The sequence below is a fragment of the Erythrolamprus reginae genome, chromosome 1 (genome assembly GCF_031021105.1).
Source record: "Erythrolamprus reginae isolate rEryReg1 chromosome 1, rEryReg1.hap1, whole genome shotgun sequence".
Taxonomy (NCBI): domain Eukaryota; kingdom Metazoa; phylum Chordata; class Lepidosauria; order Squamata; family Dipsadidae; genus Erythrolamprus; species Erythrolamprus reginae.
Genome location: NC_091950.1, coordinates 201,807,102 through 201,934,092, shown reverse-complemented (window position 1 = coordinate 201,934,092; position 126,991 = coordinate 201,807,102). Strand labels below are relative to the sequence as shown.

At 39.5% G+C, this 126,991-nt stretch overlaps 1 protein-coding gene and 2 long non-coding RNA genes across 4 annotated transcripts; 2 read left to right on the top strand and 1 right to left on the bottom strand.

The window, feature by feature from the left end:
* The first annotated feature begins 17,653 nt into the window (after positions 1 to 17,653).
* On the top strand, positions 17,654 to 88,355 carry HIBCH (3-hydroxyisobutyryl-CoA hydrolase). Its single transcript, XM_070731946.1, has 14 exons — positions 17,654 to 17,750; positions 19,010 to 19,052; positions 19,758 to 19,892; positions 25,263 to 25,347; positions 25,625 to 25,705; positions 26,592 to 26,644; positions 57,134 to 57,212; positions 59,593 to 59,738; positions 62,624 to 62,710; positions 65,306 to 65,364; positions 67,548 to 67,629; positions 83,001 to 83,120; positions 85,269 to 85,302; positions 88,147 to 88,355. The coding sequence occupies exons 1-14, from the start codon at positions 17,701 to 17,703 to the stop codon at positions 88,260 to 88,262; spliced, it is 1,170 nt and encodes a 389-aa protein (XP_070588047.1). The 5' UTR covers positions 17,654 to 17,700; the 3' UTR covers positions 88,263 to 88,355.
* Positions 88,356 to 97,677: 9,322 nt separating this feature from the next.
* On the bottom strand, positions 97,678 to 117,633 carry LOC139156389 (uncharacterized). Of its 2 annotated transcripts, none has more exons than XR_011557308.1 (3): positions 117,345 to 117,633; positions 107,805 to 107,876; positions 97,678 to 97,790 (listed from the first exon to the last, which is right to left on the bottom strand). It is a non-coding gene; the product is annotated as an uncharacterized lncRNA (long non-coding RNA). The 2 variants fall into 2 exon arrangements; XR_011557309.1 differs by lacking the exon at positions 117,345 to 117,633 and adding an exon at positions 116,834 to 117,191.
* Positions 116,627 to 118,568, top strand: LOC139156390 (uncharacterized). Its single transcript, XR_011557310.1, has 2 exons — positions 116,627 to 116,877; positions 117,314 to 118,568. It is a non-coding gene; the product is annotated as an uncharacterized lncRNA (long non-coding RNA).
* Positions 118,569 to 126,991: the final 8,423 nt, after the last annotated feature.

Genomic DNA, 126,991 nt, shown 5'->3' with positions numbered 1-126,991 from the left:
GCAGTCCCTTACGTCCCCTCCCCCTTTTCCTTTCCTTTCCTTTCCTCTGCTCTGCTCTGCTCTCCTCCCCTCTCCCTGGACTGGACCGGATTAATTGCTCTCAGTCATATCTGGCCCAGCGGCCAAGGTTTATCCACAGACCACCAAAATTTTCTTGTGGACCACTAGTGGTCCACGGACCACAAATTGGTAACTTGTGCTTTACACCAGCGTTTCCCAACCGGTGTGCCGCGGCACACTAGTGTGCCGCGAGACACAGCCAGGTGTGTCGCGAAGTGACTAGGGAAGCTCCAGCTGGGTGGGGCGCTGCCGGTGCCGACCTGGAGCTCGTGCTCGCAGCTGTCCCCCGGCTCCTGCTCGATGCCGTGGTTTTCGGCGCTCTCCTGCTGGGCCCCAAAGAAGGAAGGCAGGAAGAAGGAGAGCTTCATTCTTCGCGCCTTTTTCCCGCCTTCCTTCTTTGGGGCCCAGCAGGAGAGCGCCAGAAACCGTGGCATCAGGCAGGAGCCGGGGGACAGCTGCGAGTGGGAGCCCCGGCAGCGCCCCGCCCAGCTGGAGCTTTCCTGGCGTCGGCGGCAAGTGTCCTTTGTGGCCCGGCAGGAGGGCATTGGCGGTGGAGCAGGGGGGAGGGGTGGTGGCTGCAGCGGCCGCAGGCAGTCACGGGGAGATGGCGGCGGCGAGAGGGCGCTCCAGGCGGCGGCGAGAGGGAGCTCTCTCTCTCTCTCTCAGCTGACTGCAAGCGGGAGCCCTGACGGTGGCGGTTGGACGTGCTGCTGGACGTCGTACATGCTGGCGCTGCGGGCCTGGCATATACGGTGTCCAGCAGCACGTCCAGCTGCCGCCGTCAGGGCTCCTGCTTGCAGTCAGCTGAGAGAGAGAAAGAAAGAGAGACATATAAGAGAAGCAGAGAGAGAGAGAGAAAGAGAGACATAGCAAGAGAGGCAGAGAAAGAGACAGCGAGAAAGAGAGACAGCAAGAGAGGCAGAGAAAGAGAGAGAGAAAAAGAGAGAGAGAAAGAGAGACATAGCAAGAGAGGCAGAGAGAGAGAAAAAGAAAGACATAGCAAGAGAAAAAGAGAGACTTAGCAAGAGAGGCAGAGAGAGAGAGAAAGAGAAAGAAAGAGAGACATAGCAAGAGAGAGAGAGAGAGAAAGAGAGAAAGAGATATAGAAAGAGAGGCAAAGAGAAAGAAAGACATATAGCAAGAGACAGTGAAAGAGAGAGAGAGAGCAAGGGAGAGAGAAAGACATAGAGGAAGGGAAGGAGGGAGAGAGAAAGAGAGCAAAAAAGAGGAAGAAAGAAAGAAAGAGGGATGGAGAGAGAGAAAGGGAAGGAAGGAAAAGAGAGAAAGAGGGAGAAATAGAGCGAAAGGGAGGGAGAGGGGTTTTTTGTCCAAACTTTTCTTTACCCCCCACCCACCCACCCCTTTCAATGTTCCCCAGGATTTTGAAAATATGAATAATGTGCCGCGGCTCAAAAAAGGTTGGGAAACACTGCTTTACACAACGGTCCTCTCCCAGGAGCTTTGTTACAACAGAAATGTGAGAACATTTTGTGGCTCAGGTACAATTACTAACTCACAAATTTGTCATCAAAGCACTGGAGAGAGAAGATCATGGGTTGAGAGAAAGGAAAAAACACCAGTTGGGGTTATAATGGATTGGAAATCAGGACTAAGCCAAACCAGCATTACTGAAGATAAACCAAAGCAGAGTACCAAGGATTTTATCTTTGTGATCCTTTAAAAAACATTACATCCAAGACTCTTGAACTGATAATAATGATCCCACTTGCTTAGCAGTAGCATAATCTATGAAAATTATGCATTTGCTTTAATTTTATGTGGTAATATTTTCCAACAACTGATGCATGAACCAATAGTACTATTCACCCCACCCCCCAACTTCCCAAGGAAGCTATTTGTAGTAGTGTATAATGCCCAATTTATAAAAACAACATGATTGCAAAATAGTGGAAAATTACTTGAAGGTAAATTCTATTTGAAGTCACACAATATCCTGGGTTTTCCCCCCCATAATTAAGGCTTCCGTCTTTAAAGGAAGAGCACAATTTCTCCTATGCCTCCTGGGCAGAAGATAAACTATAGTACAGTAGTGACATTTTAGAACTACTGTAATCTACAATAATTTCTTCCCTTCTTACATTGCAGAGAAACTAACCAATGAATATTCTTCAAAAAAACATAAAAAGCAAAATAGAACTGGTTTCTTAAAAGAAAGGAAGTGGAACCTGATTTGGGATTATCTCAGTCTGTTGTTTTTTAAAAAAAAGTAGATATCAGTTGAGACAGCAGTTTTATTGAGAGATTGTCATCTTTCTAATTTATTTTTATCTATTTACTTTGATGGTGGCTATTATATGAACCTGCAGGACTTAATGATTGGCAGAACAGGATTATCTGCAAACATACACTTCTTTACCAAGGGCTTTTTATACAACATGACTCAAGACAACTTGTATAAATTAGAAGTGGATTGAGCTTGTTAGGTATTCCAAACTACTAGCTGAAGATTTCTAAAAAGCATTCAGGAAGTGTTACTATCATTCCATCTGCAAATCAGAGCATGTAGAATTTACCAATTATCTTTCTTTTGTGCTATAAAACCATCACTATAGCTCCAGGGAGGGGAGATTTTCAAGTTTCAAAAGTCACCAACCTAGCCTGATAACTAGTTTCTTTCTCTGTCCTACACCACTGCCTAGCAAGTTTAGTCCTTTTATAAAATGGAAATATAGTAGCTTGATCAAAGTGATAGTGGAAGGATGGTGTAGATGAGCAGAGCGGTGTAGCAGTTAAGGTACTAGCCCAGAAACCAAAGATTCCAGGTTTGATCCCGCTTTAGATGTGAAGATCAGGTGGGTGACTTTGGGCCTGTCACACGCTCAGACCAACCCATCTCATAGAATAGTGGTTGTGGGGCAAAATAGAAAGAATGAGTATTATGTATGTATATAAAGTAATAAAGGTGGCGTAAAAATCTAATAAATATTAGCTTAGAGGGAGGTATAGGCTGGTAAAGCTGGAACCAGAAATGTTGGCTTAGCCTTTTTTTTTTTTTAAAGCTCCATTTAAAAAAAAAAAAACAAGTAAAGTTTTCAGGCTGATCCCAATAAATAAACACCCCGTATTTATCTTCTGAAACGACCTGATCTAGATGGATTTTAGGAAAAGGTATTATTTCCATAGCTAGTCTTGGTTTATGGGCATGAACAAACATTTGGAAGAGTAATAAGTGGCAAGTAACAATAGCAAGTAACTTGCTTAAGTAACTTGCTTAAGTAACTTGCTTAAGAAACTGGCTTGATTTGAAAAACATATTATCAGGTGGTATCTGAAACAGCGCAGAGGTGAGTTCCTCCCAGTTTGCACCAGTTCTATAGAACTGGTAGCGAACAGCTGGTGATGTCACAGAGCTGGTTCTGTCGGTGCAGGTCCGTGGGCACCACCATCTTTTAGGGGGATTTTATTTTTGAAAAATCTTTTTGGGAGAATTTTTAATTTTTCTTTCTTCTGTGCATGTGCAGAAGCCGAGTTTCCGGCACTGCGCATGTGCTGCCATATTATTTTCAGCTGTAAAAAAAAATTTAAATTCCTCCCGCAGCATGGGAAGAAGCCAATTGGCGGAATAAGTTAGAACCCACCCCTGGAACCATGTATTGTATAATCCCAGGCCACTTACTTTTTTTCAGCAAAATATGGTGCAATTAAATCATGGCTTAGCATTTTCTGCCAACCTAGCCCCAGAAACGAAAGTTAAAGTAGCATCTGAATCCCAAATATTTTCAGTTTAGTTTAGTTTTTAGTTTCAACAGAATACTAACAGATCAATTTCATAGAGAACAAATTTTGTCCCATTTTCTTTGGGTTATCTGATTCATTCCCAACAAATCTCTTCTCACAGAGTCTCCGGAGAGGGGCGGCATACAAATCAAATCAAATCAAATCAAATCAATCATAGTTTCTGGTGGTCCGCTTGCTGTTTTCAATTGCTTCCATGTCCCATTCATTTATTTTCAGTTCTTGTCATGGCCTTCTCTGCTACTTCTGTGTCTGCTCATGACTCCATCAATTTCATTGTTCATAGTCCTATGTATTGTTTCCTTATCCCCACCCCATGTGTAACAATTCACCTCACTAAATACTACCTCTTTTCACCAGAAAGATTCTCAGAAAGAATTAAATAGTAATGGCTATGGAGGGATGATTGCTGAAAAGAATTGGAAGTACTAGGAAAAAGAAAAGAAGTAAGTCCATCTCTGGCTGAAGATTGAATTCCATAACTATCTGAATCAAAGCTTACTTTGGAAAACTGCATGATGTCTTTTATTCTTTAAATTATTTGTTTAAAGAATTTAAATCCTGGTTGCCTCCTTTATAGCTCAACAGAGCTCTTTAAACTCCACAAAGCTCCAGTAGGATGGAAGGATTAAATCTGGAGTAACTCTCAGCATTTTCGATAAGCAAACCCTTACAATGAAGACATTTTGGAGAAAGTTAAGCCTATACTATATATCTTGTACTTCCTCTTTTAAGGTTTGTCATATTTGATTAAAAAGCTTACATTTTTTTAAATATAAAGGATAAAAATCAGCACAACTTTGAGAGGTTTATGAACTGTTTCATAGCTCATTATTAAAATTTGTAAGGGTTCTTTGCCAATTCTGGAAGCTTTATTGTATTGAGTGAAAGAGATAACATATGCTTAATACAGTAAGATTTAAAACATAACATGCACATAATACTTTAAAAACCTGGGCAAATTGTTCTGTTAATACTGAAACTCAGAATCTCAAAACAGATGACACATAACAAATTTTCATAATCAAATGCTTATCCTTTTTTGGGCACTCTGAAGATCTCAGAATTATCATAATAACATATAACCAGTCAGATGGATATTAAGAGTGGGACACAGAAGCATTATACAATTGATAACAGGAGTTACAGCAATATGTTTTTCTCTTGCATATGATTATATGCCATTATTTCAATTTTCTTCTAGTGAATACTGTTTTGAACTCATGTGACCAAAATAAACTTATATCAATAATGGGTTCCAAATCGCGTTGCTACTTATTTGCATGTGCACAACACTTCTGCGCATCCTGGGCAGGTGGGCGGAATGTCCTGCCACTGCTACCGGTTCGCAGAACTGGGCTGAACTAGGAGCAACCCACTGCTGACTCATACCAATATTTCTGCTATCAAAGGCTGATAATCACAACTTTTACTATTCCAGTTATTCATTAGCAGCTGGACTAGTATTGTTATGCAATACTTTTGAACTGCCCCAAATTGAAGGGTGTGTGTGTGTGTGTGTGTGTGTGTGTGTACTTCTCTTTGGAAGATATTATATAATTATTTCAAAATTATTTCAAAAGCCTCTGGACTTTCAATAATTTTTTAACTTTCTAAAATTAAAATTCTAATCACCTTTTATTTACAACTCCCCCCCCATTTTTAAAAGTTCTTAATGTGGCACTTAAAAAGTTGTTTTCAAGAATAGAAGGAGATTCAATCAGCGTGAGTGTCAACTCGAATTCTATAAAGCTTCTTAATGTGCATGTTTGTTTGTTTGTTTGTTTGATTGATTGATTTCTAGGGCCACCCTTCTCCTGAGACTCAGGGCAGCTTCAGTCACGGGCTCCTATGGGTACAGTCAGGTACGCAGAACCGTTTTTTAAAAAAATGACACCCCCCCCCCCTTTTCTGGACTCTGGGTATGTTTTTCCTATTGCAGTAAATGAGGTTGAATGTACCTAATTTTAGAAGAGCTGTGTGTGTGTGTGTGCTCACCAGCAGCTCAAAGTTGACTCAGCCTTCCATCCTTCCAAGGTGGGTAATATGAGGAACCAGATTGTTGGGGGCAATATGATAATTCTGTAAACCGCTTAGAGAGGGCTGTAAAAGCACTGTGAAGCGGTATATAAGTCTAAAGGCTATTGCTATTGCTATTGCAATTGGGGCAGAGAAATTAGGACTGATATTTTATTTATTTTTTTGCTGCTCAAATGAGTTTTAGGAGAAAGAAAAAAATACATTTTTCAAAAATATTAACAAAAGCACTCAAGATGTTAATACAGTAATAGCCAATTTGTATGATTGCCTGGTTTGTGAGTGATTATCTAAGTTGCTGTATCTAGCAGGTAATTGTGTAGTAAAGCTTTCTGAAATAGAACTGGTCTGTTTCTCTCATTTCTCCATCACTTTTCACCAAGCTGGTACTCTTCTTGAGCATTAGGGCTATAACCCCAGAATTCCCTTGAAAAAGGAAACAGCTTGACCAAAGTAGAGGAAATTCATCCAAAAACCTGTTTAGTCTTATGCTACTGAATACTTACATAATTAAAGTCCTGGCTGTGAAGATATATTTGGAAACAAAATGTATTTATATCATTTAAAAAAACCTTTTTAAATTTTGGAAACTGCCTGGACAGCTTCCAGTAGTTTACTTTGCATGGGTTTTCCAAAGTGGTTTGCCCTTGCCTGTTTCCCAAGGCTGAGAGAGAGTGACTGGCTTAAGGTCATCCGGCTGGCTTTGAGCCTAAGTCAGGACTAGAACTCAGAGTCTCCTCGTTTCTAGCCTGATGCCTTAAGTACTATACCAAACTGGCACATCTATATTTTGGAGTAAAGCGACGTCAGATTTTCTCTGCATGTATGAAAATGACCCTTTTAACTTTTTTAAAAAATTTAATGCACGACTTTAAATCATGTAAACTTACTTCTAAATATGGCAATCAGCTCTAAATTACAGATTTACCATAATAGAGAAGAATACTAAACAATTCATAAACGAGATCAGCACTTCCATGTAGTACAACTCAATTTTATCATACTGGAATTTTCCACATACAGTTTATACATTAGAGAACACTTTCTTTAAAGTTTCATGCATTTTTCAGATGCATTAAAATTTATTTTTCCCAAGTAACCTACAGTATCTTCACAGCCAATGCTGTGAGTGACTGGACTGGATGAATGTGGATGACTGTGTCAGGATAGATAGGATATTTTTAAAGAAATTTTGTTAGTTTTGTAGTATTTTTTAAAAAGGTAGTATTGTATTTATTATGCTGTATGACATCCTGAGTCAGTTGAGAAGTCAAATAAACAAACAAATAAATAAATAAATAAATAAAAATTGTTGAATTATCTACAATTATTTCCCCTCTTATTAACAAAAAACAAAAATGAGGACAAACCGTATATCTATAATGCTTTTTTCCTAGTGGGAAATGCATCAGTATTAATCAATTTAACTCTTACGTTCTTGCAGTTTCTTTTATATAATAATTCATTCTTTTGTCTATGTTTTTAAAGCAGTTTTTCCTACTTTAAAACATTCCTGTTATTTTCTCTCAGTCACCTTGGAGCCATTCCATTATCAGATTTTATCATTTAATTATCTTGCTTATACATGTAATACTCCTGCTTTGTGCGTTTTTTTCCCCTCTGCCACTTTAGGCCTCTGGGTTTATAAAATCATACTACTCATTCTCTATTCACAGGCTTTAAAGAAGGCAGCATTAAAGAATCAACTCCTTTATGCAGTTTGTGCTAGGAATTATGTCACTGCATTTATATAAACAATGCATATAATTGGCTAATCACTGATTACATGCAGTTGCTGAAATTGGAAACACATACAAAAACAATCATACAACGTATTGCTGTTTCATATAATAAAGTTAGTTAGTGAACCATAAAGCAACTAAATAGAATGGACATGACACAGCATGTGTCAGGCTAATGCCATTTTATTTGGGATCTTTGGCCTGCCACACTTTATACTATTCTACTATGCATTTTCTACTGTGGGAAAATGGGAGGAGGAGGAGGAGGAGGTTGTTAGTATGTAGCAATAACAAATTCTTTCTAGAAAACCAGGGTCATCCTTGGTCTCTGCACCTCTGCACCTGCATGCAAGGGGAGGGGTGGACCCCACCAGCATGGCAAGTGAAGATTGGATAATGTGATGGATTAGTGGGTGTGGGAGCAAGGACTTGAACTTTCAACTAAGTGGTGAAACCTGGAGGACTTCAGATTCAAGTTTCACCCAGATGTACCAACGTGACTCTAATAATAAATTGAGACTTGGAAGAATACTTTGACTCGGACTCTGATTTAATTTTGGATGCTATTTGGAACCTGACAACATGCTATGATAACAAAAATTAACTATGGTTCACAATAATCAAGATAGCATGTGAAGTGAGTATAATTGCTAAGTCTTTGATTTTGTTAAGGATGTTGTGTGAACATAGCCATTGTATTGATATAGACTGCTCAAAAAAATAAACGGAACATTTACTTAAACAACAGAATATAAACTCCAAGTAAATCAAGCTTCTGTGAAATCAAACTGTCCACTTAGGAAGCAACACTGATTGACAATCGATTTCACATGCTGTTGTGCAAATGGAATAATTGTGCAAATGAAATATTCAATGAGAATATTTCATTCATTCAGATCTAGGGTGTGTTATTTCAGTGTTCCCTTTATTTTGTTGAGCAGTATATATTATGTCACCGTAACAACTACTAAGGAATTGTTAAGATTTAATTTTATGGCTGCATTTAATTGGGACTTGCTTTTGAATCAACCTAAAGGATTGTGGTCTGTTTTTAACTACAGAGAAAATATTGGTCACCTATATGAACTTTGCAAAGGCTCATCTAGGGCCCTTTTTAAAAATATTTTGTTATTGACTTAGGTAGCAACTTACATAAAGGTACTCCAGACAATACTTTGTTGTTGTTACCAGATCTGATCTGCAAAAATCTGGATGACTTTGATGGCAGCAGAGGGTTCTCTGTAGGTCTTTGCTAATATTCTATCACGGAATATTTCATTCTATTTCATTTCACTCATTCATTCACTTTATGTGAGATTGGTGGGCGTATAAACTTGATAGATATTGTAAGTTGGGACTTAAGAGTAAACATGAAATACTGTAATCTTAGGTATAGTTACCTGGAATTTGAAACTGAATAAATATGCTTTGAGTTTTGCTGTGAAAACAGGTTACCGTGTTCTGTATATTTTTTTCCACACCCTTTTCAATAACTGGCGACAATACATACAGGTTATAAAAGAGGAAGTACAGATGGGTTCTATTTGTCAGTTGTTTGCATTATTTTTTATTGTCTTTGTTCAAAGTATATATGTACAGGATCTGTATAAACTAATGGGAAGGAACAAGTAGAATCCACAATGCAAGTGTAGCTGTTGTACATTTCCTTCTCCGTGACTGGTAGGATGTTCAGAGCAGCTGTTACAAGATAAAATATTTTTGGGAAGAGAACTAAAAACAGATGGTATATCTCAGTGAGTGCAAATAGTTACAAGTGAAAAATATAGGTAGATAGTACTTTCATGTTGACATTAACCCTGCTAATGATAAGTTGAAAGATATATTGTGATTTTAAAAGACAAGTCATAGGCAGAAATTGGCCAGAACGCCACAGTTCAAGTTGACTCTTGAAGGGGAGAGAAATTTATAGGCATATTTCTACATCTTTAAATTGCCATACCTTATAGCATCTGCCACATAGTTGTTTATGGATTCACATGTGTAAGAAAGGTAGAGACAATAGTGTAGTTGTCTCTACATTTTTACACCTATAAATAGTGTAAAATAGTGTAGTCTTTGGAAAAATAGGAGAGATTAAAGATAGTTTCAGCTCAAGCCTGCAGTTTAGATCTGGAGTCTCTAGGAGATTCTTTCACCTAAGTCAGGGATATCAAACTCAGTTTCATTGAGGGCCACATCAGGGTTGTGTTTGACCCTGGGGCAGGAGTGGGTGTGGCCAGTTCAATGCCACTCATGTCAGGGGTGCTTGTGGCAGCCCAAGCACTCTGCCAGTAAAAACAGGCTGGCAGGTTCCATTTTCACCTGCAAACCCCCTGCCAGCGAAAATGGAGGACCATTTATGGCCCACCTGAGCTTTGTTTTCACTGGCAGAGGCACCGCACGCCAGTCCTTCGTTGTTTCCAGGGCTGCCCCCCAGGCCAGATCTAATCTGACACCCTTGATCTAAGTAAAAATGGAGGGGGAGGCAGTCTTTCATAGCTTTAGAAATCAACTAAATTCAGCTAGAGGTTGTTTATCTTCCATTACCAAATCAATACATGAAATTCATAAAAGTAGAAAGCGTTAAAGTCTAGTGTTGCAGACTTCTGGTGGTGATATCATGCTGGCATAGTGCAAACAAGCGGGATGCCCCTAAGTTTGCCTGATTTTCCACAGTTTTTGAGGCTTAATGGGGCAAAGTTGATCTTGTAGGAACAAAAGTAGAGAGGGGAGATCTTGGAATTTAAGGTGAGAGTGCAATCTCCCAGAAAAACGAGAAACTCCTCAGATCAGACATGGTAGAAATCAGCCTCTCAAGGCAGATCCAGGGGAATGACAGCTCAACTGTGCAAGCAGGAAGAGAAAAGAGCCAAACTGTTTGAGGTATTGGTAAGAAGAGACAAGTAAGGAGAACCTTATCAAAAGTCTCTCAAAGATTGTGGAAAGTAGGTGTTACACCAGTGGAGGAGAGAGTCTCTTAGAAGGTGATAAAGTGGCAATTTAGCAGTGGAAGCGGAGACAGTATGGCGATAGTTATTGGAAAAAACACCGTGTTTGATGTGATCAAAATAATTAAGAGGGGTTTTATCAAAAAAGTTTATTTGATGACTCTTGTTTGTTGGTGATAACTTTGGGCTAGAGCAATCACAAATCCATGGTTTTGGAACAAAATTCAGGTGGAGAAAGAACGGTGACTGTAGTAGATTGAGGGTTATAGAGATAGAAGCCATGTAAATGTTGTGCAGCAAACTGCCTACCTCTATGCAGTTCATATTGCCAGGATGATTTATGATCGTATCCCTGGCTTGGTATGTGATCTCATCTAGGTTGTGTCAACAGGATGTTCTTAAGGATTTGTTGGGAGAATTCACCAATAAACATGTGTTACTTTCTTCTACCTTTGTCCTGCTTGGAAAACTGTATGAAATGCAATAAAAACTGCGAAGGCAGTCAGACATCTTAGCATCCTGCCACAACTTGTCTCTAATTCCATCAGAAGGGGACCATCATTTTGGAAAAAACTTAGAGTGGCATAGAGAAAAAGAAAAGGAATGCACAGAACAGAAATATTTAAAGACATTTAACATAGTTGAAGTCCCAGTGCCCAGAATAAGAGCACCAAAAGATCCACGTTTAAAATAGTATACAGCAGATTTATCTTTAAGTATATAACCTCTAAACTTTAAGTATATAACCTCTAAAATCCCAATTCTATTGTATATTCTGTTCCTTTTTATGTGATTTCTACTGCTAATAATTAAATGTGTGTGTGTGTGTGTGTGTGTGTGTGTAAGTAACTTGATGAAGAAAATTAATGAAATTAATATTGTTATAGGTCTTCATATAAATATATATTTGGTACATACTTACAAACTGATTATGAGAAATATATGAATTTAACTCTTTTTGATATTTATGAAATCTATAAGGTGATAAGTAACACTATTTAAAGGGGTTGGTTTTTGTAAGGAATATTTAAATGTATATTTAGACATGAATTATTTATTTTTATATATTTAAATTGGTAAACAGAATTATTAGATTACAGTAAGAGATATATTAACATTGATACTGAATAGCAATTTAGTATATAACAGAAGATAGACAGAGGATAAATATGGGGGAAAGGGATGAAGGAAGATTAACGTAGTATATGATATTGTGGAAACTGGAAATGACAATATTATCTCAAATGTTATGATAATAAAAAAGGTGTTCAATTGTGCAGAAATGGACAAACTAACAATGGAACTGAAAGATAAAGAGGAATCAGAATGTTACAAGATATAGAATAAACCAATGGCGGCTTGCTCTTTTCTCCCTACCAGTGCACTGCTCATGCATTGCAACATTTCATGTGCACATGTGCACATCCCCTCACAAGATTTTGCTTCCACGGATGCGCAGAAGCAAAAAATGGCAGAAAATCATACGTGCATGAGCATCCCCTCACACGATTTTGCTTTTGTAGAAACATAGAAACATAGAAACATAGAAGACTGACGGCAGAAAAAGACCCCATGGTCCATCTAGTCTGCCCTTTTACTATTTCCTGTATTTTATCTTACAATGGATATATGTTTATCCCAGGCATGTTTAAATTCGGTTACTGTGGATTTACCAACCACGTCTGCTGGAAGTTTGTTCCAAGGATCTACTACTCTTTCACTCTTTGTATATGTGCAAAAGCAAAAAATGGCCAAAAATCTCACACGCATGACTCTCCCCTTGTGAGACTTTTCTTCCGCACACACACAGAAGCACAAAATAGCTGAAAATTAGTTTAAAAAATATGGTGCTGCACACAAACCGGGAAAGACCGCCCTGGAGCTGTCACACACAAATTGCACAATTGGCCGCAAACATCTCTGGAATAACCAGTACAACTGGCTTGAAAATAGAAGTAAAATTAACAATAAAGAGTATATAGAAATGATATTAAATGTAAATGTGCCGTGTCTGGAGGCTGTCAGGGTCTGGATGGGGGCCAACAGGCTTAAGCTCAATCCAGACAAGACGGAGTGGCTGTGGGTACTACCTCCCAAGGACACGTCCATTTGCCCATCCAACACCCTCGGGGGGGGGACTCTTGACCCCCTCAGAGAGGGTCTGTAACTTGGGCGTCCTCCTCGACCCACAGCTGACATTAGAACATCATCTTTCGGCTGTGGCGAGGGGGGCATTTGCCCAGGTGTGCCAGGTGCACCATTTGCGGCCTTACCTAGATAGGGAGTCTCTGCTCACAGTCAATCATTACCTAGATAGGGAGTCTCTGCTCACAGTCAATCATGCCCTTATCACCTTGAGGTTCAACTACTGCAAAGCTCTCTACATGGGGCTACCTTTGAAAAGCGTTCGGAAACTACAAATTGTGCAAAATGCAGCCGTGCGAGCAGTCACGGGCTTGCCCAGACATTCGCACATTTCTCCAACACTCCGTGGTCTACATTGGCTGCCAATAGGTTTCTGGACCAAATTCAAAGTGTTGGTTATGACCTATAAAGCCCCACATGGCATGGGACCAGAACTGCCTTCTGCTGCATGAATCTGTGACTGGTCAGGTTATGATTTTAAATGTAAAAAATTCAATAAAAACTATATAAAAAAATAAAGTCTAGCATTGCACAACGTACACCGACCCTAATTCATTGTGAGCAAAAAGCTAATTTGCAAATATTGAATCTTGTATGAGAAGCCTGTTACTAATATTTCTGTCAGCCTTGTCTGATTTTTTTTTTTGGGGGGGGGGGGGGTTAGGAACTGATAAACTGAAAATGAAAAATGATGCTAGATAAGCTAAATGGATTATACGCCTGTTTCCCAGATCCATTTAAAAAAATCGACAAAATGCTCTAAAATGCTTAGAAGGTAAAGGAATGTTGATCACAAGGAGGAGGAGTATTTGGAGATGAGCTATGGGGAAGTAAGGGAAACAAAAGAAACATCAGTCAAAAATCATTATTCTAATCCAAACTCTTATATTCTTAAAAAATCTGCCTCTGTAGTACCACCTTCATTATTTTACCACCTCTGCCCTTGTAGATTACATGTTACTCTGATTTGCATGAATATGGAATTTTCATCTCTAGTTTGGGAGGTTTTGGTATCAAATAAACACAATTTGGGCTTCAAAAGGGTGGATATTGGTGGATTTCATTATTAATGGTCAGCAAAGGGAAATTTTCTTAATATGGCTATAATCAATATTATTCCTTGACCCTTAAAGCAGATATAACACAGTGAAATTCCCCCTCAGATTGAAAACTAAGACAATAATTGCCTTATTTCATCCTTGTATTAATTGTTTTGGAGATTAAATACAGTAAGAAAATCTTATGTGACCATACATCAACTTCATATTTATTGGCAAATAAATATTTACTGATATTTATAATGATTATTTTTAAATAATAATTAAAAACATTAAAAATAATACAAATATTTTAAAAACATTAAAAAAATATAAGGGAGAGTGTATGTGATTTTCCAATTATTTTTCCCTTACCCATAATACAGTCCTTGAGCTAGTCAGCTTGATATCAATTGGAACTTCTTGTAGCTTTATATGACAACTAGAATGTGACAGATACTAACAACATGACCACCCTATTTACTAGAACTAGATTGGATTCAGATTTCCTAAGTTAGTGAAAGATCGTAATTGCTACTTTTTGTAGCAATTAAACCTAGCTTTCCAATCCACTACTGCAAGATACTTGGCCCAAGGGTACAATTCAAAGAATCTTAGATTAAAGTATTCAGATTGCTTGGAATATTTTATTTGATGTTATAGTGAAAAATAAAGCTACTTCCCATGGTATCTCATAACACTAGTATTGTTTTGCCAAAAACCTACCAGACAAAAACAGTAAGAAATCCCCATATGTACATCTATAAACATCTATGAACAATAAACATTGCATTAAATATACAGTATTGTTAGGATTGCTTTAAGATGCTCCATATTTTTAAGAGATCAGGTTTGATGTATGTTAGTACTCTGTACAAGACAGTTGGGTTTGCAATATATAAACAAGCTAACAATGAACGTTTGTATATATTGAAGTACAGTACAGTACAGTACTATATTTTAAGAGGAAATTTTGCAAATTGCCACAAGAGGGAACCAGAAAGCATAATTCTCTATTTCTCTGCTCTCTTTGTTCTTTCTACTGATTCACTGTGTAGTAAGGTCTGTGTTCTAAGATAATTTGATGTATTTGGCAGACTGTAAACTACGTCTGATATGTAAGAGAAAGACAGGCTTGAAACATTATTATTGTATTGAAATATACTGACTGATTTGAATGTGTATGACTGGACTGTTTAATTTAACCGTGTTATTTCTAAAGTAAACACTAATTGAACTTTAATGTATCTGTTTCTGTATGACTAAATAGTTACTCAGATCTCCTAGATATCTGCTGGAATACCATGTTTCCTCTGTGCATGTCCTTGATAACTCAAAGGTTCTATACACTCCCTCACAATGTACATCAATCAAGTGGCCATAGAGAAAAGTTATAACAAATACAGAGAATACTCAATTTCCGTGCCCCAGTGTTAACTACAGTGTATGTATGTGTTAGAAAAATAAAAAATATTGTTGTTATATGAGTGAACGTTGAATGAGTTTTCATATGAACTCAGTTTTTGTACATATACGGTAGTTGAAGGTAAAGAATAATTAAAAATAATTTATAGTAAGTTCTTCAGACCATCTTAGATAATGAGAAATCTTACTTACCGGTACTTGTTTAACTGTTTTGTTTTCTTCTTATATATTACTGATTCTTTGTCTTACACACACATTCAATAGAGCTGTGGGTAAAAACCATCAAAATTAGCCACCCAGAGTCCTCTGGGAGGTTGGGTGGCATATAAATCCAAATAATAAATAAATAAGTCCAAATAATAAAATAGGAGAAAAGAAATTGTGTTCTTTTTTCCTGTGAACACTATTACTGTACCTACTTAGCATGAGAACCAGTTACTAGGGGATATGATGTCACAATGGAAGGCCTTATGTCATAATTGTCTTTCCAGTTCATCAACCATAAGAACACTAATTTTGAATTGAATTTTTAAATTGTGACTTGTTTTTAACATAGCTTCTAATCAAAGTAAAATATTGCTGAATTATAAATGGTTATTTCTGATGAAGACAAAAGTGCATACAACACTTTTAATTTAATTATTATGATTAGCATTTTAGATTTCTTTTATTTTTTTTATTCTGCTTCCTAAACTTAAAGAAAAAATGTTTTAATCACTTTTGACAGCATATTACAAAGCACATAAACAAAAAAATTCTAATGCACCATTCCTGTTATTTATTTGTTTGTTTGATTGATTTTTTTATGCCGCCCTTCTTAGACTCAAGATGGCTTACATGTTAACAATAGCACTTTTTAACAGAGCCAGTATATTGCCCCCACAATCCGGGTCCTCATTTATATGTCAATGGACAACAGTTTCATACTATCACTTATTATCAAATCTTCATATTATATTCTTTATCTTTAACCAAAAATTACTCAGACTCATTGTAAGAAACTATCTCTATCCCAACTTCAATATTATCAGATAACTGAAAATTAAAACAGGTAATATTTATTATTTATTTATTTGATTTCTATGCCGCTCTTCTATGCAGACTCAATATACAATTGATTTTCATTCTTCTCATCTGGTTATTAAAATAGTATTATCCTTATTTTTACATTAATACAACAGTACAAACATGTTCAATACAGGATCAGATTTCTTGACCAGAGTTTTGCTTTTTAAAAAAAGTATCCATCCTTATTTGAGGGTATACCTGAATTTTCTCATTCCTATTCCCAACCTCTGAATCACCAGAGGCTGTCTTCGCATAACAGCTGCATTATAGGGAGTAGAAAGCAACAGCTTTTTCTGGAAAAGATGGGGGGGAGAGAATCTTTCTACTGTTTTTTTGTTTTTGTTCTGTGTTCGAAGCACTGAAAGTCGAGGGGTGGGCAGCCACAAAAGACATAATTCAACTCTAGATTATTTTTTATTATATATTACAATTGGCAATTGGCACACTATGGGAGCATCACGGCCAAGCCCACGAACCATGTTAGCTGAAAAAAAGTGAATTCCGCTTATCTCAGTTGCTTCAATTACCACCAGGAGTCGCTGGGTTCCCTTCTCTTTGAAGAGAAACTCTAAAATCTGCTTCCAAATACACTTACTGTAATTTCATTCACAAAAATCTAGAGCGAAGCAATGCTGCAGTCATGGGGTTTTAGGAACTGTCCTTTTTGGAGGCAAATAACTTTCTAGCAGAGGTCCCTTAGATCAGGGAAAAGCAACACTGGGGAATATGGGCAAGATGGGATGTATCAGTGACCAAACCCAGTGTTTCCCAACCTTGGCAACTTGAAGATATCTGGACTTAAACTCCCAGAATTCCCCAGCCAGCATTTGCTGGCTGGGGAATTCTGGGAATTGAAGTCCAAATATCTTCAAGTTGCCAAGGTTGGGAAACACTGACAACCTTATCAACTGCCCCTTTCCTCCGCCAAATAAATGTCTTTTTAGCCTTTTCGAGTCGGCATTGACTTTTGGAAACTGCTTACATACCAGTTCTTCCGTTTGTTTGTTTTGTAAAATGTTTAGGAAGTGGTTTATCCTTGCTGGTTTTTCCCTAAGGCTGAGAAAGAATGACGACTATGAATTCTCCCTACGAAATGTCCATTCCTGAAATGCATTACATTTGAACCGTTAAAAGCATCGATGGATAACTGTAACAGAGGAGGGAAGTTTAGCTGTAAACTCAAAACTGTCACCGCCATACGGCCAGGGGTGCCTAATAGTTGGATGCCCCTTATAATCTCCATCCTTAACGTGAATCGTGAAGTGCACGACGAAGTTATCCTCTGTGAGAGACTTCTGTGCCAGGAGAATTAATCCAAAACCGTCCCCTTCGCTTCGCTTCTAGTGGCCTCGGTACAGGTGCTAGGCGGCCGCTCTGCCTTCCAGCGCGCTTGGATGATGTCATCAGGGTGCGCCTTTTCAGCATCTCCTTGCTCGGGCGGAGTGGGGGGGGGGGGAGGAGGCGTGAGCAGAGTGTGGCGTGATGGGGCTGCCCGTGCTGGTGACCTCTGTGATGCGGGAGTGTCTTCCCAGGTAGATTCCGACGATCGAGGGGGGAAAGGCTACCTTCGTTTTCGACCACCTTAGTAGGATGGAGTTGGGGGATTGAAGAAGTGCGTCGCTCAGCCCTCCTCTCCACCGCTTGCTGTTAGAGGTCCCGTTCTCCCCGGAGATTTAACTTCAAAGTCCCACCGAGTTAGGAGTTCTGAAAGTTGAATTCCGCCTGTCTGAATAAGATCAGTTCGCGTGTTGCGTGAATTGCAGCACACATGAAACCCCGGAGAGACAGTCTCAGCTGGGCGTCCCAACGTAGATTACAGCTGCTCACTCTCTCATAGATACGGGCTGCAAGCGAGCAAAAAATACTTCGCTGTCATCCTGATTGATGAGCACCAAAACGGTGGAAACGTTTTCACGCATGGCACTGCACTGCATTGCACATTTGTTTTTTAATTGTTTGTCAAACATGTACAAGATAGTAGGTATTGGTATGAACATAAACATTAGCAAAGGAGGTACAGGTAAAGTAGACAGTAGGACAGGGACTGTAGGCACAATGGTGCGCTTATGCACGCCTCTTTGCGATAAAAGCTTAAATCAGTGTTCCTAGTTGTAAGCAAGCTTGCATTGTAAGGGCAAACATTTTGATTTGTCAACTGAATTTGCACTGCAGGATTAAGCCGTGATATGGGGCTTGCCCTGCATCCAAGGGCAGTGACAGTTACTTTTTTGCTACAAAATAAACAATCAAAAATAGCAGTGTTAAGCTGTTTGGAAATTAGGATAGAGAATCGGGCTATGTATATGCAAAGTCTGATTCTCTATCCTAATTTCCAAACAGTTTACCACTGATATAAAATAATAAAAACAATAAAGACAATAAAAAACCTAAAATTAAAAAACAAAGGATGGACATTATTAATTAGTACAAATATATTTCCTATATGTTTTATGTCATTCTCTTGAGTGCCAGATCCTAAGAGTGTTTTGAGGGAGACAATGGAGAAAGGGCATTAGGAGAAAAATGTATCAGAGTCATGTAAAGTTCCATATCTCTGGCCAGTATTCTTGAATTTATATATTGCTTGTATCAGAGCAATAGAGGCAAAAAAATATTTGTACTGTATATTAAAAAAAAATAAAACTACATTACATGGATATATTATTTTGAGAAATATACTGTGGAATGAAAGACATGTCTAAAAACAAGTCTAACAAAAACCCATAATTTGCTTTATGTATTTACTTCTGCTGTAGCAGAGATATGTCTGACCTTGAGTTTATTGTTTCAGGTTGAAGCCCTTCAACAGGTTACAAATCACACTACGACACTTAGTAAGTATGGAAGTTTGGTTAGTAAATATTTATTTAAACACAACACCTATTTGTCAGTCCCAATGAGAGTTTGTTGATTTGTGTTTTTTAAATAGCAATCTCTCAAGGAAAAATACTTTTGAAAATGGAGGAATTTTCTTACAAAACTATCATCTGGTAATCTTCTCTTTCAAGATGGGTTAAGGGTAAAACATGAAGAACATCAGATAGTTAAATAATATGGCTTTATTTAAAATATAAAAGTAACAATTTAGTCTTATTATTTATTTAATTTGACTATATTATATTATGCAATCCAAATGCATGAAACATTATGAACAAGTTGACAGGTTCTTAGTGATTTCACCTTGGCTTATAAACTTACTGTGAAACCTCTTAAATAAAATTCAATTCTGTAATAGGTTGGGTATATTTAACAATATTAGAATGAGATAATTAAAAACGGGTTAACTTAAAGGTATTGTAAGAAATATAAGAAAGAGTTCTTTGTCTGGAGTATTCAGTTCAAAATTGGTGGAGGTTCTTATAGTCAATATTGGGTAGTTCTGTAGATTTCTGCTCAAAGTACTTGTCTTAAAAATAGCCATTTTTATTATGTATTAATTATGTTTTAAGATCTTCTGCAGAATTACAGATTCTGTAGAATTGCCAACAAACCTGTCATTGAAGCATCGGTTTAATTAAACTGTTTGTCATTCCATACAGAGTATGACTAAGGATCCTTCAGCTGATGTTTTGTTGGAAAAAAGAGGGTGTGCTGGCATCATTACCATAAACAGACCAAAAGCTCTGAATGCACTTAATCTTTCCATGATTCGACAGATCTATCCCCAGTTAAAGGTTGGTGGTTTTATATGGAACCAAGATTATAACAGTACCAAAACGTTTTAAATATAGGTAGTCCTTGACATACAGCCACAATTGAGCCCAAAATTTATGTTGTTAAGTAAGACATTTGTTAAATGAGTTTGCGTCGTATTTTATGACCTTTCTTGCTATAGTAGTTAAGTGAATCACTGCAGTTGATAAGCTGGTAACACAGTTGTTAAGTGAATCTGTCTTCCCATTGACTTTGCTTGTCAGGTAGTCACAACATGACCTTAGGCTACAGCAACAATCACGATTCAGTTGCCATTATCTGAATTTTGATCACATGATCATGGGGATTCTACAAAGGACACATGTGAAAAAGCGATCATGTTTTCAGTGCCATTGTAACGTTGAATGGTCGGTAAATGAACTGTTGTAAGTTGATGTCTATGTGTAAAGCAAAATGATGAATGGGTTGACAGAAGACATGAGACTAGCTAAACAAAGATAGCACTTCTAGTCAAGTTGACATTGATTTCTCAGTGCACTTTGTCACTAAAAGTGTAAATAGATTCTGTTGAGAAGCATTGCTTTGAAGAGAGTTGAAGGTTCTGTTTGTGACACAGGTCTTCAGTGGGACATTCATGGCATGGCTTGAGAGTATAGTAATTGTCACAAGTCTTGTGATAATATACATTGACTGCAAGACCATCTTCATCTTCCTCCTTCGGTATCCTACTCTGTTCCGTTCAGAAAAAATGAGTCCATGAGATGGGGAGAAATGGAAACATTACACCCTTTTATCTGGGCATATGGATAGATTTGACTAACTTTCAAAAAGGCATTCATAGGACTGTGTAATAGGATAGAAAACTGTGAGATCTCAATATTATTTTGGCTCTTGCTGGCTACCAGGTAGGCCGTTGGAGGCTGGGGCTGGGGGCTCAGGCCTGCTGATCTCTTTCGGAGTTGCGTCTTTAAAGTGATGATCCTGTTTCACAGGTGGCAACAGCCAAACACCGATGTTTATTTTCATGTAGTCATTTTCCCAAGAGATGATGGGGCCCCACATACTTGGACTGAATCAGTCTAAGTATGACTGATTCAGTCATCTTTGGGGCTATTATTTAACGGAGGAGCTCCAGTTTGACAAGTTCTGTCACCAACGTGACTGGAGGCCCCTCAATTACTGTCTCGTCAACTTGCTCAAAGTGAATGGGGTGAACCAGGGGTCTTGTGCATATGCCTAACTGCTCAACTATGGGGAGGCTGATTAGGCATCGTGTGCAGCCGGTATCTATGATGGCCTCTACTTCCCTTGGACCCGTTTCTGGGACTTCTATCTTGGTGTTGATAGCGAAGGGGCAGGTAGCTGCACTTAACATTGGGTCGTTGCTGCCGCCGCTTTCCCCTGTAAGGTTTGGAGGAGATTCACTGGCTTCATTGGGAAGGAGAGGAACTTCCACAGCATGTTTGGCGAAGCATCCTCTTCTAGACAGCTTCCAAGGGGCTCTGGTTGAAGACCGGGCCATGGAAACTGGAGCCTGGGCCAGACAGTCCGAGGCCCAGTGCCCATGTTGGTCACACGGGTAGCACTTGAGAGTCCTGAACGGGGTGGGAGGTTGCGCTCTGCTTTCTTCACCTAGGCATTCAAGGGGTCTCCTGGCCATTTCATTTACAGTTGGTTTCTTGCAGGGGTGAATTTCTATGACCAAAACAACAGCTGTGCACATTTGTATTTGGTCTGGTACTCACCTGATGCCACAGGCTTGCCTAAGGCCTGGGTCAACAGTCCCTTTGAAGGTATGTACTAGCATTCTGCCAGTCTCATATGTTTCCAGCCAGTCTCCAAAACTCCCAAATTAATTCTTCCGCGGGTCTGCCAGCCTTCTTAAAATGCATTAATTTGGGTCTCGGCTTCCTCTTGCTGAGCAATGCCACTGAGTCTGGTCCGCATCAGCTGGATGAACTGGTCGGCATCTTCTAGCTCAGGGGTTTCTTCACTGGGAAGCTCAGCTATCCATTCTGATGCCTCTCTATCGTTCATGCCATCCGCAATGGCGGAAATCAGTTCCCAATCAGATGGGTATTGGTTTCCATATTGGTCAGTAGGGACCCAGACGCAGTTAAGAAAGTAGGGGTTCCAAGGGTCCCATCAAACGTTGCCTAAAACGATGGGGGAGGACTGGCTGGTGGAACCTGTCGCTGTGCTTGCGCAGATAGTTGATCAGGTGCCTGCTGGTGGGCTAAAATCTGTTGTGGAACTACTAGCACTTGTTGAGCTTGAGCTTGTTGGGGAATTGCGGCTGGTGACTGCAAATGCAATTGTGTATGAACAGACACTTGCGGCGGCACCACAACTGGTTGATGAAAAGGACCGAGCAGTTGGAAAGGCATAGGTTGCTGGATAAGAGCCAGTGTCTACTGGCATTGCATCCATCCCTGTACTGGGTAGAAAGCCCACCCAGGAGGGATCTGGCCCGCTGGTGGCAGCCTGAATCCGGGTTGGTGTTGCGAGGCTGGTAGACTCCAGAACCCTTGTGGCGAGCCTGGCATTCTGTGGCTGGGCTGGCACAATAGGGATGGACGCTGGGTCATCTGTGCCCTGGGGGTAACGGAACCTCCAGCCGGTCTGGGTTCAGGCATGAGGCCGGGAACTGAACCACCGTGAGCTGAGTGAAAGTACACAGATGCTCTACTCCATTGCACTGCAACTTCCTGACCAGGGAAGGTGAACATTGGCTGTGCCAGGATCCACTTAGGCTGCTTGGTGCCATGAGGCTGAGTTGCCCCTCTCACGCTCATCTGGTTCAGCTACTCTGGGAGACCAGCCAGTGACTGGCTTCATGATGGCGGCAGGGAATTCACTGTCTGGAACGCCTGCGGCGCATCTGCTTTGGCATTCTCTACTCAAGGGTTGGGGCTGGTCCTGCACCTATTTGTGGTTCCAATAGCAACTCCTGGCTTGGGATAATTCCCACAGCTTCACATTGCAGGTCCGTACGTGAGTTTCGCTCAGGCATTGGCTACTTGCATTGGGCAACCAGGTAGTGTGTGGCTTCTGTGACCTTTATGGCTTCCACCATGGCCAGTGAAGGAGAGTAGAAGGTTTCAAGAGGAGTTGTTGAGCCTTTGTCCACTACCTACTTCATGGAGTTCTTGTCTTCCTTCATCTTCCCCGAGTCTTCACATCACCTGACTTTGAATTGATGCTTAGGGCTCAGGACTCCGGACAGCACCCCAAAGTTTGGGGGAGCTGCCTTAGTTTAGATAAAATTTGGTAGTCTCAGAAGATACCTTTCTGCTTTACTGGATGATAGAAAGAGGGAGTCGATACAGCACAGTCATTCTTGTAAGATTCTGTTTCTCCGGGTTCCAGGTAACACCCCCAATTCACTAAGACTCTGGGGCTTGAAGTTCCTCGAAGTTCAATTTTATTAAAGATCTAGGAAAACCTGAATCTGGGAGCGTCTGGGTTTTCTCCACCCAAACGAAACTTTAAGTTCTTGCCCAGCACCCACATGTCCGTCACACGTTCCAGTCAGGCACCGTCCAAAACTGAAGATGTCTCTGTCACTTCATCACAGCTGCAGGGTACAGTGACCTTGACTTTCTGGAAAGAATGTTATTTAGACTACTACATATCATCTACTCTGGGTAATTGCCCCGCCCATTTTCCCACAGGAGAAATTGTGGCAGGCCTGAATACAAAAAGATAAAAGATGGCTTCCAGGCCTGACGCTGTTATTATAGTCCGTGTTGGCGAACCTAGGGCACGCATGCCAAAGGTGGCACACAGAGGCTCTCTGTGGGCACGTGCATCATCGTCAGCTGCTCTTCCGGTTTCTGGCGTGTTGGCTAGAAGACTAGCTGGCACCAGATCTTCAGGTTTCTGGCAGTCCAGTGAGTATTCACGCTGTTTGACCAGAAGACTGTGTTCGCATTTTAGCAGCGCGTTCTTCTTGAGTTCTATTTAGCTTGGAGAGTGCATCAGATATTTGGCTGTCAGACATTCCGGATAACATAGATTGTGAAAGATAAAACTGTTTTCTCTTAGCAGGCATATCAAGCCTTTACAGATTAATGTTTTTCAGGCTTAAATAAGATAACTAACCTCCTGCTACCATGTCGCGATAGTGAAAATGATTAAAGTCCGTTTGAACCTTAATTATCGCGGAGGTGATGGATGGAAGCTGTTTAGTCATTTGTTCAAAACAAGATTTCTTTTATTATAAAAGTAGAAAATAAAACATGTCCCGGTGGACAAAATAACAAATACGTCTTACATGATGGTGGATAGAAATAAGAATGGAGATTTTAGAATGAAGAAGAAGGAAGTAGAGTTAGATGTGGCAGGATATTACATCATAATAGGAGGATCTTAATAAAGCACACACAGTTAACTATTTAATTACTAAACGTCTCTGGGGCTGGCAATATTCAGTGTGACACACACGTTGGGCATTCTGTGCCAAAAAGATTCGCCATCACTGTTATAGGCAGTAGTTTTAGCATTCCAGCGGAGTTAATTTCCAGAGCTGGTCTATTTTGACTGACACTGACAATAGGCAATATTCCTCAGGCCTGTTACAAACATTCTAATGCTTTGGCTTTCTATTCTTTCTGGACAACCCAACCCTGATCTAGATCAGAGGTCCCCAACCGCCGGTCTGCGGACCGGGACCGGGCCGTTGGGGTTTTCCAGCCGGTCCGCGGCGGCGCTGCCCTCCCGGCAGAGGACATTATGCAGGACAGGGTGGGGCGTCGGGCAGGGCGGGGAGAATCCTACTTCTCCCCCCCCCAGCCAAAAACTCAAAGCCTATCTGCTGGATACGGGGGGTGGAGAAGTAGGACCTTCCTAACTCCCCCCCCAGCCAAAATCACAAAGCCAGGCAGCCCCCAGCCGCCAAAGGATTCTCCCCGTCCTGTGGAGAAGTGTGGAGGGCTGCGTCACTAAGCTCCACCCCTCCATAACCCCACCCCCATATGACCAAAGCCCCGCCCCCCGGGCCGTGGAAAATTGGTCTAGCTTAAAGCCGGTCCCTGGTGCAAAAAAGGTTGGGGACCTCTGATCTAGATGACGTTTACATGTGTTGCATAATTTGAAACGTCTAATGCTTTGACACAGTCTTTCCCCATTCCCTATGGGGGAGTTAAGTTATCCTTTCCCCCCAGGCTATTACAAGTTATGCATGGTATATTTGTGTGTATGTTTGGTTTTTTAGAATAAGGGTTTTTTAGTTGTTTTTATTAATTGGATTGTTCATGTTGTTTTACTACTGTTGTTAGCCGCCCCGAGTCTGCAGGGAGGGGCGGCATACAAATCCAATTAACAACAACAATAATAATAATAATAATAATAATAATAATAATAATAATAATAATAAATATTTTTTTCAGAAATGGGAGCAGGATCCTGAAACTTTCTTAATATTAATAAAAGGAGCTGGCGAAAAAGTGTTCTGTGCTGGAGGTGATATAAAAGGTGAGAATGTGAACTTTTTTTTTTTTTACAAAGTTCAGAGCTTTGTCCTTGATTTTGAATCCAAGGAAATGTCATCTTAAACCCCACCACCACCACCATTGAGTGCTAATGACAGCCATCATTTGATTTTGAGTGATCCACTCTCTATCTTAGCTCACCATAGTTAACAGAACTTGCTAATTCTTGTGAAAGGAGTTGTGAAAGCCATAAGAAAAGAAAAATGAGGAATATTTAATATTGTCATTATTAACTTTGATATTTGTTTCATTTTTTTAAGCTATTACTGAAGCAGGAAAACGTGGAGACAGATTAATAAAAGATTTTTTCAGAGAAGAATACAGATTGAATAATGCCACTGGTATGTGTTCTTTTTATAGTATTCCCTTAATAACTTCTTTTGACTTCATCTTTGTGGTGAAAATTCTGTTTTAGGATAATGGATATTTATTGTGTAAGTCTGTTCTGCTTGGTATCTTTGATGGATAAGTTTTTCCCATGCTTAGGAGTGAAAGCTATTCATTTAAAGAAGCACATCAGCAGAGAAGAATGAAACTTTATGAAAATGTTTTATAATTAGGATTCTTAGATCATTTTAAGGTCACATCCCGAAAGATAGTGTGAATGCTGTAACCCCTTTTGTGCAAAATTTATATTATTTGAATATATGCTTAGTAGTATTTATTTGCAATTCCTTCTAGGGTTATCCCATTTGTTGTTTACATTGCATACTGTATAAGTAAAGCTAATAAAAACATTAAAGGTGGAATATTTAAACCACTTTCCTTTTTAACTTCTTTGCTTTTTCTTAATTTTATTTAATTTATTCTAAGAACAGTGTCTCCAGATTTAAAATGTAAAACTAATTACAGAATGCCATCCTTATTGAGACCTAACTAACTTTTAATATGTTGTTATTTTGACAATGATCAAATAACTGTTGTGTACTATCCTTATCAGTATTAATCTGATTATTAATTCAGGTACCCCCAGCTTCTTCTTTTTTCTATTCTGGCCTGTTTTTACTTCTCTGCTATGTTTTACAAGATGTCTATTGTAATCAGGTTTTAGCTGGTTTTCCTCTCAAAACAACATTAAGAATGGAAAAAAGAACCAGTATCTTAAACATAAAAAATATATTTTAAAATGCTCTTAATATTTTAGTCACATTATAAAGATGTATTTTCTTAGATAAGTGTGCATTCTAATATTTTAAGTAGGATAACGTATTTTATAATTTTTGACAGGCACGTGCAAGAAACCTTATGTGGCACTTATCGATGGAATTACAATGGGCGGTGTAAGTAGAAACATTTTGCAAAATAAACAGATTGGTTTACTGTACCTTGTCTTCACAACTAGTCTTAAAAATTGTGGGTGAACTAGCTACAGCAATTTCAAGCAATCTTATTTGATGAATAAAATTGACATATATATGTATATGTATGTATATATATACTATATAAATACACACACACACACACACAGATATATATATATATATATATATATATATATATATATATATATATATATATATATATATGTAGATTGTTCTGAGTTCGGGTTTTGCCCTGTGTAATGTTTTGCATGTCTATGCGACGTTTCGGTGAAATCACATTCACCATCATCAGGCTGGAGTTCCAATCTTTGTGTTTTTGCAAATGAATATTAGCAACTGACATTTCTTCTTAGCATGTAGTGTGGGGGTGGAGATTTGCTTTGAATGTAGCAAATAGATTGGGTGACTATGCTTCCGTGATCTGATTGGTTGGTGTAATCATGGTTGTAGAAGGAATGGCATGAAGATTATGAAGTGTTTTGTTTAAGTCTGATTTCCAAATATAAAATTCTAAAATCATAATAATTAAAGGATTGACATATTGATTATAATGAAGTGTTTATTTTGTTTAAGGCTGGTTTCCAAATCTCTGGCAGGCGCGAGGTATCATCCCTTTTATTTAAACAAAAGGACCTCTTTTCAATTTCAATAGCTTCTAGAGAGATTCTTTTATATAAATTCTCTGTTTTGTGGAGTAATTTAGTTTTTTCAAAGTCAATTTCGTGCCCTGTTTTTTTAATGTGCTGGACAAGGGAGGAGGTCTTCTCCTGTTTCTTGACTGCATTCATATGTTCTGCCATGCGCTGGCTCACTCTTCGGTTAGTTTGTCCAATGTATGTGGCTGCACATGTTTTGCAAGGGATTTCATAGATACCTTGGTATTCTAATTGGATTTTATCTTTGGGGCTCCTTAGGATATTAGATATTTTTTGGTTAGTGCAAAATGAGGTTTTGATGTTATGTTTTTGTAGAATTTTACTAATTTTATCCGTGGTGCCTTTGATGTAAGGAAGGATGGTGGTGCCATTGTCCTGTTCTTGATCTTGTTTTTTGGGGGGTGTCTCTTTATTGATTAGGTTTGTTATTGTTTTCTCTTTGAATCCATTAGAAATTAGTACATCTTTGAGTTTGTTCAATTCAGTTTTTAAGTGCTCATGGTCAGCTAAGCGTTTGGTTCTGGTGATGAGAGTTTTGGCCACTGAGGTGATTTGTGCGGGGTGGTGGTGTGAGTGTGCATTTAGATAACGGTTGGTATGGGTTTTCTTTTGGTAGATAGTATGTCCTAGGCTGCCATTGGGTTTTTTATAGACCAGTACATCTAGAAAGGGAAGTTGATCATTGATTTCTGTTTCCATAGTAAACTGTATTTTGGGGTGTAGGCTGTTGAGATGAGTGAGGAAATTGTCTAGTTTTTCTTTACCATGTGGCCAAATTACAAAGGTATCATCAACATATCTCAGCCAAAGTTTGGGTTTGTATTTGGCTTGCTCTAAAGCATTATTTTCGAAATATTCCATATAGAGGTTGGCTATGACAGGTGATAGAGGTGATCCCATGGGGGCTCCCTCTATTTGTTTATATCTTTGTTCATTATAGATGAAGTATGTATTGGTCAGGCAGTGGTTGGTAAGGTCTAGGATATATTTGGGGGGTTTGTGTTTGTCTTGGATAGCTGTCAAGGCTTCTGTAATAGGTATTTGTGTGAACAGGGACACGACATCGAAACTTACAAGTAGGTCATCGGGTTGTAGGTTTTGTTTTTTAATTATTTGTATAAAGTGGGATGAATTTTGAACATATGAGGTAATAGTTTCTGTATATGGTTGAAGGTATTTGGCTAAAAATTTGGCAAGGTTTTGTAGAGGGGAGCCTATAGAACTGACTATTGGCCTGAGAGGTATTCCTTCTTTGTGTATTTTTGGAAGGCCATAGAGTTTTGGACATATGGAAGATTTTTCTCTGGGGATGATTTTTTGCTGGATTTCTTCGCTGATGGGAGAGGCCTTGATTTTAGATTTGGTGGTTTTTTCTAGGTAGGTGGTAGGATCTGTGCTTAGGAGTTTGTAGGCTGGGTTTTTTAGTAGATTTGTCATTTTTTCCTTGTATTCTGCTGTGTTCATTACTATAGTGGAGTTTCCTTTATCAGCTGGGAGAATTATTATATCCTGGTTTTTCTTTAGATTGATAAGTGCCTCTCTTTCTTCCTGCTGTATGTTGCTTTTTGGAGGTTTACTAGAGCACAGAATATTAGTGACTTGGAGTCTGATTTTGTTAGCAGTATCTGGGTTGATTTTATGTAAAGTTGTTTCAATTCCACATATGATATTTTCAGTTGGTATTCGTCTTGGAGTTATTGCAAAATTAAATCCTTTTGAAAGAATATTGGTTTCTGTAGTGGTGAGTATCTTGTCTGATATGTTATGTACTGTTTTGGTCATAAGTTGTTGTGGAGGGCTGGGTTTTTGCTGTACCTCTAGTATTTGGAGTTTCTTATTATGTGTGTCTGTTTTGTATTGGGTTTCTGTTTCTGCCCTCCAGATTGATATTTGTTTGAATTTATCCCAGAGTAAAGGGTGTATTTGGTTACTGATTTTAAGGTGAAGAGAGAGTAGACTTTTGTTGATTTCATCAAGTATGAATCTTTTTTTGTGGAGTTCATTTCTGATTAGGGCTAATTCAGTTCTTTTTAGGATCCTCTCTATGGTTGGGGTTTTTGGGTGGAATTTTAGTTGGAAGTATTTGGGAATTATTTTTTTGTCCCTGCAGTTGCGTAGGAATGTGAGATCACATAAGATGGAGGCTTTTCTGACTTCAAGTTTTTCATAGGTCCTAGTCAGTAGGAAAGTGTCCTCCCCGTAGAGGCAAGATATTTGTTTTCGTAAATTTTCACGGGTATATGTATGTAGATTGTTCTGAGTTCGGGTTTTGCCCTGTGTAATGTTTTGCATGTCTATGCGACGTTTCGGTGAAATCACATTCACCATCATCAGGCTGGAGTTCCAATCTTTGTGTTTTTGCAAATGAATATTAGCAACTGACATTTCTTCTTAGCATGTAGTGTGGGGGTGGAGATTTGCTTTGAATGTAGCAAATAGATTGGGTGACTATGCTTCCGTGATCTGATTGGTTGGTGTAATCATGGTTGTAGAAGGAATGGCATGAAGATTATGAAGTGTTTTGTTTAAGTCTGATTTCCAAATATAGAATTCTAAAATCATAATAATTAAAGGATTGACATATTGATTATAATGAAGTGTTTATTTTGTTTAAGGCTGGTTTCCAAATCTCTGGCAGGCGCGAGGTATCATCCCTTTTATTTAAACAAAAGGACCTCTTTTCAATTTCAATAGCTTCTAGAGAGATTCTTTTATATAAATTCTCTGTTTTGTGGAGTAATTTAGTTTTTTCAAAGTCAATTTCGTGCCCTGTTTTTTTAATGTGCTGGGACAAGGGAGGAGGTCTTCTCCTGTTTCTTGACTGCATTCATATGTTCTGCCATGCGCTGGCTCACTCTTCGGTTAGTTTGTCCAATGTATGTGGCTGCACATGTTTTGCAAGGGATTTCATAGATACCTTGGTATTCTAATTGGATTTTATCTTTGGGGCTCCTTAGGATATTAGATATTTTTTGGTTAGTGCAAAATGAGGTTTTGATGTTATGTTTTTGTAGAATTTTACTAATTTTATCCGTGGTGCCTTTGATGTAAGGAAGGATGGTGGTGCCATTGTCCTGTTCTTGATCTTGTTTTTTGGGGGGTGTCTCTTTATTGATTAGGTTTGTTATTGTTTTCTCTTTGAATCCATTAGAAATTAGTACATCTTTGAGTTTGTTCAATTCAGTTTTTAAGTGCTCATGGTCAGCTAAGCGTTTGGTTCTGGTGATGAGAGTTTTGGCCACTGAGGTGATTTGTGCGGGGGTGGTGGTGTGAGTGTGCATTTAGATAACGGTTGGTATGGGTTTTCTTTTGGTAGATAGTATGTCCTAGGCTGCCATTGGGTTTTTTATAGACCAGTACATCTAGAAAGGGAAGTTGATCATTGATTTCTGTTTCCATAGTAAACTGTATTTTGGGGTGTAGGCTGTTGAGATGAGTGAGGAAATTGTCTAGTTTTTCTTTACCATGTGGCCAAATTACAAAGGTATCATCAACATATCTCAGCCAAAGTTTGGGTTTGTATTTGGCTTGCTCTAAAGCATTATTTTCGAAATATTCCATATAGAGGTTGGCTATGACAGGTGATAGAGGTGATCCCATGGGGGCTCCCTCTATTTGTTTATATCTTTGTTCATTATAGATGAAGTATGTATTGGTCAGGCAGTGGTTGGTAAGGTCTAGGATATATTTGGGGGGTTTGTGTTTGTCTTGGATAGCTGTCAAGGCTTCTGTAATAGGTATTTGTGTGAACAGGGACACGACATCGAAACTTACAAGTAGGTCATCGGGTTGTAGGTTTTGTTTTTTAATTATTTGTATAAAGTGGGATGAATTTTGAACATATGAGGTAATAGTTTCTGTATATGGTTGAAGGTATTTGGCTAAAAATTTGGCAAGGTTTTGTAGAGGGGAGCCTATAGAACTGACTATTGGCCTGAGAGGTATTCCTTCTTTGTGTATTTTTGGAAGGCCATAGAGTTTTGGACATATGGAAGATTTTTCTCTGGGGATGATTTTTTGCTGGATTTCTTCGCTGATGGGAGAGGCCTTGATTTTAGATTTGGTGGTTTTTTCTAGGTAGGTGGTAGGATCTGTGCTTAGGAGTTTGTAGGCTGGGTTTTTTAGTAGATTTGTCATTTTTTCCTTGTATTCTGCTGTGTTCATTACTATAGTGGAGTTTCCTTTATCAGCTGGGAGAATTATTATATCCTGGTTTTTCTTTAGATTGATAAGTGCCTCTCTTTCTTCCTGCTGTATGTTGCTTTTTGGAGGTTTACTAGAGCACAGAATATTAGTGACTTGGAGTCTGATTTTGTTAGCAGTATCTGGGTTGATTTTATGTAAAGTTGTTTCAATTCCACATATGATATTTTCAGTTGGTATTCGTCTTGGAGTTATTGCAAAATTAAATCCTTTTGAAAGAATATTGGTTTCTGTAGTGGTGAGTATCTTGTCTGATATGTTATGTACTGTTTTGGTCATAAGTTGTTGTGGAGGGCTGGGTTTTTGCTGTACCTCTAGTATTTGGAGTTTCTTATTATGTGTGTCTGTTTTGTATTGGGTTTCTGTTTCTGCCCTCCAGATTGATATTTGTTTGAATTTATCCCAGAGTAAAGGGTGTATTTGGTTACTGATTTTAAGGTGAAGAGAGAGTAGACTTTTGTTGATTTCATCAAGTATGAATCTTTTTTTGTGGAGTTCATTTCTGATTAGGGCTAATTCAGTTCTTTTTAGGATCCTCTCTATGGTTGGGGTTTTTGGGTGGAATTTTAGTTGGAAGTATTTGGGAATTATTTTTTTGTCCCTGCAGTTGCGTAGGAATGTGAGATCACATAAGATGGAGGCTTTTCTGACTTCAAGTTTTTCATAGGTCCTAGTCAGTAGGAAAGTGTCCTCCCCGTAGAGGCAAGATATTTGTTTTCGTAAATTTTCACGGGTATATGTATGTAGATTGTTCTGAGTTCGGGTTTTGCCCTGTGTAATGTTTTGCATGTCTATGCGACGTTTCGGTGAAATCACATTCACCATCATCAGGCTGGAGTTCCAATCTTTGTGTTTTTGCAAATGAATATTAGCAACTGACATTTCTTCTTAGCATGTAGTGTGGGGGTGGAGATTTGCTTTGAATGTAGCAAATAGATTGGGTGACTATGCTTCCGTGATCTGATTGGTTGGTGTAATCATGGTTGTAGAAGGAATGGCATGAAGATTATGAAGTGTTTTGTTTAAGTCTGATTTCCAAATATAAAATTCTAAAATCATAATAATTAAAGGATTGACATATTGATTATAATGAAGTGTTTATTTTGTTTAAGGCTGGTTTCCAAATCTCTGGCAGGCGCGAGGTATCATCCCTTTTATTTAAACAAAAGGACCTCTTTTCAATTTCAATAGCTTCTAGAGAGATTCTTTTATATAAATTCTCTGTTTTGTGGAGTAATTTAGTTTTTTCAAAGTCAATTTCGTGCCCTGTTTTTTTAATGTGCTGGACAAGGGAGGAGGTCTTCTCCTGTTTCTTGACTGCATTCATATGTTCTGCCATGCGCTGGCTCACTCTTCGGTTAGTTTGTCCAATGTATGTGGCTGCACATGTTTTGCAAGGGATTTCATAGATACCTTGGTATTCTAATTGGATTTTATCTTTGGGGCTCCTTAGGATATTAGATATTTTTTGGTTAGTGCAAAATGAGGTTTTGATGTTATGTTTTTGTAGAATTTTACTAATTTTATCCGTGGTGCCTTTGATGTAAGGAAGGATGGTGGTGCCATTGTCCTGTTCTTGATCTTGTTTTTTGGGGGGTGTCTCTTTATTGATTAGGTTTGTTATTGTTTTCTCTTTGAATCCATTAGAAATTAGTACATCTTTGAGTTTGTTCAATTCAGTTTTTAAGTGCTCATGGTCAGCTAAGCGTTTGGTTCTGGTGATGAGAGTTTTGGCCACTGAGGTGATTTGTGCGGGGTGGTGGTGTGAGTGTGCATTTAGATAACGGTTGGTATGGGTTTTCTTTTGGTAGATAGTATGTCCTAGGCTGCCATTGGGTTTTTTATAGACCAGTACATCTAGAAAGGGAAGTTGATCATTGATTTCTGTTTCCATAGTAAACTGTATTTTGGGGTGTAGACCTCCTCCCTTGTCCAGCACATTAAAAAAACAGGGCACGAAATTGACTTTGAAAAAACTAAATTACTCCACAAAACAGAGAATTTATATAAAAGAATCTCTCTAGAAGCTATTGAAATTTAAAAGAGGTCCTTTTGTTTAAATAAAAGGGATGATACCTCGCGCCTGCCAGAGATTTGGAAACCAGCCTTAAACAAAATAAACACTTCATTATAATCAATATGTCAATCCTTTAATTATTATGATTTTAGAATTTTATATTTGGAAATCAGACTTAAACAAAACACTTCATAATCTTCATGCCATTCCTTCTACAACCATGATTACACCAACCAATCAGATCACGGAAGCATAGTCACCCAATCTATTTGCTACATTCAAAGCAAATCTCCACCCCCACACCACATGCTAAGAAGAAATGTCAGTTGCTAATATTCATTTGCAAAAACACAAAGATTGGAACTCCAGCCTGATGATGGTGAATGTGATTTCACCGAAACGTCGCATAGACATGCAAAACATTACACAGGGCAAAACCCGAACTCAGAACAATCTACATATATATACCCGTGAAAATTTACGAAAACAAATATCTTGCCTCTACGGGGAGGACACTTTCCTACTGACTAGGACCTATGAAAAACTTGAAGTCAGAAAAGCCTCCATCTTATGTGATCTCACATTCCTACGCAACTGCAGGGACAAAAAAATAATTCCCAAATACTTCCAACTAAAATTCCACCCAAAAACCCCAACCATAGAGAGGATCCTAAAAAGAACTGAATTAGCCCTAATCAGAAATGAACTCCACAAAAAAAGATTCATACTTGATGAAATCAACAAAAGTCTACTCTCTCTTCACCTTAAAATCAGTAACCAAATACACCCTTTACTCTGGGATAAATTCAAACAAATATCAATCTGGAGGGCAGAAACAGAAACCCAATACAAAACAGACACACATAATAAGAAACTCCAAATACTAGAGGTACAGCAAAAACCCAGCCCTCCACAACAACTTATGACCAAAACAGTACATAACATATCAGACAAGATACTCACCACTACAGAAACCAATATTCTTTCAAAAGGATTTAATTTTGCAATAACTCCAAGACGAATACCAACTGAAAATATCATATGTGGAATTGAAACAACTTTACATAAAATCAACCCAGATACTGCTAACAAAATCAGACTCCAAGTCACTAATATTCTGTGCTCTAGTAAACCTCCAAAAAGCAACATACAGCAGGAAGAAAGAGAGGCACTTATCAATCTAAAGAAAAACCAGGATATAATAATTCTCCCAGCTGATAAAGGAAACTCCACTATAGTAATGAACACAGCAGAATACAAGGAAAAAATGACAAATCTACTAAAAAACCCAGCCTACAAACTCCTAAGCACAGATCCTACCACCTACCTAGAAAAAACCACCAAATCTAAAATCAAGGCCTCTCCCATCAGCGAAGAAATCCAGCAAAAAATCATCCCCAGAGAAAAATCTTCCATATGTCCAAAACTCTATGGCCTTCCAAAAATACACAAAGAAGGAATACCTCTCAGGCCAATAGTCAGTTCTATAGGCTCCCCTCTACAAAACCTTGCCAAATTTTTAGCCAAATACCTTCAACCATATACAGAAACTATTACCTCATATGTTCAAAATTCATCCCACTTTATACAAATAATTAAAAAACAAAACCTACAACCCGATGACCTACTTGTAAGTTTCGATGTCGTGTCCCTGTTCACACAAATACCTATTACAGAAGCCTTGACAGCTATCCAAGACAAACACAAACCCCCCAAATATATCCTAGACCTTACCAACCACTGCCTGACCAATACATACTTCATCTATAATGAACAAAGATATAAACAAATAGAGGGAGCCCCCATGGGATCACCTCTATCACCTGTCATAGCCAACCTCTATATGGAATATTTCGAAAATAATGCTTTAGAGCAAGCCAAATACAAACCCAAACTTTGGCTGAGATATGTTGATGATACCTTTGTAATTTGGCCACATGGTAAAGAAAAACTAGACAATTTCCTCACTCATCTCAACAGCCTACACCCCAAAATACAGTTTACTATGGAAACAGAAATCAATGATCAACTTCCCTTTCTAGATGTACTGGTCTATAAAAAACCCAATGGCAGCCTAGGACATACTATCTACCAAAAGAAAACCCATACCAACCGTTATCTAAATGCACACTCACACCACCACCCCGCACAAATCACCTCAGTGGCCAAAACTCTCATCACCAGAACCAAACGCTTAGCTGACCATGAGCACTTAAAAACTGAATTGAACAAACTCAAAGATGTACTAATTTCTAATGGATTCAAAGAGAAAACAATAACAAACCTAATCAATAAAGAGACACCCCCCAAAAAACAAGATCAAGAACAGGACAATGGCACCACCATCCTTCCTTACATCAAAGGCACCACGGATAAAATTAGTAAAATTCTACAAAAACATAACATCAAAACCTCATTTTGCACTAACCAAAAAATATCTAATATCCTAAGGAGCCCCAAAGATAAAATCCAATTAGAATACCAAGGTATCTATGAAATCCCTTGCAAAACATGTGCAGCCACATACATTGGACAAACTAACCGAAGAGTGAGCCAGCGCATGGCAGAACATATGAATGCAGTCAAGAAACAGGAGAAGACATCCTCCCTTGTCCAGCACATTAAAAAAACAGGGCACGAAATTGACTTTGAAAAAACTAAATTACTCCACAAAACAGAGAATTTATATAAAAGAATCTCTCTAGAAGCTATTGAAATTGAAAAGAGGTCCTTTTGTTTAAATAAAAGGGATGATACCTCGCGCCTGCCAGAGATTTGGAAACCAGCCTTAAACAAAATAAACACTTCATTATAATCAATATGTCAATCCTTTAATTATTATGATTTTAGAATTTTATATTTGGAAATCAGACTTAAACAAAACACTTCATAATCTTCATGCCATTCCTTCTACAACCATGATTACACCAACCAATCAGATCACGGAAGCATAGTCACCCAATCTATTTGCTACATTCAAAGCAAATCTCCACCCCCACACTACATGCTAAGAAGAAATGTCAGTTGCTAATATTCATTTGCAAAAACACAAAGATTGGAACTCCAGCCTGATGATGGTGAATGTGATTTCACCGAAACGTCGCATAGACATGCAAAACATTACACAGGGCAAAACCCGAACTCAGAACAATCTACATACATATACCCGTGAAAATTTACGAAAACAAATATCTTGCCTCTACGGGGAGGACACTTTCCTACTGACTAGGACCTATGAAAAACTTGAAGTCAGAAAAGCCTCCATCTTATGTGATCTCACATTCCTACGCAACTGCAGGGACAAAAAAATAATTCCCAAATACTTCCAACTAAAATTCCACCCAAAAACCCCAACCATAGAGAGGATCCTAAAAAGAACTGAATTAGCCCTAATCAGAAATGAACTCCACAAAAAAAGATTCATACTTGATGAAATCAACAAAAGTCTACTCTCTCTTCACCTTAAAATCAGTAACCAAATACACCCTTTACTCTGGGATAAATTCAAACAAATATCAATCTGGAGGGCAGAAACAGAAACCCAATACAAAACAGACACACATAATAAGAAACTCCAAATACTAGAGGTACAGCAAAAACCCAGCCCTCCACAACAACTTATGACCAAAACAGTACATAACATATCAGACAAGATACTCACCACTACAGAAACCAATATTCTTTCAAAAGGATTTAATTTTGCAATAACTCCAAGACGAATACCAACTGAAAATATCATATGTGGAATTGAAACAACTTTACATAAAATCAACCCAGATACTGCTAACAAAATCAGACTCCAAGTCACTAATATTCTGTGCTCTAGTAAACCTCCAAAAAGCAACATACAGCAGGAAGAAAGAGAGGCACTTATCAATCTAAAGAAAAACCAGGATATAATAATTCTCCCAGCTGATAAAGGAAACTCCACTATAGTAATGAACACAGCAGAATACAAGGAAAAAATGACAAATCTACTAAAAAACCCAGCCTACAAACTCCTAAGCACAGATCCTACCACCTACCTAGAAAAAACCACCAAATCTAAAATCAAGGCCTCTCCCATCAGCGAAGAAATCCAGCAAAAAATCATCCCCAGAGAAAAATCTTCCATATGTCCAAAACTCTATGGCCTTCCAAAAATACACAAAGAAGGAATACCTCTCAGGCCAATAGTCAGTTCTATAGGCTCCCCTCTACAAAACCTTGCCAAATTTTTAGCCAAATACCTTCAACCATATACAGAAACTATTACCTCATATGTTCAAAATTCATCCCACTTTATACAAATAATTAAAAAACAAAACCTACAACCCGATGACCTACTTGTAAGTTTCGATGTCGTGTCCCTGTTCACACAAATACCTATTACAGAAGCCTTGACAGCTATCCAAGACAAACACAAACCCCCCAAATATATCCTAGACCTTACCAACCACTGCCTGACCAATACATACTTCATCTATAATGAACAAAGATATAAACAAATAGAGGGAGCCCCCATGGGATCACCTCTATCACCTGTCATAGCCAACCTCTATATGGAATATTTCGAAAATAATGCTTTAGAGCAAGCCAAATACAAACCCAAACTTTGGCTGAGATATGTTGATGATACCTTTGTAATTTGGCCACATGGTAAAGAAAAACTAGACAATTTCCTCACTCATCTCAACAGCCTACACCCCAAAATACAGTTTACTATGGAAACAGAAATCAATGATCAACTTCCCTTTCTAGATGTACTGGTCTATAAAAAACCCAATGGCAGCCTAGGACATACTATCTACCAAAAGAAAACCCATACCAACCGTTATCTAAATGCACACTCACACCACCACCCCGCACAAATCACCTCAGTGGCCAAAACTCTCATCACCAGAACCAAACGCTTAGCTGACCATGAGCACTTAAAAACTGAATTGAACAAACTCAAAGATGTACTAATTTCTAATGGATTCAAAGAGAAAACAATAACAAACCTAATCAATAAAGAGACACCCCCCAAAAAACAAGATCAAGAACAGGACAATGGCACCACCATCCTTCCTTACATCAAAGGCACCACGGATAAAATTAGTAAAATTCTACAAAAACATAACATCAAAACCTCATTTTGCACTAACCAAAAAATATCTAATATCCTAAGGAGCCCCAAAGATAAAATCCAATTAGAATACCAAGGTATCTATGAAATCCCTTGCAAAACATGTGCAGCCACATACATTGGACAAACTAACCGAAGAGTGAGCCAGCGCATGGCAGAACATATGAATGCAGTCAAGAAACAGGAGAAGACCTCCTCCCTTGTCCAGCACATTAAAAAAACAGGGCACGAAATTGACTTTGAAAAAACTAAATTACTCCACAAAACAGAGAATTTATATAAAAGAATCTCTCTAGAAGCTATTGAAATTGAAAAGAGGTCCTTTTGTTTAAATAAAAGGGATGATACCTCGCGCCTGCCAGAGATTTGGAAACCAGCCTTAAACAAAATAAACACTTCATTATAATCAATATGTCAATCCTTTAATTATTATGATTTTAGAATTTTATATTTGGAAATCAGACTTAAACAAAACACTTCATAATCTTCATGCCATTCCTTCTACAACCATGATTACACCAACCAATCAGATCACGGAAGCATAGTCACCCAATCTATTTGCTACATTCAAAGCAAATCTCCACCCCCACACTACATGCTAAGAAGAAATGTCAGTTGCTAATATTCATTTGCAAAAACACAAAGATTGGAACTCCAGCCTGATGATGGTGAATGTGATTTCACCGAAACGTCGCATAGACATGCAAAACATTACACAGGGCAAAACCCGAACTCAGAACAATCTACATACATATACCCGTGAAAATTTACGAAAACAAATATATATATATATATATATATAATGTTTCTTTAGCTGGATTTGTTTTAAAAATGTTTTTAAAAAATCATTTGACACATACAGAATATAGTTGTCGGCTATAAATAAATTAACTGCCTTGAAATGGCCCTGGGCTGGGCCTAGAGGCAAAAAGGAGCTGTGATGTTCCTTCAAATATACCAGGGTGATCCGACATTAAAAAAAAACAAAAAACAAAAAACATATATAACAAGGCCGAAATGGGACCATCCTAGTCTCCCTTAATTTTAAAATTCCAGCTAAAAAAACATTTGACACACACACACACACACACACACACACACACACACACATATATATATAAATACATTTGTTCCTTATAAATAGTAGTGGGGGTGGAGATTTGGTTTGAATGTAGCAAATAGATTGGGTGGCTGTGTTTTAATTATTTGATTGGTTGGTGGAATCACATTTAGTTAAAGGATTGACATGGTGATGATTGTGATATGTTTTTTTGTTTAGGGCTGGTTTCCAAATTTCTGGTAGGCGGGACATGTCATCACATTTATTCATACTGAGGGGGTGTTTTCCTATTTCCATGACTTCCATGATTATTCTTTTATATACGTGTTCTGTTTTGGAGAGTAATTTAGTTTTTTCGAAGTCAATTTCATGTCCTGTTTTTTTAATGTGCTGGAAAAGGGAGGAAGTTTTTTCTTCTTTTTTGACTGCATTTTTATGTTCTGCAATGCGTGCGTTTATTCTTCTATTAGTTTGTCCAATGTATGTGGCTGCACATGTTTTGCATGGTATTTCATAGATTCCTTGGTTTTCAAGTTGGATTTTGTCTTTTGGGTTTCTTAAGATGTTGGATATTTCTGGTTAGTGACAAATGATGTTTTGATATTATGTTTGTGGAGAATTTTGCTAATTTTGTCTGTGGTGCCTTTAATGTAAGGGAGGAAGACGATGCCATTATCCTGTTCTTTGTCTTGATTTTTGGGGGATGTCTCTTTTTTGATTAGGTTTGTAACTGTTTTTCTTTCAAATCCATTTGAAATTAATACATCTTTCAGCTTGTTCAATTCAGTTTTCAAGTGGTCTTGGTCAGCTAGGCGTTTGGTTCTGGAGATGAGGGTTTTGGCTACTGAGGTGATCTGTGCAGGGTGGTGGTGGGAGTGTGCATTTAAGTAGCGGTTAGTGTGTGTTTTCTTTTGGTAGATGGTGTGTCCTAGGGTGCCATTGTGTTTTTTATAGATTAGGACATCCAGAAAGGGAAGTTGATCATTGGCTTCTATTTCCATAGTGAATTGTATTTTGGGGTGTAGGCTATTGAGATGTGTGAGGAAATTGTCCAGTTTTTCTTTTCCATGTGGCCAAATTACAAAAATGTCATCTACATATCTCAGCCAAAGTTTGGGTTTGTGTTGAGATTTCTCCAAGGCATTGTTTTCAAAATGTTCCATGTAGAGGTTTGCAATGAAAGGTGAGAGGGGTGATCCCATGGGAGCTCCTTCTATTTGTTTGTATCTTTGTTCATTGTAAATGAAGTATGTATTTGTTAGGCAGTGGTTGGTCAGATCTAAGATATGCTTGGGGGGCTTGTATTTGTTTTGGATAGCTGTTAAGGCTTCTTTAATTGGTATTTGGGTGAAAAGGGATACGACATCGAAACTCACAAGTAGGTCACCAGGTTGTAGGTTTTGTTTTTTAATTATTTCTATAAAGTGGAATGAGTTTTGTACATATGAGGTGATGGTTTCTGTATAGGGCTGAAGATATTTGGCTAAAAATTTGGCGAGATTTTGCAGAGGTGAGCCTATGGAGCTGAGAGGTATTCCTTCTTTGTGTATTTTTGGGAGGCCATAGAGTTTTGGACATATGGAAGATTTTTCTCTGGGGATGGTTCTTTGTTGGATCTCTTCACTTATGGGAGAGGCTTTTATTTTGGATTTGGTGGTGTTTCTAGGTAGGTGGTAGGATCTGTGTTTAGACGTTTGTAGGCAGGGTTTTGTAGTAGGATGGACATTTTTTCCTTGTAGTCTGATGTGTTCATCACCACTGTGGAGTTTCCTTTGTCTGCTGGGAAGATGATTATACTGTTGTCTTTCTTCAAATTGATAAGTGCATTTTGTTCTTCTTTTTGTATGTTGCTTCTGGGTGGTTTGCTGGAGCAGAGAATATTGGTGACTTCAAGCCTGATTTTATTGGCTTCATCTCGGTTGATTTTATTTAGGGTAGCTTCAACTCCACATATGATGTTTTCAGTGGGGATGAGGAGTTTGGGAGCTATTGCAAAATTGAATCCTTTGGAAAGGACACTGGTTTCTGCAGTGGTAAGGATCCTGTCGGATATGTTATGTACTGTTTTTGTCATAAGTTGTTGTGGAGGGCTGGATTTCTGCTGTTTTTCTAGTTTGTGGAGTTTATTGGTGTGTGTGTCTGTCTTGTACTGGGTTTCTGTTTCAGCTCTTCAGATTGATATTTGTTTGAATTTGTCCCAGAATATTGGGTGCATTTTGTTGCTGAGTTTAAGGTGAAGAGAGAGTAGGCTTTTGTTGATTTCGTCCAGTATGAATCTTTTTTTGTGGAGTTCATTTCTAATTAGGGCTAATTCAGACTAGGACCTGTGAAAAATTTGAAGTCAGAAGAGCCTCCATCTTATGTGGTCTCACATTCCTACGCAACTGCAGGGACAAAAGAATAATTCCCAAATACTTCCAACTAAAATTCCATCTAAAAACCCCAGCCACTGAGGGGATCCTGAAAAGAACTATCTTAAGAAAACAGTATTGGGAGGAACAACATACAAGTAAGAGAGAAACATTAGGACAGGGGACGGTAGACATACTGGTGCACTTCTGTTATGTGCTTGTGTATTGTCGTTGAAGCTGAAATAGTCCTTGACAGGAAGGACATTGTAGCAGATGATTTTATGGGCTATATGTAGGTCGTGTTTAAGGCGACATAGTTCTAAGCTTTCTAAGCTTAGGATTTCAAGTCTGGTTGCGTAGAGTATTCTGTTGCGAGTGGTTGGTTGAGTACAAACAAAGGATTGCATTGTCCATGCCTTTTGCAAAGAAAAGCGATTGCCTGCTTTATCTTACATAAGGATTGGGAATGTTCTCCTGTTCTCTCTTGCATCTTCCCTCTTCTTCTGCTCGCTCAGGAATAGTCAATCCTTGAAAAGCTGGATGTAATCATTGTCTGATTTCATTTCATTTATTCGATTTGTATGCCGCCCCTCTCCAGAGACTTGGAGCGGCTTACAATACAAAACATGATACAAATCCAACAATAAAAAAGCAATTTAATACCCTACGTATAAAAAACAATCATACATCTCAGACAAACCTTGCGTAAAACGGGAAATGGCCTGGGGGAGTCAATTTCCCCATGATTGAAAATGTTGTAGTCTAGTCACCAGGATTTTGGATACTCCCTTTTAATTATATGCAGTTATATGACCCCTTCCCATCTTGAAAGAGCTGAGTAGGTAAACTCTCTTTCTCCTAAATTCTTCCTTGATAAATGTTTGCATAGACATTTTGTGTTTTGTGCCATGACAATGTTTTCCTTCAAGATTTCAAAAAACAAACAAACAAACAACTGTCATTCAATTCTAGAACCAGCTTGTGGAGCTGAGCCCTTTTGTCTGTGGGCAAGCCTTATGACAATCTGTCACCTTATATCAGTGTATGCTGATCCAAGGTGAAGTCTTAGCTGAACACACTGTATTTTGAAACTGCTTGACCAGACAAGCTCTGAACCTTCCTTCCTTGTGTATCTTATTTACTTAGGCAATGCTCAGGGTATTCAGACAAAGAACTAAAACAAACTAAACTAGAGATCCCCCCGCCCCCAAAAAGCAAAACCCATCTTCATACAGCCAGATTTGAGGAAGCTAGATCACTTTTCCCATGGCACTCTGGGCCCTGGAACAGTTCTCACTGGGACAGTGATCATGCAGACAGTCACCCGTTATGTCCAAAGTAAGATCGGATGTGGCCTGCAGATCAGTTAGTTCAAGGCTAGGCAAACTTGGCTCTTCTATGACATGTGGAATTCAACTCCCAGAATTCCTAAGCCAGCATGATTGCCTCAGGAATTCTGGGAGTTGAAGTCCACAAGTCATAGAAGAGCCAACTTTGCCTACCCATGAGTTAGTTGATCAAGCTGTCATAAGCTCTGGAGGCTGAGAAAGCAATGTATCAAGATCACTGATGCCGCTTCTTGATTTTCACACGTTTATTTGTGCCAGCCAGGAAAATCTAGTATTGAAGGAAGGGAACAAGCAAAGGAAAAATAAGCCCTCCGCAAAAATATTTAAATGCATGTGCCCCCAGTCTCCGCCATTTCCTCTGATTAGAGTTAGGGAGACAGAGCTCGAAATCAGGTAAGATGGCAAGAGGAACCCCATCTTGCTCCCTGCACCCCAAAATTATAAGACTTCCCCCAAAATAAGGCCAAGCAATTATTTCGGGGTTCGAAATAATATAAGACAGGGTCTTATTTTGGGGAAAACACTGTACATATATATACATACATACATTTTGGGTTTCAGCAAAAATGATTGGGACATTTGCTTAACTTAATGACTATAGCATTCTCTTAATGGTAGGGTGATTCCTTTAAATGGCTGTTGCAAAAAAATGTCATAAAATTGGGTCACTCGCGATGACTTGCTTAACCACCGGCATGACTTATGACCATAGTTCCAAGCTCAGTTATGGTTGCAAGTACAAGAATACCTTATACCTAAACATTCTTGTAATAATTGACATCTTTGAAAGGGCAAGATATTTAAATGCAGACTGGATTTATTTTAAGAGACAGTTTACTTAACTATAGCTTACTAAATAAATAATATTTAGCCAATGTTCATTCATACTATGCCTAAATCACACTTCAATACATTGTCTAGCAATGGACAAAAAGTGTCTCACAATTGTTTGCCGTAGCAACTAAATTAAAGCAAAACTGTTGATAGGCCTTGCATGGTTAAAATGCATCCTGAAATAGTAGATACAGTGTTCCCTCGATTTTCGCGGGGGATGCGTTCCAAGACCGCCCGCGAAAGTTGAATTTCTGTGAAGTAGAGATGCGGAAGTAAATACACTATTTTTCGCTATGAACAGTATCACAAGCCTTCCCTTAACACTTTAAACCCCTAAATTGCAATTTCCCATTCCCTTAGCAACCATTTAGATTATTACTCACCATGTTTCTTTAGTAAAGTTTATTAAAAAAAATATTTATTAAAGGTGGACGAAAGTTTGGTGATGACATATGACATCATCGGGCAGGGAAAACCGAGATATAGGGGAAAAAACCTCAAAGTATTTTTTTATTAATATTTTTTAAAAACCGTGGTATAGACTTTTTGCGAAGTTCGAGGGAATACTGTAATTGTATATTTTTTGTTAGTTGACCTAGAGTCCGATAGTAGTTTCTTATTGAACTCATATTTTTCAGATGGTTTGTGCCCAAATGGAACTGCGGCAGAACACAGGCAAACAGCAATTCAGTTCAAATATTGGAGGTGGAACAGAACAGAAAGCAGACCACTTCCTTTTGAACAAGGCAGCCGAAGCTTTTAAGAACATTTCAGGCCATCGGTTGACCAGAAATGCTTGTTAAATGGAATAAATTGAGCTTTAAATGGATTACATTAGTCTAATAAGGCATATAATGCAGGAACCAAATGGACGTTCACAAGACTGGTTTTTTAGATGGATTGTTTTATTTTCTACTCATTTATTAAATCTGGTCTACCACAGAGTCACTGCTCATAAAAATGAAGGTGTAGCCCAGCCTTAGGTACAGAAACCAACTGAATGGTGTTGGGGTGGGGGGGTGGCATTTCTTCTCAGGCCTAGGGAAGAGGCAGAGGCCAATCATTTCCCAAAAATTTCACCAAGAAAACTGAAGGCAACTAGAGACAAAACTGACTTTTAAGCCCTCAACCACCCAAACCCAAAAATGAGAAATAGGCTATGCTAGGAAATATGCATGATTTGAAAGTCTCTTGAGAATTCCGTTTTTCCTCCGGATTCATTTTGACTGGTGATCCGGCAAATAAGGATATTTGATTTGATCACGTAACATCTGTAGTGAATATTCATAGAGCCTTATTTGGTATTAAGTTTTCCCCCACTAATTTTTGAATGCACTTGAGCCAAGCCAAAAGACTAGGCAGCTGATTTTTACAAGCATGTGTGAAAATATAAATACGTTGAAAGTATCCATAGTATTTTTAGTGCCGTGTAGTAAAAGCTCCTCTTACGGGGAGCATTAGTAAATGAAGCTGCAGATGGCTGTATAAAAATAAAAAGCAGATTGTGATTTCACTGTTTGTGATTAGCCCCTGGTAGAATGAATGTAATGAATTAAAGACCAATGACTTTCTGTTTCCATTGGGAATAGTGAAGGAAACATAACTTACCAGGGTAAAAATGTGCAAAGGAAATTTCGGAAACCATCAGTTTTATTCCTTAACAGGAGCGATTTATTTACTATAAATAGATATTTATAGATATTTATAAATATATATAAATAGATAAATATAAAAACTCCTCACACAGAGTTTATGGAAGGTTTTTTTTTCATCAAGAACCACAGTAAAAGGCATCTGCGGAGCAAACCGCATTGACTTCTGTTAATTTGCTTCCATATGCAAATTGCCTAGAATTTCTAAAAGGGTAGCTGGGCTGGGCTGTTGCTGAAAGAAACAGCCGAGAACCCTGAAGCATCTCATATGTACGATATGTTTGTGTGTATGCTTTTTTATATACTGGGGTTTTTAGGCTTTTTAATGTAAAATTGTTATTGTAAACTTTAATATTAGATTTGTTACTGTATATTGTTTTTATCACTCCTGTGAGCCGCCCCGAGTCTGCGGAGAGGGGCGGCATACAAATCTAATAAATGATAATAATAATAATAATAATAATAATAATAATAATAATAATAAATAAATAAATAAATAATAATAAAATAACAAACACATCATGTGTGATGGTAGAGCGTTCATCAATCCAGTCTGGTTGCCAGTGCTTATTATAGTACATGGAGCTCTTCCCATAGCTAAGATGTAGAATATAATGGAAGGGACTTTGGAGGTCATCTAGTCCAGTCCCCTGCTCAAGTAGGGGACACTATACCCATGATGGCGAACCTATGGCATACATGCCACAGGTACCATGCCGAGCCATATCAGAGGGCACCCAAGACTTTGCTCTGTATCAGCTCCAGTGCATGCGCGCACTGCCCGGCTGATTTTTGGCCTTGGGAAAGGCCATTTTGCCCTCTGGATGCTTCAGGGAAGTTTCCCTGAAGTTCTGGAGATTAAAAAAAAAATCACCCAACAGACAAACCAAAAGTTCGGAAAAACCTACTACCAGTTTGCTGTTGTGCTGTTTTTTGTACTCCGAGACTTCAGAGAGCTTCCCTGAGCCCTCCAGAGTGCAAAAAACAGCACAGATGGAGGTGCATTTTCCTGAACTTCCAGTTTGCCCATTTGGGTATTTTTTCATGTACCAGGCTTCAGTGAGGTCTGTACGCATGCGCAGAGATGGGGGGTGGGTGGGTTGTGCACATGCATGGGGGCAGCGCAGGGGGGCCATGCATGGGGGAAGGTAAGGAGTGTGGGCACTTGCATGCATGTTGACACATACACACACATCTTTTTGGCATGCAAAACAAAAAAGTTTCACCCTCACTGTCCTATATCATTTGAGACAAGTGTCTGTCCAGTCTCTTCTTAAAAGTCTCCAGGGATGAAGCACCCACTACTTCTGAAAGCAAGCTGTTCCACAGGTTAGATTAGATTAAATTTATTATATTTATATGCCGCCCCTCTCCGTAGATTCGGGGCGGCTCACAACAATGGTAAACAATACATAGTAACAAGTCTAATATTTAGCAATCTAAATTACAGTTTTAGGTTAAAAAATCCAAAAGAAATCCCAATATATAAAAAACAAGTTAGAAAATTTCTTCTTGGTGCTAGGTTGCTTCTCTCCTTTATTGGTTTCCATCCATTGTTTCTTATTTTGCCTTCTGTTGGTTTGGAAAATAGGTAGATCTCTTCTTTATGGCAGCCTCTCAAATATTGGGACACTGCTATCATGTCATCACTAGTCCTTTTCTCTAGACCAGTGTTTCCCAACTTAAAGATATTTGGACTTCAACTCCCAGAATTCCCCAGCCAGCGAATTCTGGCTGGGGAATTCTGGGAGTTGAAGTCCTGATATCTTCAAATTGCCAAGGTTGGGAAACACTGCTCTAGACTTATCATACTCAATTCCTGCAGCTGTTTGTCATGTTATGCCACTTTTTCTTCTCTGTGTAATTTCATGCAAATATTACATGCTAAATATTAGATTAGTCTTGTAGGTAGGCCACTAATTTTGGGATTAAAATATTAATTTTGTTTTACCCTTTTCTCCCCCTTGTCTGTGTATCCCCTCCCCCAAGGAAGTGTCAAACAAAATTGTCCTAACGTTTCTCTTACTAGTATGTAAAGTATGTAAAGTTAAGAGTAATAAATGAATGCTTGTGATGGCTCTGAAGAACAGCTTTAAAATATTTCACACATTGAAATGTGTGATGTAGCTATTAATATATTCACAGCTCAGTGACATCCAATTAGCCATGTATTATGCCTTTGTACTAAATAAATCCATCTCCCATTTTCAAATTATCTACAGCTTGATGACAAATTTGTAAGGAATTGTGATAACGATACAGATAAGCGTAGGTGAATCTTTTTTTAATAAGCACTTGGTTGAACATTCTTATGGCATTGTCACCTGTACATTTTGTTAAATAGGCATTGATGTATTTTTCCCCACATAATTGGCAATTATTTCGGGGGAATTTTGTGCACTGATAAAATGTTCAGCTCAGCCTAAAATATAATAAAGTAATTGGAAGAGATGAGGATTTAGAGTTCAAGATGGAACAATTTGGAATATGTTTGAGTTTTAGACTCAGGGGTGGACTCTAGCCGGAAAGCTAAATTGGGCTTGCTGTGGCGGCTCGTGCGTGCTTACAGGGCTAGCATGATTTTGCTTCTGCACCTGTGGAGATAGCAAAATCATGCATGGAGCCACAGGTGCACCAATGTTTCGGCATGCGTGGAAGCAAAAAAAGCTCACTGAAACATGGGCGCACCTGTGGCTCCGTGCACAACTTTGCTATCTCCATAGGTACAGAAGTAAAATTATGCTGGCCCTGTAAGCACTAACAAGCTGTGGCAGTGAGCCCAATTTAGCATTCTAGCTAGCAGCCCACCCTTGTTTAGACTCCTCTAGGGAGTCTCTACATCCTATAGGACTAGTTTCTCTTACTAGTATGAGTCTACGGAGAGGGGCAGCATACAAATCTAATTAATAATAATAATAATAATAATAATAATAATAATAATAATAGTTGTCTTTACAAGTGCTGAAATGTCATCCTATCCCTAGCATCATAGGAGGTAGGGTCATAGAAAATTGCTTATACAGTAATTGCTTATAGTATTGTCCCAAGTAGCTTAGTCTGGCAATGAGTGTTCACAATTGATGAATTTTTCCAGCTTTGCAGGGAACTGCAAAGGATTGAACTAGGGATCTTTGCATGCAAACCACATGAGCTAAGAACTAGGGTCCTTCCATTGAAATTGGTTTAAAATTTCTATTACGTTTCCTTAGTGTAACATTTTTAGCAAGACCATTTCATATCATTTAAAATAATGCTTGTGTTTGGGAGATGGGGATTGTTCCATCCCCCCCCCCATTAAATCTTGCTAAGAGATTATAACATTTTTGTATTTTGATGTATGGGAAATGATTGTTAGAATTCATCCCTCTTCAATCCGATGCCCTCTACTTATGTTGGACTGCAATGTTGATCATTCTTAGCCTACATCCTGTAGCTAATGAAGTTGCTAAGATGAGAGCATCTGGAGGGTAGTAGATTAGCAGAGCCTCCAGTTAGGTCCCACAGAGTTGGCCTTCTCCGGGTCCCATCAACTAAACAATGTCGTTTGGCGGGACCCAGGGGAAGAGCCTTCTCTGTGGCGGCCCCAACCCTTTGGAACCAACTCCCCCCAGAGTTGCCCCCACCCACCTAGCCTTTCGTAAGCTCCTTAAAACCCACCTCTGTCGTCAGGCATGGGGGAATTGATACTTTCCCTCCCCCTAGGCTTATAAATTTTATGCATGGTATGCTAGTATGTATGATTGGTTTCTAAATTGGGGTTTTAAATTAACTTAAATATTAGATTTGTTTACATTGTATTATTATTGCTGTGAGCCACCCCGAGTCTGTGGAGAGGGGCGGCATACAAATCTGATTAATAAATAAATAAATAATAAATTTTTGTTACCACTCTTTTCTTCTGTGTTAGTAGTTGTGCTAGCAGAGCAAAGCTTTTGTATTTATCAGAATAGCTGCTAAAGCGATCTTTCCCAAAGTAAGATACATGTCCTTTATTTCCAGGCTTCCAGTGCTTATCAACCCGGGACGCAATTTGGAAAGTATTAGTTATCTTCAGACTGTAGCAAAGCATCAGTATTCTCATAAAAGGATTGAAAATATTTGCTTCCATTTTGAAATAGGTGTGATTTGCTTTGTGGAAACCTGAACTAAACTATGGTCGCATTATAGTATATTCACATGGTATAGAGTTTGTGTTTGTTTAAGGCCAAATTGTTTACAATAATATTTGTTTTGGACATCTCTCATTACACTGAAGTTATTTTCATAGAAACTTAAAATAAATTACTGGCTGATCTACCGTGTTATTTCTTCCCAGTATGTATGCTTTATGTATCTATCTAGAAATTTCAGTTTCTGTTTTCCTGACTGTGCTCTGAGAATTCAGTTTGGTTTAAAACACCTTACCTGGTTATGGACAAACTTAATTTCTCTCCTGCAGTAGCATTTGTATGAGATTGCTCTACACACTATTTATCTGTAAAGGTTGAAAACCCTGGAAACAGCCTTAAATTAAAATGGAATCTTTCTGAATCTGTCAGATGGCTGCAGACATAATCCCAGAAAAAAATTGTGCAGATTGTTTTGTAGCTAATCCTGAGTTATCTCACAATAAATCTTGATAAAGGGGGGGGGGGGCACAATTCAAGAACTGGTCAATGGAAAAGCTTGACCAAAATAAGCCCATGACATGAAGCATTTCAGTAAGCCTGTCTGTGTAGAGGCTACTCACCTACATTTCCTTATTGGCTGCAGAAACAAAAGCCAAATGTTTGCATAGGCAGTCAGCATAGAAAAATAAACAGCTGACATTATGGACATTAGTTTATAAGCAGCAGGTGGCGGCAGCTAGCCATGTTTGGCTGATCTCAGAAAAAACTCAGGAAAGTTCAGATATTGATGGGAGACCCCAGGGAATCCCAGGGCTATAGATTAAATCGGGAAGTTGATAAAAGCTTCCCAAGAGGAGGTGCCAGCAAACCACTTTTGTAATGTGGCCAAGCAGAGTACAGTATCACATCTATGAAGTCGCCCTTTTCACCACTGAAAGAAAATAGGATAACTTTATCATTAAAGAATACTTCAACCAAGGATAATGGTGGGCCACAGACCCTTCTATCACCATTCCCCACATGGTAAAGGGAACAGAGGTACTCTTTTTCTTTTGTGTTTCCCAGCACAAAGCTTTTGGGGACTTGGGGGAAATGTCAAATTTTAAATAATGAAATGGGTGATTTAAATATTGCAGGTGAAGGTAGGATAAAATTTTTATCTTTTAAAACTCATCTCTATCAAATCAAAAAACCCAAATCGTTGTCCTCCTGACTTCAGTAGAGGAAGGGAAAGAAGGAGAAGAAAAAAAGGAGAATTAATTTAATTTATTTGATTTATAACCTGCCCATCTCCTGATGGACTCAGGGCGGCGTACAATAGTAAAACAGCATACAATAATAAAAAAACCAATATTAAAAAACACTCATTCATCTATCATTCATCATTTCTGGCTGGAGTAGAGTATTGTTCCTCAACAGCCCCAGGCCTGCCGGCAAAGCCATGTTATTAAGGCATTTTGGAAGGTGAGAAGGGTGGGGACGGTGTGAATCTCAAGGGGGGGGGGGGGTTGGTTCCAGACAGCAGGAAGAAGGAAAAGAAAGGGGGGGGAGAGAAGAAAAAGCAGCTTTATCAGTGACTCTGTGCAGCTTATGTAATAAAATGTTTAAAAGTACCAGAAAACAATTAAAATTACAAACATTGAATAAAAAAGCTACAGATAAAAATGATGGGGATCTTCTGGAGATGTTTTGTTATTTTCGTAGCTTTTGTTGGTTGTGCAGTAGTGGGGTTGAATGATCTTATCATTTTTTTTCACAAAATTGCATAGGTAGCCAATTATGTTGGAAAATGTTGTGCAAACGGTCTGCTTGCTTTTCCTGATGCTCAGGGTTGTAGTATGTACTCATCTAAATAGTATTTTTACACAGATTCTCTTGTGGGAGATTGGGTTGTCACGTTAGTAATGGAGCATTTGCTTAGGGTGGATGGTTTTATGATATTCATGTGTTTCTGATTTGGTACCATTTGCTCTGCTGATGAGAATACCTAAGAAGGTTGTTTCCTTTATGACTTATATTCTTTAGAAGATGTTTCATGTGTCTTCTCTACTTATTCCTTTTTTACTATGACAAAGGTGTCATGAATATATTAGTTCCACACTTTCGATTGTATACATGGGAATATACACTGCTCAAAAAAATAAAGGAAACGCTTAAACAACCCAATATAACTCCAAGTAAATCAAACTTCTGTAAAATCATTCTGTCCACTTAGGAAGCAACACTGATTGACAATCAATTTCACATGCTGTTGTGCACACTCAACTTTGTACACAACAAAGTATTCAGTGAGAATATTTCATTCATTCAGATCTAGGATGTGTTATTTGAGTGTTCCCTTTATTTTTTTGAGCAGTATGCTATAATTTCTAGACATTTTATTTTATTTATTTATTTGTCCAATACACAATACATATTGAAGAGAATAGACACGTAGTAATATATATAAAGAAAAGGATAGAAGAAAAGATATAAAATAGAGGAGAAGATATATGAAAGGAAGAAAAGATATATGAGATCTATATACCGTATATGCTTTACAGTCTTTGCATAAGTCCTAAAAATGGTGATCCAATGGATGTTTCTCTGCTTTGTTGGCATATTTTTCCTTCAAATTGAAAGTAGTAGTAAGGCAAAGATTGACAAGCTCCATGATTCTGGGTATGTCAAATTTAGTATATTTAGTTAGGTTTGGTGTGTTGTATAGTAGTGCTGCCATAGGTTCATTTGCTAATTGTGGGAATGTGGTATGTTCAGAGTAAGAAAATAGCTGATGTTGGGGAACTGGAATTTAATTTAATTTAAATTATTTTGATTTATATCTGCAGGGAATAACACTAAGTTAATTGCCATTAGTTAATACAAGCAGTCTGTATGTATACAGTGGTCCCTCGATCATCGCGAGGGTTCCGTTCCAGGACCCCAAGCGATGATCGATTTTTCGCGAAGTAGTGGTGCGGAAGTAAAAACACCATCTGCGCATGCGCAGATGGTGTTTTTACTTCCACCGCCGCCCGCCCTTCGCCCGCCCACCCCGTTGCTCGCGCCTGGGGTTTCCCCGCGCGCGTGCCGCCCGCCCACCCACTCCGTTGCTGGGGCCACTTCCCAGCTGGGAAGCGGAGCTGGGATGTCCCCAAGCGCGCGCGCACCGCCCGCCCACGCTGTTGCTGGGGCCGCTTCCCAGCTGGGAAGCGGAGCTGGGATGTCCCCAAGCGCGCGCGCGTTGCTGGGGCCGCTTCCCAGCTGGGAAGCGGAGCTGGGGTTTCCCCAAGCGCGCGCACACCGCCCGCCCGCCCACCGCCCGCCCGCCCACGCTGTTGCTGGGGCCGCTTCCCAGCTGGGAAGCGGAGCTGGGATGTCCCCAAGCGCGCGCGCGTTGCTGGGGCCGCTTCCCAGCTGGGAAGCGGAGCTGGGGTTTCCCCAAGCGCGCGCACCCCGCCCGCCCACGCTGTTGCTGGGGCCGCTTCCCAGCTGGGAAGCGGAGCTGGGATGTCCCCAAGCGCGCGCGCGTTGCTGGGGCCGCTTCCCAGCTGGGAAGCGGAGCTGGGGTGTCCCCACGCGTGCCGCCCGCCCGCCCACGCCGTTGCTCGCGCCGCCGCTGGGGTCTTACCGGGGCAAGAGGGGGAAGACCCAGGGAAGCCGCCCAGCAGCTTATCTGCCCGGCGGGAAACTCCACCATCTACGCATGCGTGGCCATAGAAAAAAAGGCACGCATGCGCAGATGGTGGAGTTTACTTCCGGGTTGAAAACTCGTGAAATAGCCCTTTCGCGATGCTCGAGCACGCGAAACTCGAGGGATCACTGTATATAATGTGCTTTCTGTTATACTACAACTTACCAGTTTGGGAGGAGTCATGAAGGCTACATCCAAAGATGATGGGTCTATAGTTAGAGTTTCCTTACAGAAATTGATCAGAAGAGGAAAAACAGTGATAGACAGCATTATTGATTTTTTTAAAGTTTTAAAACTGGGAGAAAAAAATTAAATTTCTCAGAGCCACTTTTGTATATTCAGGAGTTTGTCATTTTTTGGCATAATCCCATTTTAGTCTGAATCACTGTTTTATGATTTATCTCTGACATTTACAGTCTTCCTAAGTAACTAATTTCTGGTAATTGTGAGTGGAATAAACTGAGATTTTCTTGGACGTTGCTAACCTTACTATTCAATTGAAAATTTATATTTTATATTGGATATTAAAATGGGAGAAATTTGTTGGCATCTAATTGTTGTGGTTAGCTCTGGCCCAGCTCCTGCCCCAAGGAATGTGGAGGTGGATGTGGGGGAGACATCCACATGCCGCAGGCCTGTTTTGCTCCCGATGAAATCTGCCGATGAAGCCTCTTCTGACCAAGGCAGCATGAGTGACAGGGTAGAGGGGAGTTTAGCAGACAGCCCAGGAGGAGATCAATCATCTGTATCATCCTTGGATTCTGAACAAGAATTAATGACACATCCACGCATGCGTAGAGTGATGCATAGGAGACAACAACTGAAGGATTATTACAAGAGAAAATGAGGCCACCTGTGGTTGGGTGGGGCTCCAGTAATTAGGGTTGCTGCTATAAATAGCAGCGTGTGGGTTTGGCCGTTGTGAAAGAGTATCTGATCGCAGTTCTTCAGGAATCCTGTGTTGCTGTTTTCTGGACTTTGTTGATTTTTTTCACGCCTTTGAAACCAAAGCAGAGCAACGTGTGTGTGTGTGTGTGTGTGTGTGTGTGTGTTGGAAGAAGAAGGGGTGTGAAGTTTCTTCACAGCTGCTAGCTAAGTACTTAATGACTGCTTAAGGGAAATTGTACAGACTACCCGGTTGTTTTGCTCTTTGCAATACAAAAAGAGTGCTTAGTTTATTTTTAATATTGTGATAAAGAACATTGTTTTGAATTTTCAAACGTGTGTGTGTCTGCAATTTGTACCCTTGAATTTTCGGGAGGCTCCTACCAGAGAGCCCAGAAGAACACTAATAGAATTCTAACCTGAGAAGCTTGAAGCTATAACTAAAATGTAAACAAAATAGAGACTGACTAATTCATTGATTTAAACATGAGTCATTAAATGCAAGCATGCAAATGCATAAAATATACCCATACCTCCCTTTTCTTGTTGTAATGTTTGTTTCTTGCAGCTTCATGTAATTTATAAAATAATCATTTAATAATAGTTAGGAACTGCTTGGGTTCCAGATTTCTTCTCTTCTAATGAGCCATAACTTTAAGTGTGATAAAAAAAAATGTGGTTTGTGTTTGCATTTTGTGGTTCCTTTTTTGTGCCTAGTCTTGAAATGTTATAAAAACTTAGCTCATCCTTACCTGAATTGACCTTACTGAATAGCAAGGCAGCCTTTTTTCTGTTAGCATAATATGCATATGGAGGAACCTTTTGATTGCTTACATGGACCATCTCCTGAAATAATTTGGTTTCCCAACAGTGATTGCCTGCTAGGAAATGGCTTAAGTTAATTAATGTTATTGTAATTTAGAAGGTCAATCAACAGAGTTGATAATTCATTGGAGATGCATTTTGGTGTAAAGCAAGGGTGGTTAATCTGTAGCATTCCAGATATTGCTGAATTACAACTCGCAGCTTTTCTAGGGAGTATGGGCAATGATAAGAAATGCTGGGAGATGTAATTCTGAAACACTTGGAGTGCCAGAAATTGCCTGATTTTCAATTATGCTCCTTTATATTTTGAATGTTGGAACTGTTCCTTTAAATTATTATTGGCAATGACAGATTGCGTTCTTTACAAAAGGGGAAGTGCCAGCAACCGCAATTCCTGACCTTGAGAAAAATAGGTTGTCTAGCCAGTCTTTTTGGGCCAAGTGTTTTCTTGTTCTGAATGAGCCAAATACTTCTGACCTGTCCAGTATGCGTTGTGAATATTTTTGAACATGCACATTGAAAAATATAGGAGTATGTGCTTAAGGTTTTCCCAACCTGCATGGGAATATCTGATGAAAAACACTGGGTCTAGGGCAGGGGTGTCAAACTCATGTCACCACGGCCGCTTCACGTGACATATCGGGACTCCCCCCCCTCCATTAAACTGGGTGTGGTCAGCGCATGATGCATTTAGACGGGAATTTGACAGCCCTGGTTTAGAGGCAGAAAAACAGGGTTGGTTTCCAGAGATTAAAAACAATGGTATGATTAAAAGACTTTTTAATGTGCTTAATTGTAAGCTTTATTTGTAAAAGTGTGCCTAAATGCCTGAATGAATGAAAAATTTATTTCTGCATTAAGTAGCAGTTTGATATCCAGTTTGGTATAATGGTTAAGGCAATAGTGTAGAAATGCGGAGATTCAAGTTCAAGCCCACTGTCAGCCCTAGAAACTTACATAGAGTCAATCATTCTTTCTCAAAGTAACCCGAGAATGTATCCGTTGTATGGATAAAACACAGAGAGATCCCAAAGTAGATTGTCCTGAGGAGACATGGGAAGTAAATCTTACAGATAGAATAGTAATAAAGACGCAACATCCTTGCAAGAAATATGTACTGGTAAAAATGCAACTCGTATTATGTTAAGCAGGTCCTGAGAGAATGCCATTTAAAATAGTACTCAGCATCTCCAGGGTTTCTAAGCACCTGTATTAAATCTGTATTAATTAAACCAAGCACAGATTTTAGTCATTTTAAAATGGTTTCTGTTAAATCAGGAGACTGGAGACCATGGGCTAATAATCAGCTCTTTATTAGCACAGACAAGTAGAAGTGATCAGCTCAACTCTCAGTCTCCAATTGAGACAATGGCTTAAAACCGCGACTATTTATACTATTCGGGAAAGCGGGAAACTTTGGACAGTTCGTTGAAATTGGTGGCAAGCCTATTTGACTTGTCGCGTCTTAGCCAATCAGCGATCGTTTTAAAAACGGCTTACAGAGACATAACAGTTTCCAAATGCATTGACAAATTGACAAATGCATGGCCTAAATCTTGTAGCACCAATAAAAATGATAGCAATTTATTATTTATTAAATGGAGAGGAGAGAAAGTACCTAGACCTAAATGTGGACTATAATAGGAAACTGGTAACTAGAGTTCCTACCAGAACTTACTATAAGTCATAACTATCCCTTTGCTTCCTTTTTGTTTTTGTTTGGTAGGGTGTGGGCGTGTCTGTCCATGGGCATTTCAGAGTTGCTACAGAGAGGACCGTTTTTGCAATGCCAGAGACAGCAATTGGTAAGCACTACACATTGCATTTTATGTTGCCTTTTCATAGAGAAGCAGAAACTACTGTGTATAATACTGGCTAGAATATGAAGAGTCAAGTTGCTACCCTGCTGCGGTACTTAATAATATTGATCAAATCACATACTCTGACAATAACATCCCACAAAGTGTCTGTGGGAAGAAAATTCACCTCCATGTATACCACTTAGAACTTACAGGAGAAAACATTAGATGTCTTCTGAATAACAATAATGATTTGATCTTTATTTCTTGAATTCTTGAATACTTCCAATCATGGAGTGTGCTTTTTCATTATAAGGGAGAATTGTTCCTGAATCCTTTGCTTATTTTTTAAATATGTGCAGAGCAAGAGACTGGAATTTGACCAAAAAACTCCCTTTTCTTTAAGTAAAATTAGGACATTATCATCAGAGACTAGCTACCAGATTAATTAAGGAGCAACAATATAACGCATGGGAGCATCACATAGTGTTTGCACAGGATCCCAAAATGGGAAAATAGATTTTAGGGGAAAATGGTGACTTAAAATAAAAAAATGAAAAAGTAATTACTGTCACTTGAAGTCTCACTATGTTTAGTTTAAGAACATCTCCTGAAACGTAATGATCTCCAGAAATATACATTTGTTTTTAGAAATTATTATAGCACTTATTCCATAGACCACAGGTTGGAAATCATTTGTTCAGAGATTATTCTTTTGAATAAATGCATTTTGTTCATGGAGAGAAGATTGGGACATCATTAGAAAGTTCGGGAAGAAAAGCAACCGGATGAACTGAAGCAAGAGAAAGCCGAAGGCTTTGGGGTGATTACCCTAATCAAATGTGCTCCTTTGATCACACAGCATCGTCTGTGCAGTTGCCATTCCAGAGTGTCTGTTAAGTTTGTATTTTTGGCTTTGAAGATGTACTGAAACAAATCCAAGGGTGGATAGATCAAGTATTAAAAACTGCTTTAGAAAGATACGCTCTAGACAGCCTTTTTTTCAACTGAAAGTGGCAGTTTTGAGAGTGCAAATTGTGGCATTGTGGTTAGGTCTGATTTGGATAAAGACAGTAATGAAGAACTTTCATTGACTTCTTATCTCCATTGTGACTTAAACCAGTGTTTCCCAACCTTGGCAACTTGAAGATATCTGGACTTCAACTCCCAGAGTTCCTCAGCCAGCATTTGCTGGCTGGGGAATTCTGGGAATTGAAGTCCAAATAACTTCAAGTTGCCAAGGTTGGGAAACACTGACTTAAACCATTATCAAAGGCTCTTAACCATTTATAGGTTAAGAAAACCTTTCTTCCAATATGGATGTGAAAGGGAACTGCTCAGTTTGGGGACTGTAACCTAAGCGTTAAAATCTGGTCTATTCTCCCTCAGTATTCATAAACCAAAGGTTTGGTTTTATACTTTGTTTTTGTATGTATTCACTTCCCAGAGTTACCCAGGATTTGGGTAAGTTAGAAATATGAAATGAATGCGTTCCATAGTGTCCCATTTTATTTGACCCTGAGACTACTCATATACTGACGAGGTGTCTAAGCACAAGGTTTTTAAAATAGCTAGTATGAAAAAATAGTGTCATGGATTTGGCTTCTGAGAACTATCTATCTGAAGGAATATAGCATCCAGGAATGGTTAACTCCATCTACTAGTTGATTGGACTGAGTCTGTCAAAGTTGTTTAAGTCCCACCTCTGTCACTACCCTTGGCAGCTTTTTGACTCAGTCACTCAGCTAGGACGGTTGTGCCAACCATTCCTCCAGTTGTAACAATTGAATCATTCCTGGTTGCTATATTCCTTCAATTCTTATAACAATGAGCGATACCTGCTTGACTACCATTTCAGCAGGAAAGTCACAGGAGAGTGTATTTGCAGCAACAGCTGCTGTTATAGCTGCCTCTCACAGCTTAGCTCTGACTAAAAGAAAAAGGCCCAGTGGCTCCTAGCATATCAACACAATTTCCCATATTAATACTATCTTAAAATCTGAAGATGGCTTTGAAAAGATAATTCACACAAATGTAAAGTTTGAGAAAAGGGTCTTACACATGTTCTGCAGTAAACCGTATTTTGTGATGTTGCTACTAATATTTGTGCCCCACAACAATTTACAAAAGCTCTTCAAGTTAAAAGGGGGGAAACGTTCCTCTTTGTGGCTATCAACTTCGGCAGAAATCTTCAGAAAATTGTGTGGGCAAAAATGGTGCAGCATGTTTTTCCACAAGATGAGCAAAACACCACAGGATTCATTTTCAAGCAAAGCAGCCCACTTACAAGGCCTAGTTATTAGCAGGGGGGGAGGGGGAAACAGCACTTATGTTTTAATTATATGGCTCTTTTTCATCATGCATATCTTTCCCCCTTTAATTGCAGGTCTTTTCCCTGATGTGGGTGGAGGCTATTTCTTGCCAAGACTTCCAGGGAGGCTAGGCCACTTTCTTGCTCTTACAGGATTTAGGCTGAGAGGAAGAGATGTCTACACAGCAGGAATTGCAACTCATTTTGTAGAAGCAGAGAAGGTAAAATAAATAACAGTTATGGAATGTGCACCTGGAAAAGAGAGGAGGATATTTCAGTAGCATCACAGTTTCTCAAGGAAGAGGCAGTACATTCTGAAGAGAACCCAGTCCAGGGCTGGATGGGAGAGAGAAGAGGTTCAGAGTAGTCAAATCCCTTAACATATATTTAATAGATTAGAATCTTATAACTTTAGTCTGGCAAGATTCTGTCTATTAGGTACAGTACAGTAGAACCCCGACTTACGAGACTAATTGGTTCCGGAAGGAGGCTCGTAAGTCAGAACGCTCGTATGACGAAACATTGTTTCCCATAGGAAACAATGTAAAGTCAATTAATCCGTGCAACAACAAAAAAACCCGCGGAAGTTAGCGTTCAGAGACAGCTGCGAAGCGGCGCGCGTGTTTTAAAACGTCAGAGCCGGCCTGGGGGGGGTCGGGGGCTTCCCCCCGAGCCCCCTAGGCCGGCTCTGACGTTTTAAAACATGCGCGCCACTTCGCAGCTGTCTTCTGAAGCCGGAACGCTAACTTCCGCGTTCGGTTTCAGAAGACAGCTGCGTAGCGGCGCACGTGGTTTAAAACATCAGAGCCGGCCTGGGGGGGTCGGGGGCTTCCCCCCGAGCCCCCTAGGCCGGCTCTGACGTTTTAAAACACGCGCGCCACTTCGCAGCTGTCTTCTGAAGCCGGAACGCTAACTTCCGCGTTCGGTTTCAGAAGACAGCTGCGAAGCGGCGCACGTGTTTTAAAACGTCAGAGCCGGCCTGGGGGGGTCGGGGGCTTCCCCCCGACCCCCCCAGGCCGGCTCTGACGTTTTAAAACACGCGCGCCACTTCGCAGCTGTCTTCTGAAGCCGGAACGCTAACTTCCGCGTTCGGTTTCAGAAGACAGCTGCGAAGCGGCGCACGTGGTTTAAAACATCAGAGCCGGCCTGGGGGGGTCGGGGGCTTCCCCCCGAGCCCCCTAGGCCGGCTCTGACGTTTTAAAACACGCGCGCCACTTCGCAGCTGTCTTCTGAAGCCGGAACGCTAACTTCCGCGTTCGGTTTCAGAAGACAGCTGCGAAGTGGCGCGCGTGTTTTAAAACGTCAGAGCCGGCCTGGGGGGCTCGGGGGGAAGCCCCCGACCCCCCCAGGCCGGCTCTGACGTTTTAAAACACGCGCGCCACTTTGCAGCTGTCTTCTGAAACCGAACGCGGAAGTTAGCGTTCCAGCTTCAGGAGACAGCTGCGAAGTGGCGCGCGTGTTTTAAAAGGTTGCAGCCGGCCCGGGGGGCTTGCCAGCACCCCCCCCCAGCACCCCAGGCCGGCTGCAACCTTTTAAAACACGCGGGATACGAGCGCCAAGGAGCTGTCTCCTGAAGCCGAGACAGCTCCTTGGCGCTCGTATCCCGAATGTGAGCTCGGGAGGCGAACAAAAATGTCGCTCCCCTCCCAGCTCTTATCTCGAGTAGCTCGTAAGTAGAGCTGCTCGTATGTCGAGGTTCCACTGTATAAGCAAATAAAGAATTGGACTCAATTGGATTTCACTGTTTCTTCTTTAGGCTTGGGCCTGACAGTTGCTGCTTATATTGCATCATTATTCCTAGTTTTGTGAGAAAGGTATATTTTTAAATAACCTCATGCACTTTTTGATCAGGTGATTAATACTCCATTTGTTTTTTGACCCTATCTGGTTTAATTTGGTATTCATAAATAAATTTCTAGGCTACCATCCAAATCAGAACTCAGTACATGCAAATCTGTTGTTTTCAATACCTTGTATTCAGACTTTGTTGTGTTTTTCTCCTCTCCCCGCCCTACGTTTGTGTCCCATTTCTAGGTTGAGGGGAGGGTCCTTTGGAAAATAGACTTTGGACTACAGTGTTCCCTCGATTTTCGCGGGTTCGAACTTCGTGGAAAGTCTATACCATGTTTTTTCAAAAATATTAATTAAAAAATACTTTGCGGTTTTCCCCCCTATACCACGGTTTTTCCCGCCCAATGACGTCATATGTCATCGCTAAATTTTCGTCTGCCTTTAATAAATATTTTTTAAATAAACTTTAATAAATAAACATGGTGAGTAATAATCTAAATGGTCGCTAAGGGAATGGGAAATTGTAATTTAGGGGTTTAAAGTGTTAAGGGAAGGCTTGTGATATTGTTCATAGCCAAAAATAGTGTATTTACTTCCGCATCTCTATTTCGCGGAAATTCGACTTTCGCGGGCGGTCTCGGAACGCATCCCCCGCGAAAATTGAGGGAACACTGTATAGGAAAAAAGATGTTTCTGCCATTCAGTAGCCAATCCAAGTCCTTTTGTTGATAGAAACGAGGATAGGATAAAATACACCAGACGTCATAAAATCTTACACTGAAGTGGTTTGACCCCCTGAAGTCCGTACTCGTATTGGAAATTTCTGCTTTAGATGTCCACCAACAGATGGAACTTTCTAAAAATATTATAATGCCCTAAACGTCAGTTGCTTGCCCCCCACTTCCTTTTTATAAAATGTCATGAAAGAGAATAGAGGTCAAACTGGATTCCCAAGATTTCAAACTGTTCTATTTTTTATAACATCAGTCTTGTTATAAAATTATATGAAATTATAATTTTTCAGAAGTTAGAGTTCTATACTAGTTGTGGAGATATGGCTTGCGGACCAAAAAGAAGAAACCAAGTTTTTCTTGTAACATTGTTTTGTAGATATCTGACATCTCTTTTGATACAATCAAGAAAAATTACATAATTTTTCCTAACAAAAATGTGATTGGATAATATTAAGGCTTGTATTAAACAAAGTGCTGGCTTTTCCTCGCTCTCACTGTTTAAATGCTAGATTGTTTGATGAGGTTCAAACTGCGAATATGACAGTAGATTTGTATACTTTTTATAACTATTTTATTTGCAGATGGCTGCTCTTGAAAAAAAATTGATAGAATTAATATCCCCTACAAAAGCAAATATTGCAGATGTTTTGGATTCCTATCATAAAGAGGTAAATGAAAATTAAAATATACAGTACTGGTAGATTTCCTAATAGATAATCTTTATATACAAAGCACACATCTATTAAGAAAGTCTGTCTTCATTTTTAACGACCCCAACGAACACCCATTGTTTCAGCTAAAATGGAGTTTGCCTGTCACTCTCTCACAGACCAAATCCAGCCCTGTTGGCATCCCAGCCCCTCACCTTTTGCGCGCCTTTGTATCTGCTCCGCTGGGCCCTTTTGGTTCTGGTGCCCAGAAACGGCTGACATTGCCTCGCTTCATCCCTCTGGCGGGGCAGCCCGGTTCTGCACTCTGCTGCTCAGCACAAACGCACAGCTTTTAGAGGAGGCTTTTTTGAAACCTGGGGACAGCAAAAACGGCCTCCGCTCTCTGAAAGGCAAAAAATGTGTGCTCGATCTGACAGGGCAATGCCTCACATGCCTTTGGATATGACTTCACTTGCCACCTATGGCATGCATGCCATAGATTCACCCTCATGGGCCTAGAGTTCGTATGTATGAACAATTTGGGTAGAAAATGAAGTTGACGCTAACTTCTTAAGAATAAGATAAACTAGACGCAATCCTGAATTGAAATTCATTTAAAAAAATAACAATATGAAGTATGAATTCCAAATGCTAAGAAATATTGAAATAATGATCAGAGTTTGGTACATGAATGATGCAACAGTTTGGTACAGCAAACTTGGCATACTATGTTTGAAGTAAACAAAATTTTGTGAATTATTCCTTTGAGTTTTAAGTTTGAGATTGTTTTCCTTGTTGATTTAGGAAGCAGCATAAAAGAGCAAATAACATCAAATAAAATATTGTTCCCAAATATTTGTTCTTCTGCTGTGTCATAGGGTTATTCCTACATGGAATACTTAGAAAAATGTTTACTGTTTTTCTATTATAAATTTCAAAGGTGCATTCTATATATCTAGTTATATGTAATTAATTCTAAACTCATTTGCTTACTTCCAAATAGATACATACAGGATTTTTCTTTTGTAAAATGTTATTTTTTTAAGTAACTAGACTTTTGAAATTTACAGAATGCATCACATCTTTAAATAAATAAATAAGAAGGCGGTTACTCTCATCTCTCCATTCGTTAAAACCTTGTGCACTGACAGAAACTGAGCTATAAATCTTACAGTTTGGCCACATATTTTAGCACTTTTGTTCTCCGTCAGCAAAATGGACTGAATTTATGCCCATAGCAAGATGTTTTCTACAAAGAGGAAAGGTTATGATGATCTGCAAATATTAAAAGTTAATGGAGTGGAAGCAGTCTGTGGAATGTCCAGGATATTAGTGCTGGGCCTTTTGTTATGATTTGTAGCTAGTATTACTGTATTACAGATATGTTCATATTACAGAAACATGACATGTAACTTGTGAAGAACTAAAATTCCGACAATTTTCATTCGCAGATAGAATGTTAGTTATTGCACTGACCCTTCTCATCATCAAAATGTGCTAAGCATATTTATGTAAAACAATTTCTTTGCCACAGTGGGATGTTGTAGATTAGATAGATGGATGGATGGATGGATAGAGATAGATAGATAGATAGATAGATAGATAGATAGATAGATAGATAGATAGATAGATAGATAGATAGATTAGAGAGATATTGTTGATAGGAAGCCTGGAGCTAGAATTCAAAATATTAGGAGAAGGAGATCAGGCATGTCTTCTCACAAACAGATACAGCAGTGCTTTTCTAATCACAATAACAAAAATAAATATGGGCTATTGCCATAATGGCTTCATTAAGAGAAATAGCATGTTGTGGCCCATCCATGTCCTGCATAGCTGGTCACAGATCCAGAGAATTGAGAGCCGGTTGTGGTGCAGTGCACATAAGCTTGTGCGCCTGGCACCGGAGTCCGATAGCAAGGAGCTCAGAGAGGATGTGGTGCCAGAAGCTGAAAGCCAACCAGGGCCTTCTGCACTTCCTGAGGTGCACATGAGTGACTCAGAAGAAGAGGAGGAGCCTCTTCTTGATGCTATGGTATGCCGAGCTGCTAGAAGGCAGGAATGATTAAGCAAGAGGAGGTCTCTGTGTGAATAGATCTGTAAAACAATTGGCCATGCCCCTAGGTTATTTAAGGTTTAATCACATAATTATTTAGTGCAGAAGCACACTTTCATTTTGTTCCAGTTGTTCAGTTAGGCTTCTCTCTTGGATATTATTGTTTCAGTTATGGTTTACAAACTGGCAATTTGGACTAATTATATCCAGGCTTCCGGCCAATTCATAGTAAGTTCATGAAGGAGATCTGTGTGATCAAAGAAACGATCTGTTTGCTTTGGTTTATGCTTGGACTCTGGCCCGTTGTTGAGACATTAATTAGCAGCTGGCACCGAACAGACTTATTTGTCTGATTTCTTAAAATTTGAAAAAAAAATCAGCCTCCCTACTCAGAAAATGTTAGAAATAAATGTTTAAATGCTGCAGAATCAGCGTGAGTGTCCCTATTTCCTGGGTGGGTTCGTTGCTGGAACAGAATGTAGCAGAGGCTTTGTTTTTTATAACTATTTTAAATGATTTGACACCTGAAGGCGTTTTGTTAACTTTTTTTCTCTTAGTGCAAACTTGATCAAGAAAAAGAATTTATCCTTGGTGAACACATGGACAAAATTAACAGGTACACAAAAATAGTTGTAGGCCTATAGAGGGCTGAATTGCCTACTATGGCCATAAATGAGAATTTATTTATTTATTAGATTTGTATGTTGCCCCTCTCCGAAGCCTCACCCCATAAATGGATGAAGAGAGGGGTCTTAATTTTTTCTCTGCCTGTTTCTGTAAACTTTTTCAAAGTTTTCCCAGCTGGGCTGCAGTGCTAGCTATGGGCTGTGAGAAAAGAACTAGGATAGTGAAGATACAGTGATACCTCGTCTTACAAACGCCTCATCATACAAACTTTTCGAGATACAAACCCGGGGTTTAAGATTTTTTTGCCTCGTCTTACAAACTATTTTCACCTTACAAACCCACCACCGCCGCTGGGATGCCTCCGCCTCCGGACTTCCATTGCCAGCGAAGCACCCGTTTTTGCACTGCTGGGATTCCTATGAGGCTCCCCTCCATGGGAAACCCCACCTCCGGACATCTGTGTTTTTGTGATGCTGCAGGGGAATCCCAGCAGGGGAATCCCAGCAGTGCAAAAATGGGCGGTTTGCTGGCAAAGTCCAGAGGTGGGTTTCCCAGCGAGGGGAGCCTCAGTGAAATTGCAGCATCACAAAAACACAGAGGTCTGGAGGTGAGGTTTCAAGGACTTCGGTGTTTTTGCAATGCTGCGATTTCACTAATGCTCCCTTCGCTGGGAAATCCCACCTCCAGACTTCCGTTGCCAGTGAAGTGCTCGTTTTTGCGATGCTGGGATTCCTCTGCAGCACCGCAAAAGCACAGAAGTCCAGAGATGGTGTTTCCCATGGAGGGGAGCCTCAGGAGAATCCCAGCAGCGCAAAAACAGACGCTTCAGCTGGCAAAAGGGGTGAATTTTGGGCTTGCACGCATTAATCGCTTTTCCATTGATTCCTATGGGAAACATTGTTTCGACTTACAAACTTTTCACCTTAAGAACCTCGTCCCGGAACCAATTAAGTTTGTAAGACAAGGTATCACTGTACTTTGGTTCATCGGGCTATCTGTATATAACATAAAGCTGATACTCATCAGTACTCCTTCCATGATTGTGGCTGAAGTTGTTTTTTGTTGTCCATCCTGAATAAATGTAGAATGGTATTCCTCCTCACTTCTGGCACTCTTCATATTTAAAAATGGGGAAATTGCCACTATGAGTAGCCCTTTAATGGTTATACTATTTTTGTATGATTGGTGAGGTTGTCATCTGTAATAAAGTCATCTATTTGTTGATTTTTCCACGAAAAATGCAATGAATCAAACTTAATTTTCAGAAAAATATACTGCACTGTTCTATTGCTTAAATATACAGGTCTATTGAGTAGCACTAATGAGCAATATGCTGGCATACTGTGGACTTCCGAATTCTTTCTTTTTTTTCAACAGAAGGAAGTGATTAATCCCTGCAGTAACATCTGCTTCTTAAATAATGATTATGTCTTAGCTTGACTGCCTGTAGGACTTTTTAAAAAAGAAGTCACAACAACAACAACAAAATCTGATATGAGAGTGAATAAACATTTAAGGGGGAAAAGCAGCATTTTCTAATTCAGTGCAAAATGTTAGAAGTTTGGGTGGACCTTTTGAATCTGATGTAGCAGTTTGGGATTTACCTTTTGGGGAGGTTTCTAGGGGGGTTGTAGGAAGAGTGGGGCAAGGTATAAATTGGGTGTCTTTGGAGATTGGAAGTCAAGGGATTCAGCTGTACTTCCAGCTAATACAAAATGTAAGGCATTAGGTTTCCACCTTAAACACCCCCTGCCCAAAAGGCCATTGATATGTCTGATTCTGTAAACTCTGGCAAAAGCACGGAACAGTAAATCAGATACATTGCCTACCTTAGTTCCACTCTAAGTTGCAGAGCCTCATTAAAACAATTATATCAGCACAAATAACCACACACAAAAATAACAAAACCCACAAAATTTCTGGTGCCATATTCATTTTAAAATGTGTCAAATTTTATATTTTTATTGAAGTTCCACCATAGTGGCGAGGGGAGAATTCATAGTTCAGATTATTTTAATCTTAATTTAAAGGTATGATATCCTTGCAGTTTATATATTACATTTACTGATATGCCTTTTTTGCACGCTAAAGTACCTATTGCTCATCGTAGGTGGCAGCACTTCCCTCCCTCTCAAATAAGACTCATTTTGACTTAACATTTTCTCTTTTCAGTCTTTTTTCAGCAAATAGCATGGAAGAAATTGTCCAAAAGCTGAAGAAAGATGGATCTCCTTTTGCACTTGACCAATTAAAGGTAATGTTGCATTCAATTTTTATCTGATTTGAAGGATGTCTATATCCAGTCACTTTAAGCGGCATTTTGATGCCTGATGCATTGCCTAAATAAGGGAGCACACGGCCTTTTAAGATACTTTTATATTAACCAGAAAGCCACCTCCCAAACTGTGACATAATATAGTTTTACTGCCTATTTGCCTTTCCATTAAAATTCTCTCCAGCCTTAAAATCCAACAATATTCATTCAGATTCCCTCCATCATGGGACAAATTGTCCAATAAATGGTGAATGAAGGTATTTTCTACATAGCTTGTCGTGTTCTTCTACCTTCTGCCTTTTTCCCTAGTGAGGGTAATAGAGCGCTTTCTCCTTCCCTCCTCCCCCCCTCTCTCCTCTCATATCTTTTTGTCTCTGTTTGTTTATTTGCTTATCTGTCTACCAATGGTGGGTTGCTACTGGTTCGCCCAGGATTGAGTGAACCGGTAGCAGCAGCGGGAGACTCCACTCACCCACCTGGATGTCATAAAAATGCTCTGCACATGGACAGAAGGTTCTGCGCAAGCATAGAAGTGTTGCGTGCATGCAAAATGCAGTTTCCCAAAACGGTAGCAAAGGTAATTGACCCCACTACTGCTGTCTACCTATCTACCTGGTTGGCTTCTTTTTTGTCTAAAAAGCATGATATAAACCTATGAATTTGTTTGATTGTTATTCGTCTCTGAAGAGGCTGAGTTATTTAAATTATTTAAATTGAAAATGGATTTCCTTATGAAATTAAATGTGAGGAAAAATACCAATACAGTAGTACTAATTATATTAATGAGTTATTAGGCCATATGTATAGTGCCAACTGTTACTTTTGGCTATGCTGGTACTTAATAAATATATAACTATAACTACAATCACAATCACAAGTACAGTGGTACCTCTAGACACGAGCTGCTCCACATGCAAGTATTCCAAGTTACAAGCCGCGACGGGAGCGAAATTTCTGTTCGACACCCGAGGTCAAATTCGGGATACGAGGCGAGCTTCCACTAGGTGGCGCAAGAATCTCCTTGTTTCCAGTTATCTCTGCACGAAAAACAAAGTCTAAAGGCATTCGTTCGAGATGCGAGTTGATCGACTTACGAGCTTGGAACGAATTAAACTCGTATGTCGAGGTACCACTGTACTATATATATTTATAGGGATTTACTTTTTCTTCTGCACATTGTGTTCTCTCTGCAGCTCAAGCTAAGAACTTCTAATTAATAAAATACTACATATAGTCTTCTACTTACACAAGATCAATTCAATCGAGCTGAAAATTTCAGTTGCTAAGTGAGACATTTGTTAAGAGAATCACTGCAGTTAAAACAGTTTCAGTGAATTTGGCTTCTCTATTGATTTTGCTTATCAGAAGGTGGCATGACCCTCAGAACATGTAAATACAAACAGGTTGCCAAGGATGTGAATTTGAGCACATGACTATTGGGATGCCGCAATGGTTGTGTGAAAAATGGTTATAAGTCACTTGTTTCAGTGCCATTGTAACTTCTGTCACTAAATCAATTTTATAAGAACTTTTGTAAGGACTACCTATATAAGCCAAGGGGAGAAATAAGTTATACAATTTAAAAACCAAGGAGTTCACCAAGGATTGGTATCACCCATGGGCAGCATAAAAATACTAAATAAAATATAAATAAATAGTGTTGATGCAAATTCCATACTCAAACCTGAAGTCCTATTAATGATAATAGTAATAATAATTTACATAGCCCATAAGTCACAAGAACAAATTTAGTTCTTTTCTGAAAAATGTTGCCAACCCTTGGGTGACAATAATATAATAGGTTTCTAGGTACTTTTTGCATAAAAATAATAAAAAATGAAGTTGTGTCTAGATTATAGAAAGAACAGTAAAAATGCTGTAACTTAGAGGTTGAACTTACAAATACTGTGAAGAATATTTATTATCTTAATATATATTTTTATTTCTTTTCTATTTTTCAACTTTTCTTTTGTTGCACGTTTTGTTTTTTCTTTGATTTCTGTTTTCTTTTATCTTCCTTATTTTATATCAAACTGTTGTTGCCAACCCTTAGCCTACTTGATTACAGAGCATAATCTTGAAAAAGCCATAACATCACCAGTAGTGATGGGCGAACTGAACCCGCATAATTTGGGTCCGTACTGAATTTTGCGGTGTTCGGGATGCCGAACACGAAATTTTTCCAAAGTTCGGGCAAAGTTCGGGGTCATGTTCGGTGTTCGGAGCTTTGACGTCACCAGCAGGTTGCTAAGGATGCCAAGGTGATCACTTCCTGGATTCCATGGAATCCAGGAAGTGATTACCTTGGCATCCTTAGCAACCTTCCCGTGACGTCAAAGCTCCACCCCTGGAATCTCTTCATGGGAGGGATTCCCCGTTCGAGTTCGGTTCGGGTTCAGCTGAATTTTGCGCAAAATTTGGCTGAACTTGCCGAACCCGAACACCATTGGGTTCGCCCATCAGTAATCACCAGCTATTCCTATCTATGCAAAGAAATGCATATATCCAGTGGTGAAACTCTGAAGAGATTTGTCCTTTAATAAAGTTCCAGATCAATATTTATTTTCTGCAGAACATCTTGGGTTTTTTTTCTTATTCATTAACTAGGTCCCCCCCACCCCCATGCAATTAATATTTTCAGGTAGCGGTTGCATGGTTTTTCTCCATTAACCATAGTTAGGGTGAATTTCAGTGAAAATATAGCACTATACCACGGTCACTTCTGAGAGAGATGGAAAAATAGAAAAAGTAGGAAATAAAGGCTAGAGGGAACAAAAAAAAAGTCTTATTGAAAATGTTTTTGCCTTCATAGTTTATACATTTTAAGGAGGGCATTTTCCAAAGCTTTTTTTTAAACATGTGGAGTTGTTGCTAATATTCATTATAATGAAACTATTAGCAGTGAAATGGCTAGCGCATTTTCCTCTACTCTGCCTTCGGCTAGTAATGTTCTTGGTGTGCTACAAAGTTAAAAATGAATGAGACTGTGCTTCACACATTGCTGTGGGTAATTTGTTTTTCCTCCTTGAATATAGGCTTCCAGTAGCTCTACTGCAACCATACATAAGAATATATCCAGGCTTTTTGAAAGTTTGACTGCATTTATGTATTCTGTTGCTTGAAATTAAATTGAAAGTCTGAATGAAAGTAACCTGCAGCTGATTGCAGTAATCAAAAAGACAAATTTCCACATGTTCTTAAACAGTTTTACATCTTTTGATTTCCAGCAACAGATGGGGAAACAGATCCTTCCATTTTGTTTATGCCTGCTATTAAGGCAACTGGCCTGTGGAGCTTGAGAGGTTATTTTTTGTTTGAAAGCTGAAGAAGTAAATTTATGTTACTACAGTTTCCCTACAGGGAAAAAGGGAACATCTGTTCAACTGTGCATGTAATAGCACTTAGACTTATATGCCACTTCACAGTGCTTTATAGCCCTCTGTAAGCAGTTTACATATTGTCCCCAATAGTCTGGGTCCTCATTTTACCGACCTCACAGCAATGGAAGGTTGAGTCAACCTAGAAGCAGTCAGGGTCGAACTGCTGGCCGAATTAGCCTGCAATACTGCCTTCTAACCACTGTGCCACCAAGGCTAATATATGGCACCGAAGTAATTGATATAAGTTATTTACTATTGAAAAGAGAGTTTCATTTTTTAAGTTTTGGCTTAAAGGAGGTGAACCTGAGTTTCTGTTTTATTGGATAGTTTAATTCTCCTCTTTAAGTTAAAAAAAATAACATCCAGGAATTTTTTTTTGCATGGTTGTTGTCAATTAATTAAGACAGGATAAATGTAATTAATTAATTAATTAATTAATTAATTAATTTTAGCCTGCCTTTATTATTTTTATAAATAACTCAGAGGCAGTGGTATATCTTATATTCCTTCATCCTTCTATTTTCTCCATAACAATCATCCTGTGAAGTGAGTTGAGCTGAGAGAGAGTGACTGACCCAAAGTCACTCATCTGGCTTTCATGACTAAGGCAGGACTAGATAATAGAAAACACTTTGACTGACTCCATAAAAATTCAGTAACACACACACACACACACACACACACACACATTTACATTCCCATCTTGACAAAGTTACACTGTTTGCAAACTTCTATTTGTTCTTCATTAAATAAAACCAGCACCTTGCTTTGTTTTTGCCCTCAGCTATTAGGAAATAAGTTCTGGAGACCTCACCTACAAAAAGATATTGACAAAATTGAACGGGTCCAAAGACGGGCTACAAGAATGGTGGAAGGTCTTAAGCATAAAACGTATCAGGAAAAACTTAATGAACTCAATCTGTATAGTCTGGAGGACAGAAGGAAAAGGTGGGACATGATCGAAACATTTAAATATATTAAAGGGTTAAATAAGGTTCAGGAGGGAAGTGCTTTTAATAGGAAAGTGAACACAAGAACAAGGGGACACAATCTGAAGTTAGTTGGGGGAAAGATCAAAAGCAACATGAGAAAATATTATTTTACTGAAAGAGTAGTAGATCCTTGGCACAAACTTCCAGCAGACGTGGTAGATAAATCCACAGTAACTGAATTTAAACATGCCTGGGATAAACACATATCCATCCTAAGATAAAATACAGAAAATAGTATAAGGGCAGACTAGATGGACCAGGAGGTCTTTTTCTGCCCTCAGACTTCTATGTTTCTATGTTTCTAAGATGAGAATGTCACATTTATCCCTTTGCTGATACTGTATATAAAAGCAAGACTTACAAGTATGAAAGGAACAGTTTTCCCTTGTTATTTTATACCAGTAAAAATGTGCACCCTTTGGAAAGCGCAGTGACACAAAAGTAATGAAAGAACATTAAAAAGTTATAAAATGATATTTCTCCTGTCCTTTATTACTGATAAACAAGTAGTGAAATGCCTAAATTTCTTTTGTTTTGCAATAGCAGTTAAAGTCACCTGAATACTGATGAAGAATATTTAAGACATACGTCATTGTAAAACATCAGATTTTCCTAATTTCACTGTGCTTAAGCATTATCTTTTAAAGCAGTTCTTTTTAAACAATAATGAAAAATTTACAACTGTTTTATCAACAAAATACATAACAACAGCAATAGCATTTAGACTTATATACCACTTCATAGTGCTTTTACAGCCTCTCTAAGCGGTTTACAGAATTAGCATATTGCCCCCAACAATCTGGGTCCTCATTTTGCCCATCTCAGAAGGATGGAAGGCTGAATCAAGGTTGGACAGCTACAGCAATGCACTCATCAGTAGAATAAAACAGGTCCAGATGGAACCCAGTGAATAAAACAATAAAGCAAGTAAACACAAGAGTTAACCCTCCAACAGAAGATGGCAGAAGAAGACAGGAGAGGTGCTGGAAAACCAGTGGACAGGACAACAGATTAGACTGCTAGAATTTTCCAAAAAGAGAGCCCTATCAAGTGACCAGTTATTGAAGAAAAGTACCTGAATCTAGTGGATTCCAATATTGCCTCCAGTTAAGAGAAAACAGGGACTCCTCAAATACCAATGCTATGAAACAATGATCAAACACGTGGAGTTATGCAGGAAAAAGAATGTAAAGTGCTTAGTAGTCTTTAAAGTTATTCAACTAAGTCATTTTGTATATACTGTACCACATTTCCCTTTTCCTAGTTTATCTTTTCTTTAAAAAAAAAACCATCCCAGAATGAGTAGCCTTTGAAGCCCACAGAACTGATAGTAATTTTTTTTTTAAACTCACCACTGGAGCAAAGTCCATGACATCTATCACAGTCTATCAATTGTGAATACTGTATATATATTGCTCTTTTCTCTTTCTTTTTGTGAAACATCATTTTAGATTGGATTCAACTTCTGCTTATACAGTGGCACCTCTACTTAAGAATTTAATTCATTCTGTGACCAGGTTCTTAAGTAGAAAAGTTTGTAAGTAGAAGCAATTTTCCCCATAGAAATCAATGTAAAAGCAAACCCATTAGGAAAGAAATAAAAACTCGGAATTAGGGTGGGGGGAGGGGGAGGAAGAAGGGGAGGAGAACAGTCGCTGCCCAGAGCGAAGGGAACATTTCTTTTCTCTGGGCACTGGCAGAGGTTTATTCCCTCTCCAAGCACCAGAGAAAGGAAAATGCTTTGTTTGCTCTGGACTGCCAAAGCCTCCTTAAGCGCCACCGAAAGGCTCCTCTAGCAGCCCAGAAAAGCCCAAGATGACCGGGATTAAAGGGGGAATGGCAGGAAACTGGCCAGGCCTTCATGCTGCTCTCAAATTTCCTGAGAAATTTTTCTGGGCTCTGGTTCTTAAGTAAATAATGGTTCTCAAGAAGAGGCAAAAAAATCTTGAATACCCGGTTCTTATCTAGAAGAGTTCTTAAATAGAGGCATTCTTAAGTAGAGGTACCAGTGTACTGTCATTTTATATTTATAGTGGGATGAATGTAGCTGTGTTCCTTCCCAAGTCCAGCCACATGATATCAGTTCTTACCACATACGCTGAAGCAGTTAATAATGAAACCCAATCTACTGTATGATTGGATGTAACAGATTCCTATGTTTTGTCTTTGTTGTTGGGCAGAAAGTTAATAAGTGCTTATTAAGGGGAAAATGGAGAAAACAAAATATAATTTTCTATCTTCTGGACTTTTGGAACCTATGGCAACCCAGAATATGTTATGTTTATTGACAGACCAGAGTGGAATTCAATTCAGTTATAAGATGGAGCAGAGAGAAACCCTGGCAAGCTTTCAAGATTCTGTTATTCTACAATAATAAATAACATTTCTGGAACCCATTTCTTGACCTTCCTTTAACTCAAAAGGCTGATATTGCTAGACTCAATTAACAAACATTGCACACAGGAGAAAGGCTTGATTAGTAAAGCTGCAATTTCCCAGAAGATCCCTTAATCTAGGGCAGCTTCCTCTCTTCACTGCACAGCTGTTCATTCATCCATTATTATTCTTTCCACAATGAGAAAAGAAGCTGTTTCTCAAACATTGTGGTTGGTGGTTGGATGCTGGTGTTTTGCGTGCCTGCCCATTTTCCACCCCTCTCTGTCTCCTTGGTCTGCATGAGTTGATGAATACTGCAGCTTACCAAGATTTAAATCCTCCTTGCAAAAATCAGGATCACTCTCTCTAGACAGCATTTTTATCAAAAATAAATTAATCTCCTCTGTTAGCATATAATCTGTCTTTCACTTAACTGATTGGTCCTTCATCTATCCTTAGTTCAAATTCTTAATTTTGACTGTCATCTCTGTGTGTGTGTGTGTGTGTGTGAGAGAGAGAGAGAGAGAGAGAGAGAGTCATTGATGCATTTCTTAGCACTTTCCCTACCATTCATATTTTCAGCTATTTCTTTTCATCCTTTCTTTTGTACTAGAACTACCTTGAATCACCAGTGCATAAAACTATCTAACTTGTTAATGTTTCAGGAATATCTTATTCTGAAAAATGTTCTGGATGAAGTCCGGATACAAGACAAGAGAAACAGACTTTCTACTTTTGTCTGCAGAATCAAAACATTGGCAATGAATAAACTATTCTGACTCATGTAGGATTGGCTCAAAATGGAATCCCACAAAAATAGAAAAATAAGCTACTTTTTGGAGAAATCCACAATTGACTGTCAGCTACGCACAGACGCACACACAGTGCAGTGTTTCAAAAGATTCCCTGCAAACAGGGAGAGAATATAAGGTGGTCTGATAGCAGAGTTTTGCAGAGTCACTGCTTTGAAAATTACAGCCTGAAAAGCTGCTGGAAGCAAACAGAAGCTGGGAGTTCTGTAATGATCTTAGAGCAGAATAAAGAGGCTGCTTCTGCTTAGAAACCAGTAGGGAGTGAGAAGTGGCAAAACAGTAATTCATTGCTATCCATTTTGTTGTTCCATGGCCTTCTAATATTTCCCCTCCTTGCCAGAGCTTTTAGAGCCAAGTAGAGAATTCCATGTCTGGAAGAAATTGGGAGCTCTAATGCTCCTCTTGAAGTAAGTTTTAGTGAATTTCCTCAGCTTTGCCAAACATTGCCAGCCTTAGAGGTAGTCCTTGACTTATGACCTCAGTTGAGCCCAGAATTTATGTTGCTAAGTGAGAAATTTGTTAAAGTGAATTTTGTCCCATTTTACAACTTTTCTTGCCATGTTTGTTAAGTGAACCACTGCAGTTGTTGAGTTAGTAACACAGCTGTTAAATGAATTTGGCCCTTGACTTTGCTTGTCAGAAGATCACAAAAGTGAATCGCGTGACCCCAGGGACACTGCAACCGTCATAAGTAGGAATCACTTGTCAAGCATCCAAATGTAAGTCACATAGCCATAGGGATGCTGCAGTGGTCTTAAACATGAAAAACATAAAACGTATGTCACTTTTGTCAGTACCGTTGTAACTTCAAATGGTCACTAAACAAACTGTTATAAGGTGAGGACTACCTGTATTGTAGTACGCATTGCAATTTTCCAGGATCTCCACTCCCTTCGTTCCATGATATTTATTAGTAGGCTTCAGGTTTCAGCCAAACTCAGTTAAGCTCATTCTGGTTATTTCTTCAGAAAAAGTGGCTTCTACATTAGTTCATCAATGGGTACCGGGAGCGAGATGCCACAGATTCATGCATTATAACTGATAGTTTGGATTCTTAACATAAAATTGATAAACGGTGTGTATCCTGCACAGAGGGCCCCCACTGGAAGGATAGGTCAGTATCAAATTAGCCCTTTTTAATGAACTCCCGACTGTAGAGGAAATTAAAGGAACTGGAACATTAAGGATGAAAGCAGATGCTGTTAATAAGTTGGTCTGTGTTTGGAGTTTTGTGTCTGTGTGATGTTTGCTTTGTTTTGCTATTTTGCAGAGGAATATTTGTCCTCTTATTGCTTCCCTATTAAGCCAGCTGGTAGTGACTCATGTAATCAAAAACCAGAGGTATAAAACTCCTGCTTGTGCTTGCAGGGTCTGCCCAGCAACTGCATGTTAGCAGATCTAAAGGCCTAAGCAAAATGGGTCACTGCTTTTATCAACTGACATCTGGGGGTGGGGGACAGGAGAACTGAGTGATCAGGAGCAGAAAAATAGTTGAGCGCTGGAAACCTGCCACTTGTTCCAATGGGTTAGTAGTTTTAATGTTTTTATAAAAAGAACAGCAATTGGTAAATTTGTTCCTTTGCCCGCTGAGCACAGTTAGCTTTAAGGCAGAATGTTATCACGAACATTCTGTAATTGTTGAAGCTTCTGTATCTACATTCTATGAAAAACTTACACAGACCTTATTGGGCAGCAGATAAATCGCCAGTCCAGACCCAAGAAGGCCCCCTCCTTTGAGAAAGGAAGTTGTATATCACCTTACCTGTTGTGGTTAGCTCTGGCCCAGCTCCTGCCCCAAGGAATGTGCAGGTGGATGTGGGGGAAACATCCACATGCCGCAGGCCTGTTTTGCTCCCGATGGAATCTGCCGACGAAGACTCCTCTGACCAAGGAAGTGTGAGTGACAGGGAAGAGAGGAGTTTGGCAGATAGCCCAGGAGGAGATCAATCATCTGTATCATCCTTGGATTCTGAACAAGAATTAATGACACATCCATGCATGCGTAGAGTGATGCATAGGAGACAACAACTGAAGGATTATTACAAGAGAAAATGAGGCCACCCGTGGTTGGGTGGGGCTGCTGTAATTAGTGCTACAGATAAAAAGAACAGCGTGCTGGTTTAGCCTTGTGGCAGTTTATCTGATTCATTGTTTTGTCAAGATTGTGGTTTTTGTGCTGTTCAAGATTGTGTGTGGACTCTCTGGACTTTAGAATTGGACTCAATTTCCCAGTTATTGGGTGAGCAATTGGATTACATTTAACCTGTGCCTTGTGTGTACCAGAAAATCCCTTTGACATTTAAAAAGGGAGCTGTTTCTGTTTTTCTGTTTATAAAAACTTTTGGGTTTTCCTTTTATCGTGTGGTGTGTGTCTTCCTGGACTAATTACCCTGTAATTACAGGCAGTTGAAACACGCAGGCAGAACATTACCCAAGCACAGATTTCCTTCAGTTCCCCACAGCTAAAAAAGTTTTTATTTCACTCCTGTCTTTTAAAAGAGAATTATTATGGTCTCCCAGAAAGTAATGCAACACATTTTTTTCTCAGCCTACAATACAAATGTGAAACTTTAGATTGTCATTATTTGAATTGTCAGCAGTGCATGTGTAAGTTTTGCGTTTCTTCAGACAGATAGCATAGCTGCAGCAGTATTTTGAAATGGCGTTACAAGCAGCATGTCATTGAATTTCTCACTGCGGAAAAAGAAACTGTTGGGAACATTCACAAACGTTTGTGTAGTTTATGGAGAATCTGAAATCTACAGAAGTACGGTTAGTCACTGGGCACAGAGAGTGAGGCCATTAGAGGTGATTCACACAGTGCAGAAATGGCTTTGTGACCAGAACAAGGAGTGGTACTGACAGGGCATACACGCCCTTATGTCTCGCTGGAGGAAGGCCATAGGATGGGACGGAGATTACGTGGAAAAATAGGAAGTGTAGAAGAAATATATTTCTTCCTTGTGTGTAAGTTTCATTGTGTTCAATAAATAATTGTTGAAGAAAAAAAATGTGGTGCATTACTTTCTGGACAACCCTCATAAACGAAGTATGTGCCTTAAAAATGGCTCCAACTGAAGCATAGTCTGCAAACAAAACAATTCCATCTTTTACCTCTTTGACTGTAGGGTCATCAACAAGCACCAAGCAAACTTCTTGAAGCAAACATTGCCCATTTTAATAACAAATAAATAGTGCTTTGAGTATTTTATCCAGAAGCCTACAGCTCCATAAAATCAAACCATCTTCCTAAACAGCTTTTTTCACTTCAACTTGTTGTAACACATTATTTATTTGATTTACTATCTGCCTTTCATTCAAGACTTTAAGGCAATGTACCCTATGTTTGCTCCTCCTGTTTTCCCATAATCCGATAAAGGTTGTGTTGAGGCAGAGTGACTTTCCATGGTTCAGGGTAGGTTAAAACCTGGATCTTCCCACTTGTGGAGTACTTTGGCTCAGGTATACTGGCATATCCATATTTCCATGTAGTCCTTGTTTAACGATCACATGCACAGCAACCATTCAAAGTTATAATGACATTGAATAAGGACACTGAAGACCAATTCTTGAGGACGCAACCATGGTTGCGATCACAATTCTGGGGCTTGACAGCTGGCTTACAATTACGATGGTTGCAGTTCTTGCAGTCATACAATAAACATTTGTAGCCGTCATTGTTGGCTTTTGATAAGGAAAACCTGCAGGAAAGCTGGCAGGAGGTCACAAATGGTGATCATTGCCATTTGCTTAATGGTGGCAACCAGAATGGCTGTAACAGTTGTTGTATGTCAGTACAGTCATATAAGATAAGATCATGCTTAGCATCGGAGTTGCCACTTGCAGTCCCCCTTGTTAGCAATCATCATTATCCAATAGTCTCCTGACAAATCTTTCTTGGTCCTCTCCATGTTATTATGTTAATCTTTTTATATCAAATGCTACAACTCTCATTCATTTTTTTTTTACGGAAGATTACTCTTTAAAATTGAACCTTTGTATGGAGATGCATCCCTTTTCATAATACACCATAATTAAGTACTTCTTCACAGAAATGTGTACTTTCTGTCTAGGTTCCATTATTTTATTGCAGTGTTTCCCAACCATGGCAACTTGAAGATATTTGGACTTCAACTCCCAGAATTCCCCAGCCAGCGAATGCTGGCTGGGGAATTCTGGGAGTTGAAGTCCAGATATCTCCAAGTTGCCAAGGTTGGGAAACACTGTTTTATTGAGACTGGAGATTATTTTGCATTCTTTCTTTCCCAGTTCTTCTGTACACAGAGATCTTTTAATTCCCTTGATGCCCAGAGAGCACTAGTTTTATATATTTTATATACTGCCATAATTGTCAAATACCTAGTAATTAATATTATAAAAAATATAAACATATATCAATATAGTACTATTACCTAAAATAATGTCACTAAGAGCAAGCACAAAAAGGAAATCGTAGACTGCACCAACCCTATTGTTCCCCAAATGTTGTTCAGCAGAATAAATGTTTTAACCATTTTCTAAAATGCTATCAGTATGCCAGCTTAATCTCAGTGAGGATACTATTCTATAGCATTGCGGCTACAGGACTCTTTTCAGCCCAGTCTCTCCTGCCCCTCAGAAATAGGGCACTACTAATAAAGTATACTGGGAGGAATATGCCATTCCTTTTGGAGGAAGTAGTCCTTGTGATATCTGGGTACTAAGCCTTACAAGACTTTATAGATTAAAACCAGGACTTAAACTTTGTAAGCTAAGACTTTCAAAGACATTGACTTTGAAAACTAATCCATGACCTTTAGTACAAGTATTTTGTGGCTACAGTAATTCTTAGTTAACAATAAATGGGCTTCTGCATTTTGTACCAAATGCAGGGGTGGGCTCCAGCTGGAACGCTAAATTGGGCTCACCCCAGTAGCTCATGAGTGCTTGCGGGGCCAGTGCGATTTTGCTGTGGAGATAGCAAAATTGCGCATGGAGCCGCAGGTGCGCCCATGTTTCAGCATGCATGGAAGCAAAAAACCTCACCGAAAAACGGGCGCACCTGCGGCTCCATGCGCAGTTTTGCTATCTCCATAGGTGCAGAAGCAAAATCGCGTTGGCCCCACAAGCACTCACGAGCCGTGGCGGCGAGCCCAATTTAGCGTTCTGAATAGCAGCCCACCCCTGACCAAATGTCATTTCTGAATTGTCTTCAAAGGCAGCACAGTGTCAAGTACTTTGCAGCTACTTTACTATCCCAATAATCTGTTTAGTGATGAGGTTGTGGGATCCTTGGTGCTCTGTAAGCTTGCTCGCAGACATAGCCTTCCCACCTGTGTCCTAGAACTCTCAATTCAACAATAACCTAAGTTATACTGATGATGTCTCCCAAGAACTTCATTTAGAAGTTGAGAAGTAGAAGCTGGGCTGAACTTTAGCACCATAACTGAGTGTTCATCAGACCAGTAGTCACTGTAAAATAATTGTCGCTAACTACCAGGTTTCTAAATGGTTCAACTTCATATACAGCCATTCATGTTTCATGAGGAAACTTGGTCACAAGAAAGGTGTTTCTTAAGACCATTGCCACCATATCTTTGCAATCTTGGAATTGAGTCTGCGGAAGAATCAAGATCCAAGTGGACAAATCCTTAGACGGTGACATCCTCACTTCATTTAATCAACATTCAATAATGCATGTCATGTCTTTGCATTCATTCATTTCCAAATCATGGCCAAATATGGTCTTAATCCAATGAATTTAGCCTTTACCAACAATGGCTTGAGGTGAGAATCACCATTTATTTGACCTGGATCGAAGATTAAGCTATATGGATGAAAAAAGGGACCAACACAAAATTGTTGGTTTCTCTTTTTTTTTTAATGGCTTGTCCTGTTATCCACCACACTATCTGCGTCAACCCCTCACTAGTAGGTTCTGTTCACCTCTCTGCTTTAGTGACCAGAACTGCATCCCCCAACATCAGATTACTAATCCTCAACATTGTATCTCTCACCAATATTTCAGTATCTTGACATCTATCCTTTCACAACTTAAACTCACCATCAGTCAACACTGATGGTCAACCATGAGCTGCCAATCTGTATTTCACCTATATTCCCTTTTGCTTCCATTCTGTCCTAGTTGGTGTCTTCCTATTGCCTTTTATTCACTTGGTGCTGTGTGTGTGTGTGTGTGTGTGTGTGCAGGCACACATGCTTTTTTCTTCACCCAATCCTTTTATGGAAAGGATCCACTATGGATCCACTGAAATTGAGGAAGCCGCATCTAATAATCCATGTTTATGTATTGAGGGTGACAAATTGCACATGGAATCTGACTAATTCTGTCCTTGTTCATGATTCCAGAGCTCCATTAACTAAAACAGGTTATTTAAGAATCAACTGAGGATGTGTTATTTTTTTTTTTGTAATATTCCTTCTCTATGCCATCATAATATACTTTGTCTTGTGTGACTGAGCCAAAAGTTCTAAAATCTATTATGAGAACAATAATAAACAAAGAGTGTTAGATAATGAGGTGAAGAGTATTCATTATTTAAACCTATTGTTTGAATGTACAGTGATACCTGGTCTTACAAACGCCTCTTCATACGGACGTTTCGTGATACGAACCCGGTGTTTAAGATTTGTTTGCCTTGTCTTAAGAACCATTTTCATCTTATGAACCCGAGCCCGGGTGCGTGTGCTCTCTTACTGCACGTCCGCTTGCTTACTGCCGCAGGGATTCCCCTGGCTTGTGACTGACACTGCCGGGATTTCCCATTTGCTTCCTGCCCCCGCCAGGATTCCCCGCCTCCAGACATGCATAAGAAGACAAGCCAGCGGGGTGGGGAGGGGGGCTAAGAGAGAGGGAAGCCACGGGCGACAAAGCACTTGGGGGGATGTCCGGCTTGGTGTTCCAGAGTCACCCCTCCTCGGCACCCCCAAGCTGAGAAGGGAGGCTCCCTGCTTCTCTGACCCTCCCCTCACAAACCCCGGCTCTCAGAACGAAAGACAAGTCAGCCGGGTGGGGAGGGGGGCTGAAAGAGAGGGAAGCCATGGGTGACGAAGCACTTGAGGGGATGTCTGGCTCGGGGTCCGGAGTCACCCCTGCTCGGCACCCCCAAGCAGATTCCCTCTCAGACCCCCTCCCCACCCGTCTGGCTTGTCTTTCATTCTGAGAGCCAGGATTTGTGAGGGGATGATCAGAGAAGCAGGGAGCCACCCTCCTTGGCTTGGGGGATGCTGAGGAGGGGCGACTCCGGACCCCGAGCTGGACATGCCCCCAAGCGCTTCATCGCCCGCCGGACAAGAACCTCCCCCGTGGCTTCCCTCTCTCTCCCCACCCGGCTGGCTTTGCCACCGTCACCGAAAATTTTCAAGGAGGGTGTGAGCTCCGCCAGTTGACAAGCCGCAAGGCAGCTTCCCACGCGCGTCAATCCACCCACGAGGCTCTCTCTGGGCAGCCTGCACTGTCTCCCCCCCTCCTCCTCCACCCGCCCCCGAACAAGGATCCGAATGTCGGCAGTAATGAGGCAAAATGGGTGAGTTTTGGGATTGCACGCATTATTCGCTTTTACATTGATTCCTATGGGAAACATTGTTTCATCTTACAAACTTTTCTACTTAAGACGAGGTATCACTGTATGTCTTTTGGGAGTTTCAATTTTATTGAGGTGTTTATTCTTTTTTCTATTTTGTATGATTAATTTGCTCATTATTTTAGCTTTTGACCTGAAAATGTAACTTGCAGTTTCTCATCTTTGGAATCAAATATTCACACGTCAGTTTTCCTCCCCACTCTACAGACAATCGCTAAAATGTCCCCAACTTCACTCAAGATAACTTTCCGGCAACTTAAAGAGGGAGCTTCTTTGAACCTGCAAGATGTATTAACAATGGAATATAGATTGAGTCAAGCATGCATGGTAAGACGTGTTGCATTTTGGCACTTTCTGAGCCAAGTATATTTTTATGTCACTAAGTATGGCTCACAGGACTGCTGGTATTTCCTGTAGTCCACTAAAGATACGAACAGGAATTCTGTTATCTATTCTATTCTATTTTTGTACACTGCTGTCTGTGAATATATTGGACAAGGGGCAAACCTTTTAGCTAAACGTAGACAAACTTATACCATGATATCAAAATGTCAGATATTTTAGTTTTACTGTTCCTAAATGAGAATTAGCTTCCCTTTTGTGCCTGGCCTTCAAGACCTCAGTAATTACATTTTATTTTAAAATTGATTTTAAATGTTAGCACTTGATCTTTGCAGCACAAGTAACGAGGCTGCTTGTTCTCTCATTGGCTCTGTTCAGCATTGTTTCTTATTAATTTTAATAAATAGGACTCTAGGCAAGATGTTAAGGTTCCATACTAAGCACACTTTAGTCACCTGTATCTTCATGTACTTCCACAATTGTTATCCATTTGGCCAATTGGCATCTGATGTTGCTACTGTCTTGTGGGCTGTAGGAAAAGTGACATTAAGCTGAATGTTGTACTTTATATATTTCTATTTTTTTCAGTTTGTATACTTTCACTTAAGCTTATTTTTTTCAGCAGCTACAACTCTCTGCGGCTTTGTGTAGGAGAAATCTCTTTTCTCACCCCTTCCCAGGAATGTATAAAAGAACTTATACAGATTAATTCAAGGTCTAAAACAACCTGGATTGCCATTGTCGCTTCAATGAAGTCCTTATGATTTGTCAAATGTCGCTGAACAAGCCTTTGGAGGGATTAACAATCATAAATTGTACCTTGGAAAGTGTCCTTGCTTCTGTTTGTCTCATCCATATAACAAAGCAGATAGAGTATACTTCAGAATGACCCCATTTATTGTATCTTTCATAAAGATGTGTTCCACTCAGATAAAAATGCACGTGTGTTTTTTTCCTAAAGTAATTTTGAGTTTCTAGTTCAATCAAAACATTGCTACCCATTTTTCCCAGCTCCCCCAACTCACTTGTGACGACAGTATAATTCTGATAGTTTGTTGAATTTCAGCATTCTATACTGACTATAGTTGGTTCTTTGAAGACATTCAAAAGCTGTTGCTATGTTACAGACAAAGAAAAAACTATTTTCTCCGTCCTCTGTCTCCCATTGGTTGATCAAGAACATTCATGTTGTTATTGTGCCTTCAAGTCAGTTTTTGGCTCCTGGTGATTGCCTGGACTAGTCCCTGCAGTTTTTTGACAAGTCTTTTGGAAATGGTTTGCTGTTGCTTCCTTCCTAGGCCTAAGATAGAGAGAGCCCAAAGTCATCAGGCTCTGTGGCTTTGTAACTGAGGTTGGCTTATGTCTAGAGCAAGCCTAGAATTTACAATCTCCTGTTTTTAACCTGATATTTTAAATCACTACACCAAGTGGCTCATCTAGCTTACACATTAATACAACGTCCACCACCATACTCAATGCTCATTCTGTAGGGGTGATGCAATGTCCATTATAGTCACTTTCTGGCATCTGTCACACTGCCAGATGAACTTCTGGCATTAGCATCTGGAATACACTCCATGTGAGATAATTTCATTTGAAAGGTGCACATTCCATCAGTTCTCCGCTGACTCAGCTATTCATCACCAGTAAGTAAGCTTTGCTATTCTCTCACGTTCTGTATGTGAAGCTCAGAAATCAACAATAAAAAATAATGAACAGCTTATTTTCAAGTAGTAATCTTTACATCAAACAACCCTCCCACTGATCTTGTGCAAAATCTCACACTTCCATAGAGATCTCGTCCTGGAATCTCAGAGACGCAAGCTACAAATGCTACCAGATTGAAAATCAATATACAAAAGGGGCCTTTACAAAATATATTTGTATGTGTGGAGTTCTTGATGTTCTGTGAGCTTAGTTGTTTGCTAGCAGACATTTCATTACCCCAACTAAGCAACATCTAATGAAACATCTACAAGCAAACAAACAACCCCAGAGAACATCCAGAACTCTAAAATTCAACCCTGAGCTACAGATATTCTTTCCTAAAGTGCTAAGGGAACAAAATATAGAACAAAAATTGTGTTTCACAATACACTAGGAAATTACCTAATGGCTTCTTTTATCTTACAGCAAGGCCATGACTTCTATGAAGGTGTCCGAGCAGGTAAAATTTGAAGCCAGAGTGCCCATTTCAAGTGCATTACAATGCAGACCTAGTGAGATTCTTCAGAAACTGTTAGTTTGGACATGTTACTTGTATCAGGGACAGTTCAAGACATACAATATTTGTATAGGATGCTTGCAAAATATATTGTCTGGTGACCTCTTTTTATTTGAGACAGTTTTAGTAACAAAGTAATGAAGATAATAGAAAAGAATAATAAAATTTAAGAAAATTAAAATTAATTGAAATAAGATAATTTATTAAAATAATAAAATAGTACCATGTTTTCCCGAAACTAGGACCTGTCCAGATAACAAGCCCTTTTGTGCTTTTGAGTGCATCTCTCCCCCCCAACCCAATAAGCACCCCCAAAAATACTTAAGATGCATGCACAGCTGCCACACAAACAACATGTGCGCCAAGGCCAGGGAGGGGAAACATGACCCCCACGCCCTACACACACCGGTCATCCATGTGGAATGGCCTCGCCATTCCCGCTCCCGCAAACCTGAGATCGCGTGCCCCTCTTCGTGGCAGCCACAGAGAGAGGGACTGGCGCCAGAATTCCAAGCAGTGGCGGTGTAGTCTGTCTGCAGAGCCATTAGATGGAATCGGCATGGCCAGTTGAAAATGCAAGAAGTTGTTAATTGCTCGCACTCATGATAGGTTGTTTTTTTTTTTACTGTGCAAGATGTTTCCCTGCACAGACCGGCCGAGAGATGCAATGGAGCTGCCAGACTCTGGTAAAAGTATGTTTTGCAGCCCGTCTCACCCCATCTGCCGCACCACCTGTCTCACTTCTCTTCCGTGTCTTACCTGACTTCCAGCTACTGCCATGCCCGGCAAGAAGAAGAGAAAAGACAGCAAACAAAGTCTTGTTCTATACGTCTTGCTTCTCCGCCATTCCATCCCTCCCCACCTGCCACTCCACCTCGAGATCGGCAGGCCAGATTTGGGGAGCTAAACGTGCTGCTGCTACCCGTGAGGACAAGAACGTGAGAAATGGGCTCTCTCACAGTGCCTCCTCTCTCTCTCTCTCTCTTCCCCCCCATCTCTCTCTCTCTCTCCTCCTCCTCCTGAGCAGCATCGATGCATCCAGCTCGCTGAATTTGTCCTGCTATCTCGGGCTTCCAACTCCTGCCATGCCTTGTGAGGTGGGGAGAAGAGATAGCAAGGGGAGCCCTGTCTCAATCCATGCGTCTTCCTTCTTCACCCCCCACCCCTCCTCACCTGCCACTCCCCCTCCCCAGCTGAGATCAGCAGGACAGATTTGGGGAGCTAAATGTGTTGTAAGAACAGGCCATGCCAATCCCACTTTGTGGTTGCGCAGACAGCCTGCACCAGCCACTGTTTGGAGCTCCCCCTGCCCCCCCCCAAGTCCCAAACTGACAGGGTTAAGGCTGGCAAGAATTTTTTTGTGGCCACTCTTTTTGCAGCACCCACTAAGAGAAGGGCCACACAAGCTATCTAGTTTGTGGGAGCAGCCTCTGCAAGGCTGTTCCATGTGGGGCACGCCCCCCACCCCTTTGCCTCCCTGCCTCATCTCATGATGTTTGCACGGGAAGTAACAAAAAAACTGCCTTGATTGCTGGATATAGCAGCCTGAGCAGCACCGGTAAAGAAGCTAGTTGGCACTCCGGCACCAGTCCCTCTGCCAAAGTTTAGTGGGCCTCCGGCACCACAAAAATAGGATACCCCCGCCCCCTGATAATAAAGCCATGGCCATATTTCGGGGATCAAAAGAAAATAAAACCCTGTCTTATTTTCAGGGAAACACGGTAGATATTCGGACCATCAAGCATACTGCTGCCTATTTCACTGGGTAGCAGAATGGGAAGCAATATGTAAAATTGAGCAGCTCTAAGAAAAATAATAAATAGATATAAAATATAGAAAATGAATAAACAAACAAATAAATAAAATTTCTGTTGTGGCTGTGCTAGTAGGTAAGATTGTTCCAGACATATGGTTTGCCAAAATCTATAATAAACAATACAAACAGAAGCATAACTGGCAAGTATCACTTCCATATCCTAGCTACGGAGAGTATTTTAGAAGACTCAATGTGTTTCCAGAGTTTTAGGTGTTTTTTCTTCAAAACATCTTAGTGCATTAAAGCTGGATAGAGGAGCAGTACAGAGGGTTTGGAAAAGAACACTCAATCCAGACATGGAGCCACTGGTGATAAGAATATGCCGTGTTGGGGAGATATAAAGACTAACCTACCACTGAGATTGAGTTGAGATTGAATTTTTTATATTAAATAATTTGTTGGTGTTTGGTTTAAAAATAATTATTATTACTGCTCTTTCTGACAGATGTTCACTAGATTAGGAATACAAATAATAAAATGCCTCTACCGGGCTGGCACCAAAAAAAAGCCATTAAATAACATGTTTCTTCGAAAATAAGTCCTGTTCCAAAAATACTGTTTCCACTTGTTAAGGTTAGGGAGTAACGCTAGAAATACGATGACGGCAAGAATAGCCCTGTCTTGCTCCATGTGCCCTAAAAGAATAAGACTGTCCCCAAAATAAGGCCAAACACTTATTTTAGGGTTTAAAAAAATCTGAGACAGGGTCTTATTCTCGGGAAAACATGGTAAATAAATGCTTTAATGTTGGATTTTCAGTCATTCTGTTTTCAGGAGATAGGAATGTAAAGTACAGTACTCTTCTACTCGAACAATCTAGTGAGTCAGTTCCATCTTCTATAGAAACTGCATACATTATAGATAATGTACTGATCTCCCCAATGGTTTATCTTTTATAAGAATAATATAAAGTGATCTTTATAATATGATTATTGAAAAAAGCATAACTGAAAACATTTTTTCTCTACTAGTACTTATCGACAAAGACCAATCTCCAAAATGGATGCCAGCTGTTCTTGAAGAAGTAACAGATGAATTTTTGGACTCATGCTTTAAGTCACTTGGAAATGATGATCTCAGATTATAATGTTTTACTAATGTAAAATCAAAGCCTGTATTACATAAACCCTGTAAAATGTATGGTGAATTTAATCCAATAAATTATTTCATCATGTAAAAACATTGGAATTGATCGAAATGCTTTGAAGAAGACTTATATTTTCAAGAGAAAAACATCATTCCAGATTCTAGGAGTTTGGGTACTTATATGTTTTTATTTTTCTGTGAAAACTGAATGTAGAACATGACACTCTGGATCATCTAAAACAGGGGTCCCCAAACCTTTTACATAGGGGGCCAGTTCACTGTCCCTCGGACTGTTGGAGGGCCGGACTATAAAAAAAAACTATGAACAAATCTCTATGCACACTGCACATACAGTGGTACCTCAAGATACGAACCCCTCGTCTTACGAATAACTCGTGATACGAACCCGGGGTTCAGAAAAATTTTGCCTCTTCTTACGAACTTTTTTCGAGTTACGAACCGGCGTTTGGAGACTGCTGGGAAGCCGCACGGCTGTTTTAAAAGGTGACAGCCGGGCGGCGGGGCTTCCCAGAAGCCTCCCGAACGCCGGTTCGTAACTCGAACAAAGTTCGTAAGAAGAGGCAAAAATTTTCTGAACCCCGGGTTCGGTTCGGGAGGTTGCTGGGAAGCCCCCCAGCCCAGCTGTCACCTTTTAAAACAGCCGCGCCGTTTCCCAGCTGTCTCCCGAAGCCAAACGTGGAAGTTCGGCTTTGCCGTTCGGCTTCAGGAGACAGCTGGGAAGCGGCGCGGCTGTTTTAAAAGGTCGCACCTTTTAAAACAGCCGCGCCGCTTCCCAGCTTTCTCCTGAAGCCGAACGCGGAAGTTCGGCTTTGGCGTTCGGCTTCAGGAGACAGCTGGGAAGCGTTCGGCGTTCGGAGACAGCTGGGAAGCCGCGCGGCTGTTTTAAAAGGTCGCAGCCGGCCTGGGGGGCTTCCCAGCACCCCCCGAACCCCGAACCCGGGTTCGGGGGGGTGCTGGGAAGCCCCCCAGGCCGGCTGTCACCTTTTAAAACAGCCGCGCGGCTTCCCAGCAGTCGCCGAAAGCCATTTTTTTGCGGGGGTTTTTTGGTTGCACGGATTAATTGACTTTACATTGTTTCCTATGGGAAACAATGTTTCGTCTTACGAACCTTTCGTCATACGAACCTCCTCCTTGCACCAATTAAGTTCGTATCATGAGGTATTTAAAGTAAAAAACAAAATGGGAATGTACTATTTAGAGGGGGGAGAAGGTCTGAAATTCATATATGTTTATGTTTTGTTTTTAATTTTCTTTTGTTGACATCTGGCTATACAAGGTTTTCTTGGCTTATGAAAAATGTATAAAGAAAGAAGGAAGCACTTTGGCATAATGGTTAATAAGTTAGAAATATAATTGGTGTTGCACTTTTTGAAGGAACATTAAGGAGGAAATTTAATTTTAAAAAAATGAATGTAACTGGATGACAAAATTAGGAAAAAAAACTTTTGCAACTTTTTGGATGATTGATATTAGTTACTAACAAAATACTGCATTTTATTCATGGAAAATTAGATGGTACACTGTATTGTTTGAATGTATGTTGAGAATTTTTTTAAAAAAAATTACCCCCCCCCCAAAACAGTCCTTCCTTCCTCTGTCCCTCCATTCCTTCCTTCCTTCCTTCCTTCCTTCCCTTCCTTGTTCCCTCCATTTCTCCTTCCCTCCTTCATTCCTCTCCGCTTCTCCTTCCCTCCATCTCTTTCCCTTTTCTTTCTCTCTCTCTTTTCCCTGTGCTCTTGTCACTCACCGGCAGACCGGATAAATGGCCTCAGTGGGCCGCATGTGGCTCGTGGGCCGTAGTTTGGGGACTGCTGATCTAAAACATGGATGGTTAAATATGACAAAAATGAACTGCATTAATTCAAATGAGAGTTGAACAGCTGTCCAAAATGAATGTTCATGCAATATATCTTAATTCTCTTTTATATAAAATTGGAGTTTTTTTTTTACTTGCAGACTGTTGTTACTCAGAAAGTTCTGCAATGCCCCCTGTAGTTTGGGTACAGCTATAAAAAACTATTTGTTCCACCATTTCAACTTTACTGACAAAACTAATAAATGAAATGATTCTCCTGCTAAGTGAAATCTGTGACCATGTGCATGTTGTAAATGGGGTATGTGACAGCATGGAAGATAAGTTACCAGGGCCTAGGGCAGTGATGGCAAACCGTTTTGGCACCAAGTGCTGAAACCGCAACACATGCGTGCATATGCGTGTGGGTGTACACGCTGGAGCACCGGAAACCCAGTGCGAATGCGTGCGCTGGCCAGCTAGTCTTCGGGTTTCTGGTGCTCCAGCGTACTTGAGCAGCTGACCAGTGCACATATGCTCACCAGCAACTAGAAGAGCAGCTGCCAACTGCACGCATGCCCATAGGGAGGGCTTTGCCTGCCATTTCTGGCATGCGTGCCATAGGTTCGCCATCACAGGCTTAGAGGATCTCTCAAGGACTGAATGAAATCTGAATGAATCTCCACATCAAGAATTGTCTTCAAAGATCTATTAGCCTACTATGATTGAAAAATATCTCATTGATATGTAATTGAGTGAGACCTCTACTTTAAATTGACAGTGACTTACATCATGAAAACAAAATATCGAATTTGTGTAATAAAAAAAATATACCATATGCCAAAAGGGCAAATTCAGTTAGGATAACAAAATATATACAACTCTAGGCAACTGGATCCACCACCCATCCAGCCCAGATCCTGAGAAAAGAAATCATGTTTTTAAATCCTCTGGAATTCCATTACAGTATAGCAAGAACCACCCAGAGATCAGCCAAAGCCTCATTCCCAGGGCAGGCACTGGAGCAGAAAAGGCACATTTCCAGGTCCCAGTAGCATCACTTAATTAAAGGAACCTGGAGAGCTATAGGCCAGTGTTTTTCAACCAGTGTGCCGTGGCACAGTAGCGTGCCATGAGACATGGTCAGGTGTGCCGTGGGGAAATTAAACATGGGTCACCAAACTATGGCCTGCGTGCAGAGGCCATTTATCTGGCCCACCTCCAGCCGCCTCCAGCCGAACATAAACATTCCCCTCACAATCCCTCCAGCTATCAGCGACAGGAAGAGTGGAGGCATATGGAACGCTCACTGACCAATCACCTTCTAGGATTCATCCTGACCATTAGCAATGAACCAATAGCAGGGCGCCTCTCATCCACACCCAGGAAGTCCCTTCTCGGGCTACTGAACACTTGTCATTGTGTGGCTGCGGCGAGTAGTTGAAGCTGCTACTCCTCCCCATGGTCCCGATTTCTAATCCTGGTCAGGACTGGAGATAAATGTTGCCACCACAAACACATATCTATGTGACCTGAGCTTCTCAAGCTTGACTGCTATAAAAACTAAAAACAGAGGAACAGCTTTGTGTGCGTCTTTCTACCATTCCTGCCAGAATATCCCTTCTGTGTTCATCGAAACAGGCCCAGGTTTCACACTAAGCGAGTATAAATACATTTAGAAACCATATTATTAACTATATGTATAATAGAGTGTCATTTTGATTGGTGGTGTACCCCAGGATTTTGTAAATGTAAAAAATGTGCCACGACTCAAAAAAGGTTGAAAATCACTGCTGTAGGCCAACACCATAAGAAGCAGGCAATCCCTAAAATAACAAGTATCTATGCCATGTAGGGTGTTATAGATTATATACAGCACCTTGAAATGGACTCAGAAATAAACTGTCAACCACTTCAGTTCACTGTCCACACTGATTCTGGACCAGTAGAGCTTCCAAGTGGTCTTTGAGGACACCTGCATGTAGAACCTGTTGCAGTAATCTAGCTGTCAGATTAGTGACTGTGTGAAGGGCTTCTCAATCTAGGAAACAACAATGCACCAAGTGAAGCAATGGAAAAGTCTTCCAGGCCACATTTGATATTTAATAATTGAACAAGAGCTATGAGTCCACTCCATGCTCCCAGATTGCGTATGATTCTTAAATTGGGAAATGCTAACCTGGCCAAAGTTAAAGATGAAAAATCCAGATTGTGACAGTACTTGGTCTTGGTAGAACTGAACTGGAGAGAGTTCCCCCCAGTAGGATGCTTGATATGGCTCATTCCAGCTACTACCATCACTACCATAGTGGTTCTGCTACAGGTCATTTATATAGGCCATCTACAAGTGTAACCGGGGCTATCTCTGTTTAGCTAATCTACATCCAGGATTTTTATCAAGAAGGAAATCCTAGAAAGATAAAGAATTGTAATCAGGATGATGGCTAACCAACTAGAAACTGGTTTTGTTCCAAATAACGGTAATGTGAAATAGAGCTACAGCAAGGGTGTCAAACTGAATTTCATTGAGGACTACATCACAATTGGGTTTGACCTTGAAAGGCCGGGTGGGGGTGTGGCCATAGCGTGACACAGGACCTCACTTTCCGCAGACATGATTTTGAAAACTTATAAAAACAGGGAAGCGTATATTTCTGTTATTTTGTTTTTTAATACTTACTTGATCTACTTGACGATCTTATGAAAGAGAGACAAGATTAAGAAACTGATTCCGTAGGAATACTAGAACTATACATTGACATAGTAGCTATAGCAGCAGATTCCTGAGAGCCTGAAAGGTAAAATATTTTACTTTTCCTCACTTTTGTAACTTTCTGGAGTACTCCGGAGGCCCTGTTTTGAGCCTGGGAGGCTGCCTGCAGCACTCCGGAGGTCCTGTTTTGAGCCTGGACAGCTTCCTGGTCATGGGCCACTCCAGAGGCCCAGTTTTGGGCCTGAAAGGCCTCCTGGGCAACTCAGGAGGCCCTGTTTGGGGCTTGGAAGGCCTCCTGGGTGATTCCAGAATTCCATCCAGGCCTGGGCCATTCTGGAGACTTAAGAGATTGGTGGGGCGTGCATGCCCCACCCATGCCCCATTTTTGCTAGCGAAGGTATTGTGGGCCAGTCCTTTGCTATTTCCGGACCAACCCCGTGGGCTAGATCTAAGCACCCTGCAGTCCGGATGCAGCCTGTGGGCCTTTTGTTTGACACCCCTGAGCTACAGTAAAACAAAAATTAACTTAAAACTGTACAGTGAAGCTAGACAAGATTTAATGCTTATGAGTTAAAAATGCACATTTTGGGAATGAACGATCATTACTTGATGAAAAAGGAACATTTGGAAATATTTTGTAAAGAAAAACAGTATTATACTGCTATTGTGCAAGTAATCCCCAGATGATGGGTTATTGTACATACAGCATATACACATAGACCAAGCAGCCCCATATTCTTTCATTACACGGTCCTATTCAAGAATTATATTTTATTAATGTTCTTCTGTTCTGGTTATTTTTCATATGACCATATTTTTTAATTATTTTATTAGGGTTTTTTAGGTAACTAGTGATTAACCAGTAAATTATATTACATAGAAACATAGAAGACTGACAGCAGAAAAAGACCTCATGATCCATCTAGTCTGCCCTTATACTATTGTTTGTATTTTATTACAACTGTGTATAAATCTTTTCATAGATAGGTCATATCACCATTCTTCCACAAGTTGCCATGGCAATAAATGATGTAATAATATTAGAATTTAGATTTTTTTTTAAACAAAAAATAGAACTGGGAAATCTTTGAAATGTGTTCAGTAAAAATTGTGTTCAGAAGAAGTACAATGACACAATAGAACGTCATACAGCTGTAGACAAATACCTACAGCCTTTCAAATCAAGATTTTATGAAATAGAAGGGAATTCTTCCTAGCCTCAGTGAGTAGAGAGGATGTGCAATCCTAACCCAAAGATAGCGGTGAATGTTTTTATTGTTTGCCGAGACATTCACTACACTTGTCCATTTGTTTACACTGTTTAGAAAGCTACATTTTATTCTTCCTGAAGCATTTTTCACTTGGAAGGGGGGGAGGGATTGAAATGATCAGGTAAAAAGATAATGATCTTGTTAGCATAATTTCCTATGCCTTGCCTTTTTCAGCCATTTCCCAACTTCAAAGAAACAGTGCCCTTTTGGACTTAAACACTAGGAAATAATACAAACATTGTGTTGCATACTTGAAAAATCTGAAAACAAAAATACAGACACATTTTTCATTTTACTCAAACCATTTATATATTTCATAGCAGGTCTATGACAATTTGCCATGGCCAACTCACCAAATCAACTCACCGCAGTCACTGTGCCGCAGCCAACTCACTGCAGGGCAAATGTTACACTAATATCAAAGATATGGTGGAATAGAATCATTAAAGAAAGGATGCGAAAGGAGGAACAAAAATGACAAATCAAAACATATTTTATTTATTTTAAATAATTAAGTTTGTTAAATTGACCTGCGCCAAGTTGACCATGGTGGGTTGCCTGCAGTGAACTGTCCCATTCCATTCCTAGCATGAGTGGTATTTTGTTTCTCACATTCCACTCAACATCCTATCTAAATGGAATTTTTAATAGTACATTTAGTATTTTATTGGCACTCAAATTTTGAAATGTTTTAGCAAGGTCTTGTCGGGGCTTGTTTTAGACATTCTTGTCTAAAACAAAAGAAAATCTTATAATCTCCATTCCCAGTTGGACGTGGTTCTCTAAACATGCCAATTATACTTCATAGATAAGTAATTGTTTTATGAATATTTAAGAGCCCAAAGTTTTTAGGACTCTCATATAGAGTTCTCGATAAATACACAAATTTGTAAGGGTTTTTCTTTTATTCAAACATAATTTCATGCAATTAACTAATTAGAAGGAAAATACATATGCTGAAAACAATGGTAGTTTCCTTCCTTAAACTGTTACTTAAATGATAGTCAAACTGCAAATAATTATTTTAAAAAGAATAAGGGACAGAATGGATTTCGCCTGCTTAACCTATGTAAAGCGATTCAAATTTGAGATTTGGATCTCCATATCTTTTTTCTGAGAAGATCCTGTGGAGACTGCTGGCTGTTACCACTTCAAGAGCAGAAAGAGGGAAATGAAGAGATTACTAACATGCCAAACTGCAGCATGTAAAATTGCTCAGTTAGTATCCTCATTATATACCTACTTAGTAAAAACTTTTAAAAGTATCTTGTTAATTCCAATGAAGATAGGTCATAATGGATAAAATCTATTTTGTGATTGCTAAGAACCAACAATGATTTTATGACATAATCATAATCATACTTTTATGATGATGCAGTTATAGAACACTTGCTATATACTTATAAGGTAAAGGTTCTCCTTGCATATTATGTGCTAATTGTTCCTGACTCTAGGGAGCAATGTTCATCTCCATTACAAAGCCAAATAGTCAGTGCTGTCCGAAGACATCTCCGCGGTCATTAGGCCGGCATGACTAAGCACCAAAGGTGCACGGAATGCTGTTACCTTCCCACCAAAGGTGGTCCCTATTTTTCTATTAGCATTTTTACGTGCTTTCAAACTGCTAGGTTGGCAAAAGCTGAGACAGCTAACGGGAGCTCACTCCATTACACGGCATTAGGGATTCGAACCACAGACCTGCTGACCTTTTTAATCGACAAGCTAGCATCTTAGACACTGAGACACCTGGTCCCTTGCTATAGTATAACTTTTACAAAATCCAAGACAAAGTCAGTCTGACATTTACTGTACAACTGTGTTTGGTCCTTGCCCACTAATGGGGTAATATTATGTAGAATATATATGTGTGTACATGTATTAGAACTCAAGGGGGTTCTGGCTCTAGAGAAGTCAAATTATTTTCCACTATTTGCCAGAATAATTATCAATTTGGTGTGTGCTTATCGAATATTGTGGAAAAAAGAATTGCTCCAAAGTATTCTGCTCCAAAGGGGAACTAAACTATAAAGTATCTGAAATGTGTAATTTGAAACCATTAGGGGTGACATTTTTGCTATAATGAATTATACCCAAACAAAATGATAGCTTTCTCCTTGATATAAAAGTGCCTTGCTTCTTTCAATTCTGTATTGAAAATATACTCTGCTAGTCTAAGAATGGTGTATTTTATTTAGAGAAAATAATATAGAGTTTAGTTTAGGAACAGCAATTCTTCACTATTACTGTATTATAATTTCCCTTTGAACAGTTAATTATGTTGCCTGAATAAGCAAGAGGACAAAGGCTTTGCTTTCTTTGAATTTAATACTAAATTAATAGTTTATTCCCACATTTTCAGTAATCATCTTTCTCCATATATACAAGCTGCCACATTTGTAATATACAGTATTACACTTTTGCTTTCTCTTTGTCTACTATCCCTATTGTCCCCTTGATAATTGACAATCAAGAGAAACAATCCCTCCAGTGTTTTTAGTACACTTTCATAAGGACTTTGCTAATAATAACTTGCAAACTTATTGTAATTTCAGGGGTTTTTTTCTTCCAACTATTAAATGTACTTTTTTGTATGTTCTTTTATAAAACCTATCTCTGCAGGTCTTTGGTCTGAATTTAGTATGCTCAACTAAGTAAAATTGTAAAATAACTAGTCTCACTTCAACAAGATGTGAGATGTCTTTGGAAAGAAACTTTTGATATTCACATAACGCCCTGATAGAGTTCAGACTCACCTTAAGTAACTAAATCCCCTTTATGGAAACGGGGCAGTTAAGCACCATATTTCCATTGACTTCCTTTTTTCTAAAATACTTTAATGCATGGGTGTCAAACTCACACCGTCACGTTGCCACATGACATTTCGTGATGTTTTTTCCCTTCTGGGGTGGACTTGGCCTGCGCGTGACACATCTGGACTCAAGGCCGCCAGTTTGACATCTGCTGTTTAGCTCAATAGGAATTATACAGTTAAAACCCTATTCTGACATGATGACCCAAACGCTCCTCCCCTCATAGCTATTTAGTTGAGGGAAGACTGATTTTGCTTTTAAGGGTACTTATACTTTGCTCTGTTGCATTATTATATTCCTGTACTGTAGATACTGAAATGGGACTTACCAGAATACTGAAATACATACTAGCTCTAGAACCATTTGATGATGTTGTGGTTCTATTACAACTAAAGGCAAAAAGTTACCTCAATCAGGATTGGCTGTATGTATGATGACTTTTAAAATCACAAATGCTCTCATATGAATGTTGCTTTATTTGTGCTAGCACCAAAACACGAGATGCCTCACAGGCATGTGGGGAAGCGAAGCCCCACAGTTCATGGCTCTTCGCTTTCTATGAACGGGATGTCACTGTATTTGCTTTCATTTATTGCCCATTGCTTCACAGCTTGATCCAGAATCTCAAGGGAAAGACGGTGAGCAAAGTCCAGCACTGCAGTGTTTGTTGAAGATGGTATCCCAGAGTTTGCCTGAATAAGGGAAGATTTTTCAAGGTTACATCCACTATCGAATTTGCCGACTTCCCTGCTTCCATCGTCTAGAATAGTGTGCGGGAAGGGGCTTTTGGATTTTATACATCCCATGGTACGACTGCTATTCAATTTAGCTGCACAGTCAGCCTTGATGTATTGTCCTTTAGAAGAGTACAGAATGTCACTTTCTTGCCAGCAGAGATGAGAGTATGCACTTCTCCCAATATCTGTGGGTAAAAAAATTAACATTGCAGGGTTTAGAATGTTATTTCTTCCATTTATTTTTCTTTTCAGCATATGTAAAAGCGGATTTATTTTTTTTAATTTTAATTTTTTAAAATTCCAGTAGGAAAGGAATCTTGGAAATTTCTTTTTGTTTTGGCCCTAAATGGAACTAATTTGATTTTCATAAATCGAAGTTCTAGACTCCTAGCTGAGTTCTCATCAGCATCTTAACTACCATAAATAGTCAGTTTCAACTTACAGCTCAAATTGGTTTTGGATATTCAATATTTAATAATCAAAGAAGTAGCTGCAGCATACGAACACAGCAATCCCTCTTTCAAGATTACATTGGAGAAAATTCAGTAACTCAGACTGGTTAATTACATTTTCAAAATCGTGGCACGATAAGAGAACAGAAATCAAGAATGTAGGCTTCTATCCATCCATGGATGAATAGACATACTTTTTAACATGGTGGTTATTCTAATAAGTGTTAGGAAAAAAGACATAGAAAGTGGAAATTGGGAAAATAATATGTATACTGAAATATAATAGAACATATTATGATTATTATGTATAAACAAATGTTAGAAGTTGAAAAAGTAAGATTATGTATATTTAAATGGTAATATCACTATGAGAATTTTATGCAAAATATATTGACCCAGATAACACACTCTCCACTGAACACTTATGGATGTTAAAGAAAAAAAACGTATCAATAAAACTATTTTTTTTAAAAGAATGTGGGATTCCAGACACCACTGGAATTCTAGATTATTTAAAGATAACATAAATAAAGTTCATAATTCAGCAAACATTGAGTATTATGTTACATTAACATTATAGCCATTACTTCCTACACTTTTATTAACTACTTCTTAAGAAAAATCAATAGGCTGTTGGCATATTGCAGCAGCTACAAAGATAGGAAGGAAAAAAATATGGATGCATGAAAGTACATTCCAATTCACATTAGCAGTCTTTGAATACCACATCCTTCCATTATAAAATCTCAGGAAAGCATTTGCTACCTCTTCTGAAAAACTGCCTCTCATCCTACTGCTTTGCTGTATCCCTCCATTCCTCAATTATTTAAAAAGCTTACATTGACCCACGTGATCTTTTATGAGATGGAGCAGAAGATGTGAATTTCCTTGAATGCTGGCAGCCTTGCAGCAGACATTCATTGCACTATAGGAGTAGACTTTGAATCTAACAATAGTCTACCCAATACTAGAAAATAGATCGAAAGCAGAATGGCTTGGGTTAAATTGCTCATGAAGACACAATGCTGTTTAAAACACTATGATACTGTGTGGAGCACATGGAAACCTGTTCTGCATATTTCGAAGTGTTAACATACAAACAAGTATTATAAACCCATACTCAGCTGGGCCCTAAGTAGCAATCAATACTGATACTCACTGCAATATTGTTCAGATTCATTAAGATTACTTTATACTATATATAGAAATGTGGTATTATTCTAGCTCATAAAACCCTTATGACCATGTAGCACTTAGACCAATCACAGGTGAAGAGGTGAAAAGCCCCTCCCCCATCAACCAGCTACCACAGATAATATAGTTTTTAAACTGAGAAGTAGTAATAGCCTGAGTTTACTGGGCAGGCAGGGGTGGGCTACTGCCCGGACAGGGGCCGCCGTCACCACAGTGGGATAGTGAAAATGGAATTCCACCCCAGAGCACCCAATTTGCACTGAAAGGTGTTGAAAGAAAATACAGGGTGTCCTGCATAAGCCACACCCACAGTGTGGTAGTAAAAAAAATGGTAGCCCTTCACTTTTGGCAGGGTTACCTAGTTCTTGTATGTTCAAAATTAAAATTTCAAAATTAGCCTACCCTTGTTTATTGATGAATATATGCTTCTTGTAAACGATATTAACAATTCGAGCTTGCAACAATTGACTAATTTTTAGATTAAATAGCCACAACACTGGTGGCGGCCCCGGCCCTCTGGAACCAACTCCCCCCCGGAGATTAGAATTGCCCCCACCCTCCTTGCCTTTCGTAAGCTGCTTAAAACCCACCTCTGCCGCCAGGCATGGGGGAACTGAGATACTCTTTCCCCCTAGGCCTTTACAATTTTATGCATGGTATGTCTGTACGTATGTTTGGTTTTATAATAAGGGTTTTTAACTGTTTTAGTATTGGATTATTATTATATGCTGTTTTATTGCTGTTGTTAGCCGCCCCGAGTCTGCGGAGAGGGGCGGCATACAAATCCAATAAATAAATAAATAAATAAACAATCCAGTGAGGCTAGCTAACGTTAAACCTATATGTAATTATTAGCTTTGATTATTGCATATGTCACTAAGCATTATCATTGAACGCTCACTTAATGTTCTAGGCCAGTGTTTTTCAACCTTTTTTCTTCAGGGGAACCCTTTGGTGTTGTCAGATTTCTGGCGGAACCTGTACCGTGTACCGGTACTGTTTATGTCCCTTCAAGGCAAGCCTTGAACATTAAGGAGGGAATTTATGTATGTAACTGGATGACAAAATTAGAAAAAAAACTGCAACTTTTTTGATGATTCATATTAGTTACTAACAAAATACATTTTATTCATGGAAAATTAGATGGTACACTTTATTGTTTGAATGTATGTTGAGAGAAAAATTAAAAAAAATTACCCCCCCACCAAAAGTCCTTCCTTCCTTCCTTCCTCTCTCCATTTCTCCTGCCAAAAGGAAACCGCGAAGAGAGGATTGGCAGGGGTGAGGGTGGTCCAGAGAGCCAAAGCAGCTGGGCGGCAAGGGTCTCTGACCCAGGGGTGTTTCTCCCCACCCAACAGTTTGGTTGTTGGTTGCAGCTGTTGGGTGGGGAGAAACCTCCATGACATGGTCAGGTGTGCTGTGAAGAAGGAAGCTCAGGTTCCAGTCTCGCAACTTTTTGCTGAGGGTGCGAAGAGCAAAAAGTTGTGAGACCGGAAGCTGAGCTTCCTTCTTCGCGCCTTCCAAGTTTTCCGGCAGCTGCATGGCGGAGGCACCGATGGCGGCTGAATGTGTTGCTGGATGCTGTACATGCTGGCACTGCGGGGTTGGCAATGGCCTGCTGGATGGGCCAGGATGGAGGTGCCAGCCCTGCGCCCATGCCCAGCACAGTGCCAGCATGTATGGCGTCCAGCAACATGTCCAGCCACCGCCATCGGTGCCTCTGCCCTGGAGCTCCCGCTCGCAGCCGACTGCCCTCCCGCCGCACCGCGGCTACTGCCCGATGCCGCTGTTGCCGGTGTGGTGTACAAGAGAGCAAGAGAGAGAGAGAGCAAGAGAGAGAGAGAGAAAGGGAGAGGGGGAGAGAGAAAGAGAGAGAGAGAGAAAGAAAGAAAGAAAGAAAGAAAGAGAAAACAGGCAAAAATGAAAGAGAGAGAAAGAAAGCAAGAGAGAGAGAGAAAAGGAGAGGAAGGGAGAGAAATGAGAGCAAAAAGGGGAGAAAAAAGAGAAATGAGAAAATGATTGAGGCAGAGAATGAGAGGAAAGAGAGAGAAACAAGAGAGAGAGAGAAGTGATTTAAAACATATGATAAAAAGCACCCAAAGAATAAGAGAGAACCCCCCCCCCAGCCCTCACCTGTTTTTGGAAATGGTTCGAGAGTGTACACACACACACACACACACACACACACACACACACACACAAGGGGGGGAGGAGAAAGGGGGGGGAAAAGTGTCTTAGAGTGTCATTTTGTGTCATTTTGGTGTGATGGTGTACTACTCTCAAATATGAAATCCTTCTAAATCAGGGGTCTCCCACCCCCAGTCCCTGGACTGGCATTGGACCACGACATGCCAGAACCTAGGTAATGCAAACAAATGAAGCCCCATCTGTGGGATGCAGGCAGCATGCAAAACCACGCCCCTCCGGCCCATGGAAAAACCTCTCTCCACAGAACTGGTCTCTGGTTTGCCCAAAGGTTTTCAGGCTGCTGTTCTAAATCAACTGGCATAACTGGGTTTGGGAAGAACTGTTCTGCAATGATTTTCATCTTTGTTGCCCAGCTAGTCCAGAAGGTGAAACAACGGATTACTTTTCAAAACCTATACGCTGTCTTCTGGTGTTCCTCAGGGCTCTAACCTTGTGGTCTCATGGTGTTCAATATCCACAGTGAGCTTTCTGGGCTCTACTACTGGGAAAACTCAGCTGGAGATCTGGGGGTTATCAGTATGCCAAGGAGAGTTATTTCTACTGCAACTTATCCACTTTCAGGGATTGAGTCTGATAATGAACTCGATGAGGGAGACCAAACTGAAATTAAATCCAAAGAAAACAGAGATACTGTTCACAGATATGCACTACTCTTGGGAATAGAAGTTCAGACTCTTCTAAATAGGGCTTCTCTCGTACTGAAAGGGTAGGAATAAAGTCTAGAAGTACTTATTTATACCTTAGCTGCAATTAGCTCCAATTGGCTTTGGCAAATGTCCCCTTTATTGAGACTCATCTAACTTATAGGGGGTAGACTGACTTCCTTTGAGAGCTGAGTTTCTCAATCTTTCAAACATTAAATCGAATGAATGCTTTAATTGCCAATATATTTCTTTCTTTCTTTTTGGCTCCCTGCATGCTATGCTAAACTCTAAAAGTGTATATGTATGTGTGAGAGAGAGGTGGATGAAGAGAGGAGACAGACACCAGTTTCCTACAGAAAACACTGGGAGCCACAAAACCTGGTAGGTGTGGCTGGTATGATGTCATGTGACTGGGTGGGAGTTTTAATATTATTGGATTAAGAAAATATTTTTCCTGTGCACGTACAGGTTTCTTCTCTGCAGTTTTTTTCTGTACTGCCTGGCACAAACCTTTTATCTGTAACTACAGGAGTTGCTATTTGAAAATTCAGAGTGCTCGAATGATTAAAGCTCAACAATAATAAATGTGTATGCTGCAGCAGTAATTAAGCAAAGGGAATGAACCAACAGAAAGCCATAACTTTATCTATTTGAATATTATACTGCATAGTCTCCCACCACTATTTAATTTGGTTAATTATGAACCATAGATTCAAAAATAATTCAGGGGTTATTCCTCTAAGTCTTTCAGAGTATTCTTCAAGAAAACTGCATGTTAAAATTGAAAACTATGTATACAGGTAGTCTTCAACTGATAACCTTTCATTCAGTGACCATTCAAAGTTATAATGAGCCTACCAAAAAAATATTGTATTCCTAGGAGATTAGAGAAATTACTTCTATTTTCCCATGGAGGAAACTGTAGGACACTTGGCGTCAATCAAATGCATTCCTATGGCTGATCAGGGCTGACTATTGAGTCTCATGATAACTCTCATTAAGGATCCAAACAAGGAAATACAGTACATCAAGAAGAAATATCTGTGCCTTCTAAATCAGTGTTTTTCAACCAGTGTGCCGCGGCTCAATGGTGTGCCGCGAGACATGGTCAGGTGTGCCGCGAAGCTCAGAGAGAGAGAGAAAGCAAGAGAGAGAAAGAGCGAGAGAGAGAGAGAAAGAACAAGAGAGAGAGAAAGAACAAGAAAAGGAAAGCAAGAGAAAGAGAAAGAAAGCAAGGGAGAGAGAGAGAGGGAGGGATGGAAGGAGAGAGAGAGAAAGACATAGAGGGAGGGAGGGAGGGAGAGAGAGAGAAAGAAAGCAAAAAAGAGGAAGGAAGGAAGAGAAAGAAAGGGATGGAGAGAGAGAAAGATGAAGGGAGAGAAAGAGGGAGGGAGAAAGAAATAGAGCGAAAGGCAGGAAGAGAAAGAGAATTTTTTTGTCGAAATTTTTTTTAGCCCCCCCCTCCCCCCGTCGCTCAATGTGCCCCAGGGTTTCATAAATGTAAAAAATGTGCCGTGGCTCAAGAAAGGTTGAAAATCACTGTTCTAAATGATGTGAGATTTCCAGCTCCTATTTAGTCAGCATAGTTTATTTTATTTATTTATTAATTGGACTTGTATGCCGCCCCTCTCCGCGGACTCGGGGCGGCTCAGTGTTAGCAATCAGCCCTCCAAGAAGATGGGAACTAGAATCTTAAAAACCTTTAAAGAAGTTGTATTCTTTTCCTAGATTTCTGAGATACTCTTTCCCTCTAGGCCTTTACAATTTTATGCATGTTATGTCTATATGTATGTTTGGTTTTTATAATAATGGGTTTTTAATTGTTTTTAGTATTGAATTATTATTATATGCTGTTTTATTATTGCTGTTAGCCGCCCCGAGTCTCCGGAGAGGGGCGGCATACAAATCCAATAAATAAATAAATAGATTTGTATCCAAGACAAGGAAGAGGCAGATTTCATTTAGGGGGAAGGGCAATAGGTGCTACAAATGCAACTACAATTAAAATATTTTTCCTTCCAAAATCAGAATGTTATACTGCTTTACAGATAGACTACTCACTTTATATCTAGTGTACTCTATTCAAAGACCTTTACCATTTGGAGTCTCTCTATAAACTTTAACTCAATAAACACACATTCCAAATTCTCTAATTAACAGTGGTTTTTTTCATGCAGTCATGGTCTCTCTCTAGAGAAAATACACACACATACACATACACACACATCTCAGATAACTATTTTCATTCAGTGTAACTTGCTGAAATCTTTTGATGATTTTCACAGTCATTCTGAGGGGCCAAACCATTATAATAGCTAACTATATCTTTTTACAATACCTGCTATCCAACATTATTTGGAAGCTAATATACAACTTCTAAACAAAAGCTGATTTAAATTGATTTTGGATCTGAGAGAAATTATTTAATCATTACATACACAGTAAAAACATACATTATGGTTATTACACGGTAGATTATAGAACTTTTAGAGCTGGTAGGGGAATAGTAAATGATAATGTAATGATGTCACAGTTCATTTTTATTGTTATTTATTTATTTAGAGTGTGGCAGTTCATACATAGATTAACAATATATATTAACATTTACCTAGATTAGTAAATTATATTAGCATACCTCCCAAAGGCCAATTAGATCCCACAAGGTTGGCCTTCTCCAGGTCCCATCGACTAAGCAATGCAGGTTGATGGGTCCACGGGGGAGAGCCTTCTCTGTGGCTGCCCTGGCTCTTTGGAACCAATTATCCCGCCACCCCATGTCTGTACTGCTCCCACCCTACTGGCCTTCTGAAAGGCTGTGAAGACCTGGCTTTGCTGGCCTGGGGGACATGAGGTTAACATCTAGTCATGGCCAAATTAAGATTCGCTTGATATGTATGTGTATATGATTGTTTAGTTTAACTAGTGGTTTTTTGTTTGTAGTTTAATTGGGGTTTTTTTTTTACTATTTTTATTATTTAATATTTGACTTGTTGTAATATTGTGCTATATTATTCATTGTTGTAAGCCTCCCTGAGTCCCATGGGATTGGGCAGCAAATAAATCAAATAAATTAAATTAAGTTAAATAGGTATGGTGAAATAGAACTACACAAACCATATAGGGCTTATTACTGGCATTAATTTATGAACATTGAATGTTTAATTAGCTCAACGGGTCAAATAAAATAGTATACTATATTTTCTTAATACTTCCAAAAATATATTTCTAATTTTAATTGGAAAGTCCAATTTAACACATTAGATTTTTTTTGTTGATACGGTATTGTAATCTGTCTTCCATATAACTTGCAAATGCATAAACAACTTATTTCCTCCTCTTTACCATCGCTACATCAATCTCATTATTTTATGCAACTGATGAAGTGAGTGGCAGTTTGTGAAAGTGTATGCATTTAAATAAAAATTGGTTAGTCAAAAAAAATGTTACCAGACACTTGATTTTTTTTTTGTCACGGCAAATAAGGCTCTCCCCCTACAGAATCTCAAATGATGAACTATTTATTATATACCATCTTTGAAATAATTCTCTCTTTGCAATTAAACAAGAAGCCTATTTCAATATTCATTTGTACCAATGTTGTATTGTAAAATCATTAAAAGCAATTCCTCTTCTTTTACAGGTGCATTATTATATAAAGCTATTTAAAAAAACATTGATATTGTTTATATTTATATTTCATTTTACACCATACTTAATAAGAAAAACTAGATTGTATAAGCTCAGATTGATTTAAACTCTACAATTATTAATGACATTTTAAATTTTATATCCTGGAAACAAAATGGAAAGTTACAGAACTAAATATTTACATTTCTTACATACAAAGTAAACAGAGGAGCATGTAAAATAAAGTCTCCTTCAAATAAAGCTCGACCATGATTATTTCATGGATATGCCCATGTTTTCTACTTGCTATTTCCTTTTTTTCAGAATGATTTTCTAACTTTAGACTTAGAGACTGGCTTAGAATTCTGGAATTTCATAGTGGTACCTCTAAATAACAATCAGGTCTAATCCTGTTTAGTTTGCCTGCTGGGAGGCGTGCACACATACATAGTGGAACTGGGGATAGGAACTTCATGTTAGTCCTTTTCTCCTTGCAACAGTCAATCTGAGTACCAATTTTTAATCCACTATTTTACCAGTACATTTAAATCAAATGGATAATTAATTAGAGCCATGATGACGAACCTATGGTACGCATGCCACAAGTGAGCACGCAAGCTCAGGTCCAGCGGGCATGTGTGCGCTGGCCAGCTGATTTTCAGGCCTTCTGAGCCCACTGGAAGTCAGGGAACAGGCTGTTTCCAGCCTTCAGAAGGGGTGGGGAAGGCCCATTTTTTTGCTCTCATCATACTCCAGAGCCTTTCTCGGAGTCTGGGGAGGGCAAAAACGGCCTTCCCACCTACCCCCAAAAGTCCTCCGGAAGGCTGAAATGTTCCATTTGCTGACTTCCGTTTGGACCGGAAGTCCTGGTTTTTTGCTCTCCACAGGTTTTAGAGCCTTTCCAAGAGTCTGGGGAAGATGAAAATGGCCTTCTCCACTCCCCCAGAGGCCCTCTAGAGGCCCGAAATGGCAAAAAAATGGGCCTCACAATCTAACTGTAAATTGCCAAACAAACAGTTTCTGCCTCCAGAGGGCCTCTGGGGGGGGGGAGTGGAAAAGGCCGGCTGTTGCCCTCCCCAGGCTTCTAGAAAAGCTCTGAAGAGAGAGGTCAATAGACAAAAACAGGTGTGCCATTGTGTGCCGGGAGCGGGGGAAGGTCATGCATGCATGTGTGGGGCATCACATGGAATTACGGGTGTGGGCACTCACACGCACAATCTCCCCACACTCCCCCCCTTTGGCACACAAACCAAGAAAAGTTCGCCACCACTGAATTGAGTATGTAGGAAATTCATAACAACTTCGGATTATATTCTAAACAAACACACAATACTGTATTTAATTGTTGCTGTCTTAAATGAAGCCTATGAAGCCACAAGATAATTTACAATATTTAACCACACTTTAGATTAGGACCTTTCATTGTGTGATCTCAAAACAACTGGCCTCATTCCCAGCCCCAGGTTCTGTCCAATACAATCCATGGATTAAGCTAGTGGTATGAAACACAAAATTTAATTGTCAGCTGTTTAGAAACCAGTAAAGTGAAGACAACTGATATGAAAAAGAAGCCATACTCAAAATGTCTAAATCCCCGCTTACAATAGTGGAATATAGACTAAGATTTGGCTGAATTTGCTTCACATTTTAAGCAAACCGAACCATATACTATACATTCTATACAATAACTATGTGGTTGGAATCAGAATGGTAGTAAAACCCCAGAAAAGCTGAATACCTAAACATTCTGCTCAAACTATGTTATGCATACAGTACAGATTTTACCCACTGCTCAAGCCTAATTGGCTAGCTAAGTCTGTAACTTTCCTTTCATTATGATTTATAATGAAAGTACTGTATAATGAAACTACCAAACATAACCTTGCATATGCAAGCATATTCTGTCTTTATTATCAAAGTTACAGGAAAGAGTACGAGGGCAGACTAGCTGGACCATGAGGTCTTTTTCTGCTGTCAATCTTCTATGTTTCTATTTTTCTAAGTTGATGTGCCAGATTCTCCACTGAAAATGTAACCACAATGATCTCTATAAGGGTGTATGAAGGCCACTTACCAATTAGTATCTTGTTTTGAATATATTTTTCCTAATGATCCACAGAATATGAGGCACAACAAGTTAAGACTCCTGTGTAGCAAGAGAGAATTTGCTCTTGTTAAATAATAATAGCTTCAAATGAATTACAATTCCTCTCACCTCTTTGCCCTCAACTGGATTCCTACAATCCAATCCAAGTTGGCACAGAAATAAACCCCACTGATTTCAATGGAATTTACATTATGGTAAGCATGTTTCAGACAACTAGCCTCAATTTAGCAAGAACTCTTAACATAAAAATATGTGTGCAATGAGGTGGAGCACTATTAGAGTGCTCTGCTTATTTGTAAATCCAGTTAAAAATCTAAGTGCTCCTGAATGTTTTAACAATTCCAGAGAGCACAGAAATGGGAAATTCTACACACACACACATATCTTAGAGCATGTAATATTGAGATGAATGTGCTTGGGGAAGCATGCATAAGGCTTCCTTTTTACTAGCTTTTCATGTGACAAACTACTTTAGATTCTGCTTGTTAGAAGAGCTACAGTGACACAACTAGATAACTGCTTTTTAAAATATGTCAAACCTTTAAAGATTTACATTCAAATGTACTTCAATAGTCTTTGAAATGCATTCATTTTGCAATGCAACCTTGGATTAAAAGATACTTCTGTGTTTTGATTGTAAGGGTAAAGAACAAAGGTCTTTAGAATAACTGATATTATTTATTGATGCTTTAGACATATGAAGACAAATATCATTCCAGTATAACAACAACAAAAATCCTCCCAAAGTTTTCTGTAGTCAAATTTACCCAGCAGACTGAAAATTACATTTCAAACATTATGCAATAATTGTTCAAGTATAGAATGACAGTTCTGGAAGGGACCTTAAAAATCTTCTAGTCCAACCTCCAGGAAAGGCAGGAAACTTTATACCATTTCAAACAATGTAAGTTATTATGTAAGTCATATATGGGCATACATTTCAGACCACTTTAGAATTACTAATTCCTAATCTGACTGGGACCAACATCAATCTGATACAATGAGTCACGGTACAGTATTAGAGATTATGCACTAGTTCTTTTACTATTTGAGATGACAAATATAACTTATTGACTGACAACTTAAGAGGGCACATCTTATTGGCAAAATCAATTTTTAACCCATGATATGCCTTTGTTTCATCACCACCTTGGGAGAGACACAATTATTAAGTTATATTACGAAGGTCGCCCAGAAGGTAATGCACCATATTTTTTTCTTCAACATTTATTGAACACAATGAAACTTACATACAAGAAAGAATGATGTTTCTTCTACACTCCCTATTTTTCCATGTAATCTCTGTCCTGTTCTATGGCCTTTCTCCAGCAAGACACAAGGGCGTGTATGCCCTGTCGGCAGTGTTCCCTCTAATTTTTTTGGGGGGTGGGCGGAAAAGTATAGTGTCTGAGCGGCAGTCCCTTTGGGACTGGGCGGCACAGAAATAATAAATAAATAAATAAACAAACAAACAAACAAAAAACCCACCCTGTTTTGCCTCAGAGAATTTCAAAATAAAATACTGTACTGTGTGTCTATAACAGTGAGCTCATAATAGGGCAACTCTATCAATATCAAAATGCCACTTAAATAGTTGAGCTAGTTTCAAACTAGATTTTGATTTTCTTTCTCTCTTCCTTACTCCCATTCTTTTTCTTTTTCTTCCTCTCTTTTTTCTATCTGTTCCTCTCTCTCTCCTTCCCTCTCACTCTTACCCTCTCGGCTTCTGGGCAGGTTTGGAAAACTCTGAGTTGATGATGATTTTTAAGTGAGCGATTGCTCACTGCTCAGCTTAGAGGGAACTATGCCTGTCGGTACCACTCCTTGTTCTGGTCACGAAGCCATTTCTACACTGTGCGAATCACCTCTTCGTCATCCTCAAAATGTCTTCTGCGAATGACATCCCTTAATGGCCCAAACAAGTGGAGGTCTGAGGGAACAAACGTTTGTGAATGTTCCCAATAGTTTCTTTCTCTGCAGTGAGAAATTCAATGACGACACGCTGCTTGTAATGTACATCACTTACAGGCGCCATTTTGAAAAACTGCTGCAGCTGCACTATCTGAAGAAACGCAAAATTTACACAGGCACTCCTGACAATTCAAATAATGTACTGTATATCTAAAGTTTCGCATTTATACCATTACTGTAGGTTGAGAAAAAAAATATAGTGCATTACTTTCTGGGCGACCCTCATATAATTGTTGATGTGAAGATTTCATCTATTATCTTGGAGGAGAAGTCAAATGATCAATAGAGAAGTTGATCAGAGGTTTGGTTTTGGAGAGTTGTGTGGTGCTAAAACATCTCTACTCTGGTTATTAGCTAGCATTCATTTCAGTCCTTTCTCTTCCAGCCTTTTGCTCTTTCCATCAGCAATGCTCCCCTCGGCGTTTTCCTTATCATCCCTGCCCCACTACATTTCCTATTTTTGACATCAGCTTCCTTCCAGGCTTCTAACAAGCTTCTCAGCATGTATTATTTTCAATCATTTTCCTCTGTCATAACCATGAACAGAAATAGTTGCCCAGCAGCTGATCAGTTTTAATTCACTACTTCAATACTGCAGAACCTGGCTAGCTTTTAAATCATGGGTTGGTCTGCCACTTTCTGTTCTGAAGATATTTCTAACTCTAACATTTCCCCCCAAATGTTTCTTCTTTCTTTGACATTGTTTTAACTTGGAAAATGCCCAAATATGTATGTGGAAGAGAAAGTAAGCTACCCTTGAGAGGCACATACACTGATTTCAGAAGTCAGGCCTACCGTTTCCTGCTAGAATGCCTGTTAAATGGAGATCCCCCACCCAGTTTGTGATATGGTGATAGAAAATATCAGCAAAACAAGGAGAAAAATTGACCGCTTTGCCGGTAAAGAGCGGCACACTTGAAACAGAAGACAACCTTGAAGAGTGATTTCACACAGATGCAAACACAAGCAGGAAGGGGGAGTAGCAGTTTGGAAAGTGTATTTCATGCTGGGTATTGTTTTATTTATACTTATACTTGTTCAGTTAGCACTTTTAACTCAATAGTGGCAATAAAGCAATTCCTTAAATGCAGTACAGAAATGCAATTTCATGCAAAAAGCTGAAGCAAGTTTGAATATTATTAAAAGTATGCATCTTTTTGACAGTTATTGTGTCACAGAGTGTAACAGCACTTTTACATTTCCGCTTTCACTGACAGGGCAAAGTTTAATAAGAGCGGCCTTGGGCTGTGTCGCATAAATGTTCCCAAACAGGATTTCATTGCTTCTTTCTCTGGCAAGATGTATTTAAATTATCCCACTGCTTGCTCAAATTCTACTATAATTCATCCAATTACCAGAGCTTATACAGTATTTACTTTTGCTGAATGCAAACTCAAACTACAACTTCAAGTTCCAGTGAGGGCATGGCTAGCTGATGACGCCAGAACAAGGCCGAAATAGATCTATCCTAGTCTCCCTTAATTTTCAAATTCAGCAAAAACATGTGACACGTATGTATAGTATGTATGTATGTATGTATGTATAGTATGTATGTATGTATGTATGTATGTATGTATGAGTCTTCGGAGAGGGGCGGCATACAAATCCAAGTAATAATAATAATAATAATAATAATAATAATGTATATACTGTCTTTAAAAAAGATAGCATCCTCTATGGACCGGCACCGACCAAACTGGTTGCATAACATCATTGTGACATCACCATCGGGTTGTTACTAGTTCATGCGAACTGGTCCGAACTGGGAGGAACCCACTTCTGATATGGTCACAAAGTGATTCTGTACTACTTCTGCTTCATTCATATATGCCCAGGCAATAAAAAAGCCTTTATATTAGTGGGCTGCCAAAAAGGCTAATGCAGTCCTACGCTCCATCAATAGAGGGATAGCATCAAGATCAAGAGATGTGATAGTACCGCTTTATACTGCACTAGTAAACCCACACTTGGAATAACTGCATCCAATTCTGGTCACCAAAATATAAAAAAGATGCTGGAACCCTTGAAAGGTCCCTGGAGGCTAAACTGTACAATGAACAGAGAGGTATGTTGCTGTGAGCTGCCCCGAGTCTCCGGAGAGGAGCGGCATACAAGTCTAATAAATTATTAATTATTTATTTTTATTTTTATTTTTATTATTATTATTATTATTATTATTATTATTATTATTATTATTATTATTATATCTAGCCTAACAAAAAGGAAGTTTAAGGGTGACATGATATCTGTCCTGCAGTATTTGATGGGCTGAAAAGAGAAGAGAGGTTTGACTTATTTTCCAAAGCACCTCACTGTAGAACAAGAAGCTATTAGTGGAAGCTCATCAAAGAAAGATGCAACCTGAAATTAAGGTGAAATCTCTTGACAATGAGAACAATCAATGGAACAGCTTTCCTTCTGGAGTTGTGGGTGATCCATCTCTGGAGATTTCAAGAAAAGATTGGGCAACCATTTGTTGAGAATAGTATAAGGACTCCTGGTTTAAGCAGAGTTGGATATCCTATCCCTGTGACGGTGAATCTATGGCATGTGTCCCACAGCTGGCACGCAGAGACCACTCTGCAGGCATGCGAGCCGTTGCTCAGTTCAAATCCACTGGGCATGCACACACGCCTCCCATCAGCTGTTTTTTGGGATGCGCTGGGCGCATGCAGATGTGTGCATGCACGTGGGTGGGGGGAGTATGGGAGGCAGCCCATTTTTGGTCCCAGGAGGCTGCAGGGAGGCCTACTAGGCCCAAAACGGGGTGTGAGGGTCGCGTACATATGCCCGAGCATGGGGGTCACATGCACATAAGCGGATGGCTGGGGGAGTGTGGGGGCACACTGCATTATGGGTACCAGCATGTGCATGCGCTGTTGGCACACAACAAGAAAAAGGTTAGCTATCACTGTCCTATCCTATCCCATCCCACCCTGTATCTCTTATCTCCTATATTCTATTCTGGAAGCTTTATCTACTTACAGGGAAAACCAGTGAAAATTGTATCAAAGTGGGCCAAATGAGATCTCAAGACATCACATATCTATCTATCTATCATCTATCTATCTATCTATCTATCTATCTATCTATCTATCTATCTATCTATCTATCTATCTATCTATCTATCTATTAGATTTGTATGCCACCCCTCTCCGTAGACGCGGGGCGGATAATAAAGATAAACATATAGTTTATCTTTGGTCCCTTTTCTCCTAAAAGCACAGGGATGCCTTGAACCATTAGATAGGCAAGATGGGTAGCAGAGATGGTTACTCTTCACTGTTACGTTTCAGACTATTCCACTGCAGTCATTTTCCCAGTCTGTGCAGTTGCATGAGTTAGAATTTTAGAGTAATCCTAGTACCAAGAACTTGGTGTACAATTTTATTAAAAAAACCTTAAACTCTATTTCATTCCCCAACCAATTGAATATATGCCTATCCTTTTATATTCTATAAAGTCTGTGTTTACTTGCTAAGCCTTCCAAATTAGCTTTCAAGTTGCCATAAGAAGGGGGGTGTGTGTACCTGATGGAGCTGCTTGGAGATACATTCCATAAATGTTTTCCTCTGATTATAGGTTACCAGAGTTAGCCAACGTGGTCCATTGGAGAGTGTCATTTATGACATGCCCAGTGAGGAGGGAGGAAACAGGGTCAAGGGTAAGCTGTAAATTACGCACCAGCAGGGCAAACCTCATCCAAGTACATGCCAGCATTCTGCTCCTAATAAATCATTGGATTTCTTTTGAAGCTTGGCTCAAGTCTCATGAGTTAATTAGGGCATATGTCGGAACCTTGACAGTCTAATGAATACAGTAATCAATAACAGTTGCTTGAATTTTGAGTAGAAATGATTGCATCAATTTAAGAACTCAAATTTGGACCAACTTTTCTTTCTATAGACAGGTTTGTCTCTAATCTATGTAACTTATCTGTTTGAACTCTATTATTGTTGTGTAATAATTTTAGTAACTACTATATCCTAGAGTTAGGGGATGTGGTGGCTCAGTGACTAAGACACTGAGGTTGTTGATCAAAAAGGTTGGCAGTTTGAATCCCTAGTGCTGTGTTCTCATTACTTGCCTCAGCTTCTGCCAACATAGCAGTTCGAAAGCATGTAAAAATGCAATACCTCTTTGATGGGAAGTAATAGCGTTCCATGCACCTTCAGCATTTAGTCATTCCAGCAACATGACCATGGACTCACCATCAGACAGTGTTGGTTCTTCAGCTTAGAAACTGAGATGAGCACTGCCCCCTAGAGTTGGGAATGACTGGCACATATGTGCTAGGGCGGGGATAGGCAAAGTTGGTTCTTCTATGACTTGTGGACTTCACCTCCCAGAATTTCTAAGCAAATGATGCTAGCTCAGGAATTCTGGGAGTTGAAGTCCACATGTCATAGAAGAGCCCCTTGTGCTAGGGCAGGGGTAGGCAAAGTTGGCTCTTCTATGACATGTGGACTTCAACTCCCAGAATTCCTGGGCTAGCATGATTGGCTCAGGAATTCTGGGAGTTGAAGTCCACAAGTCATAGAAGAGCCAACTTTGCCTACCCCTTTGCTAGGGGAACCTTTACATTTACCTTTTTATATCCTAAAGTGCTTAGATTGAAGCAATAGGCAACACAATTAAATAAACACATAATGACTAACAGTCATTAATAGGCCAACTCATCAAATCCACTTTTGTTGTAAAGCCTCTTATAAGACAATTGTATTGATGTATCCATGAAATCAGCAGAAGTTGAGGATATCTCAAAAGGAAATTTTACCTTTCAAGCTATGGTCATATGAATTTATAAAATTTTGTAATGTGTAACAAAGCACTTTTTTATGTCCAGAATTTTCTGCTATCATTCCTAGATAAGCCAGTATACTCTACAGGTGTGCTTCACAAAGAAAATGCTCAATTTGAGAGCCTGTTTTGAAGGCTAAATTTGGCAACACATTTCTTTTTGTCAGCAGGTTGACCAGAAATGATTTCAAATATGTCAATATCACAGATCTGCATAGAGCGTGGGTGAGCAATTAATTTTCCCAAAGGGAAAATTATGAGAAACTGGTATTGTCGTGGAGGGCTACCACCACGCCACCCTGCCTCATCCCCTGCCACCACTTGTCCCATCCCCTGGGCCGACAGGGATGGCTGAAGGGCCAGATGGGGCCTGCAGACCAAAACATGCCAGGTCTGGCACAGAGGCATTACACTATTGTCAGGTTCATTTTTCATCTCATAATTCCTAAAATATAATTTGCTGTTTTCCTAGCAACCACACAATGACCATTTTCAGTAGCCCAAGATTATGTTGATGATTGACACAAAGAAAAATCAAGATATCCGCTAACAAGGATATATAAAAAGATCAAACTCTTTGGTGCTATCGAGTGATATTTATTTCTTGCAGATCAAAACAGTTATTCCTAACGAGTTATTGAAATCAAGATTTGTTTTCACTATGCAAATATTTCAACTATTGTTTTAATTTTAGCAATTTAAATAGGTAATTTTCCTCAGACTGCAAAATATTCCTTGTAGTTCTATGAATGTCAATTATATTAAGAAATAAACTGATTAACAAGCATGATAACACATTAGATAGGCATACCATTTGGCTTTCAGTACCCGGTTCAAGTCAAGATTGTCGTTGGCTATGAAATGGACAATTTCTTAAGTTTTTTACCAAAGTTTTCAGAACTATTTTGCCATTGCTTTCTTCCTAGGGCTGAGAGAATGACTGACCTAAAGTCAGCAATATGTTTTTATGCCAAAGGTTGGATTGGAATTCATACTCAGTATCTAGCTACTATATATTTAATCACTATTCCATGCTGGTTCTTTTCACTATAACTAATGAATGTATTATAAACTTCATAATAATAGAATATATTCTTATCATTTACTTATGAAAAGCAAGAGAAGTGGAGCTACAGGTTGTGTCAGGGTTCCAAATAGCATCCAAAATTAAATCAGATTCTGAGGCGAAATATTCCTTTAAGTTCCAATTTATTAATAAAGCCATGTTGGCACATCTGGGAGAAACACAAATCTGAAGTCCTGGGGGTTTCTCCACCCAGTTAAAAGTTCAATCCCTTGCCCCCACACCCACAAGTCCATCACAATGACCAGTCTTCATCTACCAACTTTGCAGCAACTCCTATCTCCTTAGGTGCAGGAATGCAAAGACCAAGGATCATCTTGACCATCTAGAAGGAATTTGTTATGGCTACATGCAGACATCCCTCATGCAATTACCCCTGCCAAATTCCAACAGCAAATAATACATTTTAAAATGGCATAAAGAGTGGCTGGCCAAAGACCCCCAACTCAAATGGCTTCGGTCTGGCAGTTTGTTACCCTTTGAACTATTTCTAAGACCTCTTATAAGAGAAAGTTACTTGTCAGACGGTACCAATGGAGCAAAATCATATTCCTTAAAAAAAAATTGTTACTACCCACAAGCATGCCTTTTAACAATGTTTACTTTGCAGTTTTAGCCCTTACCCTCTAAATTACCCGCAGGAAGAATGGGGAAATCCTCTAGAGGTAGATAAAAGCCAGCTTAAATCAATTGAAACCCAGCAAGCTTTTTCCTTCTTCAATACTGTGTAGTTTGCCTCCAAGATGGATGTAAACAGCAAGTGTTAACCTTTTGCGCGCACACCCACTCCATTTCCTGGTGTGTCCACTTGCAGGGATTTTTTTTAAAATTGCAAATTCTATTCTCAAATAAACTATATGAAGGGGGGGGGGATAAGGAAGTCTACAGCGATCTATGACCAAGGAGCGCGCAAACGAATGAGGGTTTGGTTTTTTCTACACCTAGTAGGTTTTTCACCTGAGGGTTTTTTACACCTAGTAGGGAAGGAACCCGCCAGCCGGCCTGAGCGGGTTCCTCTTCAGCAAGTACACAGCGACACCGCTCATTCAGCCCTGCTCTCTCCACCCCTGCTGACGACTCTCCTCTCCCAAGCCCACCTTTTGGCAACGGACGGGTTGCAAATCGCTTCAGCCCCACTTACCCGCCCCGCCTTAGTTTTTGTCGGCTTCAGAGAAGCTAACCGGAGTAAGTAGGTGGCTGTGCCTTTCCAACTACTTAGCGGGGGAGGGGGGAGGGAGAGAACGAGGTGGAATAGATATGAAGCGCGGGGTATGGGTGGAGCTGGGGCCACGCCGGGAAAGCAAACAGTTTTCCTGCCACTTTGATCGTGGTGAGGACAGCTGGGCGAGAAAAACAAACGCCAGCCGCCTCCGACCAAGCCACGAATCGCTCTTCACCCCCTTGTGGCGCGGGAACGTCACGCCGTTTTGTTGTGGGGGCAGCGCCCTCCCGCCCAACTTCCCCTTTCTCTCCGGTTTCACTCAGGTTGCACACGGGGAGCAATTGCCGCCTCCTTGGGCGGGCACGACGCAGCCTTCTGCCCTGACACCGAAGGGCCCCCAAGCAGCAGCCCCTCCCGTAGTGACTGCTTAACGAATAATAATTTATTTATTTTTTAAAGGCCAAATGGTCCTTCTGCCTGGGCTACTCACTCTTCCCGAGGCTGTTGCTGCGGCTCCAACCCCCGCTCGCCTGGAAGCATAAAAGGGACGCATCTTTCACGGAACGGAGTGGGCCCAAAATCGGGATCGCTTAAAAACGTCTGAATCCGCCGACCGGTCCATTCAGGAAATCGAGGCTGCCGGTTGTTTATAGAAAATCCCAACCGATTCACCCGATCCTCCATGCGCTTAACCTGCACAATTAAAGCATGCAGTCAATCTGCAAATCCAGCCGCGCGTATTAATTCTGCAGCGACACCCGGAGGAGAGTGAGCCTTACTAGCCTAAGGGTGGTGGTTTTGGGTGTTTTTTTTTTAAATCCAATTTTTGTCCTCCGGCAACGACAAATTGGTAAAAGAAACGCAAATAAAATTGCAGGTGGGTTATCGGTAACTTCTTCGAAAGGCTGCATTTTTGGGAATCTGTTTTCCTGTGCCTGTGGAATTTCGAAGAGCGAGGCAGCGTTTCCTTTGTTAGTTTGCTACGAAATTGAAGTGTTCGAATTTATCGGGTTTAATTTTTGGACACATCTGTTAGCTTGGGAACCCGATTTTATTTGCGTCGAAAGACTTCGGTAGAGCTCTACATTAAGCAGATTTTCTCAGAGAATGTGGCATGTTTCTGGGTTTTAAAGGAGGAAAGCACCCCAAAAGCTTTCTGCCTGAAAGATTAACTTTTCATCTTCCCAACCTTTTTATAAGAGGATTTATCTAAATAGAAAGAAGGACAAGCATAGATTTAGGCTACTGTATTAAGGCACTGTAAAATGCAAAGTACTATTAGAGATGCAAAATGTTTTGTAAGCCTCAAAGCAAAGAAATATTAGGTTTTTTGTAGCAAGACAAAAGAAAACCATTGAAGGTCTTAAATAGGACAACTGATGTGCAACAGAAGGATTATTAAAAAAACTGGTACAACCAGTTTTTCGATTGGTATATTAGTATAAGAAGCCCCCCCCCCCTTAAAATATTATTTATTCTTAATATTGAAAAGAGGCAGGATAACATATTTCCCCTAAAGGAGAAATGGAGAAAATCTTTTTTTAAGTTTTATTTTAATTTTCAATTACAATAAAAAAGAAAAATATCTCAATAATCACATGCAGATCGTTACCCGTTTCAAATTCAATTTGTATAAGTCATATGTCTAACTTGATTACATTCATCAATAAGAAAAAAGATATGAAAGTGAATAAATTTATCTTATTAAACATTATTTTTGTGTACATTATTTGTTACGATCTAAGTTTGTGTGATTCTCTTAGCTTTTCTTTGAGTTATTCTATTCTGGATCCAGTTGTACCATTTATCCCACGGTTTGTTTCGTCAACTTTCATGCCCTTGATATCTCTCGTCATTTCGTGAAATGGAGAAAATTTTAACAAAGGCAGAAAGCAGCCCCAGTCTTCCTGCCATAGGAAAACAGCCTCAAGCACAAGCTTGAAGAAACTGGTCTTTAGGAGCTTTTGTAACTACAGTATTCAGAAAGATTGGGCTACTCCATTTGTAAGCAAAGAGCAAAAGGGGACTACAAATAAACAACACAATTAGGCAAGCCAAAGTTGATAAGATTGGCTCAGACCAGGGGTCAGCAAACCGTGGCTTGTGAGCCACATGTGGCTGTTTGGTCCCTTGAGTTTTTCGCAAAAGCCAAGTTTCCGGCACTGCGCATGTGTTGCCATTATTTTTGGCAGGGTTTTGTTTTTGTTTTTTAAATTGGGGATTGCACTCCAGCCACGTGGCGCGGGAGGAAGCGAACCAGTAGTGAGGTAAGTTGGTACGCTGGCCGTGTGAACCCCGCTCTCCGAGATCTGCTGCTTGCCTTTTAGTATGGGACACCTGAGGGCTCATCACAGCTATCCTAGCCAGATTCCAGATGATCATAAGAACAGTTGCCCCCAGCACACACACATGGCTCATACTTTCATTAGATGTGCTTTTTGGCGAGGGGTGTGTGTGTGTGAGACGGAGGCCAGTAACTCCTGCAATCTTTACCAGCTCAGAGATGTGATCTTTGCATTACTGCAATCCACCCTGGATTTTGAGGCAGGGATCATTCAAAACCTGCCAATTCACATGCCGGGGGCTGAGTTGGGCTGGTCGAAGCTTCAAAGCTTGATCATTTGAAAAGCTTGCCAGCCCTGCTGGATATTTGGTTGAGGGCGGAGGGCGTGTGGGACGCATTGCAAATGATATGCGGGGGGAGGGGAGGGAAGGGATTTGGCCCACATCACTACTCACTTCCCATTTTTCAAAGTCCAGGACAAGCCATGGGTCTTGGGGGGGAGGAGTCGGGGAGGAGGTGCGGTGACATCCCACCCCTGCACCATGCCCCGCATCCATGGCAGCCCCCTTGGCTCCCTCAGAAAGAGGTGGGGCAGCTATTAGTAACTACCCGTAGTGACCCTAACAGAGCAATTGACAACTGGGTGTATCTGTTTGATGGTTAGGCAACCCCACTGCTGCACGCTCCTGAAGACATTTGCTGTTTAAATTTTAAAGTTCAGAGCACTTTAGCTTTATTTTCTATTTTATTTGTCTATTTTATATATACTATATGTTGTTCGATGGTGTTCAAACTATTGTCACAGAATGTAGACTGTTCCAAATAAAGTTGCATTTTGCAATTGATTGTTAGTGGTTTTGCCAATGCCAATGGATTATTATAATTATTATTTTGATTATCAATCGTTTTCAAAGGATTAAAAAATACTAAGGCAAAGAAATTATGGACCTGAAAGATAAGAGCAATGGAAAGTATATGTAATAAATGTACATCAAAATTATTCAATATATTTCCCTGTGTGCTTCCATTCTGGCATACCAACTTGTTTCCATCACCTGAGTTGCTTCATAGGTTGCTTTCTATTTTGTTTTGTTTTTAAATTATCACCTCTTTCTTTTGCAAAATTACACTGCCTTTATCAAACTAAGTTTTATGGGTCTTCAACTTGCTATTCTTTTATTTGTAAGTTGATACTCATTACTTCTATGTGTACCACCTCAACATACTGTTTTATTCTGGACACTTATTTTTATAATCAGTTCAAATTAATTATTGACCTTATTTTTTTAAACTACACATATTTTAATGGCTCCGTTCTCATTTAATTCAGCTTAATCTTATGTTTCTGCTGACAACTTTCACTTCCATATAGCAAAGTAGGCAGGAGAACATTCTTCTTTTCACTCAGCCTCTTCATCAGCACCATTACAGAACAATTGAATTGGAAAGGACCTTGGTGGTCTCTTAGTCCAGCCACCTGCTCAAGCAGGAAACACTGTGCCATTTCAGAGAAATGGTTGTCCATTTGAGAGAGGGAGAGTAGTAGAGAGTGGGAGGAGAGATACAGAGACGGGGAGAGAGGCATAGAGAGAAGGAGAGAGAGAGAAAAGGATTTTGTGGCTCCCAGTTCTCTTTCCTAATGACCAGTTGGATAGGTGTGGCTAGGGGGTCATGTGACTGGGAAGGACTGAGTGATGTCGAGTTAGCCTTGCCCACTTAGGTTTTGTGGCTCATGGTGGGTTTTCTTCCCTGTGGAAAATGAGTCCAAATGTTTCTTTGAGTGTTTAAGTTTGCCGACTCCTGGCTCAGATGAACACCTCGGACAGTGATGGCGAACCTTTTTTTCCTTAGGTGCTGAAAGCATGCATGCCAACATGCATGAGTGCCCACACCTATAATTCAATGTCTGGGGAAGGCAAAAACATCTTCCCCCACCCCAAAAGGCACTCTGGAGGGCCGGAAACAGCCAGTTGCCCAACTTCTGGTGGGCCCAGTAGGCTCACATTTCACCCTTCCCAAGCTCCAAAGGGTTCCCTGGAGCTGGGGGAGAGTGAAAATGCCCTCCCCCACCCCCCAGTCACTCTCTGGAAGGCAAAGATGCCCTCCCAGAGCCTCTGTGCAAGCCAAAAATCAGCTGGCTGATACACACGTTCACATTGGAGCTGAGCTAGGCAACAGCTCATGTTAGAAAAATTCCCCAGAGACCAAGAGATTAAAAGCAAAAGTCTTTATTAACAACAAAATATAGAAAATATAAGAAAACATGGTAAACATCAGACCGGTATGATCATACAGGGACCTAGGGAGGTCACAGGAAGATACCCGTGTTCCTCTGGAGGTAAATTACTTAACTACAGGGATCATCTTATATAGGTTTCCGGATGTCTTGCTTACACCCCTTCCTTCTGTCCATATTCTGTCCATTTTTGGAGTTGTTATTCACACAAGTTATTACTTCATCCTTATATTTCACCATCCTTTCTCGGGGAATTTCCACAATATCCATCATGTTGTTTTCCTCACTCTTCTGAACGTTTTCTGGCTCAACTCAGGAGGTCAATGTGCCCTTATAAGAACATTTCTTAGAGCTTTATATCAAAACATTACCCGACACCAACTTGTTTTCCCTTTTTACACTGTCTTGCAATCTCTTCCCGGCAAGGCCTGCTTGTTTGAAACAAAAGTTCACAAGTTTAGAAATCTAGAGAATTGTTTTTATGTAGGCCCTATATTTTTCTAACAGCTCACGTGCCATAACATATGGCTCCGCCTGCCACCTGTGGCACCCGTGCTATAGGTTCGCCATCACTGACCTAGGATTCCCTTTTGTCTATAGAGCCAGCCATGACTCCTACATGACTCCATAGGAATCTGGCAACAGCCATTAGAATATTGAAGAATACTCGAGACAGGCAGGTTCAAAGACGGTTCCTTTATTAGCTCTTTTTGGAAGTGACACTCAGCAGGGAACGCGTCTGCTGTCAATGAGAAAAGCCGCTCTATTTATACTTTTGCGGCTCGCGCCAAAAGGAACTGTCATGCGTCTGAACCAATCAGACGCGACCTCTTGTTATTTACATTTTCTGCCCGGAGACAGCTTTGTACAAGGCTTTAACTATTTACATAGGATTTAACAAATATTAAAGCATATGTTCTTTCTCAGGAACAGACATCTCAGTCACGAGGCCCCAAAAGTATAAAAGCCTACCTATCTCAAGTCCATTTTGTCAGCCACTCTAGAAACATGCTGCTGTCACTGAAATTTCTGGCATCCAGATAAACAGACCTACTTTCTTGCAGCCAGCCTCCATTTTATTTCCAGCGTCTTTCTCCCGGCTTGGAACTAGACCAGATTTTTCTTCCAATATTACTTAAGTGAAGATTGTTAAAATGGAAAATACACAGAAAATTATATAAAATCGGATATGTAAAAATCCAATTTAATAATGCTACCAGATTATTTTTAATATAACTTGCAAATAGTTCATGGAGTACAATTCTGTGCATGGCTTGTTGCCACATCTGAAGTTTGGATCCTCTTAAAATAAGGAAACTAAAATTTTATTATTTTCATTACATTTATCTATCAAAATTCAGTTTCAATTTTGTGCCATCATGTCAATGTAAAACATTAGTGGGCCCATAAATAGATCACCAGGGTGAAATTTTGAATTTATTAATTAAATAAAACAGTACTAAAGTACAGATAGTCTTCAGCTTGTCTTCATTTGTTCCACAACTGTTTAAAATTGCAACAGCATTGAACCGATAGTGTGACTAATGCTCAAGAGTGTCAGCAAGCCATAGTGGTCATGTGATCACAATTTCCAATGCCCCCTTCCACCTTTCCACAAGCAAAGTCAATGGGGAAGCCAGCAGGAAAGAGGAAGTGGTGATCATTTAATAATTAACCATTCCTTACTTAACAACAGCAATCAGAACTTAGTGACAACAGTTCTGGCCCCAATTGCCATTATTAACTGAGAACAACTTCATGAAATTATAAATATGAAATTATAAATAGTCTTTGACTTACGACCACAATTGAGTCCAAAATTTATGTTGCTAAGTGAGAAATTCATTAAGTGAGTTTTGCCCCATTTTATGACATTTCTTGCCATATTTGTTAAGTGAATCACTGCAGTTGTTAAATTAGTAACATGATTGTTAAGTGAGTCTGACTTCCCCATTGACTTTCCTTTTCAGAAAGTCGCAAAAGGGACACTGCAATCGTCATAAATGTGAACCATCCAAATGTAAATCACACAACCATGGGGATGCTGCAATGGTCATAAGTGTGAAAAATGGTCATAAGTCACCTTTATTAGTAACTTCATCAGTCACCAAATGAACTTTTGTAACTCAAAGACTATCTGTATTTGTTTCAAACCAAGATGATGGAAAGGAAAAAATTGAAATACGGTACTTTTTCCAGCTGAGTGGTTTGCATTTTACTTTCATATTCTGTAACTTTTTATGTAATGCCTATTTTTTCTATCAATGAAAGAATTAAAAACTATGCAAATAGGCACTTAAAATAATGCGCACCTTCGAGTATTTAAAGGTTCACTGTTTTCTCCCTTACCTGCTTGAAAAAAAATTAAATAATTTTTTTAAAAAAAAAAAATCTGAAGATACCATTTACAAAAGATTTCCCCCCCTTGACATGCATTCTGCCCTTCCCACTTAACTGAAAAGTATAGCTTTGTATTTAGTGGGTATATATCTATATACACATAGTAAAATACATGATGAAGGTTATAGAGGAAATATTCATAGTAAAATATATCTAAGAAAATAATAGAAAAGAAGGTATAGTAATAGAACATATCAATGAAAGAATAGAAGAAGAGATATAGGAATAGAAGAAAGGTATAGGAGATATAGGAGAGCAATAGGACAGGGGACGGAAGGCACACTAGTGCACTTGTACTCGCCCCTTTGAAAATACATCAGTGATTGTTGTGTTGAACTACTGCTAAATGGAAAGAAAACAGGGCTAATTCCCATAGGCCTAATAAAAAAATATCTTTAGTCCTTTAGTATTTAATCTTATGATTGAAATGGGGTCTGGAGCATTGCGCTGTGAAAAGCCTGAATCAGTTTAATTCTTGGCGATAATGTACAAAATACTATATGATAAAAAGGTAAAGAAAATAGATAAGCATTTTAAATAACTAATAGTGATAACACATAGGAATAATGATGGTCACTTAAGTTGGTCAAACTTGATTTTCATTCTTAAAGTGAATTTGAAAAGATATGTATGGTTGTTTTTAAAGATTTCCTTAATGTTAAGTGTTCTATTCTTTGGACAAGGTGGGTGAGGACTGAGGTGAGGCCTGGTAACAGTGCAACAACTGTTTATTATCTAGCTGTAGCAAGCTGACAGTGACTTGCTCTTAAGCTAACAGTGAGAGTGAGCAAGCATCTCTTCCCAATCTGACAGCTCTTGTATAGCTGAGCTGTCAGATAGCTTAGCCAATTATGCAACATCTTTCTCCCACCTGGTGGTTGCCAGCAAGGTGCCCAATCAGATGCCACATGTTCTATGCCAAATGTAACACTCCTTCCCTCCTGGATGGCACATGCATAGTCATCGAGGTATGCTGGGCATCTCTGGCTTCTCCCAGATCCCAAATAGTTACTGTCGGGGTAGATGGACGCTGAGCCCAGGTTTCTGGAACTCCTGTAGGCTGCACATCAACTTCAGCATCGTGGTCGCTCGACATCAATGGCATTGGGACAGGAGGTGATTTGTACACATATCTGTATTTAATCAGTGCGTTTATTCAAATAAAAACAATTCAAAAACATAAAATTTTAACAGACAGAAAAAAAATCTAAACAGATGCATATTATTTTAATTGCTAGTGTCACACAGACATTTACAAAATTATAAAATTTTAAATAGTACAAAATACTAATGCAATTCAAAAAACGGTAACTCAGAATATTAATTCAAAAAGGATTTGTCAATCATCCATTTATCTTTAAAATAATTAAGTAGAATATAAAATTTCCTCCTAATATATTAGAGTCTTAAATATTCCAGCAGGGGTCAGTACATGTATAGATCTCTATGTAATTCAGTTTAGTGTTGTAAATGATTTTTATGCTGATAGTCCTCAAAATTAGACAAAATTCAAACATATGATTATGGTATAAACTCCTTGACTGAAGAAAACAGTTGGATTTTTTATTGTGTGCGTGAGGAGGAAATAAAATCTAAATTGAAGTTCAGAAACCAGAGAATATTGCAGTTCACTGTCACATGTCAAATAAAGAGCAATGGGGTTTTTTTCCAAACATTTTGGAGAACGTTTGTATTTGGACTGTTTGTTAATCCAAGACAAAGTTGAGTTCTGCGTGAGTATTTATGGTATGATATGGTAAATGTTAACTGAGGTTTTAAGAACCATTTTATTAGGCAGTCGATTGGGCGTATATAGGTGAAGTATGAAAGAAGACCAACCACTACCATTATGGATATCACCACATGAGGTGTAGTGATAGCCCCCAAAACTTTACCCCTAGACTATCCACTGTTGACCTCTCCTGATTCCTAAGAGGTCAGTAAGGGGCATGCACCAGCGTACTTTCCGTCCCTTTTCCCAATGTTTCTTTCTTTTTTTTACTAATATAAATATTATTATATCTTTGTATACCACCAATACGTACTTGACAAAACAAACAAACAAAATAAAATAAATAAATAAATAAATAAATATAGGAAAGAGATGTTAATTGAATCCAAATGGATGACACATTGTGACCTATTTATATTGGAAGAAGAGGAACCTAAGATTAGAAAATGGGAACTAGTAAGTGATGGATTTAATTGTGATTAATTACTATAGCATATTTGAAAAGTTTAAACTTGATAAAAAGTTTTGGTTTTGCAGCTCAAAATCTGAATTGGAATGTAATTTATGCTCTGGAGATGATCACTTGATTTCAAAAGTTTATAAAATGCTATTTAGAATGAATTTGGAAAGTGAATGTTAAGGATTGTATGGTAAAATGGGTGAAAAACCTAGATCAGTGGGAAAAGATAGTAGAAATGCAGTTAGTGGAAATAAAAAGAGGATGCATTTTCTTGTGGGTGACTCGACTGTTAGGGGTGTTGATTTGGGACAGAGTAAGGATGTGGTGAGGATGATGAAGTGTCTCCCAGGGGCCACTGCCAGCAGGGACAGGAGGCGGATTACAAATATTGTGAAGGCTGTAAGTAAAGATAATAACGCTGATGTGGTGGTGCATCTTGGCACAAATGATTTGTCCCAGAGAAATGTTAATCAAGTAAAAGGAGATTTCCAATGTCTTAGCATGGAGCTGGGCAGAATAACTGATTCAGTGACTTTCTCAGAGGTGTTACTGGTTTGTGGTCAGGAGGATAATACAACTTGTATTGCAAAGTTTAAAGAGTGGTTAAGGCAGTGGTGTAAAGCTGGAGGTTTTGGATATGATAGTCATGATGTTAGTAGGTGGTCTAATAGGGAGTTGTTTAAGAGGGATGGTTTGCATCCATCATACATAGGTACCCAGGTGCTTGGTGAAGAGTTCATAACTTTTTTGGACAGGCATTTAAACTAGGTAAAGGGGACAGAGATGTAACTGATGTGGATGATTTCTGTCATCGGATAATGAGGATAAATCAGTTTGTTGAAATTTATGAAAAGGGAGCTGTAAATTAAATAGATGTAGTTTTTGAGGATAAGGAACAAACAAATAATGATAATAATGTTCTTTGGGTAATGTGCACAAATGCTTGAAGCTTGAGCAACAAGCTCTGTGAGTTAATGGCCATAATATCTAGAGATAATTTGGATCTGGTTGCCATAACTGAGACA

Bases quoted from the DNA above. Each gene is read 5' to 3' on its own strand.
- HIBCH (XM_070731946.1), top strand. From the start codon at position 17,701: ATGGGGCTGCCCGTGCTGGTGACCTCTGTGATGCGGGAGTGTCTTCCC. The intron at 19,893-25,262 runs GTTGGTGGTTTT...TATTTTTTTCAG, and splicing joins AGATCTATCCCCAGTTAAAG to AAATGGGAGCAGGATCCTGA. The intron at 85,303-88,146 runs GTAAAATTTGAA...TTTCTCTACTAG, and splicing joins CTATGAAGGTGTCCGAGCAG to TACTTATCGACAAAGACCAA.